This window comes from Miniopterus natalensis, chromosome 5 (genome assembly GCF_054644295.1).
Source record: "Miniopterus natalensis isolate mMinNat1 chromosome 5, mMinNat1.hap1, whole genome shotgun sequence".
Taxonomy (NCBI): Eukaryota; Metazoa; Chordata; class Mammalia; order Chiroptera; family Miniopteridae; genus Miniopterus; species Miniopterus natalensis.
In genome coordinates this window covers 7,435,975-7,560,838 of record NC_142085.1, presented here as the reverse complement: position 1 = coordinate 7,560,838, position 124,864 = coordinate 7,435,975, and the positions used below count along the sequence as shown (strand labels likewise).

The window sequence follows — 124,864 nt, the reverse complement described above, 5'->3', positions numbered from 1 at the left end:
GGCTGAGTTGAGGCATTTTTCATTAGCTAGGCTTGTGGCTGCGCAAGAAAAAAATCTTGCTTCTTGCCCTGGCCAGTTGGCTGAGCGTCGTCCCATGCACCAGGAGGTCTCTGGTTCGATTCCCGTTCAGGTCACATACCCGGTTTTTTGGCTCCACTCCCAGAAGGGAGCATGCAGGAGGCAGCCAATCGATGTTCCTATCTCATCAATGTTTCTAAAAGTAGCTTATTTTTAAAAAACCTTCCTGCCTGGCTGGGCGTGGCTCAATGGTTGAGAATCAACCTAGGATCCAGGAGATCGGGGTTCGATTCCCAGTCAGGGCACATGCCTGGGTTTGATCCCCAGTAGGGGGCGTGCAGGAGGCAGCCGATCAATGACTCTCATCATTGATGTTTCTCTCTCTCTCTCTCTTCCTCTCGCTGAAATCAATAAAGATACATTAAAAGAAAAAATCTTCCTTCCTTCTGCTGGTGGTAGTAAAGTAGAAACATCGTCCTGTTAGAGATGCAAGGTGCTATGCTTTCCTATTTGAGGTAATTGATGATACGGGGTAAGGAGTGAGAGCTCCCTTTATAACGCCTTCCCAACTCCAATTTTAGTTGAGGTTTCTTTTATTAATTTCCACATTATATTAGTTTTGTTTAAATCTAAGGTTACATTTAGAAGGGTAAATATTAGACTTTTTTAAGTTGTAGAGGCATATCAGTAAGATGATTGTAGAATCATGGCAAGAAAAATATGAACATAAAGTATTTTACTTGATCATCTTTGGAAGGAAGATAGAAATGACTGAAAACAAATCGATAATGTTATTTCACTAGTGTAAAGGTTAGGAAAAATATTTTGGAAGGTTGAGATATTCTGTGTGGTGGTGTTTTTTATTGCTTTTGAGGGAGAGAGACAGTTTTGTTGTTCCACTTACTTATGCATCATTGGTTTTTTTCTTATATGTGCCCTGACCGGGGATCAAACCCACAACCTTGGCATATTGGGGTGATGCTCTAACCAACTGATTTACCCGGACAGGGCTGTGTGTTTGTTTTTAACATGTTTTTCTTGATTTTAGAGAGAGGAAGGGAGAGGGAAACTGAAACATCAATGATGAGTCATTGATGGGCTGCCTCCTGCACGCCCCCTACTGGGGACAGAGCCCACAAGCTGGGCATGTGCCCTGACCGGAAATCAAACCCAGACTCCTGGTTCATGGGTTGAAGCTCAACCACTGAGCCATGCTGGCCGGCCTGTGTGTTTGTTTTTTAATGTGTCTATAATATTTAAGAGAATTTGGAATATTGGAGAATCTGACAGATTAATTTTGTGATTTCAAGTCGAATTGTATAATTTATTTTGGGCTTGTGATTTGAAGTTGAAGGTTATAAGGTAACTTGATTACATTTGTAAACAGTATTGAAATCTTTAATATAACTTGATTTGCCACATTTAGAAGCTTGAACTATTAGGTTTATGAGAGTTATTTACATGCTAAAGAAGATTTTTTTCTTGTTTGACTTGTAAGTCTGCCCAAAGAGGAATCTGAAGTGCTTGAAAAGAAATCAAGTACATTAAATTTATACATGTATTTAAATATTTAAGAGAATTTAATTAACTAACTTTGTAATTGGCATGAGTAATGTTCAAGCAAATCCAATATGTCAAGCCCATGGGCTAACTGAATATTAATAAAGGAACAAGTTGTTGCTCTTATTTTTATACAAAAAGTACAAGATTTCTAAATAGAACATCAAAGTTATGTAAGTTAAACTTAAAAAATTTTAAAAATCTGTTTACAACTTAAATTAATTGAAAATTAATTTAAACATGAGCAACTGCAAATAGACCTTTCTGCTCTCAGTGTGTTCCTAGGATATTAACCAACTTGGCAGCTGATTATGGTCATTCCACAGTATTCTTCCCCTGAGCCCCTGCAGCCCCCATTCCTGGGAACTCTTTCACTGGGCCCTGTCTTTTCTGGTTATTTAACTTTTATAAGAATGCACTTTTGTCTGAGCATTTTGAGAGCAGGACCCATGTGAAGGGCTTAGCAAGTACCTGGCACGGAGTAAACCCTCCATAAATGTTAGCTATTCCTGCCTCCCCCCATTTCTAGATCCAACAGCATCCACAAACCTCAATAAATACTCACTGAATATCCTTTCTCTTGATCCAGTATTTTCTAAAAGTTTGACTTACAGAAAAAGCATTTTATGATCAAAATGTCCATCTGTGACAAAATTTCAAAAGAACTAAAAATTAAGACTATTCCAGCAGTAGAGAAATGGTTGAGCCATTTTATTTATTCCTTTATATGCCACCTTGTTTCAAAAATGACTTAAGGTGGTTTACGGAGGGCTAAACCAAACAGCTGGATGAAATATTTAAAACAAACAAGAAACATAAGGCGAAGGGAACACAAAGATGGCAAAATGGGAGGGCAAAAGTGGGCTTAGCGATATAAAAAATACACATCCTAACGCCATGTGTCTGGCCTGGTGAGATTTGCTTTCTAGCGGCCCATCCAACTCAAGTTCAAAACTCGCAGGGTGCGTGGGCCAGGGAGGAACGAGCTGCCCCGGGAAAGGCAAGGCCTCGCGCGCAGGCGCCTCGGGCCGCCCCGCAGCCCCGGAGGCTCGGCGGCGCCGCGCTCGTCCCCGCGCTCGTCCCCGCGCTCGTCCCCGCGCTCGTCCCCGCGCTCGTCCCCGCGCTCGTCCCCGCGCGGCGGGCGGCCCAGCCCCGGCTCAGCGCGGGAGCTCCGCCACGGGGTGAATTCGTAACTGACGGCAGCCCGGGGAATGGACTGTTACGGGGCGCGCCGGAGTGCTGGGGGCTCGGGCGCTTACGGGACAACAGTCAGAGGGAAACTGGAGAAGACAAACACAGACATACCAGACTATGTGTAGGGCATTGTCGGAGGAAAACTCGCGAAAACGTTAACAGTAGTAGTATTTCCGTATACTGGGAGCACCATTGGGTTTTTTCTTTCTATTTTCTTTAGGTGTCAAAGGGAAATACAATGCGGAAAAGTATTTTTAAAGATGATTCACATAAAATCGAAACCGCGATAACGCCACGCCTCGCATCGGCGCCTCCGCGCCTCCTAACCGGGGAAAGCCTGGCCGGGGGACCGGGGGACCGGAGTGAGACCCACCGAGACGCAGGTCCTCCGCGCAGCCTAGAGCGGCCCCGGAGCCGGCCGGGGCGGGGCCGAGCTTCCGCACGCCGGGGGCGGGGTTCCGCTGCCGCCCGCGATTGGCCCGAAGGCGCGCGGTGGGGAGCGGCCGAGTGGCCTCTACTCCTGTGGCCTCCCCCTCCCTGGTCGAGCCCCGCCGGCGCGGGTGCGGCTTCCCGGCGGGTCCTCCCCAGGTGCGCACGTTCCGTGCCCCACCCGCCGCCTCCCCGGTGCCACCCCTGCGATCCTTGGAGCAGAGGCTGTGGGTGGCGGACCGCCTGTTCCTGGGACGGTGACCTCGGAGGACCTGGACGTAGGCTTCAGATACCAAGAGGGGCAGCGCCGGGACCACCCTCGAAGGAGCTACACGAACGTGACGCCACAGAGTTGTGGGAGCGTCATGGCGCCGAGCGAGGCCTTGCCGGCCCCCGAAGGCCTGCCTGCAGGGGCTTCCCCGCCCGGCCTTCCTCCGCGTGTTCCCGAACGTCAGACTGGAGAGCAGAATGTGTTGGGTTTTTTAAAATAGGTTTTTAATGATTTTAGAGAGAGAGGAAGAACGGAGAGGGAGAGAGAGGAAAGACCCATGAGAGAGGAACGTAAACATCGGCCGCCTCCTGCACGCCCCCGACTGGGATCAAGCCTGAAATCCCCGCGTGTGCCCTGCGCGGGAATCGAACCAGCGACCTCCTGGTGCATGGGTTGATGCACGACCGCTGAGCCACCCCTGCCCGGCTGAGCTCCAGTTTCTTGTTTGCTTTTGTTTTAGTATTTCCTTACTTTTTTATATTACTTATTTTGATGTCAGACAAAAAGGCTTGGAATTTGCCCGTGTCCCTTTTTGGGATTGCCAGCCCTCTTGGTGCAAGTGCTGCTGGATCCAGCTGAGCTGCATGGGTCCTGATCCCCTGTATTGACAGGGAGAGCCTTGGGGTACTGCTACTGTGCCCTGAGGCGATATTCTGCTCTTAGACCCATGTCTCCTTAGTCTTACTTGTTAAAAGGGGTCGTTTTCTAAGCGTTCCCAGTTACTGCCTTTCTCGGACTGGAGTTCTCTGATGGGGTTCCCCACAGCAAGATGGAGACCTGGGACTGACTGGTAGGTTTCTAGAGTAGCTGCTCATTGCCAGTCTTTCAGGTCCTCCCAGACACATCAAGAGGACTTGCCCACCAAGACCACATTGGTTTCCAGGCCTCCGAGTATAATCTGGCCCCAGAGAAAGTGTATTTCTCCAGCTTCCCTAAACTTAGTACAGGGTGTCCCGAAAAATGTATACACACTTTAATAGCTGATAGCTCAACTTTGAAAATGAAATGTGTTTTAATAAATTATTTTGAATAATTATTCAAAATGTGTGTATACATTTTTTTTGGACACCCTATGTATGAAACTACTCTTCAGCTACTTTTGCCGTTAAAATCCTGTGTTGGGATGGCTTAATTAGGTTAAATTTGGGGAAACATTAAGGTGGAAGACTTCTGCTGGAGTTTGCTAGTCCCTGTTCCTTGGTAGTTAGAAAAGGAGAGAGTATGTAAGAATGGGATGGAATTGAACTCCACCCTTGAAGTTGAAGAAAAGAGATTCCCAGGGTCTCATATACAAAGGAAAACTGGAAATATAGACCAAGCTTTAACTCCCCATTGTTTGTATTTCTGTAGTGATTAGAAAAACCTTTATTTGTGAAACTTTTAGGTCAGTGGACAGAAAGTGGAGAACTGTGAAGTCTACAGCTTGTCATGGGGAGAAAGGGAAGAAGGAAGCAAATGGGTTATCTAGAGCCCGGGAGAAGGAGCCAAGGGCCAGAACAAAGAGCACAGTTAGCTTGCCTGGGGCAATAAGGTTAGAGGGCTCACCAGCATACAATTGCCCTGGTACCCTGATTCCTTAAGATGCTCACCCTTTATCCACAAGTAGGATTTTCAGTTTCTAAATCTTTGGTGATAAGCCATTTGGAAAGAAGGGAGGTTGTATATCTGGGCTGGATGAAGAACCATAGCCAGGTGCATGAGTGCAGGAAGGCCTTTAGGGCCCCTGTCCTGGTCTGCCTTCAACCTGTACTGGTTATAATAAGTCATTCTAAAGGCTTATTGAGTTCTAGTGATAAGAATATAGGCTCATTCTAATTCGTTTTCTCCTGGTTGATCTTACTATTACCAGTGATTATCTGGCCTTTTTCTCTCAGGTCTTGCTCTGGTTCAGAATCACTGTGAAGGGCCCTCGCTGGTTTGGCTCAGTGGTTAGAGCATTGGCCCGCAGACAGAAGGGTCCCAGGTTTGATTCCAGCCAAGGGTGCGTATTTCAGGTGCAGGCACAATCCCCGGCCCTGGTCGGGGGCGCACCGGGGAGGCAACCAATTGATGTGTCTCTCTCACATCGATATCACTCTCACTCTCTGAAAAGCAATGGGAAAAATACCCTTGGGTGAGGATTGAAAAACAAACAAAAACAGTTAATGTGAAGAAAGGCTTACATTGAGTTTCTTTCCACCTTCCCCAGTTCCCAGTGGATTTAGGATTTCTAAGTGAGCAGATGTAACATTTATAGTTATGTGCTCTATTTAGCAACTGCATCTTTATTTTCATTTGGAAATGGAAGCAGAGTAGAGAATGGGACTTTGGATCTGGAACTCTCAAATTCTCAGAACCCTCATGTTCAAATAAGCTCTACTCTGAATCAAGTGGCTCTTGTTCTGACATTGCACTGAGAAAAGGTGTCTGGATGATGATGATGGGACTTCCAGACTCCTTTCTTGCCTCTGCCCTCTAGTGAAATCATGGAGACTTCTCATCTAGGAAAATGGGAAGAGGACTGGGAACTTATCGACAGGAAAGGCTACTTTGCCCCTTAAAGGTAAAGACTCCCCTGGCTGCTTGGAGGTCCAGGAGCTTGCCTGGGGCCATGAGTCAATGTTCTCCTGGTTGCATGGATTGGGCCCTGGCCCTGGTGCAGGATCCATGTACTCCCCCACGATCTAGATAGCTTGGGGTCAGTCCTCTCCATGAGTTTACTAAAGGCAAGAGAATAACTTTAAGCACCAGACATTTATTTACTTATTTATTTATGTATTGTTTATTTACTTTTAATCCTCACCTGAGGATATTTTTTCCATGCTTTTCAGAGAGAGGGAAACATCCATGTGAGAGAGACACATCGATTGGTTGCCTCCCACATGCGCCCGGGTAACTGAGGTGCGTGGCCTTGACTGGAATCAAACCCCAGACCCTTCAGTCCATGGGCCGACACTCTAACCACTGAGCCAAACTGGCTAGGGCATAAGCACCAGACATTTAAACAGTTGGAGCTTGCCCGGCAGGCGTGGCTCAGCGGTTGAGCATCAGCCTAGGATCAAGGACTTCACCATTCGACTCCCGGTCAGGGCACATGACCAGGTTGTGGGCTCGATCCCCAGTGGGGGGCGTGCAGGGGGCAGCCGATCAATGACTCTCATCATTGATGTTTCTGTCTCTCTCCCCCTCTTCCTGCCTCTCTGAAATCGATAAAGATACATTTAAAAAAAATAGTTGGAGCTTTATTGCCGATAAGTTTAACTTAAACGTTACACTGTCCAATTCTCCTTAAAAACTAAATCCAATAAAGTCATTGGTTTTATTCACTTTTCCTCCATGCTCTTAGGAGTATAGGAGGTCCCTTATGGTCCTCTGCTGGCTTAAGAATGAAAACACAGCTTCCAGAAAACCTAGCAGATCTAATTTAAATAGTGCTGTGAGGACTACAAATTATTAAGTAACCAATTTGGATTATAGACTTTACTACATCCCTGTTTTTGGAGGACGTAGTAACAGTCTTTGCAGTCCGGGAGCCTTGAAAGACTTCTTAAAAAAAGCATTCGCGAGAGCAGTTTTATGACACTGAGTAGTATTTGCTTTTCAGCAGCCATAGGAGAACAGAGTTTTTTCCCCACTCATCTTGCTGAGACCACCAGCAGTTGGGAAAGCCTGTGGTTTCAAAGCCAGACTTGGAATTCTGTTAGTACAGGAGGAAGGAAACGAGGCAAATCTGAGAAGCTCAAAATTCACAGCATAGAAGGGAAAGGGGCCAAGTAGGGCAATTACCAAATAGAAATGGGGATACAGTAGAGTCCTGTTTCCCATCTCTATAGACTGGAGGATACTTGTTAGGTAGAAGAAGAATGGAAAGTGGATACCTCTCTTAATCCTTCAGGAGTTTAGAATAAATTCATCCAGATTTTATGTGTGAATATAGATTTTTTTAAGTCAATCTTTTTTTTTTTAATGTTTTTATTGATTTCAGAGAGAGGAAGGAAGGAGAGAGAAACATCAATGATAAGAGAATCATCTATCAGCAGCCTCCTCCACACCCCCTACTGGGCATGTGCTCTGACCAGAAGTCAAACTGTGACCTCCAGGTTCATGGATTGACACTCAACCACTAAGCCACACAGGCCGTGTTGAATATAGATTTTTTTAAAGGATCAAGCTGAGCCCTAGCTGGTTTTGCTCAGTGGTTAGAGCATTGGCCCGTGGACTGAAGGGTCCTCGGCTTGATTCCAACCAATGGCATGTACCTTGGTTGCGGGCTCCATCCCGGGCCCCTGTTGGGGGGGGGTTGGGGGGGACAACCAACATCAATGTTTCTCTCCCACACTCTGAAAAGCAATGGAAAAAATACCCTCAGGTGAGAATTAAAAAAAATAAATAGCCTGACCGGGCGTGGCTCAGTGGTTGAGCATCGACCTAGGATCCAGGCGATTGGGGTTCTATTCCCGGTCAGGGCACATCCCTGGATTGCAGGCTCGATCCCCAGTCGAGGGCGTGCAGGAGGCAGCCGATCAGTGACTCATCATTGATATTTCTATCTCTCCCTCTCCTTTCCTCTCTCAAATCAATAAAGATATGTATTTTTAAAATAAATAAAAGGATTAAGCTGAGACTTGGTTTTCTAGTACAGGAGCTTACTGCATCGCAATTGCATCTCCAGATCTTCGCTTGTAGATCTACTTGATTCTCTTTGTGGCTCATGGGTTTCATGTGCAGACATGCCAGATTCATCTGACCAGTGGGGATTTAGCATTTGTGATACTCTTAGTTGATTACTTATTTAGCAGCCCAAGTTCAGATAGTTAGGGTTTATGTGGGTAGATTTTAAATTCTTTTTTCTTTACATGAAAGGTGCTGGGTACATTATTATGACCTTTAGCATCTGGTTTCTCAAGTGGATTTGGGTGCAAGTTCAGAACTGCAGGGCTGTGTGCACTCCCCCTCTGGTAAATATTTCTGCCTGTGGGGGGGGGTCGCTCCCTGGTCGTTGGGGGTCCCTCAGGGTGTTACCAAACCCAAGTTCGTGTGCCTTATGCTTCAAAGCGCCAAAACTAAAAACATCAGAGCTTGGGGTAAGGGAAGGTTTATTGATCGTGAAGGCACCAACAGAGAAGATGGGAGACCTAATGTGCCTCATATCAATCTTTCTACTGGACTCACTTAAGGGGTTTGGGGGAACACGTATGCAGGAGTGCTGGCGGGGCAACTTTTAATTGGAGGACCTGGGAACTTGGCCATATATGGTAAAGGGCGTTAGCGCTGCATCTTCCTGCATAACGGACCCTTTGCTTTTGAAAGGGTTCCGGTGTTCAAGTTCCAGCATGCCTGGTCCTTTGGGTCCGTGTATGGGGGTGGCGGCTGGGGCGAGACTTTGGTTCTAGGTGCGGCTGGAGGTTAAACTTCTCTGCTCTGTGCATGCTTCCAGGCTGCATGACCTGCGGTTTTGGTCTCTGAAAAGCAACTCAGTATCTTGTTAAACAGTGTAGGGCCATTTTCAGTTGGTTCTGCGGTTACAAATGTACAAGGCAGGGGGACTGCCTTTTTTTCCTGTCTTAACTCACACTTCCCCAGCCTAGCCAGTCATGGCCCCGTAATACCCACCCTCTGCAGAGGAAGCACGAGGCCAGGCCCCAGCAGCTGCAGCCCCAGCACTTGGGTCTGGGAAGCCTTGCCTCCCTCTGCTGTCCTTCACAAGACCTTGCCTTGCCTCCCAAATAAGGTTTGCATTTTTTTCTGTGGTATAAATATATTTGGGCTTTGTACCCGATTCTTGGCACAGAGCTCCTAAAACTTTTGGAATTTCCCGAGTGATAGGATTTTCTTACTACTCATAATGAACCCCTTTTGAGTGTTCCTGAGTTTATGCTAATGAGGTGACTTAGAGTGGGGACCCTAGGTAGCCTCAGGTTGGGGTTGGTCACCAGAAAGACCTACTGAATAAAGGGCTGAACTTTCTGCGCCAGCTGTTGACCTCTGGGAAGGGGAGGGGGCTCGATATTAAGCTCTATAAAAATATTTCATGGTGAACAAGAATGCTCGCACTTGCACCCACCAGCCCATGGTTTTCCCGAGAGCTACTCTAGCAAATTAATGGAACCCGAGGAGGACTCGTAGGAAACTGATTTATAGCCAGTCTGTCAGAAGCGCAGGTGACCACCTGGACTTAGGATTGGCGTCTGAAGTGAGGGAGTCCTGTGGGACTGGGCCCCTAACCAATGGGATCTGGTGCTATCTCCAGGTAGATAGTTCCAGAATTGAGTTAAATCGTGGGATGACCAGCTGGTCTCTGAGAATTGCTTGGTTTAGAACGCCCCGCCCACACCTATTTGGCGACCAGAAGTGTTGAGGGTAGAGGGGGAACATGGAACCCTCCCCTTGCACCTTCCTTGCTGTGACGTGTGCTGACCATGCAGCCCTTCCCGTCTTCCCTGCAGGAAGAGCCCTCCTGCGCTTGGCCCTGGGCCGACGGCGCATGCTTGTCTTGCTCATCAGACACAAGCACAGACTCCAAGCCCCTCTTTACCCTGCTGAACCTGGTTGCCCCTCAGGGATTAGTCCTCTGTGGCAGTAGAAATCACGTTTCAGGATTGTGTGACCTCAGAGGATGCCTGAGGTGTGGCCATACACGGGGTCTGGCATTTCTGCCCCCTTGGGAGGCAACTCCATGGGGATGCGATGATGGAGAATTTTGGCACGTGATCTGACTCAGTCCACCCATCGCTAACCAAGTCATTGCAGCCACTCATTTGCTCGTAGCCAGGGTCTCAATCCTTGCAAGCTGCAGAGTCCCTCCTGATGAAAAGTGGGCTATCCTTGCTTTCTGTTAATGCTGGATTCTGGTATTTCCCTTGCTGGAGACGGGCAGCCTTCCCGTGCTCTAAGTCTGCCCTCTCCCCCGAGCCCAGCTGATCCGTCTTTGTACTGAAGACCCTGCCCATGGGAGTTATACTTCCGTCCTGAGATGCTCGTCCCCTTAGAGACCAGCCTACCTGTCTGCTTCCCCAGCATCTCTTTGCTTGTTTCCTAGCCATACCCGTTTCGTGTTGACACAAGGCTGAGGCTTGTTTCGGTGCATTATCGCCACTTTCCTGTTTTCAGTTCTATGAACAGAATTTCATTTTTCCAATCTAATCTGATCATCCCCTGGGGCAAGGAGAAGCTCATGGGTACCCGATCTGCAGGCCACTGAGGACAGGAGCTCACTTGCACAGGTGAGGAAGGGGGGGCCCATTAGCCCCTCCTCGTTGCAGCTCCTTACACGGGCCTGGCATTGTCTGCCCCCTCAGGAGGCATCTCCATTGGCGCTGAAAGTGTCGTAGAGCACAGTGCAGAACACTGATTTAGACGATTCCTGGTTTTCTCTGTCTCTAAGCCTCCAGGTGGAAACCTGATGACCACCGCCGTGTAGATACCTCACCACGCGTTCTGCTCCGCCGGTTGCCACCTGCATAGGGAACCTTTGGCCCTCAGCCTCTCCCTTTACCCACTGCCTTGTTTGCTCCTCCCTTCCTTCTGGGGTTGACTTCCTCTGTTCGCCAGGTGTTTTGTCCTGGCCTTTGTTCCCTCCCTCGTGCTCTCCGTGTGTTACCCGTGTGCTCGGCCTTCTTTGTCCGCCGGCTCTTGGAGGTGTCCATTCAGCCCACTCCCTGCCTTTACTGTTACGGCTGCGACAATGGGGGCGGCACTTCTCTCTGTTGGACGCGATTATTCCGTTCCTCTCAAGTTGATTTTTGCTCAGAATGGGGATCAGGCCACGTGTTTTTATTTGTCACATGGTGAGAGCAGAACCAGGACCATGGGGTCACCCCTAAAGCATGGCATTTCTGAGGGCACTAAGGTGGAGGGAAGGTGTTGGGAGAACTCCCAAAGGCTGGGCTCCAGAAACACAATTTTGAAGGGTCTCGCAAATCCCAAGAAACCACAGAGGCCTTAGAAGAAAGGATGTTCTGGGTGTGCTGTGTGCAGTAAGGGATCCACGAGCAAGTCACAACCTATTGCTTGTCAGAAAACCTACTGGAGGGAGGTTTGTGCTCACAGGTCCTGCAGCCCAGAGGACTTCTGGGGGAAGAGTCTTAAAAGGTAGGGAGTATGAGAGAGAGTGGAGAAGCAGACACGTGTTCTCACCTTCACACCACAGAGGAGCCCCACACCTCGGGCATCCTCTGAGGTCACACAATCACAAACGTTGATTCCCACTGCCACCAGAGGAATAATCCCTGAGGGGCAACCAGGTTCAGCAGGGTAAAGAGGAGGCTTTGAGTCTGTGGGAAACTGTCTCGGCTGTGATAGTCCACAGCAGAGAGAAGGCCACTGACTGTGAGCAATGTGGCAAAACCTTCAGCCCTACTTCCCAGCTCAGGACACCGGGAAGCAGTCTCCTGAGTGCTGAGTCACTCCCGCCACTTCATATGGGAAAGGCTCCATGAGTGGAAAGTGTGGGAGAGGCTTCCAGGATGGCCCTTTCTTCCTGTCAGCCAGCACACACAGGATGGGAAGGAGGGTGCCCAGAAATCTGCAAGGAGTGCTGAGAGGCCTCTTCTCAGTTTATTACTGATCAAACAGTTGTTGACATAAGAAACATTCAAACGTAGCAAGTTTTTGTGAGTTTGAGCCAAACTGACAACAATTGCCAGGAGGCAAAATCTCTTTGGACTGAGAAAATGCTCAGGAGAATGGCAGTTTTGCCGCTTATTTTCTACATTAGACTAAATGAGGGGCGGGGTTACCTGAAATCCACTGGTGCTAAATTAAGGGGGTGGGAGAAAGCAAAGTAGGGAGAAAAATCTGAGATTGGATAAAAAGTAAAACGGAGAGACACTTCTTTTACATTGGTGGGTACAGGGGAGTTAACAGTTAACATTTACAGCATGTAGAGATGGTATGCGGGGTACAGGGTAACAGTGAGGGGTTCTGTGGTCTCCTGCTCTGGGCCCGGGGTTGTGCCTTTGAGGGGCCTGGAAAAGTAGATCACTCAGACATTTCGAAGATATGTTATCTTAGATGCAAAAAGACGACAGACAGGGTCACTTAGGGTAAAGACTGACCTTTGCCTGGAAGCTACAGGCCTAGGACATGACTACTCACCATAATTTGCGCTTAGTTAGGAATTTTTATGTTCAGACATCCTATGCGGTTACTTTCGGTCTCTGAGTTTGTAGGGCCTGCCCTGCTGGCTTCCCCTGAGCTTGTCAGGTTTAGTATGTGGCCCCTTTTTCATCCACAAAGTCGACACTAGAGAAAAGCTGAATAGAACATAAAGAATGCAAGAGATTTCAGAGGCAGGTCACCCCTCATCGCACACCACCCAGCTCACAGCCCAGGAGGCCTCGCACATTGCTCGCAGGTGTGGGAGAGCGGGAGCGCCCCGGTGTGTTCCACTGCAGTGCAGGAGGAACGTTTTCTCTACCTTCAAGGTTCTTTCAGCTGGTCTAATAATCAATAGACACCAGACAGATTAGCAAGGGAAAACAACCAAATTTAATTACGTACACATGCATGGGAGCCCCGCATACATGAGAAGTTAGTTCAAAGACGGAAAGGGAACATGGGTACATATGACATTCTGAGCTAGGGGTGAGGTGTCTTGGGGGTTTCAAAGGGTCATTGCAGGGAGAACACATGTTAGTAATTAGTAGTTTGCCCTGCCCTAGACAGGTCAAAAGAAATTATTTCTGATAATCCCTTATGGGTAAGGCCCTTAATTCAAGTTCTTTTAGGTAGTTAAGGAAGGGTCAGAAATTTCTCCTGAGCCAGCAGGGGTGGCCTTTAGCTCGAAACAATCTGCATTCCACTGAGGCACATCTTGGTGGCTCGTTCTCAACCCCTCCCGCTAACTACACTGTGGAGTTCACAGGGGAAGGAAGCCCATGAGTGTCAGAGCTCCCTCACCGTGGAGAAAAGCCCTTCCCCCGTGGAGAGGCAGGGGGGCTTCAGGGGCCAGCCATGTCAGCATCGCCCATCACAGCATTTGTACCGGGAGGAAGCCTGAAGGATCCGGAGGTGCGGGAACCCTTTCAGCCAAAACTGGACCCTCAGGACCCATCAGAGGTCACACAGGAGAGAAACCTGTTGTGTCACAGATGTGGCAAGATCCTTAGTAAGCATAGGAACCTTCTTAGTCAAAGCCTCCTGTCGGGACCGGAGGGTGGGGAAAGGAAGGTTGTTAATGATCGTGGAGACCTTCATGAATGGAGCAGAATTTGTTCAATTTCAAAGCCCTTGAGTGTGGTAAGTGGGAAAGCAGAAAAAGATCACACCTTACTCTGTCCCAGAACTGATGTAGAACACGTTGTGCAAACAAACCGAGGAGGGGAAAGCCTTCACTGTAGCCCATTCGAATGTTCCAGAGCCCAGTCGACAAGCTGTTTGTGTAAAGGGCTGTTTCTGTGGACCCACCCGTCTGTCCCTCGCAGCTACTCCGCTCTGCTGGGAGCACAGATGAGCGAGGCTGTGTGCCAGGGAAACTTTCTTTAGCTCACTTTGCCAACCGTTGTTCTAGAGAGAAAGCCTCTCTAGAAGCCTTTCTAATCAAAGGGCTGAGCCACACTGACCTGCAGAGAAATCCTAGGAGAGCTTGACCAGTGGAGTGGAGCCAGCAGGGGGTCTCCCTCCTTGTCAGGGAGATCAGGAGACATGGAAGATCCAGGGACCAGCTTCTGCCACAAAGGAGCTGAAGGACTAGCACCCAGTCACTCGAAAGCCACGGGGCTCTGTAAGAAGAGCAGGGTAGTGTATCCAAAAGTGTTTTCGAAGGGAATATGGTAAATCTTTAAAATGTGGATTCCGCCCTAGCCGGTGTTGCTCAGTGGTTAGAGAGTCCACCCGCACAAAGAAGGGTCACAGGTTCAATTCCTGGTCAAGGGCACATACCTGGGCTGCAGGTCTGATCCCCAGCACTGGTCAGGGCAAGTGTGGGAGGCAACCAATGGATGTCTCTCTCACATTGATGGTGAGGATTAACAGAATAAATAAAAAATAAATAGAATGGAGGTTCCTGTGTAAAGATTCATTCTGTGCCAGGTTCCTGTGGAGGTAAATTCCAGAGTGTCCCCCATGTGGGTGGTGTTTACAGCCGTGAGACTGGACAAATTTCACCAAGGAAATTCATGAGGGTTGAGCTGGGGGCCTCCAGCATTTGGAAGTCAGGGAGAAGTGAGGGGTCCAGGAGGGGAGACTGAAAGCGTCCTGTGAGGCAGGAACACAGCGTGTGGGGTCAGGAAAGCAGCACGAAGGAGGCGTCTGAAGGATGGGATGGTCACCGCCAGCTGCTGCCATTGGGTGGGGTGGAGCAGAACGGGGGATGGACCACTGGGTTTGTCAAGGGTAGTGTGTTAGTGCCCTTGGGGCCACCATCACAAATCACCACCAAAGGCTTAAAACAATAGCTTTATTCTCTCACAATTCTGGAGGCCAGATGTCCAAAACCAGGCTGCCTGCAGGGCTGTGCCTTAAAGAGCGGCAGGAGATAGTCCTTTGCGTCTTCCAGCTCTTGGTGGCTCCAGATGTTTTTTGGTTTGTGGCTGTGGGACTCCATTCCCTGCCGCGGTCTTCACAAGACCCTCTTCTGTTTTCGTGTCTCCTTGTGTGTCTCTTGTGCTAATTCAGGATGATCTCATCTCAAGATTCTTAATTACATCTGCAAACACCCTTTTTCCAAATCGGTTCACATTCCCAGGTTCCAGGGTTAGGGCGTGGGCGCATCCTTTGCAGGGGCACCATTCAACCCGCTGCGGTTTTGTTGGCTAGGAGAGCGCGGGGGCAGGGGGAGTGCGTGGGGAACCGTCTAAGCTGCAGGGCGGGACTGAGTCACACTTGCCGCTGAGAGCAAGGATCCCGTTACACTCGGCTCTGACTCTCCCTCGGATGCCACATTCCACACACATTCTCAGGGGGGAGGAGGAGGGGGGGAGCAGTTGTGTCAGCGTATCCTGTTACACAGCCCTGCCTTTCTGGAGCCAGCTGTTGCAGTGGGCGCACGGCGTCCAGGGTCTAGATGCCCAGAGGCCGCACAAGCTTGCCTGGGGGTGGACAGATGGCACTGCCAAGGCCGGTGGGCGGGAGGTAGGAGAGAACAAACTCGCAGTGGCTTGAGCCGCCGTGGGTACCTCGGGCCACCCTCAGCCTGCATCGGTGGCTTGCAGAAACCAGGCTCCCTCGGGTACCGAGGCAGCATCCGTAAAGCAAACGCGTGGCCTCCCTGCAGACGCGAGAAGCTTGTCCTCACGTAGTGAATCACTTCCCAAGCCTGCAAGGGAAAGAGGCAGCCTCGTGCACACAGGGCCCCTGGTTGGGCCTGAAGGAGAGGGAACTAAACCAGGCGTCAGGAAGGGCCTTGGCCAAAACAGGCCAGTTTTCAATGTGTGGACAGAGACAGTGATGCCAGCGTGAAATTACTCCCTGGAAAGGGACAGCGCCTGGAGGAAGATGGTTTGGGGGAGGACCCATTTCAAGTCTAGTTGAAACACCTTTTCCAAAGGTTTTCCGAGGCATCCCCTTGAGTAAGTGGGGTCCCCTATTCTTTACACTCACTTGTTCTGGGGGGACTGAGTTGGAGGAGAAGGGAGGGAGAAACAATCAGCTGCCTCCTGCATCTCCGGGAAGGGCTTTGGTCCCTGAGCTCTGCACTGGCACTGCACCTGGTGGGGGCCCCTCCCGGAGTCACACAGGACGGGTGTGCAGCCCTTTCGGGGTTTCCCTCACTGGCCTCCTCTGTGGTCGGTGCAGCAATGGCTTGCTACCTCAGCTCTTCTCCTCCTCTCTGTCCTACTCCCAGACTGAGGAATGTCAGCTTGATGTGTTTCCGTGGAGCAGTCTTCTGTCCCCTGCAGCCAAGCGCAGCGAAGAAATGCAGCCGGGGTGGCGGTGGGTCGCCACCTCAGTCCTGGCCTCTGTCATCTGTCCTCCCACAGGTCAGTGTGCCTCTAACCCTGTGATGGCAGCAAACATTTCTGCTCGATTTGCATGTGCTTTTGGGAGTGCATTTACACGCAGGCACCCACTGCGGGTAAGATGTGCCAGGTGCGCCGCTGTTTCTGAGGTTTATCATTGGGCGTGGGATTACTGGAGAGGCCCATTTTCTATGCCATGCGCTGCTCAGAATGAGAAATTAAAGCTCCCCCGGCCCCCCGCCGCAGTCTCCTCACCTCCCGGGACCCCACCAGCCCCAGGAGCTGCTCTCCCACCTCTGCAAGATCCCAGCGCCCAGGCAGGCCGTGCCCGGGGTGCAGGGAAGGTGGCCATGCCTGGGGTGGAGGGAAGGTGGCCTGGGGTGCAGGGAAGGTGGCCATGCCTGGGGTGGAGGGAAGGTGGCCTGGGGTGCAGGGAAGGTGGCCATGCCTGGGGTGGAGGGAAGGTGGCCTGAGGTGCAGGGAAGGTGGCCTGGGGTGGAGGGAAGGTGGTCGGTAGGACATGGACTTGCTCACTGGTGGAAGTGCCTCCGTCGAAGGCCGAGCGCAAAGGTGTGGGAAACACAGTCGTCCCTGGAGTGGATCCTGTCCTGATCCACCTTCTGCGGAGAGCAGCTTCCCAAAAGGAGCTACAGGAAGTGGCGTCAGCCAGAAGGAACCTGGAGACCAGAGACCAGAACCGAGCCCCGCAGCAGGGCAAATCCAGCCCGCCCTTGCTAATGTCAAACCCCATCAGTTCTTCAATAAAGATAAATTTATATATATATATGTACATGTATATATAATACACACACACACACACACACACACACACGCAAACAACAAACGCCCACAAGTTCTGTGTTGGGAGAACACGAGCCCACAGGGTGTGACTGCCCCGCGGAACCACCCTGAGGATGGTGCGACCCTACTGATTCTCTTCAAGGATGGTTTAGAAATGGGAAAATGTTGCCCGGCCGGGCGTGGCTCAGCGATTGAGTGTCGACCTAGGATCCAGGTAATCGGGGTTCGATTCCCGGTCGGGGCTCGATTCCTGGTCAGGGCATGTGCCCGGGTTGCGGGCTCAATTAATGACTCTCTCATCATTGATGTTTCTCTCTCTTTCTCCTTTCCTCTCTCTGAAATCATTAAAGATACATTTTTATTTTTTATTTATTTATTTTTTAAATATATCTTTATTGATTTCAGAGAGAGGAAGAGGGAGAGATAGAAACATCAATGATGAGAGAGTCATTGATTGGCTGTAGCCCACAACCTGGGCATGTGCCCCGACCAGGAATCGAACCCTGATCGCCTGGATCCTAGGTTGACGCTCAACCGCTGAGCCACGCCCGGCCGGGCAAAGATACATTTTTAAAAAGTTAAAAAAATAAAAATAAAAAAAATAAATAAATGGGAAAATGTTAACAAATTGGGCAATTTGGATGTATCTCCTGTCAGAACCTACTTTTATTTTTTATTTATTTTATTTTATTTTTTTAAATATATTTTTATTGATTTCAAAGAGAGGAAAGGAGAGGGAGAGAGAGAGATAGAAACATCAATGATGAGAGAGTCACTAATCAGCTGCCTCCTGCATGCCCCCGACTGGGGATTGAGCCCACAACCCGGGCATGTGCCCTGACCAGGAATCGAACCCCGATCGCCTGGATCCTAAGTGGATGCTCAACCGCTGAGCCACGCCCGGCCGGGCCAGAACCTACTTTTAAAAGCAAAAACCCTCCCTCACCCCCACCTCAAAACCAGAGGGGCTGGGGTGGGGGCTCAGCTCCTAGCACAGACCGCCCCCAAACGGCAGGTGACACCCCATCAGCAGCAGGAGAAGCAGTTCATGAGCCTGGAAACCCCCTGAGATGTGGGAGACTAGCCACAAACCCCAGGATTGCTAGAAAGCCACAGACTCGCTTCTCCAAACTGCTGAACTAGAGAGGGGAGTGCGAGTCTAGGGCTGGGAGCGAGAACCCACAACCTCGCGAGGGTCCTAGAAGCCTGAAAACAACCACGTCTTCCCAACACACTCCATCCCAGGTGCTGAACTAGACAATTTGCACTTATTTCATTTAATCCTCATAACAACCGAGGAGACAGGTATCACCATCTTGTTTTATGGAGGAACTTCTAGGTTACTCCCCCAAAGTCACAGCTGGGCCTGGTTGTGGCTGGACCAATGTAAAAACTATGCCAGCAGCTTTCAAATTTAAGATTGACTAAGACCCACATTAAGAGATGCACAGGTGTCCCCAAAAATGTATACACACTTTAACATCTGATAGCTCAATTCTGAAAATGAAATGCATTTTCATAAACACTGCCTTTATAATTATTCAGAGTGTGTGTATACACTTTGGGGGGAAACTCTCTCTGTTAGGTCTTAGCCCAGCACGCATGCATATGATATATAATGACAGGAAAATTTCATAAAACAATATGCACGTATCCTTACTACTTACAGTGCCCACTAATACCTCGTATTCTATTTTATTTAAAAGGCTGCTGGTCACGACCTGCTGAATGCGCTCCATTAATCCGTTAGTGGGAAAGCACCCCTCCCTTTGGAGAAACACTGAGGTGCCACCTCTGGCAGTGAACCCCAAGGACGGCCTTCCCAGCTCCCCTGAATTGCTGGGTGAAGGGTCAATACCCTCCTGGATAGACAATGAGAACGCCGCTCACGTTCTTGAGTCTTCTGGCCCTGACGGGTTCCATCCCGGGGGGAGCACCTGCCTCCGGGGCCTCTGAGGAAGAACGCCCGCCGACCAGTCGAGAGGCAGTTATGAGGGGAGCTGCACGCACCCCAAGAGCACCCACGCGGGACGGATCTCCGCGCTGTGGGAAATGCTTCCGAGTACTGTAGACACGGTGTGCGCGAGTTTCAGCCAAGCGTTTGACTTAAGAACCCCAAGGATAACTTGGGAAACGCAAGACGGCTTGTGGAGAACATTTATTCCTGGGCGACTGCCTACCCCAAAGAGCGCTCAAAAGAGACAGCCCAGGAGGGAATTCTTTGTAAATCCAAAAGCACTGAGCAAGCGTAAGTGATCGTTTTTATCACACATTTAACTGCAGGTCGCCTCCACTCGAAGGCGAACCCATTTCTCTCCTCTGAGCGGGAGAACCCATTTCATCTGCACTGAGCCGGGCCGGGCACTGCCACGCTCAGGAACTCTTGGTGGACACTTACCACTGGCCAGTGTCTGCCTGAAGCAGGGCGCCAGCCCCGGGCACGGTCCAGGGCTCTGGCCTCAGTCCTCTGACATCCCGCATCTTACTGGTCACTTGGACAGGGGAATGGATGACATGCTATTTATCAAAGTTTCAGGTGGCAAAAACTGGGACAGCCAAAGCGCTGGATGACAGCATCAGTGTCCAAAAATAACTCAGCAGCCGCCTGGCAGGCTGAGCACATGAAGAGCCGTGATCCGCACCTGCCGCGGCCCGGGCGCTGACTGAGCACAGGAGGGCTGCGCGCCCGCAGCGGCACGTGTGAGGGGCTGCGGTTCTTCCTGGGAGCGGGTGCGTGAGGCGCCTGTGGAAACAGCCTGGTGGACGGTGCGGCCAGAGCCCCCTCTGCTCTGTGCGGGTCGGGCGGTGCTGGAAGAACTGGCTTTGCCTGAACCCTTAAGGACGAGACTGGCACATGTCACACCTCCCGGAGGAGAACACGACGTTGAATCTGCTGGCATCAAAATCAAGGATTTCCGTTCAGCAAGAGCACCATCCAGGTACTGCTTGCACGGATGACAGACCGGGAGCGGTATTATGTAACACGGACACAGAATTAGCAGCTAGAGTACTTAAGGAGCACCTGCGGATCAGGAGGGAGGCAGGAAGCCAGGGAGAGGGCGCGGGCGCGGGCACCTCGCCCAAGGAAGCTGGGCTGCTGCCCGGTGGAGAGACGCTGGGTCCACCGCTAACTAAGAAATGCAAATGAAAACAACAGGACTTCTCTTCCTGATGATCGCAGGAACACTCCAGCAGCCCTCCTGCTGAAAACCTCCAGCTGGGTAAACTGTGGTCACATCCTCTGTAAAGAACTGACGGGAAGGGACAGCATCACTGCAGTCACAGGGACCAAGGAGGGGGGTCAGCGCCCGTCCACGGTCTCTTCAGACGCCTAGGTCTCCATCACAGCCCAGGGCCTGCGCCAGGGGGGCGGGGAAGTCTACCAGGAGACCCCCTCCCCCCAGTGACCCGGGGTGAGGGTAAACCAGGAGTGGACCAACCTGCCAGCATCGCAGCCCGCTTGTTTGCCTGGGTGCCCAGGGGTTTCCAAGCGCTGACAATGCCCCCAGGCTCCTGGGAGAAGCAAACACAAATCCTCTGTGGAGGAAATTACATTCATCCTGGCCCTCAAATTATTCTTATAAACAACTTTTTAAAATCCTTACCTGAGGACATGCTTAGAGAGAGAGAGAGAAAAAGAGAAACATCAATCTGTTGTCTCTTGTACATGCCCCGACTGGGAATCCAACCTGCAAGCCAGGAATGTGCCCTGACCCAGACCTGAACCAGCAACCTGTCGGTGCACGCTCAGCCAACTGCGCCACTCTGGCCAGAATAATTTTTCAAATGTAATGACCAGCATATAGTCAAAGATAACTCAGGACAAGGAAATTAGGCTCCAGCCCTCTGTCTAAGAAGCCCAATTTCAGTGGCTCCCAGGCTCCAAATCTGACACTTGGGAGCAGGGGTGGCACAGAGTGTGGCTGTGAGCTGTGTGCCCCAGCATCCAGGGATCGTGTGAGTGACAGTGTGGGTACATGTGGGTGCCACCAGAGTGCTGGAAGGTTCTCCCTGGCAAAGCTGATCAGGTTTTGTGATAATATTCTACCTTTTCAAAAAATGTGTTTGAGAAGGGCCACTTTTTGTAATTTGCATAAAGGTGTCCCATGGCTTAGGAGCAATCCCACCTAAAGACTTTAGATATTGGAGCTATCTGATATAGATTATAAAATAAATAAGTTTATTATTTTAAAGAAGTAGGTTGAATATATCTGCAGGAAATAGGAAACTAGAAAAAGTGGTATGACATATTTTTAAAAGGACCAAATTGACCTCCTAGAAATGATAAATGTAATAAGTGAAACAAAAAACTCATGTCAGTGAGATAATCACTTTATACCAATTAGAGAGACAAAATGTGGGAAATATTCAGCATTGACCGGGGCTGGGGGAGCTGGGATCCTTGGGCAATGCCTGTGGATATGTACCAGGTGCTACCCTCTGGAGAGGCACCTGTAGTGCTTTGTGCAATTGGCACGTGTGCCCACTGTCACCTAACAGCGCTGACCCTGGATCCCGACGCTTGTACAGGCCATGCAGAGAGTAGTGTGAGGGCCTTTATCCCAGCCTTATGCCGGGTGAGCACCTTGGTGTAGCGGGCAGTGGCTTTATTAAGGCACATATGGGCCCTGTCCTGTGTGGTTCAGTAGTTAAGAGTGTCGGCCCGCACACCTAAGGGTCACAGGTTCAATTCCTGGCCCCGGGTCAAGGTGCGTGCAGGAGGCAACCAATCAATGTGCCTCTTTCCCATTGATGTTTTTTTCTCTCTCTCTCTCCCCCTCCTTTCCTCTCTTCCACTTTCTCTAAAAATCAGTGGAAAAAAATATCCTCAGGTGAGGATTAACAAAAAATAAAAATAAAAAAAGACACATATGGAAAGAATGACTTCATTTGGAATAATTCACTCTGTAGCCTGTGGCAACTGAAAGAGAAAGTTTCTCTTTCAGGAGCTCTAACTAAATAGGAAGCCAATGTGATTTTTTCATGTTGAGATGATTACGAAATTCAACTTTAACAGTATTTTATTTGTACTGCTATCATGGTATTAAAATCACTTAGTTGGTTTTGTTAAATCAATATACATTTGTTATAGAAGAAATAATACAGCTTATATGATGTGGCTGTTTTAGAAAAATAAAATACGTTTATAATGTCAGTATATTTTCATAATGGTGGTTGGTCTCCTTACAGAGTCTGGCAAAAATAAACTCACAGCCAAAATACAAAGCTTACCAATTAGTTGGAGACAGCTAACCTCCCAGGGACTCCAATTATTTGTATCATCTATTTTTGCTAAATACATGAACAAAATCATTTTTTCATATTTCTGGTTAATGATTAAATCTAATTATTTAGTTAATTATTTAATGCAATTAAAATTTTTTAGATCCATATAATAAAATTTAACCAGAGCTAAATCTGAGATGTGAATTTTATGTATTAAATTTAAATCAAATGACAAACACTAACTTTTGGCAGAAAGTTGATTAAATCAAGAGACCCAGGCCAGTACTTTAAATAAACTTATACCATATATTTTGTAGATATATTTTGTCAAAAGTAAATGACAGCTTTATTTAGAATATTCAAGTACAAAACATGAAAAATTGTATACCTATGACTGTTAAGAAAAAGTTAATTGTTCTGAGAATTCTAAGGCACTAAATTCAATGATCCCTTAAGTTATTAAATATCTGCCCCGGCCGGGTAGCTCAGCTGGTTAGAGCATCGACCCAATATACCAAGGTTGCGGTTCTGTCCCCAGTCAGGGCACGTACAAGAATCAACCAATGATGCAGAAATAAGTGGAACAACAAATCAATGTCACTCTCTCAAGTCAATTAAAAAAATTTTTTCAAGATACAAAATATCTAAATTTTTATATCTTTAATATTTAGATGTTCATAGCTATTTTCTTAAGAAATATTTTTAATAATATGATTTAATCTTACTATTCCCCCTCTGGAAGATGGAATTTTAAGAATCAAGAATATTTGGCTACTACCCTCCAAACTAATGCTTCATTTGTCTCCCATTTTTGACTTGACATCAGCGAGAACTAAAATGCTTTTTCCATTCACCAGACCATTTGTCGTAATTCTTGCTGTTCTAACTTTTGCCCCAATAATACTAAAATTTATAACAGCTTGTCTCCACCAGGTTACAAGCCCTGCTGGCACTCAGGGAAAACCCCTGCTAGATGCCATTGCCACCTCCTTCTGTGCCCAGGCCTCATGGGCGCTCTGACAGAGAGCAAGGGTCTCTTGACTCTGATGGAAAACGTCACCCCCTTTCAGCAGGAAGCAGCTACAGAAGAGACCCTGCGCCCCTTTTCTCTGAAAGAATTCAGAGCGAAGATCCTCGAGGGGGGATGTGATAGGCAGTTAGACAGACATGAGCAGAGCAAGGAAGACGGGCTTGATGCAGGTCACCAGGGTGGGAAGCCCCAGGTGCCTAGCAAAGGATGATTGTAGGGTGGGACCTCGCCCCCGGGTGGCCTTGCCTCCCCTAGCATATGCTGGTCATGTGACCCCTTGACCTTCCCTCCCTAGAGATAACATCTAGGCCTCAGCTGTATTTCAGCTCCCGTCCAGAAAAGCAACAAAACCGCCACAGCTGACCTCAGGACCAGCTGCACTGGATAATCACTCCCACCCTGGCGCCCACCAATCAATCAATCAATCAGTGAGGACCACAACCCCGAAAGGGACACGGCTGGAAAACTGAATATTCTATCAAGATCTTCCCCCGGGGCCTCCCCTGAAATCTCCTCCCTTAAAACCCTTAGGACAGAGGACCCAGTGCACTCTCCCTCTTGGGAGCAGCTCCCCCACCCCCAGAGTTAGCATTAGCATTACCTTCCTCACTCCCAAGCTCCAAGGGCCCTTCCTTTGCTTCTATAATTTGCTTCCTAAGCCCATTTCTTCTAGGAGTTACTTTTTCTACCTCTGTGATTAATGAAATAAATGTTCTCTTATTTAAAAAAGTATCAAGTATATAATTCACTCTGATAAAAATACTGTGATAACACCCAGGTTGAAAAGTCCCTATCACTAGACAAGGGTTTATATACTTGGATGTTTTTGCTTTTAGACACACCGTGTTTCATTAACCACAACAGGGCTCACTGAAGCATGCGTGGCCATCATGTTATATAAAATTTGATACAAAAGCTTCGGATCATGTTACCACTGGATAATTATATCAAAATTTAAAGTTTTATAAGGCTATTGAGAGGTTAGAGTTTCAGGTACATAACAAATTTTAAAACATACTCCCAAAATTTTATCTTTAGTGTGTACAAAAAACCGGTGGTTCACCTCGGACTATAAATGCAATCAGCCGTAACATGGATGAGCTGGTACTCTCAGTGCCGCCACACTGCGCTGTTGTACAATGCTCCGAACAGTGACAACACGTGGGCTGCAGGAGAAACCATCTAGGTTCACCTTGCCCTCCTTGCCCGGGCTGGTGTGGCTCAGCGGGTGAGCGGCGACCTGGGACCAGGGGGCCGCGCTCGGTCCCAGCAGGGGGCGCGCAGGAGCAGCGATCAATGACTCTCATCATGGATGTTTCTCTCCCCCCTTCCTCTCTCTGAAATCATAAAGACATATTAAAAACACTAAAACCAACCAAACAAAAAACCGTCTAACAGCAGTGGATACATAGTCCTGTTACCCACTCTGGCTCACGTATTGACCTTACACTTCAAAGGATTCTTCCAGAAATGCCAGCAACTGGCCACCTGCGGGGCAGAGAGCGAGCGACCAGCAAGCAAAAGAGCCAGAGACTCCTCGCACGGGAATAACTGCACCTGCGGTGACCTCCGGCGACCGCGCCCCGGTGCTGCCCGACGGAGCGCCCGTCCGCCCCGTCCTTCCTGGGGTTCCCACCGACGGCCTTCAAGGCCCGCCCTGGTGTGCCTCGGAGGTAGCTTCGTGTCCGTCCCCCCCGTCCCCCCCCCCCCCCCGGGCGGGCGGCTCTGCGGACGCGCGGGCGGCCCGGCCCCTCCCAGCGGCGCTCTCCTTCCCCGCGGCGCCGGCCCCGCTCCCCTCCTTCCTCCTCGGACATTCCCAGACGGCTGGGGTCCGGCTTCTCAGGCCTGGAGGACCCGGCGGCGAGGCCCGGCCCCCCCTCCGCACCCCCATCCCCCGGCCCCCATCCCGCATCCCCCATCCCCCGGCCCCCATCCCCCATCCCCCGGTCCCACCCCGCATCCCCCATCCCCCATCCCCCGGCCCCCATCCCCCGACCCCCATCCCCCGTCCCCCATCCCCCATCCCCCGGTCCCACCCCGCATCCCCCATCCCCCATCCCCCATCCCGCATCCCCCATCCCCCGGCCCCCATCCCCCATCCCCCCGGTCCCACCCCGCATCCCCCATCCCCCATCCCCCATCCCGCATCCCCCATCCCCCACCCCCCGGCCCCCATCCCCCATCCCCCGCGGTGCGCGTCTGTTCTCGCGGGTCCCCGCGTTCGCACGAATGAGCGCCTCCCGGAGCTTTCCGAAGCCCCGGCGGAGTTCGCTTTCCGCCTGTGCGACACCCCAGGGTGCTGGCGAGCGTCGGCCGTCTTACTGCCAACGGTGCCTCCTGCGACGGCGACGGCGACGGCGAGCGCGCACTCGCTGAAGCACCGATTTCAGCCATAGTTTCGTCGCATTGGGAACGGGCACGTTTGCACACCGGCGCTGACCAGTCCCTCACGGGCTTGACCGCCCGTCGTTAGCCTCAGAAGCCGCACCTGCTGCGGCCGCTCGCCTCGCTCCCCGGGCTGCCCCGAGGGCGCGGGTCCGAGGCGGGCGGGGCGGCGCGCGTGCGAGTCCTCCGCCCCCCGCGGAGCCGCCCCCCCACCCCCTCCCCGCCCTCCGCCCCCCGCGGAGCCGGCCCCGACGGAGCGTCTGCGCGGCCAGCTGTCCGTTGGTGGTTTATTTGGTCCCCAAACCTCAGCACTCACAGCGGCCAGTTTCAACCTAACGTTACTTCCGTGGAGTTCACATGTCTGAGCTTTCAGTCTAACGTGGGTAAAAGTGTGAGGATTCATTCAGTTAGCATCGAACAAATCAGCCAGCGCTGGCTTTCCACTTCCAGCCTCCCCGACAGAGATGAGCCGAGAAGCTGCGGGACACATCTGTTGACCCGCGGACCCGGCGCGCTCTCGAAACCAGACTTAGCTACAGGAGGACTGTTTGCTCTTCTTGCCCATCCTCAGACACCTGTTAGCACACACGAGTTTGTTGCCACGTGAGACTGAAGAGCCCAAACCGTGTAAGCTGCAGGCACGCGCCCGACCGGCGTCCCTGCTGCTGTCCCAAGTTGGACGCCAAGCATTCGCTGTGCGGGTGCCGCGCCACCTCCGGGCCGCGGGCGGGAGCCGAGGGAAGTGGCCGGGCCACCCGAGTGGGCAGCGGCCTCGGCCGCCGGACAGGGCCTGCCCGTGGGCGCGCCGGCTGCACGCCTATGTTTGAGCAGTGAACGGGATCTGCCTTTACTAAAATCAGATCGGGCCCAGCCGGTGTGGTCCGCTGGTTGAGCGTGGGCCTGTGTACCGAGCGGGTGCGTTTGATTCTGGTTTGGGGCACGTACCTGGGTTGCAGGATTGGTCCCCCATTGCGGTGTGTAGGGAAGGCCACTGGTGGATCTCTCTCTTTCTCTAGGCATGTCCAGGGCGAGGATTTAAAAAAGGAATCGGATCTCCTAACTCCAAATACGAGATGCAATTTATGCTGAAAATATTTAAAACAGTTGGCAATTTCTGAACACCCCTGGCTGGTCGGAAGGTCATCGTTGGAAGAGCATTCCCGTGGGCACACCCCAGCAGCCTGTCTGCCCCTGGGTAACAGGACTGACTGCCGAAATGTGTTGCCACCAGTGGGCCTTAATGTTTCCGGTTTGTTGAGTAAAATTGCTGGTGTTAAGGCTACATGCCCAGGCTTCTCATTAAGGGATGGCATTTACACTGGCTTGCTGTATTGTATTTGGAATGCTCAGCTCAGATTCATTTTTATTAGATTCTGGAAACTCTGGGGGTTTCTCATAAGTAAGCTTCTTGTAAATTGCCTTTTTTTTACACAAACAAAATCCTAAATTGGAAAAAGAAAAAGAAAATGAAAAACTAAAATGTCTCTACTTAAAATGCAATTCTTTTGTAGTTTTTTGCATTCGTTTTTCTTTATCGTTACTTATTTAACACATTTTTATGATCCATTGGGGTAACTGGCCTAAATTTAAACCTGAAACTAGGAAAAAATAGTCCAAATGATGGTGGTTCCTCTCCCTCCATAACAGTTCAGAGGGACAGTGGGTGGGTCTGAAAGAGCATGAACTTGATGATCATTCAGACCTGGGTTAGCTGGGCTTCCTCAATTAGCTGTGAATTAATGGCCCGTTGCAGTTTTGCTGTGTGAAACGACTGTTACCGCCCTTGCAGTTGTTATGAAGGTTGAAGATAATATGAGCAAAGTGCCTGGTCCATGGGAGAGAGTTTTTAATATTATTCTCTGTGCAATTCTTGCCAGAGTTTGATGGTTTAAGCATGTGACTCCTGCGGGGTTTGGTTTTGTTTGTTTGCCTTTACACATAGGGTGTGTAGACTGCTAGACTGTTCTTGCCCTCTAGATATTCTTTTCATTGTGATTTTCTTTTCACCTGGACTTGAGACGGACCTTCATATGAGTTAATTTATCAGATCTTCACCATAGCCTACGAAGGTGTGTCTCAAGGGCACCGACATAGCTCACAATCCAAAACTAGAAAACCCATAAGGAATTAATCCACCATGAATGAGAGTTTGTCTACAGAACAGCAGGATTAGACCCTCAAGCACTTCAGATAATGGAATCACAAGATCCAAGCTATAAGTATGTTAAATATTATTGAAGTTGTGCCCTGGCCAGTGTGCTCAGTGATTAGAGTGTCGGCCCGTGGACTGAGGGGTCCTGGGTTCGATTCCGGCCAAGGGCACGTACCTCGGTTGCAGGTCGGGGCACGTGCCGGAGGCAACCAGTCGAGGTGTCTCTCACATTGATGCTCCTCTCTGCCTCTCTCTCTCTCTTCCCCCCCTTCCACTCTCTCTGAAAAGCAATGGAAAGAATACCCTTGGGTGAGGAATTAAAAATAAAAATAAATAAGTAAAGCTCCATATTTTTGTAAATTACACTCCTAGATAAATAAAAGGTCTGGTAAAAGATTCTACAGTGGAGACTACATCTTACATCTGGGCAGAAGCTGCAGTCAGAGTCACCAGCAGATGAAGTTTACAATAGTCCACAGTCATTTTTCTAAGTAAATGCAAAGGGTTAGGAATCACTAGCCCTGCTTCTTTCAAGTCTTTGGTGGGGGTACTAATGTCTGCATTTGCCCTGGGGATGCAGTATTGCTTCCTGTTTACTGTCTTGGCAAGGGTGGAAGTTCCGGAGGCTTCCACTTAGCCCTGCCTACCATAATGACCCCATAATGACCCCGCAGGTCAGAGCCAGCATGGGGATTCTGTCGATTGCCAAGTGTTTCTACCCCAATTATACTTTCAGGAGCCAGGGAACTAACCACAGGGGGAGTCCATGGGCCAGCTGGGCCCACAGTGAGTCAGAATTGAGCTGAGATTCTGTCTCTGGCCTGTCCACCATAGACCCCTACTTTGAGTGGTGGACCACAGTGGCATTTTGAATCCTAAGGAACTGGCATCGGTTCAGAGCCAGTGTCCTGTAATCCTGAAAGGTTTGGGTGTTTCCTTTTCCCCAGGGCACATGTAGTCTAGTCAGTGGCTGCAGGGGCCCTTGCGAAGCTCGGAGTCAGATACAGTGCTCACTTGTGAAGGGGGCGCACGGCCCTTCGAGGGAAGCCGACCTTCTCACAGGGCTCTGGGTGACAGGGCATCATTCTCCACTATGGTGACTCAAGGCAGGCTTTTGGCGCCAGACCTAGAGTTTTTCCTGTTGTATAGATCAAGCAATAGTCTAGTAGGCTGATTCTCTAGTTCATTCCTAGGGACACCGCGGTCAGTGAGCTGCCCGAAGGCTCTCTGATACTGAGACACCCCTGATGCCCTCTGCGGCTGGTGTGTCCACCTCGTCTCTGCCTGTGCCACAGTGAGCGGAGCCCATCTTTAAGGTGGCTCCTACAGTCAAAACTGGCCTGTAATGGGGAGCAACTTCCCCAGGACGCAGGAGATCCCCTCACAAATGTGTTTGTCAATGCCCTAGAAAAGGCAGTGTCTTCTCGGGCCCTCACAGAGAATACAGTTAGGGGATAGGTCACTCATGACGCATCCACCCTAGCACCGCACTCTCCCCACGCCTTGGATTCCCTCCTCCACTGCACCCCGGGAAGCTCCGGCATCTGCACCGCATTAAACTCGACCTCGCTGACCTTGAAGACTGGGAGAAACAAGAGTGCGGCGTGAACAGGAGAAAGCAAAAGAAAACAAGGAAGTATGCGCCCATGAAGCGAATGCTTAGTCTCAGAGATCAGAGGCCTAAAGAAAGGATAGATTAAAGCCTAAGAAAGAAAAGAAAGATCCCAGGGCACTCAAAGAAAGAGAAGTCCCACGACACCCCCCCTGCTTATTTTTCCGATATACTCACAGCTGGGCCACCTACCACATCCTGGTTGATACCGACTTTACCAACTTGTCCATTAAGGCCAAACTGGACTTAGGGCAGTCAGTGACGGACAGTCTCTGTGCCAAGTGTATCCCTCGTGTAACTGTGTCATGGCTGAAACTGAGAAATTGGGGCAGAAGTATCGAGTGCTCTAAGGATCGCCGAGGATCCAAGATTTGAACGGTCACCATGCACACACCAAGGGACCTATGCAGATGACTGCTTGGCACAGAGAGTAACTCGGCACAAGTGTTACATGGTGGCCACAGTTGACCTTAAATGAAGAATCAGGAAGATCCCTGGAGTTCCCATCATGTACATTTCTAACCACAGGCACACCACTGAGCGGATGCCAGATGACTATGGAGCCCCTCGGTTCTAACACTTAAAAGGCAAAGTTCCTCTGCTTCCCTTCAACCAGCTTCCTCTGCTGCCAGTTTAGTGAACATGACTTATTGCTCCCCTCGCCCACTCGCTCTGTTACCAGCTGACTATGGTTAAATACACTTACTTTTTGATGTTGTTTTGAAAATGATGTTTTGTATCATTTAAAAATTTGTTGCATCTTTTTATAAATCAGATGACTGCTTACAAAAAACAAACAAAAAAACCCTTGAAGACTGAATTCAAGTTTCAGTCAACCAACCAAATAAGTTAGAGCCACCTCTAGTTACACAAGCTAACACATTACACCTGGAATTCCAGAAAGCATATTAATATAAAAAAAGTGGCCTGCGTTGGTGTTATATTTTCCCCCTCCTTGATCTGCCAACCTCAGAATCCATCCCCACACATGTCCCCAGGTTACTGCCAATTTACATTAGCAAAGTCCTGCAGTTCTTTTGGTGCCTAAGCTACTTTCTCCTGGATCACATTGTGTTCCTGTCTCCAGAGTATGCCAAGGTTTGACACGTGTGGACCTCATGGCGACAGTGGATGGCTGTGGAGGGTCCCGAGGAGAACGGGCATCCTCTTTCAAGGCATCTGCCTCAGGTAAGGATGTCAAGTTTTTCAAGTAGAGGAAAACTAGTACCCTCAGACACCAGAGGGAAAACTCCTTCCACTGGTGAGAGGCCTCAGAATGGCCTGAGGGTTCAAGATGATCAGTTTCACTTGTATGTCGCGATTCATTTGAGATGCCTCAATTTCAGGGTTCAGGATTCTAGTCTTTCCTAATCAATGCCCTAACTTTCATGTGAAAACCTTGACAAGATCGTTAATTCAACAGTCACTGTAATTCAGCAACCGACACAATTAAATTTGGTTTTCAGCACGATCCTAGAGCACCACCCAGAGAAATCCTTTCAGGGTTGTCGCGGAAGCTCTCTGGTTCCCATCCCAAGACTTGAGCTGAGAGCTAACCGGCCTGAGCTTGTCGTTGCTCCTTATAGGAACCTGTCTCATGCCACAGTCCGCATGGCCATTACCACTTCCACAACCGAGAAGGGCAGCGCCGCTCGGCTCCCGAAGCCTGTGGCTCTTCATCATGAGCAGCCACGGGTGGTCGTCTCGTTGCTGTGATGCCACTGCTTGAGGTGGGCTACTGGCCCCCATTTATTTTTTATCTTCACTCGAGAATATGTTCACTGATTTTAGAGAGAAACATTGATCAGTTGCCTCCTGTACGTGCCTGGACCGGGGATCAAACCCACAACCTTTCGATGCTCCAACTAACCAAGCCACCCAGCCAGAGCTGCCCCCATTTTTCATTGACAGAGGTCAGCACTGTGCTCAAGCCCAACAGCACAACCAGACCAATGCCCAAATCCCACCTTTATGGGTCTATTTCCTGGGATAGCCCTAGCATCAATTCTTTTTTTTTTTTTTTTTACTTTGTTTTTTATTGATTTCAGAGTGAGGAAGGGAGAGGGAGAGAGAGATAGAAACATCAATGATGAGAGTCACCAATCAGCCGTTTCCTGTACAGCCCCCCTGGGGATTGAGCCCGAAACCTGGGCATGTGCCCTGACCGGGAATCGAACCTCAATCTCCTGAGTCCTAGGTCAACGACCAACCTCTGAGCCACACCAGGCCATGGTATCAATTCTTTATTAATCTGTGTCCAGTCAAGAGACAGGAACCACACAGTAATTGAAGCAGTGTAATTTAATATAAAGAATTGTTAAACAATGATAAGATAGGAACTATAGAGATGTGAAGAAGATTCTAAAAAGGTATCTTAATGCTGAGGGACAGTCCCCAAGGCTGTGGTTCAGGCCTTCGTGGAGAAGGTATGCCTGGCAGAAAGGTACGCATGGCAGAAAAGTCTGCTGGGTTGCCCAGGCGGGAGCTGGTCAGCAATCACCAGGGTGCAGGCGAGCTGAGGCTGGTGGGTGGGCATGCAGAGGGACTCAGGGCACCACCATGGCATGAGGCCGGCAGGGAGCTGTATCTGCACTGGGAGGGCAGCAGCGAAGGGATCACTGGCCCCACACTGGGGCTTCATGGTGGCTGAGGGGCTGCCTTGCCTGGCATATGGCTGGAGCAGAGCACTCCTGGTTGGATCCCCTGTCTCCACACACACACATATACACATGGCTGATAGGCCATGTAGCAGGAGCAAAAAAGCAAAGTAGTAAAGGGCGAACCGGGAGCTGAGAGTTAATACATTGGCAGCTGGCATATGCTCTCAAGCGCATTGCTGTAGTGCTTATATAGGCAGGTCCAGAAAAAAGAAAACGAGGTATGTTTTTTTACAACTTATTTGTAAGGCTGCCCTACTATTCATCGATGCCCTACTATGTACCAGGCACTGTTTTAGGTCCTAGCATCACAGCAACCAATAAGACAGATCAATTACCGCTCTCCTGAAGCTCACATGTAGTGAGGGAAGACAGACAATAAACAAACAAACAAACACATAAAAATGATGTCGCCCTGGCCGGTGTGGCTCAGTGGTTAGAGCATCGGCCCACCCACCAAAGAGCCCCGGGTTTGATTGCTGGTCAAGGGCCTGTACTGGGTTGCAGGTTCGCTCCCACCTCCTGGTCCGGGCACGTGTGGGAGGCAACCAATTGATATGTCTCTCTCACATCAATCTCTCTCCCTCCCTTCCTTCCACTATCTCTGAAAAGCAATGGGAAAAATATCCTTTGGTATGGATTAACAACAACAAAAAAGATGTCCACTGGCCATAAATAACATGCAAAATAAAGCCAGGGAAGGGGTGCAAAGTGAAGAGACGGCCTCTTTCAGCTGTGCTGGACTGGCTTATAGCAGACTAACTCGCTCACCAAGAATAAGGAGGGCTAGATAAAAATAAAAACAAACAAAATTTTATTTGAAGTCATCAGAGAGCATTAAGGCAGCCAGAATTTGAGGGCCCAAGTTTCCACAGAGAATGAAAAATCATTTCGGTGAGTCCAAATTCTACTCCGCTTTTCACCTAGAAGGATTTGCCAGACTGTACATGGCACAGAGTGAGAGGCTAAGAAGCTTATCAGAAGGTGGCCACTAAGAGCCCTGGCCGGTGGGCTCAGTGGTTAGAGCATCGGCCAGTGCACCAAAGGGTCCTGGGTTTGATTCCTGGCCAAGGACATGTACCTGGGCTACGGGTTCGCTTTCTGCCCCTGGTTGGGGTGCGTTTGGGAGGCAGTCAATCGATATGTCTCTCTCACATCAATATTTCTCCCCCCCCCCCACTCTCTCTGCAATGGAAAAAATATCCTCCTGGGTTGACGAAAACTCATAGACGGAGCTCTTGGCTATCTCATGGCGCTAGGCCCATGAGAGTAAAATGTGGAGTTCAGGCTGATTGAGGAGGAGGGCTGCCTATGAACTCCAAGCTCTTAATTAGGATCTTTTAAGGTCTACATCCCAGGAGTAATGGAAAACCAGAAACCAGAAATTGATAAAGCCTTAGAGCAAACCAGCCACAAATTAGCTCAGTTCCTGACCGGATTAAATCAATCTGTTCTACCTCTAATTCCCTGCCCACAGAAGCTGAAGTAAACCTTTTCTAGAGAAAGATAACATCATCCAGAGTGTCTACAATTTTTCATACAAAACGTCCAGCATTGAATAAAAAGCTGCCAGCAATACCAAGAAATGGGACCAAGAAAAAAAGTGAACAGCAACAGACCATTAGGAGATGCAGATATTGGGATTTCAGATGCAGATTTTTAAATAGCTGATTAATATGTTCAAGAAAAACATGACACAATGGAGAACTTTACAGGAGAATTGGTTATAAAAATAATCAAAATTGAAATTATAGAACGTAAAAATTCAATAAATGAAATTAATAACTTAATAGATTTGACAGCAGAACTGACACAACTGAAGAGAGATCTGTGAACGGGAAAATAGGTTAGTAGAAAATATCCAGATTGAAGCAGAGAGATTAAAAGATGAAAAATACAAAAGAGCAGAAGAAAACATATAAGAAATGGTAAAAAGTGTAATATAGGTGTGGCTGCAGTTCTAGAAAAGATAGAGAACGTGGCAGAAGCAGCATTTGATAGAATAATGGCTGAGAATTTCCCCAATCATTAATAAATGCCAAGCTACAGATTCAAGAAACACACACACACCCCTACATGCAAAATAATGAATTTGGAACCTTACCCAACACAATACACAAAAACTAACTCAAAATTGATTAAAGACCTAAAATTAAGAGCTAAAATTATAAAAACCTTAGAAGCCAACTTCGAGGGAAACCTTCATGATCTTGGATTTGGCAATGGTTTCTGAAATATGACACAAGTGCAAGAAACAAACAAAAATAGACAAGTTGAACCTCATCAAAATTTAAAACTTTTGTGCATCAGAAGACACAATCAAGAGAATGAAAAGACCACCCATTGAATGGGAGAAAACACTTGCAAATAACATATCATAGATAGGGAGAAAATATTTGCAAATATATATACATATGGGTCTAGTATACAGAATATGTAAAAAAGACTCTTACAACTCAACAACCAAAGGACAACCAACCCAATTTTAAAATGGGCAAAACGTTGGTGGGAATGTAAAATGGTGCAGCTGTTGTGGAACACAAAATGGCAGTTCCTCAAAAAAAAATTAAAACGCAGAATTACTATATGACCCAGCAATTCCACTTCTGGGTATTTAGTCAGAAGAGTGGGAAACAAGGACTCAAGCAGGTAAGGGCACGTCAGCGTCCCTAGCAGCATTATTCACAGCAGTCAAAACGTGGAAACAGCCCAAACGTTATACCATGGACAAGCCAAACATGGTATACTATTCAGACATAAAAACGTATTGTTTTTATGTATTTTAGATATTATTCATACATAAAAATGTATGAAGTACTAATATACTCTACATGAACGTTGTAACTGGAGAGGGGACCCTGAGCAGGTCTGCCTAGGGCCGGCCAGCAGTGTGTGGGTCCTTGACTTAGTGCAGGAAAGATTTCACGGCATGCGTCTAGGTGATTTTGAGAGTATGTGTATTAAAGCTGGCGGCAGTGGGACCAGGAAGGACTGAGGGCAGAAGGAGCAACAGGGGAGCCTTGGCGGGGCCGCTTACTCCCTGGGAAGTCGGAGACAAGGGGGCCTTGGAGACAGGCTCAGGGGGTTTGCCTGGGACAAGCTGCCGCTGCCCGTTGCCCCCCTGGTTGCAAGTCTCAGGTTCCTTAAAGTTTCGGAGATGCGTGCCTGTGGGGGAAGAGGAGGGGGAAGGGAAAGGTGTGGGTGTGAATGTATACTGAAAGTGATAAAGTGTTTTAAGAGGTGAAAGCATAAAAAGATATATACATGACTAGGCACACATTTTTATTTACTATGAATGCCTTACTTCCTGCGTGTGAGAAAATAAAAACATTATTTAAATGAAGTTGATCATGGGAAGTTGACCAAGATCCTTCCAAGAAACATTCCACTGGAAGGAATAATGCTGGAAGGAACTAAGTTGGGAGAAGAGGAATGTCATGGACTGAACTGTGTCCCCACACACTTCGTACATTGAAGCCCTAATGCTCAACGTGACTGCATTTGGAGACGGGGCCTTTAGAGAGGTAAGTAAGGCTAAATGACGCCCTTAGGTGGGCCCTAATCCAGCAGGACTGATGTTCTCATAAGAATAGAGACACCACGAGTGTGTGTGCACAGAGAAAGGCCACGTGAGGACCCGGTGCGAAGGCCGTGCTCTGCAGGCCTCAGGTTTGCCAGCATCTTGACCTTGAACTTCCAGTCTCCAGAACTGTGAGAAAATAAATATCTGTTGTTTAGGCCATACAGCCTGTGGTATTTTGTAATGGCAGCCCTAGCAGACTAATACAAGGAGCCACTAATACTTGACAACAAATATTTAAAGGAAATTTTAGGTCATGTAGATAAAACGATTTCTGTGGCTTGCAAGAGGTCATAATCATGACAAGAGCAGAAAAATCACATTAAAAAATGCAATTTCCAGCACAGTCTTGGGTCATCAGAACCTGCATAACAGGAGCAAGGCGAATGTAACACTTGCCCATTTTGAGTTTCTTGTCATGCTTTGTCGATACTTTCATAAGATGATTCACTCCTGACTCCATTGCCCAGGCAAGCGGACCATCCACCAGCTTTCTGGATCTGGCCGTAGACGAACCTGACAGTGACCGTCGCACAACCTCCTGAAGCTCACTCGCCTTTACCCACCACTCAGCAGCATTGACCACAGCCTGCACATCTCCCCTCTTCCCTCCAAACCTCACTCAGGGAATGCTGCATCTTCAGTAACCATGTTTTAAAACTTGCCTTGTTTATTTATTATTGCTAAGTGTTAGTTGCCTTCATTATGTGTCTTTGACATTATTTCACTGTTTGTTTTCATTACAGTACACATTGGTTGCCGTTAAAAGGAAAACATGATTTGTATCCTGTAATGTTCTTGCACAATTAAACTCATTAATGAGTCAAGTGTTGAACAATTAGGTAACTGGTTTTAAAGATGTTATATTAAGCAAAAGAACCTGGTTGATTGCTACATATATTTTTTAGAGTGTTTCAAGTACTGAGGGAAATTGGTTGGGGTTTTTAGATGTGCTGGGAATACAATATTATTTTTTCCATTTAAAATAATGACATACAGGCACCAATTATCTAAAAATTCACTATCTAACGTGTTTAGGAATGGATTAAATCGTCTGAGGGATACATGAACTGGGACGCGGCACCGGAAACAACAAAGGCACAGAATTATGATATTGCTGCGTCCTTAATGTTGCATTCCCTTAGAAGACACGTGCTCAACCATTTGAAATGCCAGGATTGACCCCAGAGACGAGGGTGGTGACAGTGTGATCACTTGATTTACAGCTAACATCTTCCTCTTGGGACTAGAAAGTAACCTGTGTGGTGGTACTTTGGCTCTATATGAATGTTTACAACCGTCAATCATCTACTGGTTTTAACACCACCTGGTAAGCCTTGCCTCAATCAATAATCTTATGGAAGCTCGTGAAATTTAATTTTTCTAATTCTTTCCTTTCCTTTTTTTTTTTTTGATCCTCACCTGAGGATATTTTTTCCATTGATTTTTTTAGAGAGTGGAGGGGAGGGAGGAGGTGGGGCAGAGACAGAGAAAGCAACACCAATCGACTGGTTGCCTCCTGCATGCGCCCGACCAGGCCAGGGATCGAACCTGCAACTGAGGTGCGTGTTCTTGACCAGGAATCGAACCCATGACCCTTCGGTGCAGGCCGACGCTCTCACCATTGAGCCAAAACAGCGCTCTTTTACTTCTCTTACATTGTTTAACTAGAATTCTGCGAAGGTTTTCTTCATTAACTAGGATTTTTGGTTATCCTAAGATACATTTTTATTGGGAGAGCAAAATAAATGCTTAATATTTTTTCTTTAATTGGTAATTTTCAAAATAAGTAACTGTTTTAATCGTTGCCTCAGATGGTAACAAATAAGACGCGACTTACTGTCTTTGGAGTCTCAGTATAAAATAACGAATGTCCATTGATTAAACGTGTTCAGTACAATCATCATTCTTCCCGTTGCTCAGATTGTCACAACTTGTTCAGTGGGGACACTTTCACATGGGCTCCTGGGTCCTTTTGACAGGACATTATCTTCAAAAGCTTTCTGACTTCTTAACACAAAAAGGTGTCCCAGGTGCACCTTGGGGACCTGGAATCCGAGGTTTCTGGAAGAATCCCTCCTTTGTTGTAACGAGGAACGGGACGAGAGATCACAACATGGGCACTAGCACTGCTCACGGCTTCCAGTTCACTGCAGAGAAGTCGATGCGAACAAAACCACCTCCGGCTTTGTGCCCTTTCATGCTGTGGCCTTGAGCGGGCTCACGGTCCTCAGGGGCCCACCAGGGCTTGCTGCTTGACGGTTGCCTGTGCTCCTTAACATGTGCCATGAGCATTATTGTTGGTAACACCCGGAATGGCAGCCACCCAGGTAAGTATCAAACTGGTAAGACTACGGATCATAAACAATCATCTATCACCAGACCGCCAGGAGGTGTGGCTCCTGCAGCTCCTGAATTGTCTGTCCCTCTGTCTTGCCGGTCATTAGTACCCGGGTTTACTATTTTAAAAGTACCAGAGCAAGGGTCTATTAGAGGATAATTCGCACAATGCTGCTGGGCCCAAGCTTCCTGAAAGCCTATTACCCTGAATAAATTCCACTGCAGCCTATGAGCGTCCCGCTTCATCTTTCCGTCTGAAGACACCTTCTCATTCCGGTGGCCTTTACCCCTCTGCCCCACCGTTGGACATCCATTTCAATGGACAGGACCAGAAAATAGATATTGGAAGACTCATGAGTTCCTATTGATTTTTGATTTTTAATACTATTATGTTTTCACTTAATTTCTTTGGTTATATAATTGTGTGCCTTTTATACTAAAATATTGGTTACTTATTAATATAGTTACTGATGTCCATTAGCCTATTTATAAGAAAATACTGTATTTTCAAATTTTCAGTACTGGTAATACTACAAACAATATAACTTTTGAGGGAAGTTTAAAATTTAAGCAATTTTATTTAATATTTAAGGGTTTAAAGTTTGAAATTCCAGTTGGAGACTTATTTTGTCCTTAGAGTACATCCCATTAAGCATGTCAAGTCCTTAGAATTAACTCTTTATGTGATTATGGTGCCAAGGTAATACAGTTCATCTGTTCTCAAATTAAAAGAATTAAAAATTCTTTACTTTTATTTTTGATTAGGTAATGGAATACATCATTCAAGGTACACATAGAGGGGTCTTAGAGTACACTAGTCTTGTTTTGGCCTTTCCAACTTCTTTTGCCATTTTTATTGGTTTCTTGTTTATTCTAGCAGTGCTTCTTCTTGCAACTGTAAGCAAATATTTCCTCCCCACTCTCACTGTCTTTCATATAAAACAGAACACATTTTACATACTGTTCTGTACTTAGCTTCTTTCACTCAACAATATATGCTGGAGATCTTTCTACATCAATACATAGAGCAATTGATTATTTTAAGTCAAGCAGCAAGTTTTATTAACTTGGACCAGAACACAAATCAGAACATATCTGTAATATAAAATATCTGATTAGACATTCTTAAAGTGTATAGCTATTTCTGAATTTATCAATCTCTTAAAAAATGGACTATTTACACAAGTTATCATGTCATTTATACAGTTATTGAGAACTCATATACTTGGCATTTTTAATCCATAACTATGGATAAATTTATCTAATCATAAATGACCAACGCCATCAAAAGACATGGGCCCTGCCTGGCCAGCGTGGCTCAGTGGTTAAGCATCGACCTAGGATCCGGGAGATTGAGGTTCGATTTCCGTTCAGGGCACATGCCCGGGTTGCAGGCTCGATCCCCAGTGGGGGGCGTGCAGGAGGCAGCAGACCAATGACTCTCTCATCATTGATGTTTCTCTCTCTCTCTCTCTCCCTTCCTCTCTGAAATCAATAGACATATTTAAAAAAAAAAAAAAAAAGACAAGGGCCGTTTTTATTTTTTTAATTTTTAAAAAAAATTTAATTTTAATTTTAATTAAAAAAATATCTTTATTGATTTCAGAGAGAGGAAAGGAGGAGAAGGGAGAGAGAGATAGAAACATCAATGATGAGAGAGTCATTGATCGGCTGCCTATCCCGCAACCTGGGCATGTGCCCTGACCACGAATCGAACCCTGATCTGGATCCTAGGTCGATGCTCAACTGCTGAGCCACACTCAGCCGGGCAGGCCATTTTTAAAACTTAACCACAACACCATCACAACCAAAAATTTTAACAGAAACTCCTAATATCATCAAATGTCCATCAGCAGTTGAGTCCCCGTTGTCTCATAAAAGCCATAAATGTTTAATTTTTTTTTAAAAAAAAACTATGATCCAAATAAGGTCCACACATTATAATTGGTTGACATGTCTTTTAAAACCTTTCAAACTATAGGTTTCTCTCTATCCCATTTCTCCCTTGCAATTTTTTTGATGAACAAAATGTGCTGTTTGTCCCTCAGTGTTTCTTAGTCTCAGCTGTGCAGACTGTGTTTCCCTGCCCTCTGTGCTGTCTATGAATTGGTAGTTATGTCTCGAGACTTGATTACAGTCAAGTTCAATATTTTGGGCCAGACTAATTCATGGGTGGTGGTGGTGGTGGTGGTGTTTTTCATAAGAAGCAAGTAATGTCTGGTTGTTCCTTCTTTGTGGTGTTAGCAGCCACTAATGCCTAATACCCAGGGCCATTAGATCATTAGTGGTTCACTTATTTATTTCTATTGTTGCAAAATAAACATAACATAAAATTTACCATTTAAACAATTTTAAATTTTTATTTATTGATTTTAGAGAGAAGTGAGAGAGAGGGAGGGAGAGAGAGAGAGAGAGAAACATCGATTGGTTGTTCCACTTATTTATGCATCATTGGTTGCTTCTTGTATGTGCCCTGACCAAGGATCAAACCCACAACCTTAGTATATTGAGGGCAACACTCTAACCCACTGAGCTACCTGGTCAGGAGATATATATATATTTTTAATTCTCACCGGAGGATACTGTCCTTGGCCAGAAGTGAAGCCGACTCTCTAACCGCTGAGCCAACTCGGCTAGGGCCCGGTCCGGATATTTTAAGGGTACAGCTCAGCGGCACTGAGGTCATTCACGTTATGCAACCATCACCACCATCCACCTGCAGAACCCTTTTCATCTTTCCAAACGGCCACTCTGTTCCCATTAAACAGTGAGCCCTGTTCTCTCCTGCCCCAGCCCCTGGCCCACCACGCTCCTGTCTCCTTGAACATGACTGCTCTACGTCCCTCATATAAGCGGAATCATGAAGTATTTGTCCTTTGTGGCTGGCTTATTTCACTTAGCATAATGTCAAGATTCATTCATGTTGTAGCACATATCAGAAATCTCCTTTTCAAAATTGATTTTAGAGAGAGGGAGAGATGTAGAGACAGTTCGATTGGTTGCCTCCCACATACAGCCCGACCAGGAATCAGCCTGCAACCAGGTATGTGCCCTGACAGGGAATCAAACCTGCCACCTTTCTGTGCACAGGAAGACACTCCAACCAACTGAGCCACCCCAGCCAGGGCTAGAATGTCCTTCCTTTTTAAGGCTCAATGACATTCCATTGCATGTAAATATGACACTTCGTTTATCTATTCATCTGTCAGTGGAAGCTTGCTGCAGATGTGGTAATGTTTCTTAATGAATTTAATCTAAAATTACAAGGCAAAACCATGCTTATATGTGAAAAGTCATTAACGCTGTTTAAATTGCAGGTAGTGTCAAGCTATTATGCACACTTTCCACTCTGTCAAAAGTTAAAACAAAAAGCAAGGTCTCCATTCCCACACAAATTTGCAGCACATAGATTTTTCTGAGCTCAAACTACAGTCCCAGGGGTGTTTTCTGGACCTCACTGCAAGTGCAAAAAAATTCTGTATTTTGTTTAATTTTGCAATTGAGGAGCTTCCACCTAACCGTCAATTGGATGTGATTAATCTACAATGTATTGACATGATAAAAGGCAAGTATCAAGAGAAGAATGTAACAGAATCCTATAAATGCCTTTCGTGATGAATGTGCTCAATTACAATCACATGCTCTCCGACTGATACCAGCATTCGGCAGTGCTATCTGTGTGGAGACATTTTCAGAGATGAAATACGTAAAATCTCATTACAGATCGGCATTAACAGGTCAACATTTGCAATTGGTTTTGATGACAGGGAACACTAACTTTGAACCCCAATTAAGCAGCAGACTTCTATTACACACACAGTTATATTTTGAATTCTGTCAACAAAAAATTCATGATTTGTTTTCTTTAATTTTTATATACTTATATAATAATCTTGATTTTGCTTCTTGGCATGCAAAACCTAATATTTACTATCTGGTCCCTTACAGACTAAGTTTGCCAACTCTGGACTAGAAAAACACTGGACGAGTACATTGGGCTGCCCATCGGATACTTCTAGTCATTCAAACAGAAACCTTGATCCACTCCCAAGTTCTTCTACTCCTGTCTTCCACTCATTAAACGGCCTCTAGTTCAAGTGCTCAAGCCAAAACTCTAGAGGTCTTCCCTGATTTTTTACTTTCCCACAATCTCTACATTAATCTGTTAGACTGTCCCATCAGTCCTATCTACTTCTCTCCCTGTCTGCTGCTTTTACCCACCTCTTTGTGCTACTGAAATAGCTTAATTGGTCTCCCTGCTTCCACTCTTGTCCCTTAATGATCCAATATTCACTCTGTAGCCAGAGGAATCTTTTTAAACATTACTTTAAACTCTTTATTGCCTTCCCATTGCATTTAGAATAAAATCCAAATTCCTCATCACAATCTGAAGGGCTTTAGATAACCCAACCCCAGCCAACCTCTTCAATCACATCTGCATTGGACTTTATGTTTGTACCCCTCTCCCCCAGTCCCCAATTCATATGTTGAATTCCTAACATTCCATGTGATAGTATTAAGAGGTGGTGCCTTTGGGAAGTGATTAGGTCATGCGGGCGGAGCCCTCATGAATGGGATTAGTGCCCTTATAAAAGATACCCCAGAGAGTTCCCTTTCTCTTTCTGCCACGTGAGGATACAGAAAAAAGATGGTCTAAGAACCATGGAGCAGGTCCTCACAACATAGAATCTGCTGGCACTTGATCTTGGCTTTCCTAGCCTCCAGAGCTGAGATATAAATTTGTTATTTATAAGCCACACAGTCTATGTATTCTGTTATGGCAGCCCAAACAGACTGACATCTCGCTCCTCTCCGGGCCCACTGGTCCCCTTGTCAAACATACCAACCCCTCTCTCTTTCTTGGCCTTTGCATCTGCTAGACACTTTACTGGAACACCTTCCTTGCTCTGCGTTGCAACTCTGGGTCTTCCTTTTCCTCTGGGTACTGGATCAATGTGCACAGTATTGCCTTCCTTTTCTGTTACTCTCCACCTTATTACCTTATTGCCTTAATTCCTAGGGCAAGCAATGTCTGCCACGCCTAAAACAGCACCTACATATAATGGGTAATAGTGGATAGCTGGCAAATGCTTACCAAATAATGCCAACTCCAAGCAAGTCTCATGATGTGGGAAAGTAAGAGCTAGTAGAGCACATAGCAAAGGTCCTAACAATCAGGGAGATTTCTAGAGTGAGTGATGGTATCTAACAAGAGTAGGAATTATCCCACCGAGTGCTGTTTCTGTGTAGGTAACTATTCTAGAGAGATGAGCATGAGAAGCAGGGAAAGAGCAGAGGCCTAGAAGAGACAGCAATGAGTGGTGAGACCGTGAAAGAGCGAGAGGAAGCAAATGAAAGATTTAAGCTGGAAAGTTGGTGAAACAGTACTTATTTGCTTTAGAAAGATCGTTCTGGCCCTAGCTGGTATGGCTCAGTGGTTAGAGAGCCAGCCCTCAGACCGAAGGGTCCGGGGTTCGATTCCCTTGGTTACAGGTTCAATTCCCAGCCCCGGCCTGGGCATCCGCAGGAGGCAACCAATTGATGTGTCTCTCTCACATTGATGGTTCTCTCTCTCTCTCTCCCTCCCACTATCTCTGAAAAGCAATGGAAAAAATATCCTCAAGTAAGGATAAAAAAAAAGATCACTCTGGCCATAGTATGTACAGTGAAAGATAGAGGGAAACAAGACAGAAGACAACCAGTTAGGTTCCAGTAGCAGTAGTGAGAATGAAGGAATGAATCAGCTGGAAGAATCTGGGGAACAGCATTGGTAGGACAGGTACAGGAGGCGAGACAGGCGTTCAGCAACGCTCCTAGGTTGCAGTCTTGGGCATCTGGGTAGATGGCGGAACCATAACTAACCCTGGAAAGGGCAGAGAAACAGCTGGCTGAACATGGGGTAGAGTGTTTTAGACATGTTGAGCTTAAGATGTCTATGAAGTATCTACATAGCTGGTTTAAATATTTGTCTCTTAAAGTGATAATGCAAGGCCCAAGCCCTTCTGATCCCTTTTGCTCTTTTTATCAGTGCCTGGTACATAGCAGGAATTTATTGTTGAAGGAAGGAAAGAAGAAATCTAAGTGGGTCTGGGGGGTCAGGAAAACTGGAGGTACAAAATTAAGGGTCATCAGTATTTAAAAGATTTAACTCAGAAGACTGGATAAAAATCACCCAGGAGTATATAAAGTTAGAAGAAGGTGAAAGAGCCTTGAGAACTCTAGCACTTATGAAAACGGTAATAACAATAACATCTAATCCTTACTGAGTGTCGTATGCCTCTTTTCAACTAAAGTTGAAAATATTTCCCCTTTAGGCGATCCCTCCCTGAGAGAACTGGCCCCAGAAAAGTTGTGACTAACTAACGTTCTCTCACAATAGCTAACATTTACTGAATTTACTAAGTGCAAAGCACTGTCCTGAGCACTTTACATATATTCTCACAACCCTAAGAGCATGATAAACTCCAAATGGGAACTGCACAGAGGGAAGATACAGGACAGAGGGGTTGAGTACAAGAGCAAAGGTTCTGGTTGGGGCGTGCTTCGGACAGGAGCAGCATCTCTTCCACTAAAGGAGGCAAGCACAGAGGTAGAAAAGCATGTTTGTTTACAACAAATTCTTTCATCATGGAAACTGTTTTCTGCACAATGCCTAGTAACTTTTTTTTAAAGATTTTTAAAATTGATTTTTAAAGAGAGAGGGAGAGGGAGAAACATCGATGTGAGCGAGCAACATCAATCGGCTGCCTCCTGTACCAGAGATCAAGCCTGCAACCTGGGCACATGCCCTGACCGGAATCGAACCAGCAACCCCCCAGTGCACAGGATGACGCCCAACTGAGCCACACCAGCCAGGGCACAATACCTAAAAACTTTTAAAATAAAACTCTAACATGGCGTTTGTTTGTTTTTGTTAATCTTCACCTGAGGGTATTTTTTCCTTGATTTTTAGAGACTGGGAGGGAGGGAGGGGGTGTGAGAAACACTGATGTGAGACACATTGATTGGCTGCCTCCCACACGTACACGGACTAAGGCTGGAGATCGAACCTGCAACCCAGGGACGTGCCCTTGACCGGGAACTGGTACTCAGGTTGACATTTTAACCACTGATCCACACTGGCCAGGGCTAACAGGGTGTTCTCATTGGCTTTATAAAGTAATAACAAAGTGCTATGGGGATTAAGGAGAGGGAGGAAATAATTCTGCCTTAAGTTCAGAGGGCAGAGGTGGAAATTGGGCAGGTTCACATATCTTGAGTACCTATTAAGTGCCAGGTGTATCTGAGGCTTTAAGGATCCCAAGGTGGGCAACATGTGGATTGTCTGAGGTGCATTTCTGTTCCTGTGGTCTGGCCAGCAACCACTTCCCACTCTTCTATCCTAGGAGTTCAATTGCCCCTGGAGGATTCCATTCCCACCCTGTTACTTTGATGGAACATATGAAGGGGGTGGATCTGAGGCTCAGAGCTCTCATCTGGGGAATTTTATCTTGAGTGACATAAGAAATAAGAATGACTGGGTCATCATTCCAAAACATAGGACCTGAAGAGTCCCAGGAGTTCCTGCTCCCTGGACTCCCAGATCTGACCCAGGTCTTATCCTTCCAAAAGCTAGTCCTTCATCCCTTCCCTCCATTTCAGGAGCCACCCACATCCTTTCATGGATTCCTGTTTTGATAAGAGCCAGCTTCCGTTGCTTGCAACCAAAGGACCCCAGCCAATGGATATAGCCACCTACAGAATGTGTGCCGAAAGAATGGCAGGTGGGTGGGATCACAGTAGATTGAAGACTGGAACCTACTCCGACCCCTTTCCCAACGTGTTCAGTCCTTCACGGTACCCATGGCATGGCTCTTTTAGGGAGGCTGACATATACCAGCTACGGTTCACGTTCTCAGCCGTAAAGTCACATTTTTTAGCCCCTTCTAGGTGCCATACCTAATGACTTTTGAGGAACATGCTTTATGGAAGTGAAGCTGTGGCTCGAACTCATGTTCATTCCCACAGCAGTTCAGCCCCCCACACCCACTGCCATACTCTGGCACATGCAGTTCTTTGTGAAACCTCTGCTGACCTGTACTAGGTCTTGGTGCAGCTTCCTTTGTGCCACTACAGTAGCTTGTACTGCCTACTATTGTGGACTTATCATACTACATTGTCATTATTTGTGTAGCTTCAGTAGTAGCTGTAAACTCCTTGAGGGCAGAGTATAAATCAGGGTCTGGCATAGCGCTTTGCACTAAATGTTTGTAGAGCAAATTCAACATTATACAAAATATATGAAGTTGGAGAATATGATAGGTAAAGATCATGTGAACCAAGCCCTTTAAAAAAAAAGGCAGCGAACCAGTTAGGAGATACATACCACTCCACCAAAAAAAACAAAACAGTTTAGACTCTGAAAGATCAGGTAGCTTACCAGAGGTTATTCAGTGGCAGGTCTGGGCCTAGAATCTAGCCCACAGAAAGTTCAGAACTGTTTTTTCTGCACCAATATGAAACTATCCCATTCTTTCCCCATCAACATAAACCAACTGCAAAACACATCCAAGTCTTGGCAACTGTTTTCACGTCTCTCCCACATAAATTACTCAGTCCAGTCCACTGTCAGCTCTCAACTCCAAGGCAAAGTTTATTTGAAGAAATTAAGTAATCTACGACAATCTTCCCATCCCAAAATCTGCCCTTCTACCTCTCAACCAAGGGGCTGTCATGTGCGAGTGGGATGGTAAGGGAGGGGGTGTGGTCCACTATACAGTTACTCTCTAGCCTTCAGTATGTGCTGTCTCGGCCCTGAATCCCCCTGACCAAAGCCACTTGTTCAGGGTAGTGGTGCTACCTTGAGAGCATTTTAGGTCAGTGGCCATCTCCTGAGTTCACTGGTCACATACGTTCCAGTCACTATGATCAATAAATGAATGATCGGTGGTGGTCAAAAGTAGACAAGAGGCACAGGCTGTTGAGGGAATACCCTCTATTAAAGAGGGTTCTAGGAATGACACATGGATTGCTCAATTTGTTAAAGTGCTCAACTACAACATAAAAAATAAAGGTGATGGGGAGTTATCTATTAGTGAGAAAGCAAGTTATGATCTGAGGGGCTTCTGGAAAGACATAACAAGGAAAGTACATAAAAAAAGAACTCTACTCACATTTCAGCAATGAGGGGAAGAAAAACTTAGAGCTCAGTCCCTGAATTACTAGAACCCTACATCAAACATATCCCTAGATGGAGACCAGCTCCTTTAACTCCTCATGGAGACAGAATGAAACATTTATCATTATATCTTTTTGTTCTAACTCTTCTCTCTTCAAATATATTTCTAATCTGAAATGTGGTTTCCTGTATGAAAAGGTCTATTGTGGGCAAGTGACCAATTTACACATGGCCTGTAAACCACTTTCCCGTAAGGTGATTAGTAAAAACCTGCAGAGATGAGAAACCTTGAGTTTCCAAATATGCCAGGTTGAGGTCCATAACATATTTATCCTCTTGGCATGATTACAAGATCCACGATAGGGGTGCCATGGTAGTGAGGGGTAAGTATCCATCAGCAGTAGTGGCTCTCTTATCCTAGAAGTTAGTGTATGGCCTCAGCAGTCACTTGTAAGTCCAGTGAGCGGTGGCCCAGCCCTGGCCCTTGCACAGGTCCCGGTGGCGAAGGAAACAGGCATGGACTCGGAACCGGCGACCGCAGTGGGGACAGGCATGCAGGGCTCCCGCGTGGGTCTTCATATGCTCTGTCAGATGGTGCTTCAGCTTGAAGCGCTTGTTGCAGATGCCACAGCCAAAGGGCCGAAGGCTGAATGTCAGCATAATGTGCCGGTCACGCTTTGGTTTCACTGCAAACCGCTTCCCACACAAGCAACCAAAACATTTTCCATCTGCGGGAGGTGTCCCCCCTAGCTTCACAGGCCCATGAACAGCCTGCCCCGCTCCCCCAGGGCCCCCTCCCCCAGACAGGATTTCATTACCATGAAGGTCCACTGGCTTCCAGGATGGACCACCTCCTCCAGATGTTGCCCCTGCTCCGGAGGGCGGCAAGAACCCTAGCTCTTCACTCCCTTCAGTGTTCCCTCCAGGAAACACTGTGGTCTCCTCCTTTACTCCTCCAGACTGAGTTCCACCTCCTGATATGTCCTCCTTAGGCTCAAAGGGTTCCTGCTTAATGTAGAAGATTTTGGGGGGCGGTGCAGAAGGAGGGGCAGGAGGTTCAAGTGGTGCACTCTCGTCCTCTGGAAGCCTGCGGGGAGTAGCAGATGTGGGCAGCGGGTGGGGACCTGCCGATGCTCTCGCAGGCTGAGGAGTCTGAGAGAGTGCTGCTGACCCCTGGTCTTCATCATCATCTTCCTCCTCCTCCTCCTCCTCCACTTGAATCTGTAGCACCTCTCCCAGTTCACTCCTCTCCCCTCCCACGGGGTTCTGCGTAGAAGCGGAAGACTGCACGGGAGTCTGGAAAGAGGAAGAGCGAACGCACCAGCCTCCTGTTGACGATGTGGTAGAAAGAAGTGTGTGATAAGGGGTCGCTCCACGGCTTGAAATTCCACCTCCTGAGGTTTCTAATTCCCTAAGAATCTCTGAGCACTGATCTACCACTTGCCACATCTGGAGGCCACTGGCCACAAGGAGGTGGGCAGGGAGCGCATCCAGTGGCAGGCGGAGGCGCCCTGAATAAATGAGCTGGAGCAGCCCCTCGAAGGCATCCGCTTCAATGACGCTGGGCAGGGTGAGGCGCGGCGCATCCCCCAGAAGAAGTTTGTCGTGGAAGTAAGGAGAAGCAGCAGCCAACACCGCTTTGTGCGCCCTCAGTTCCCGGCCCTGCACCAGGAGGGACACATCACAGAACTTTCCCTCTAGCCTGTGCCGGTTCAGGGCTTCCAGAAGCAATGAGCTATGCTGAGGGAACTCGATCTGGATGGTCCGTGGGGCTGGGTTGCAGCTCGGGGACGGGGGGACGGGAGGCAAGGGTGTCGAGGTATCCATGGCCTCCACGGAAGGAGATCCCAGAGGATCGAGGACAGGAGATGAGGGGCAGCGGTAGACTCCACGCCGGAATAAGGCTGTGGAGGAAAGAGACGGGGGTCAAAGAAGCTCTGAATGAGATGAGCGTGTCGCCTCAACCACCACCTGCCTCACCTACTCCCCGACACGTGGAAACTTTACGGTCACATCAGTCCCGCGCACTCCCCCACCAACAAAACAGAAACAACCAACACCCACCGGGGTTTAACTTCCAGAGCCTGTGGAAGATGGAGGTCCTCCAGCCACGAGCCTGACTGGCCGCCGCCCCGCTGCCCCACGTTGCCTGCAGCGCCCAGCTCCCGGGAAGACGCCGGCGCGGGGAAGCCGCGAGCGCAGCCGCGCAGCCCGCAGCGCCTCCGCAGCCACCGCGCGGTCCGGGCCGGAAGCCACCGCCTCCCACCGACGCCGTTGCGGACGCCGGATGCGGCGGGCGGGGCTAGGAGCAGCCAATCGGAGCCAACAAGCCTCGTGTTGATAGGCTGCGCGGGCGAGAAGGCGGTGCTGGCGGCGGCGAGGGGCGGGGCGGCCTCCGGGGAGCACTGCGCAGTCGGGGGCGCGGCTAGAGTGTCGCCTCGTGCCGGGCGCTGCGTCCGCGCCCCGCTGGGTGCGAAGAGGGCGAAATTAAGTGGGCACCTGCTGTGTGAGCTGGGCGTTGTCCACAGCACCCTGTGTCCTCCCTCCGCCCTGCGAGGTACGTGTTGCCCTCCTGTGGGTCTGGGGCTGGAACCCGGTTAAGGAACCCATGCGCTTTCCTCCATTCCGCACGGAGACATTTTAACCAGCAATTAAACCTTATTCCTAGGTATTTTCTTTAAAGGCTGCTTGTAGATAGATACTTGGAATCTTTTGTCAGATAGTGCTGCTGTTCCTTGGCCTCTTTACTTGGGGTTAAGTGGGGCAGTGGTGAGGAGAGAGCTAGACTGGGTTTTTGGACAGTGCAAAACCCTGCGAAGGACAGACAGCAGGTCCAAAATGGAGTTACTTGTGCCAAGCCCATGTCTGCAAACTAAGATTTAATACTTAACCTTATTGCAGTTCCACTCTCCGCGGAATGTTACCTGGAACCAATCAGCCTGGAATTACCTGAAGTACTAGTGAGGTGATCTACCTGATAGACCCCTTCCATGTCCCTTAGGAGGGCGACCTTGCCTAAAACAATGCCTTCTTAGCTAATAATTTCCTTTCCCCACCTTTTTCCACCTTTAAACTCCTTTCCTTTTCAGCAGCTGCGTTGAGCTCCTTTCTATTTGCTTGGATGGGATGCTGTCCAATTCATGAATCAGTGAATAAAGCCAATTAGATCTTTACATTTACTCAGTAGAATGTTGTTGTTTTTTAAACACCTCTGCTCAAAAACAAATCTCTCTGGGTGGGAGAGTGGTCTTCCAGGAGGAGACTATGTCTTCACACAGTTTCTCCTAGGCTGTCGCCTCCTCTCAAAAAGCAGATCTTACCACCCTGCTGGTCCTTCTGGAGGTCCCAGCTTAGGAAAGTCAGCATAGCAATAAAAGAACAATCTCCGTTTATTAAACATGATTTTTCTGTTTCACCACACACTCCAGAAAAAAAGGAAATGGGGCTGGGAGTGGAGAACAAGGGACAGTGGGGGGAGGGTGGTAAAGAAGGAAGGGAGTGGGGTTGGGGAGGGAGGGAGAACGAGAAAACAAAATAAAATGGGTAGGAGGAACATCTCCCTACCCTTAGGGTGGTAGGTGGGGAGGGTAGCATGGGGGAGGGGGCCAGGAAGCTCTGTACACAGGGGTTGCCCCCAGCCCACACACACACACCCCAGATATGTACAGTACAAACCCCAGATAATTACAACAGCCAAATAAGAGAGTTTCAAGGAAAGGGGGTTCTGGGTAGGGTCTGAGGTTAGGAAAGCAAGGAAAGGGCACAGGGATAAAATTTCACATATTTACAACTTTTATATAAGTATAAATTTGGCCCCGGCTGGGTGTATGTGATTAGGGAGAGGGGACTGAAGGGGAACTGTCCATACAAAAGAAAGAAGGGTGGAGTCTGCGAAGTCTCAATACCAAACGCAAGAAGGGGCGAGGGGGCAAGGCTGGGTAGGGGACAGCAGTCAAGGAAGAGGGGTGTCAAGAGGGGATTCTCCCCTCCCATGACTACCCACCCCAAACCCCATCCATCCTACCTCCCCTATCCCGCCAGAGAGCTATGTACAGAGAAACACCGAAAAATTGTGGAGCTGGCGGGAGGGAGGGAGGTGGAGGGAGATTGGAGGGGGGGAGAAGAGAGGGTAGCCCAGCCCTGTCCTACCTCCCCCAGGGGACAGAGTCATGGAAAGGGGCCCCCAATACCCCTCTTCCACACAGGTCCCCCCACCCTGGGGGAGAGAGACATGGCTTTTCCTAGAGTAAGTTCCCCCCTCCCCCTGGGAGTAGAGACCAAGAAGAGAGGAGAGGGGCAGGGGGTACTGTGTGTTGTGGTAGGGCAGATCAGCAAGTCTGTCCTCCCCAACATACACACCCTCCTAAACCCTAACCCCTCACCCTAACCTCAGTTCCACCCCACCCAACACACTGGGGGAGGGGGGGGCATCAGCCCCCTCACCCCGCTCTGGGACCAGCCAAGAGCAGATCAGGTGTGGGAGGAAGGGGAGACAACTCCCATTCCCCCCTTGCTGCCCCCACCCTGCCCCGGTGGCCCCTCCACCCCATCTGGGTTCTGGGTGGGGAGGGAGTAAATTTAAGAGTGGTAGGAGGAGAAGGAGTTTGTGCGTGCTGAGCCCCCCCAGACGCTCCTGAGAAATCAAGGGGTAATAGGGCCCCCTCACCCGGGGTCCCCTCCCCATAACAAGGGGGACAGGGGAGGCCAAAATGGGGCAATGGAGGGGAGTTAGATTGTCAGCTCTGGTTACTGCTAAAAAATCACCCTGAAGTTGAAAGTTTGGAGGTGCCACACCCCCAGGGTGGGGGTGAGGGTCTGTCCCCCAGTGTTCAGGGGAACGATGAGGCAGAGGATGGGGATAGCACCCCGGAGTGAAGGGTTCAGTGTGGGGTAGGTGGTGTCCTGGGGCAAGGGTCCCTGGGGGTCACAGGGGGCAGCACCCCAACAGGAAGGAAAGAGGGGCAGCTAAGGATCCCCCCTCTCCCTCCTAGAAATGGTGCAGTGGGGGTGGGGGACTGGTGCCCCACCAAGGAGGCATTCAGGGAGGCAATCCGCTGTCCTTCGGAGACGTCCAGTCCTGGTGGTTGGTGCTGTTCCGGGGTGGGGTGCACAGACAGGGAGAAGGTCGGTGATGCTGGGTGGGCTAGTGGTCTGCGGTGTTTCGGAACTCGCCGTTCTCGGTGATCTGCAGCCGGGGTGGGGGGGGCGGGGCTGGGGGGGCCAGGCCGTTCCAAGGTGGGGCCAGCGTCACACGCGGGTTTGTTGGACCCAAGGGGGGAAGCTGCCTCTCCTGCAAGACACCAAAGAGGAGAGCGCGGACTTATTGAGACGCTTCGCAGGGGCCTGGGTGCCAGCCCCCTAGCAGTGGCCTCCCCCAGAGCCAGCCCACTCCATAAGCCATGGCCCATCCTCTTCCCCCAGGACAACCCCCACACCCCCTCCTATTTTGTTTCTCACCTTCAGTAGAAGTTACATCTTCTGGGATCAGGGAGAAGAGAATCTTACCCCCGACTCCTAACAGGGGCCTTCAACCCAGGGAGTCACAGCAGGACAGCAGTTCAAAAGCGAGCTCCTACTGCCCCCACCCCAACCTTTGTATCTTCTCCTGCCCAGCCCACCCTCCTCCTCGCCCAGCCTTCCCCCAGCCCGCCCCCAGTCCGAGGCAGGAACTCTGTGTTGAGGGAACAAGGGGAAGCAGTACAGCAAAACCTCATTAATCCAAACCCCCATGGATTTGGAATTTTTTTCATAATTTGAATAAAAACTGGGCTTGAGTTTCCCTTTATCTGTGAAGAAAGAGTGTGCTAAACAAATTAATACTGGAAATGTGTCTGTAGGAGGAATATTTAACCTATACCAGAAGGCAGACTTTTCAGCCCTATCTGTTCATTAACGCATGCTCCCTGAGGGCCTCGAGTAGGAAAGCCTTATTCATTAAAGTTTACTTACTGTATATATTTTGAAGACATGCATTTCATTAAATAGACACTGTCATTCAGTTTTGTCACTTATTCAGAGTAGCCATCTTCTCAAATATAACATTCCAAATTAGAGAGGTTTAACTGTACTGGGGGGAAAGGAAGGGGATTCAGGGAAGTGATGTGGGAGGGCTGCCTCTCTCTCTCCTGCTAACCAGAACCACCTGGAGTTTCTGTAGAGACACAGCATGCCCCAACCTCTGCATCCACGGGAAGCAGAAGCACTTCATTCCTTTCCACCCCCAAGGTCCTTTCAACCCCTCTCCCTAGGCTCCTACGTAAAAGGTGAGGGTACCAGACCCTACTCCCATCCCTCGTCCAATTGTATCACCCCTGCCGCTCCTGGACCAGCTCCTGGCTCTGGCCCTTGGCCCTGGTTTCTGTTCCTCTGCTGGGAGAGGAGAAGGAAGCCATCTGTACTATACTTCTGGTTGCTCACTTGGCATAAAATACAGGCACAAATTAATTTTTAAATTAATGGCTGAGTTGTAGAGGGACCAATACCTAAAAGTGGTTTAGCAAAAGTTTCCAAATTATTTCCTGGGCCACAGGGTATTTAGGTCTGGCAACCTAGTTATGTCTGACCTTAAATCTAAAGGATACAGAATCCTTACATGTTGAAGGTCCCAAATAAGCTCTCCCTCCCGAGTCAAAGGCTCCCCTCTCAGGTCACCAAAACCCCAGCCATAAGCAAAGCTGCCTTTTTAGCTTGCTGAGCATCTCACATGCTTTCCACAGGTCAGCGAGGGGCAATGACGGATGGCAGGGGATCCTGAGCATGTTTGAGGGCAGAGGAAGGGAGAAACCTTAGATTCCCTTCCCTCTGCTTGTCTGCTGGTGACAGCACACAAGTATGTCCCTACACCCTCACGGACCCAAATTTAGAAAGTAGTTAAATTAGGGTGCCATTATGCATTTTACAAAAGAACTCACTGCAGGAGTCCTTTAAATGGTGAGGTCCCCTGTGCCTTTCAGCATCTGTTTACAGATCACTAACTACTTTGACAGAGAGGCTGGGCAGGCAGAATTAAAATTATAGTGTGAGGAGCCACTGCCCACTGCAGATCAATCCCACAGAAAATAAAGTGCTCAGAAATGTCAGTGGCCGACAGGTTCCCATTTCCTAGCTTTTGAGGTAGGATTGTGTCTGACAAGGCCACTGGGTGGCAGGAGAGGGGGAGTGAGTGGCATTAGCAACCCTGGGATATGAGCTCGGACAGGAAGAATAGAGGTTATTTAGCATGCTGTTCCTGCCACCTCTGCCTGGGGATCAACCTGGCTATGGAGCACATGACCTTATCTAGGAAGTCCTCTCAGCCCACTTCCAGCTGCCACAGCATAGGGGCCAGTCCACATCCGACACTGTCAGGGCTCCCTTACTGCTCCTCCTTGCTCGACTCAGCCTGCCTACCATCCTGACATCTTAACAGCATTCATTCCAGGCCCCACAATGCCTCCCTGAGTTAACTAGCTCCTCCTAATTCCCACCTAATAGGGCGGGATGGGAGCCCCAGAAGCCCTCTACCTCACAGATGTAAGGAGAAGGGAGGGGGAGAAGCGGGTGAGAGGTGGAAGGAGGGGTAGAGAACAAAGTAAGGAAGAGGAAACCCCAACCTACCTGCTGTAGTCAGAACAGCCCTTCTAGCCAGGGTCCCCCAACCCATTATCACCGCTACCCCTTAACAACCCCCCCACAACATCCCAACCCCCAAGGACGCTGGTGAAATGCGGGGTGACAGACATACACTGGAGAGGAGCAGGAAGAGGACTGAAAGTCAGGAGGAGGCTGGGGTGGGCTTCGTAGGAAAGGGAGTGTGATCTGGGGGTGCGCTGGGCCTCCAGGGTAGATGCCTGGCATTGGTAAGGTAACATCGAACTGACTGGAGGCAGCAGGAAGTATTCTCTCTGGGTAGTGCTTTGTGAGATGGGTCTATGCAGAAGGTATCAGGAGGGCAGGGTCTGTGGAGGTTCTCAGGTGTGGAGGGCAGCAGTGAGGGGGGAAAGGCTGTGGAGAGTTGGAGGGGAGTGGGCTTCACGACCAACCTGCAGTGGTGCGGAGTCACCTCCCCCTGTGTCCTCCGCCCGTGGTCAAAGCGGAACCAGGAGAATTACCTGATGAGGAGCTGCAGGGGGAGAGAGTGGGGTCATGGGATCAGGAGCCTTGGAGGGGGTGAGGAAGCCTGACCGTCAGAGCAGGAGGAGGAGCATGGGTGGGAACGTGAGCAGAATCTGGGGAGAGCAAGGGGCAAGAGTGCAGGAGGGAGGTCCTAGAAGCTGGCTGGTGAGAAGAGAGGGAGAGCAGCAGAGAGGTGTAGAGCTAGTCAGGTGTGAGGACCAGAGGGGGAGACAGGCCAAAGGAAGCTGGACTTCAACAATGAGGGAAGGGAGAGCTTCCAGGCTGGGAGGGTTCAAGATCTGAAGAGTCGGGAGGACTATGTGGGGGCTGCCCAGGAGTCAGGAAAATTGGGGAGCCTAGAGAACAGAGGATGGGGACCCCAAGTCCCCAGGGCCCCATCCAGAGCCTGGGGAAGCTAGAGCTCAGGCTGCCCTGCGCTCTGTTCCAGTGAAATGCAGCTCCTGGCCTCAGGAGAGCTCAGAGGAAGCTGAATTCCCTGACTGAACAGCAGCAGGCACAGGAGCGGCAAGGGTTCCAGGAACTGGCTATGGTCTGGGGTGGAGAGTAAGGTTCTAGTAGGTCCTGAGATGCAGACAGAACTGGGAAAGATAGGGAGGGAAGGCACAAGGGGTGGGGCTGACACTGCCAGGAGTGACAAAGGCACAGACGATGGGATGAAGATGGGGTCACTGAGGGGCTGCTGGGCGCAGCCAGCGGACAAACGGAGGACAATGGGAGAGACAGACAGCAATGGGGCTGGGGTGCTGGTGCAGTGAGTGCACGAAGGACCGTGGGATGGATGGGGATGGGACACGGAGAAGATAAATGACATTGTAATTTCCACCTGAGCGTCGAGCAGCCTCTTCTTGGGCTCTGGTAGTGGCTCAGCCATGGTGGGGTGGTCCCGGCGCAGCTCCTCCTCCACCAGCATCAGCCTGAAGGGACGGGCTTCAGTGGGGTTAGTGGCGGGCACTAACCTGCCCATGGAACTCCTGACCCCGGGCGCCCATGCAACTCCCAGCATCCTTCTCCCCTGCCCTCAGAATCCCCCCATTGTCATTATTCATCTTCCCCTCAGAGACCCTCACATCTCCCTACTAAGGATGGCTTTCTAAGCCTTCACAGGCATCTACCATCCAGATGTGCCTGGCCTCCCACCCTCCCATTCAGGATATTGCCCTCCCAGACCTTCTGTGGCTGAAGACCTGACTCCCACATCACACCTCCCGTGCAGCCCTGATGACGCCCCTCACCCCAGAGGAGTCTACAATCATTATCCCAGCATCTCTCTGCCTTTGGTAGAGGTTCTCAAGGGGATTTCTCGTAATGGACAGCAATTAGAGCAGTGGTTTTCAAAAAAGTTTCAAATGAAGCCTTGTTCTTCTAATTAATGCTACTCAAATACAATTTAGAATGGGTCGAAATGGAGCGAGCTGTGACTGGAGTGAGGCCCAGGGTCCCGCCCAGTTCTCAAGATAACTAAGCCCTTACTGGGACACCTCCTTTGGAGCCCAGGGCTCCACAAAGCAGTTGAGAATGTGCGCAGCCTTAAAAAGAAGGGGCATTCCTTTCAAACACCCTTCCAAGACTGGAGGGGGGGTGGTGGCCCAGGAAGGGATGGTCAGAGGCTACTCTGGCCAGATTACCCTGACTAGGTTTGATGTGAATATCATGGGCTGGGTGGAAATTAACCAGTGGGGAGTCCCAGCCTAGGTACATAGGGATGCTGGACAGTAACAGGCACATTTTCCAAGAGTTTCAGAAATTACTCTATCAGGAGAGAATGCAGGGTGTAGTGAAGGAATACTTATTACACTAAGCAAGATTTCTTCCCTTCTGGTGATGGGTGAGTGTAGGGAGTGTCTGGAGTCAGGGTCTGGGGGCTCTCTTCAACCTCAGGCTCTCCCTGGCGATCCCTCCCCGGGCCGCCCCTCACCTGCCAATGATGCTCTTGATCTGCGAATCCTTCTCCACCTGCTGCTGCCGTAGCCTCTTCTCACTCTGCTCCAGGCGGGCCTGATACTGCATCAGGATTTTGCTGGTCTGTTCTTCCTGGGACAGCAGTCTGCGCTCATACTCTTCCAGCTTCCGGTTGGACATGTGCAGCCGCTCCTTCAGTGAGTGGATCTCCTCCTCGTACTCCTTCACCTGCCCGCCGGGCACACAACCCCGCACTGTGAGGGGCATCCTGCCCTGACCCCCACTCAGCCTCCATCCCTGCCTGCTAGGTGGAGCTCCTGCAAGGTGAGGGACATCCCAACCGCCTCCTCCAGCCCTGTCCTTGCCTGTTGATCATACAGACACACCCACTTTTTTGAAGGCCCTTCTGTGGAGCTGAAGATCCCTTACAATGAAGCATGATCAGACTCCCACACCCTGAGAGATACATTCATGTCTTCACATGTGCACCTGGACACCGGAGGACCCACCCAGGAACCCAGACAGACTTGGACACAACCTGAATGACTGTACCCAGAAATGAAAGTGACTCCTCAGCCCTAACCCAGGCCACAGAGCACATGGGGACCAGGAAGGAGAGACATCGACTGGGGAGAGGAAAGGCTCCACTTGGGGACAGATGGTCTGGCTTCAGGTGAGTCCAGGCTGAGGAGCTATGAATGCCTCTGTTGATGATAACCCTGGGATTCCGAGGCTGGAAGGGCTCAGAAGAGTCATTTTATCTGTCCTATTGGCTCTAAAGTCTGAAGCTGTGCTATCCAATACAGGAGCTACTAACCACATGCGACTATTTAAAATTAAATAAAAATGAAAAATTAAGTTCCCCAATTGTACCAGCCACATGCGGCCAATGGCCACCATACTGAACAGTGGAGATCGTGGACCATTTCCATCACTGTAGGAAGTTCTACTAAAAGGTACTAGTCTAGAGCCTTCCTCAATGAAGATTCCTCATCTGAACCACGAAACAGAAAACTGCTGAGGGACTATCTTCTCATTCTCTGAAGAGCATACACACATAACCAGCCCCACCCCAGGGGTCAAGGAGAGGTGCTGATTCGCACCAGTAGGGTGTAATTCTCTCGGGAGCTTGTGAACCAAGTCCATCTAAATCAGTCCCAACATTTTCCTGTGCTCAAATATCAATTCTCCCAAGAAACCTCTACTCCCCTAGTTGGAGCCATACAGTCTCTCTATATAACCTAATCCTGCAGCCTGGCTCTTCTTCAGGGTTCTTGGAGCAATGGCTTCACCAAGGAACTTCCCGCTGTTATCTGTGTGCCCCAGAGCTCCTGCTGCCTTTTGCTCTGGGCCACCACCAGCTGAGAGCCTGGATGGTCTTTCCACACCACTTTACAACAACCCTCTGTCCCCTATGCCCACGGGGCGGTGACTGGGTAAAGTGAACATCGCTTATAGTACACACCACTTTATGACACCAACCCTCTGCCCCCGCCCAACTCATCAGCTCACACTGCTAGTAAAGGAACTTTCCTTTTCCCATGCAGTCACAGCAGCCAGGGCTTATGTTTGCCCTAGGGAAGAACACGGAGGGAAGCCTACTATAGAACATGCTTCTGCCCAGACAGCCTATGATGTATATAACCCACAAAATAAAATTGGAAGTGAATTTTCAACAGACTGATTGTATCTGGTCTCCCCTAACAGACTGAAGGCTTCTCAAGACAGGGGCCCAGGTCTTTTTCTTTTCTTCCCACCGTGACTACCTGAGCCTGGATGTTTCCCTTGGCACTGACAAGAGGCCTTCCCTGCAGGTAAAGGGAAGGACAAGGCCTTGGGGCTGGTAGGGCCGGCATACCCTGTCCAGCCGGCTTTCATCCATCGATTTAGAGTATTCCTTGAGCTTGTACTCTTCCCGCTCGATATGGGCACTCTCGATGTCAGCCGACAGGTGAGGCATATTGGAGACCCAGGCCACCGTCCGCTCAGAGGCTGGCATTGTGGGGTTCAGAGTGGATGGCGTCTGAGAATGCTGGGACAGGGCAAGGTGGGGGCAAATAGAGAGAGAAAAGGTGGGAGAAGGCAGGGTGCATTTAGAGTGAGCACCGCCAAAAAATGTTCCCAATCCCGTTCCCCTGCTCTAGCTCTGGCCGCCTGGTGAATGCCTAGCAAGTTATTTAACGTCTCTCCCCTCTAAATGTGAGCTCCACAAGGGCAGGGACTTCTGTCTGCTGTTCACTGCCAAATCTACAGTGCCTAGAAGCAGCACATGGCACATAGCAGGCACTCTACACACATTTGTTTAATGAGTAGAAGGTGAGAAATTATAACTTCAGACCACAAACTCTAATCTACCTCTACCTCCCCAACCCCTTCTTTCCTCCCTGCCTTCCTCCCAGCCTCACCTACCTGCTTGGTGATGGAGGGCTTGAGCCCCCCACCCCCTCCGCCACCGCTGCCCCCGCTGCCCCCAATGCTGCCCTCCTTGCTGAGGCTCTGTTGCCGTGGACGGGCAGGGCCGTAACTCGGCTCTGGAGACTGCAATAGATTCCCGCTGGATGGCCGGGGTTTCTGGGCAGCACTGACTGTCAACTGCTGAGACTTGCCCCTCTGCAATGGAGGTGGCTGGCCCCCGCCACCCCCGCCACTGCCCCCTCCGCCGCTCCCACCTCCAGGCCCTGAGGGGGCAGGCCTCTGGGGACCAATGGTGATCTGGGGAGGGGACAGCATGTGCTGCAGGTTGTCCTGTAGTGAGAGCTGCCGACGAGTGAAGTCAGTACCAGAGGGTCCAAACTCATCACTGTAGCTGTGACTGTGAAGGATGGAAGCGGCAGGGGGTTTGGGGACCCCTGAGGAGAGGTCCTCACTCTTGCTATAGCCATGGAATGGGGCAAAGGTGTCCCCTGGGGGCTCTCCACCTCGGTGGTGGTGATGGTGGTGATGGTGGTGATGGGAAGAGGGCGGACCGTGGCCACCACCACCTCCATGGCCCCCTGGGGGACCTGGTCCATCAGCAGCCATGTGGAAGAGAGGGTTCTGGAAGGAGAGGGGGATGCGCAGTTGTTGGGCAGGGACACCGTCCGTAGTGACACCCATCTGGCTGAGGCGCATGCCAGCCGCTGTGATGGATGAGCCACTCCCCTGGGAGAGGCGTCCAGCAGGTGCAGGCCGCAGTCCCAAGGCGGCAGTCAGGGAGGCCTGGCTTGAGTGCAGCAGGTCCCCGACAGCTGCCAGGTTGGATACACTGCTGCTGTTGAGGCGGCCACCTGGCCCGTCGCCCTGCAGATCCAGCATGGAGACACTCTTGTTGACACTCAGCATCTTCTGCTCCGGCTCTGTGATGTCCGAGCTGCTTGTGCAGTATGCTGGCGAGGAGCGGGCCAGGGGTGGCCGGCTTACATAGAACAGGTCTTTCCCCCCGCCAGGGGGTGGTGGGGGTGGCTTTTCCTTGGTTGGGGAGGGGAGGCGAGCCATGTCCATAGAGCTGTTGGAAGGGAAGGGGCACACAAGCAGGAGGTAAGGCCAAGCTATTGGCAACTGAGCCTCTGTGGTCTGGCACAGGCCTTGAGGTGAAAAGTGGGACCCTCGGGGAAGGGCTGAGAGCTGGCAGTGACAGCTCTGGACAGGGCAGGCTGGGAGGATGGGAAAAGGAAGGACAAGGTCCCTTCAGGAAGGAAGGGAGGCCTAGAGGAAGGCAGATGCGGGCAGCAAGTGGAGGGATGAGGGGCACGTCTGGGCAGATACGGAGGAGATGAGGGTGCATGGAGGAGGAGAGGAAGGTGGAGGCCACTGGAGTGGGAGAGGGGAGGAGACAGGAGGAGGGAGGGGGAGGGGAGAGCCCCTCACCTGTTGAGGCCTCGCGCCATGAAGGACTGAAGGTCGATGGAGCTGGAGAGAGATGGAAAGAGGGGCAGGCACCGACAGAGGAGAGAGGCAGGCAGAGGCAGGGACAAATGGAAGGAGAGGCAGGAATAATGGAATGGATGTGGTGTCATGGAGGGAGAGACAGGCACAGGAATAAGCAGGGCGGTCATCAAAACGAAGAGCAGCAGCCGAGGCGAGCGCCACCCTAGGACGGCTGCGGTGGCTCGGGGGGCCTGACAGGGTGCGTGTGTCACTTCTCTAGCTGGGTCATGGCGAGGTCTGAGGGGTTTTGGTGGGGCCTGGGGCCGTGCTTATTTCCAATGAGTACAGAGATATTTTGAATGTTTGGATACCATGTGGCTGATCCAACATGTTCTGGCTGAACCTCAGCTCAGGCACGGGCATGGGTGGGCAGGGGGACAAAGCAAGTCAGACTGGCAGTGGGACTCCCTGGGCTTAAAGCTCGAGCTGGAGCCCGAGGAGTCCCTGCACTTTCTGGGGCTCCACGTTTCTTGCTCCATCTCACTTTAAGGGGCTCTCACAGCCTAGCCACTGACTGTGCCTGTCTCCTCACCACTTTCTCTGACACCTGCTTTTTTCCTTTCAAGCCCTACAGGGTGGAGTCCAATGAACTGTACTGGAAGCAGAATGGTAGGGGACCCAGGGCGCAGGTATGGGGTCGCATAGGACTCACCTGTTGAGGTCCCGCATCATATAGCCCTGCATCTCGGCCGATGGGCCCCGCAGCACCACGGGCTGAGGCCGGGGCCGCTCACTCTGGCGGCTTGGCTGCCTTTGGATATTGGGGTTCCTCAGAGCTGTGCTGATGTCATTGAGGAGCCGAGGCAGTGGGCCCAGCTTCAGGAGGGCTTCCTGGAAGGGTAAGGCTGTTACCTGGGGGCTAAGTGCCCAGCTCTACAAGGGCCTCAGAGGGGTGGAGGGTAGCTGAGCTGGGGGAGTGGTGGTGATGCATCTGGGAACAGGCAGGGGAGAAAATTCTGTGCAGGGGGTGGTCTCTCAGGTTACAGGAGCCTCTGGAGACAACTGGGGATGGGGCAGAGGGGCATTTGCTGACCTTGCTGAGCTGGGGCAGCACCTCCCAGAGCAGGGCATGCAGTGTGGAAAGCTCTCGGCCCAAGTCGATGTAACCCTCAAAGCTACTGCTGTTGGTCAGTGTGTCTAGGTTGGAGATCTCATACAGGAACTGCTGCATGGAGCCCCACTCCAGCTCCAGAAACTCATTCATGAATCCCAGAAAGTCCTCCTTTGAGGTAAACCTGGCCAAGGCATCCAGAAGGCAGAGGTCACACACAATAGGCCTTATACAACCCATCTCAGGGTCTCTGGGGACTCAGGAGACCCTTGCTGCCCACCCCAGCCTGAACCTTCCCTCACTTGGAAAAGTTGGCCAGGTTCTGGATGACCTTGGCAATGAGGGTGAGAGTTCGTGAGGTCTGCTCATCTGGGTACTCCTGCATGAGCCCAAAGAGACTGGGAGACATGATGGCTGGGCAGAGGAAGCGCAGGAAGAGCGAGGCGCTGATCAACCTGTCTGCGATGTCCTCCCGACCCCGCTCTGCGCAGCGCAGGCGCCAGGATGCAAACACCTCCTTCAGCTCCCTCGGGAATACGCTGTGGGGAAGGGGTGGGGAGACAGAGAGAAAGAGAAAGAAAGAGAGAGACCAGGACTGAGCCCCAGAGACCCTCAGCTTCCAGGGAACATGCTGAGGGGGGTGGCAGGAGGTGAGGGTGTGGAAACAGGTGAGAGAGACAGGCAGGGAGGGATGGCAGGGGGAAGACGGGAGGCTGCTGGAAGAAGAGGGCTATGGCAGAGGGAACGGACAGATCAGGGGAGAGAAATGGAGGGGTAGAGAAGGCGAGGGGAGAGAGACACGCGGGAGAGATGGGTCGTGTGAGAGAGACAAGCAGAGAAGAAAAACAGACACCAGGGAGAGACAGAGATGGGAGAGAGATGGGGGGTCACTTGAGGTACAGGGAGCTCGGACCCCCCAACTCTTCTGAATTCCAGGGAAATGAGGCATGACCCCCAGTCCCTGGAATGGCTGAGAGCTCACTGCCCCCATCTCCCGTTCCACATTCCACTTTAATGTCCCACCAATACCTTGAACTTGGACTCTGGTAAACAGAGCCCACCATCACTCCCACACCTCCAACTGGCTACTCCTGACTTCCCTGGTTCTGTAAATGAGGCCACAGGTCTCCCAAACACCAGCCTGGGGTTTCTTGAGTCATCCTCACAGACATGCCCCCTCCTTCCCAATCATCTAACAATTGCTGCTGCCCCTTTCCTCAGAGGGGCCTTCCCATAGCCCTTCTCAACTGTGCCTGCCACCACCCTGATCAGGATCTGATTTCCATGCCTGACCGGTCAACTACTAGCGCCCAACTACTCTGGACTCCATTCTCCCTGCTCCAGTCACCCCCACCCACACTTGACCCAAGGATTAATCTTCTCAATCATACTTCTTGGCACCAGCACCATTAATGACATCCCATGACCTACAGATGAATTCAAACTCCTTAACCTGGCAACCGAGGCCTTCCTGATTCTAATTCTAACCCGTGTCCAGACATCTGTCCCACCACCCTCCATTATGAGCCATGTGCTCCAATAAGCCTGTCCTAACTGCTGCCTCCTGCAAGCTCCTGTGCCTTCTCCTGAAATGTCCTCCTCCCCACCATATCCAAATATCAGCTTGACCCAATTTTCAAAGGCCAGCCCAGTGGGCACCTCCTCCACGAAGCTTTCCCTGCTTTATCTCAAAGCTATGCCTTCTCTGACCTTATGTTACATGGGGGGGGACCCTGACTTGGCACTTAACACATCCTACAACTGTTTTGCGGCTTCTATGTATCTAATTTGTTCCTACTCATCCCGGGGGAGGTCCTCTGAAGGCAGGGCCAAGCCTCATTCCTCTCTGCCTGCTTTTATAGCACCCAGCACAAAGCTCTGCCTGTAACTGGTCCTCAGTCCTCTTTGAGGATGGACAGATGGATGAACAGATGAACACATGGCTCCCCAACCCCGGCCCCCCAACCCAGCGTTCCCAGTCTCACCAGTGGGAGTTGACCACCTTGCACAGGGCCAACTCACAGCACATTCGAAGGTTGGCCTGGTGCTCTGCCAGGCTGGACGCCGTGCACTTGATGGGGTCCACCTCACAGTTCTCCTCAGACTCATACAGAGCACGGATAAATTCCCCTGGGGGAGCACAACGGGGGTGGTCACACTCCAAGGGCAGCAACAGAGGCTGCTGGGTAGGGGGAATCTCAGAACCAGGTGGTTGGATGCTAGCATTCAGAAACTCAGGACTTAGAGGCATTGAGCCTGAGGAAGGGTGAACTTGGGGTTTGGAGTAGCCAGGTTTAGGGCTGGGATGGACATCTGGTAGGTTTAGGAAGAGGAGACCTGAGGGTGGGCCATACCAATGGCATCCTTGAGGTATTTCTGACCAATCAGTCTCATGTACTCTTCTATGGCTTTAGTGGCGAGCGTGTTCTCGCGGAATATGAGGTGCTCCCGTTCCATGAACCGGTCTACCTCAGACATGGCCATGTCTGAAAGGAAGTCCTGGGGCCCGGGAAAATCCAAGGGTCAGCCTCTGTACGACCCAACCTCATGAAGACAGAAGTGCCCTATCCTCACTGCCCACGCCCCCAAGCAAGTGCCCATTCCCAGGTCACCTTTCCCAAGGGTACAGCACTCACCTTGGCCTTGCCTGTACTCTGCAGGATGTGCACCAGTGCACTGGCTACCTCCTCCTTGCCCTTGACATTCAGGGCAGGCTCCAGTACTGCACACAGCATCCGATAATGGTTGGTGACATACTCTGCAAACTCCTTATACAGCTCCATGGGCAGGATGCTCATTGTCTGGTAACGTGCTTTCAGCCGCACAGCCGGGCAACCTCCTTTGCCCTTGCCCCCTGAACCGCCCCCCGAGCCCCCTCCCCCTCCCGAGCCCCCCATGCCCCCGGAGCCCCCACTGCCTGTCGGCAGGGTTACAGGGTACCACTGCTCTGTGAAGTGGCGCCCAGCCAGGGTGGCCACGGGCACAGTCACCAGGCCTACATAGCCTGCCTTGTCCTTCTTGCGCTTTTTGTCTGAGTCACGGTACAGATGCAGCCGAAGGGCACGGACAGCTGGCAGGTTGTTAAACTCGAAGTGCTCGCCCCAGAAGACAGTGTCCCCTGAGGCTGAGCGGGGCTTGGAGGTGGTGCGCGCATACAGCATGTCATCCAGGCAGAGCTCACAGTAGTACCGCTTCTTGGGCGGCAGCTCCCGGGCCTCTATGATCCACAGCTTCAACACATTGTCCACCCGGCGGCTGTTGTCCTGGCATGGTGGGGTGGGAATGGCCGATAAAGGGGAAGGGACAGAGAGACAGAGACATCAAAAGAGGAGATCCAGTGAGAAAGTGAGACAGAGTCTACGAGAGCAATCACAAAGCTGAAATTCATGTTTACGTGGAACCTGGCAATGGGACATTATTTGGAAAGAAGGTACTTGCAGATATAATCCTATTGAGAAGTGGTCATATAGGATTAGAGTGGGGCCTAGACCCCATGACTGGTGTCTATATGGAGAGGGAAGATGGCATGGGAATCAGATGGCAGCAGAGACTGGACAGATGCAGTTCCAATCAAGGAATGCAGAGACCATCGGTGACTACCGGAAGCTCTGAAGAGACAAGGAAGGGTTCTTTCTAGAGCTTCAGAGGGAGCAAGGCCCTGCCAACACCTTGATTTGGGATTTTTAGTCTCCTGAACTGTAAGAGAAAACAGTTCCATTGTTTCAACTGGCCCATTTGTGGTACTTTGTTACAGCAGACCTAAGAAATGGAATCAGTACTGGGGGAAAATTTAAAAGCTAAAATGATAAACCAAAAATATTAAGATAGAATTTGAAGGGAAGAACTGGGAAGTCCTTCAAAGACAATCAGAAGTTAACTTTTTAAAAATAAAAAAATTGCGCCCTGGCCGATTTGGCTCAGTGGTTAGAGTGTCAGCCCTTGGAATGAAGGGTTCTGGGTTCGATTCTGGCCAAGGGCACATACACCAGTTGCAGGGTTGATCCCCGGCCCCAGTCAGGGCGTGTATGCGAGGCAACCAATCAATGTCTCTCTCTCACATCCCCAATCCCCCCCACTCCCTCCCTCCATCCACTCTCTCTGAAAAGCAATGGAAAAAATATTCTCATGTGAGAGTTAAAGAAATAAGTAAATAAATAATTACATAAATATAGGATGGGTGAAGCAACAGTTAGCGTGAAAAGGGCCTGGGGGACACAGTTAACCTTCATATCATGGGGAGACTGAGGTGACGCTATACTATGAAAGGAGCATGGTGTTTGGACTGCATGAATTAGGGCATATCCAGCATCTTGGGTCTAGCTCTTTGAGGACACGGAGAAACAAGTGTTCCCCTAGAAGAAGACACCAGGCCTGTGAGCTCACTGAAAAATGGGAAACAGAAAACAGCTGATGGAACTGGGAAATATAAGTTTTGGGGAAAACAGACCTTAGAGATCAGGTAGTCCAACTCCACTCCCACCAGTTTACAGAGGGGAAACTAAGGTCTAGACTTAACTGACAGTGGTATGTGTCCCGCAGAAACCCTGCAAGCAGGGGCTGGGTGACCACCTGTCAGGGCACTGGTGAGGCATTTCTGCTTGCAAGAGAGATAGACTAGAGGACTTCTGGAGCCCCATCAACTCTGTAAGTCTATGATTTCTATAGTAGGGGAACAGATCATGAGATAGAAAGAAAGGGAAAAGAAATGAAGAACTCAGAGAAAAACAGTGGGGCACCTCATTTTCATCTGGGTCCCTCCACCTCAGTTCCCTCTTCCCCCAAGCCTCCCCTCCTTTAGCTCGCCTTTCCCCCTAGGCCCTTAGATTCCCCGTGGCCTGACCTTTGCCTTGCCCATGCTGACCTCTGCCTTGTCCCCTATACTCCTAATACCTTGTTGGGTTTCACTGCTCTCTGTAGATTCTCGATCCATTTGTCCCTTTCGGCCGCAGAACGACAGGCAAAACATTTTGTTCCTGATGATGTTGTTACCTAGAGAGGAGTGTGGAGTTGAAATGGGGCTGAGGAGGGGAGGTGACTCCTAAGGACTGCAGACTCCACCACCATCTCTTCCTCCCTGGCCTTTCTCCCAGCCCCTGAGGTTTCAGTTTCCCGACATCCCCACCTGTGCCACTTTCTTGAGGCCTCTCTATCCTCACCCTCCATCACCCCAGCACACTGGACGCAATACCTCAAAACAGAACTCCTGGCCCAGGATGGAGCTGTGCACCGGCTTGATAATGGAATCTTCATCCAGGTTGAGCTCCAAGGCCTCGGCCGCACTGCTAGGGCTCAACAAGGACTCATGAGAGTGTGACTCCTTGAAGCTCTGCATCAGCCGGGCCCTAGCAGGTGGGATCAGGAGAGAGGATCAGGGCCCCACTCTTCTTGCACACCATGGCCTGCACAATCAGTCTGGCTCCAGGATGGAGACTTGGGGAAAGGGCCTCCTGAACCCCCTTTCCCCACAGACACAGACAGACAGAAAGAACCAGCCTATCTCTGGGGAAGGACATGAGGGATGTGAGAGAAACCAGAATCCTTCAAGAAACCCCCTCACCCTCAATTCACAACTAAGGGGTTGTGAGCACTGGGACACCTAGTAATATCTCTACCCAGAAATGGACCATGGCAGAGAAAAAGACAACGAATGGGCCTGGGACATTCTCAGTGACTCCAAAGTCCAGAGCCTCAATGTAACGGAGAAAAATGGAGGTAAAGAGCTAGTGCCAAGATGTTCGTCTGGGCCTGGCACACAGCTAGTGCTTACAAACATTTAATAATTCAAAGAGTGAATGAATGAGGTAAGAGGGCAGCTTTAGCAGAATCAGGGTTTGTGGTAATCAGGCCAAGGAAACTAAGAGGGGGAAATCATAAGAAATAGGAGAAAGCTGGGCTGAAAAGTGAGGCTGAAAAGACTGTAACTGGGGCCTGGGGAAGAAAAGGAGCTAGAGAAGGAAGAAGAAAGGGGGAGGCGAAGGTATGTGCAGAAATACAGAGGACGGGAGACTGTGAGGAGGGATAACCAGAGAGATGGCCATGGGAATAGAAAGGGGCCGAGAGGGAAGGAAGTACAGGGGAGAGCAGAAGACAAAGGGGGCTGAGGAGACTTGGGGGTGGGGGCAAGCACACTGAGGAACAGGAGGGCGAGCAGTATGGAGACGGCTAGGGGGTGAAGAGTAGAGAGCAGTAGGAAAGCAGGAGGGGGAGCTCGGGTGTGGGAGCCTCCATGAAACTATTTATAGCAGCCCCGTCATTGGGCTCCATTGTCGTCAGCACCACGCTCCCCGGCCCCCCGCCCCCGCGGCCAGGAATACCATGCCCTCACCCCCTCCCCACGGCCCCAAATCCAGCTCTGGTGGCATGGGAGGGGGGCAGGGGACGGTGTGACTCACCTATCCCAACCTCCCTACCTGCCCAATCCTGGGGGTGGCCAGACACGGGGGAAAGGAAGGACAGGGTTCTTCCCGGGGAGTGACTGGGTAAGGGGGAAGCCCAAAGAGGGACCCCAAGAAGCAGACAATAGAAGAAGACTTCATCCTCACGCTTCAGTCCCTGGATTAACCCTATAGCCTCCCCTCCCTAGCCTGTACACCTGTGCCAGCCTCCCCCTGCTCTCATCCATTAGTATCTGCCAGCCCCAGCCCCACTCTAACCTTCAGCCCTTCCCTCACACCCTTCTACCTAGATCACACTGCTCTTCCCCTGCCAACCCCCACCCTTTCCCTGGATTCCCTAATGGCTCCACCACTCCCTCAGTCCCTCTGTAGAGCTCCTTCAATCCTGGGCTGGAGCCCAGCCTTCTGTGGGCTAGAAGAGTCCCTCCCCTGTTTCACCTTCATTTTCTTTCCTGTCTCTCTGCTCAACCTCTCCCTGTCCCTTACCCCATAACATGCCTCAGCCAATCTGAGGCCTTCAACCTGGGTACTCAGATAAAACCCATTCCTCGGATGTCACTGTAGAGCCCCCAGTAGCAATCAACTCATCCCTCCCGCTCCAGCCCTGTACCGGTCATGGTCAGCACTTCGAAAGCGAGGCAGGATCTGGCGAAAGCTGCTGGTCCGGTCAAGTTTGGGCTGTGACTTCGTGCGTTTGATGGAGCTTTTTAGCCTCCGGCTCAGGAAGCCTTGCTGAGGGAGCGAAATGGGGATGGGGTAGGTTGGGGCAGGGTCAGTTCTACCTGCTCGGCCCTCAGCTTAAGGTGGGATGGGGGTAAAGGGAAGTCTTTAGGGGTGAGGAAAGGGGGATAAGAATCCTGCTACCCGTTTGTCTTCCTTTGCTCCCACGGGTGCGAGCACATACACAAACACACACATATATACACACACCAGCTTGGAGAAGGTGGGAGGGCTGGTCTAAGAAGTAGGGGGGCAGAGCCAAAGAGGTGGGGAGTATCTCTCTCTCTCCCCCATCCCTCCCATTCCTGTCCCTTTTCTCAAAATCCTGGGGCTCCAGCTGGGACTGGAGGGGGGGCCCCAGCTGAGCCACACTTGGCAGGCACCTTCACTCACCGAGGGCCGGAAGGGTGCAGCGGGGGCGGCCTCCATGCTGTACTGCTTTCCCCCTGGGACGCTCTTCCTCCTCGAGCGACCCAAGTGGTATTCTGGAGGAAAGGGCCAGAGGGAAGTTGGGGAGGGGGTTGCTGTCAGCCCCAGCACATTCACCCACCTCCCTCTGTCCCTCACTCCAGCCTCACCTACCCCCCGGAAAGCAGCAGGAAGAGCAGCGGCGGCTGAGAGGCTGGCGGCGGGAAGAAGGGGGCAAGGAACCCGAACCGGAGCCCCCCGAGGGGGAGGGGGTGGGAGGCCTTAGGCCCATGACTGGGGCTGGCAGTCAGCAGAGGGGCATGGCTGAGAGGGTCAGTAAAGCCCGAATAATAAAGGACACAGAGCCACAGAAGATAGGTCCTTGGTGCCCACCCCCCCAGGAAGAGGCTAGCTGGGGGGGGAAGTTGGGTTTAAGGTCATTGCCCATAGGCAAGCTTTCCTCTTCCCTCAGCTGGGCACATCTTCCACCTAACCCCCTCCTCCTGGAAACCCCATCTGTCTGGAGGGCCAGGGCTGCCTCCCATGACCCCCTCCCTGGACTGGAGGGGGAAGTCTTGGAAGAGACCTGTGAGGAGTGGCAAGGGAAGAAGCCTACGGACAGAAAATTCAAGGAAGGGCCAGGTAGGGGGGAGGGGAGAAGGGGCCGGTTCCACGTGCACTGCAGTGGCAGAGACTAGAAGGGAAGGAGGGGAAGGGAGAAGAGAAGAATGCAAGAGAGTGGGGAAAAAGGGCAGTGGGGGTTGGGGGACTCCCAAGTGAGAGTGGGATAAGAGGAGGGGAGGGGAATGCGGATGAAGCTTGGGACTGCCAAGAATCTAGAGGGGTGGCAGCTCGGAGGAGGAAAGCTGAGGCTCTGGTGGCAGGGAATTTAGGGGGTCGAGGGGCTAGAGGATAATGGAAGTGGGGGATGCCAAGCTCCGGTTCCAGCTCCAGAATGGCTGCCCAGGCCTGGGCTCCCCCCTCAGCCCCACAGTCACCACTGCAGCCAATGGGGGGGCAGGTGCTGCATCAGGGGCGGGGCTACCATCTCCACGGCAACGAGAAGCTACAGGCTGGAGGGGGTTGGACCGGAAGAACTGCCAGTTAACCCTCTAGATTCCAAAGCAAGGGAGGGCCACAGCTACATTTTACAGTTCGCTTCCAGAGCTGCAAATTGTCCTAGAATCAGTCCCCAGGTTCCCTTTGCCTCTAAAACCCAAGTGTTAGGATGTCTGCACACAAAAATGTAGATCCCGTTACACAGGAGCCCTTGTCAATCCCTCAGGAATACATGTGTAAAGCACAGAAACATACACTGAGTGATGGGGGTACATGTATATGAGAACCACAATGCAAAACTACATATGGATCTAGGTGTTTAGAAGATGTAGAAACAACTGTGAGCAGGGGGGTGCTGCCGATCCACAATCAGATGCTGATCCACAATCAGATCCACCCCCCCACACTGGTACATGCTCAGACATGTATGAGTACCATAACAGGGGAGGACATACTTGGACCCAAACACACGAGAGCTGCTGGTGTGGACGTGTGGCCCAAGTCCCACAGGCAATCATGTCGGCAGCACATTACATTTAGCCCTGAGACTCACACATGACCATGATACATTCTTGAGTACACCATGATCCCGACCACATCAAGGTATCACCGAGTCCCACAAGCACAAACATCCTTCATGCACATGAAAAGAACAACTACATCCACTCCGTCTCAGGACAACCCCTTCCCCTCCCCCAGCCCTTCCCTGACTCCAACACAGGCATCCCTGATTGCTACCAGGATAAAGAAAAAACAAGGAACAAATGTGGTAATTATCCTTCTGTTACACACTCAACAACACATCCAAGGGCTCAGAATATCTTTGTCCTAGTCTCTGCATTTCTCAGGTACGGCTGCCTCACTCTCATTCCAGGGAGCCTAGCTCAGCGATTATTTTCAGATGCAGGCTCCTATAATAAAGGCATAAAGTCTAACTTTAAATCCACTAAAATTTTGCTTTGGAGCTAAAGAATTAACAGAAGGAGAACTAATTTGCTAATTGGTTCACTTGATTCTTGGAAGTAATATAACCTTACACATATCACCAGGAACTAAGATCCATGAACTCACACATAAGTCACAGGTACAAAGGTGGCGACATACACACAGGCTTACAAAGAATCACTGCCACAAAGATAACAGCAGAAAAACATAGGAAAAGGGGGTAGAGTGACAAAAACCCAGGACATCCTGTTATTAGTGCTGCATGCAGTGACATGTATAGAAAGCATAGCACACACCCGTGTACACACACAGCAAACCTGATCCTCATACACTGTGATCCTGGGTCTCTGTCCCATCCCTGCACAACATATACACGCATGCACACACATAACAGCCACCTACACAGACCCGTAACACAGGCATTGTGCACACACCCACACATGTATACACCCTGTATACACACACAATTGCTCTCACACACACACACAGCAAGAGCTTGAACTCCCGCCTCTTCATCCTCTCTAATCTTGCCATCACCCACAGGATCTACCCCTGCCTTGCAATCCCCTAAATCCGGAACCTTCCCTTTGGCCTTTCTTCCTCGTCACATCCAGCTGGCAGCTCACATGGGGAGCCAGAGGAGGGAGGTTGGCAGAACAAAATGAGGAACAGAGTTGGACAGAGAGCAGAGAAATGGGGCACAAAACTCTTTGCCAGGGACAGGAACCTCTAATGACAGTCCCTGCAGTGACAGGACTCACTGTGAGCCAGCCTCTAAGTCCCAGTAGCCTCCCCTGATCCTCCTCTATCTTCTACTTTCTTCTCTCAGAAATCACTTTACAGAAAGGTCTGACTCTTCCTCCCCCATCTCCCAGCCCCCTTCTCCCAAGTCTCCACCCAGTTCCTCACCCTAAACTCTCTTATCCTCTCCTCCAAATCTACTTGTATCCCACATTCTAATCTCCAGCTACTCTTTCTCCCTGGCTCTCTGCTCCTCTCCAAGCCTCTCTCATTCCTCTTCTCCCTCTTTCTCCCCACTTTTCCTCTTTACCCCACTCCCTTTTTAGCTTCTCTGTCCTTACTCCCTGACCATGTAGGGACTCACACCTGCCTAGCCCAAAATATTTCATTTACAGTAGGATTCCAAAGAACACACACACTTACCCCTCCCCCCCACTTGCACACCACCCACATCCAGACACACCCTGGACACCCATGCTGTGACTGACACAGATACCCAGATCAATGATGAAACACACATGCAGAGACACACACCTGCCACCAGGGACACAGAAAATCCTGCTCATGCAGCCACACATCCCCACAGACAGGAAACTGACCAGAGGTGAGCCCCAGTCAGGGACGTGCATGCTCAGGGTCAGAGGTGACATGTACCAGTATGGCCACAGACTGCCCCACAAGCCAGTGGCCAGCCTAGCAGCTCCCTAGACAGGTCTGGGGCAGAGGAAGGATAAGGCAGGACAGGTTTCCACTTGGCTGGATGCACATGTGTGCAAGAGTAAGTGGGCCCCCGTGTGCACATGGCACCGACACACAGGGGACACGGGTATGGGCACGAACACAAACGTGGACACACGGGCTGCCGCCTCCACAGAGGAGCTCCAAGACCACCCCACACCGGCTGCCCACGCGCGCATAAGAACCTGGCCCCCACGAGGCTGAGGCCGGTCCCCGACACCCCCACCCCCACCCCGCGGACCTCCGCTGCCCCCTCTTCAGTTACCATAACTCCCCCCACTCGGAAGATGCAGCGAGAACATGCAGAGGGAGCAGCTGCCGCCGCCGCCGCCGCCGCGGCTTCCCCACCCCCTCCCGAGCCCACGCACACGCGCGCGCCCCCTCCCTCACGCGCCCCCCACGCGCGCTCCTGATCCGCGTGGTCCCGCCCTTACCTTGCACCGCCCCCCAGGGGATGGGGGGGTCCCCGGCGGGGGAGGGGCTCCGCCCCTGCGCGGGGGAGGGGCGGGGTGCGGCGGGAGAGGGGGCGGTGCGGCCCGGCTCGCACCGCCCGGCGCGGTGGGGGCGGCGGCGGGGCCCGGGACAGCCCGGACGGCCGCGCGGTGACGGCCGCGGGAACGGCTCCTTCCGCCGCCGCTCCCGCCGCTGCCGCCGTTGCCCGGGCCCCGCCGCCGTTGCTAGGCGACCGCTGCTGCCGTGGCCGCCTCTGTCACGAGCCCCGTCGCCCGGAGACAGAGCGAGAGAGACGGGGGAGGGGGACAAGGGGACCCCCGAAACCAACTGGGCCTCCCACTATCGCCTCCGGAGCACAACCCCTACCCCAAACTGCGGAGGGAACGAGGGGCGGCAGCTCCACCCAGCAGAGGAGGAGCCCTGGAATCCAATGCCCCTCAAAGGTCCGGCGACCTCTCCTGGGCTCCAGCATCCACAGCCCCAGCGCACACTGTCTCACACCCAGGACCCCCAGGTCCCTATGTCCCCTGAGCATCCTCCATGCCCTCTACATACTCCAAATCCCCCTGTAAACCTCAAACGTTCACCAGCTATCAACTCTTTCACTAAACGCTCCCCCAAATATATATACCCCTGGACCCCCTCCTAACCCCTACTGAACCTCCAACTCAACAACCTCCACATACCATCCCCAACTCCAAACACACATGGGTGCCTCCACACAGGGGACCCATACCAGAGACCGCAGACCCTGAAGACTCTGGGTAAAAAGAAATATAGGGAACATGTGGGCAGAGACACCAACCACCAGACATATGAAAAACATGCTCCATGAGCACGTGACCACTCTGGCCTGGACACACAGGTATTCACATGTGCACACAACACACAAACCTTCCCCAGACATGGGCATGACACACACAGATGTAACAGACATCACACACATTCTCTGTACACACACCACCACCACCACCACCTGGCTTTGCCTCATAGAGATGGGCTACCCACACACACCCATGGTCAGAGGTTTCCATGACAATGGCACACATCCCAGGCCATCCAACCACCCGGGTCCCAGAGTCGACCCTCAAGGGCAGTGAGGCCTGGGCCTATCAGAAGAGGGCTGAAGGGAGCCAAGAGCTAGAGATAGGCCACCGGCTTTCACTAAGAGAAACTGGAAGCCCGGATCCCGGAGGGGAGGGGAGGGGAGCTGGTGGAAGAAAGGAGTCACCAGGGGTCGGGGGGCAGGGGGAGACGGAGGCCCTGGATCCCTGGTCCTGGAGGGGAAATACAGTGGTAGGGGGCAGTGACGAGGGGGTTTCCGGGGGCTGAGGGTGTCTCTCTACACCTTGGCTGCAAATCTCTGTTCTCTGCCTTCATCTCCCCTCACTGTTCCCATGGAAACCTTTTAAGCGAACTTCTCAGGAAGACAAAAATCTTTTTTTAAATGACTAAAGAGGGGGGTGGGGGGGCAGAAAGAGGGAGGGAGGGGAAGAGACAGATGGAGAGAGAGAGAGTTGGAGAGACAGACTGAACAGATAGCTCTACAGACAGAAAGAAGATGAGATGGGGGTCTGATGGAGTTCCACCCGGAGCCAAGCGGAGAGACAGAGGAATCAAAAGGGGTAGAGAAAATAAGAGAAATGGGGAGAAAGAGAAAGGGGGTGATAGAGTTGCAGAAAATAGACGCAGTTGAAGAGAAGAGGGCAAAGGGGGCAAGAAAAGAGGGGAGGGCCCACAGGCCAGGTCTGGAAGAATCAGGAGCGTGGGGGTGGGGCAGAGGTGGGGTGGGGGTGGGGAGGGCAGGAACTAGGTTATTCTCTCCAAGATCCCAGACCAAGGTTTGGGAGGGGCAGGAACTCTCGAACAGGATGCTAAAGATCTAAAGAGACTATTTTTACAAGCACCAGGAAAAGTCATGCTTCGCTGTTGGAGAGGAAAAAGGGAGCGAAACAGAGTAAGGACTGTCACCCACAGCCCCGGTCCCGCTCCAGATCCCAGAGGAGGGCGCCTTCTCCTCCTCCGCCCCTACTCGCAGGACGCGAGGCTGTCTCCGCCTTCCCAGCCCCCGACTACTCCTTCAGCCCCCCGACTTCCTCCGCCCCGCAGCCCGGTCCACCTGCAGCCCTCTCCCCGCGACTGTCCGGGGCACCAGAGCTGCTCGGCCGCCGTACCATGCTCGCCGTGGGGCCGCCCCTCCACCGGCACGGAGACTGTGCGTCTCAGCAGTTTGTTGCGGCTGGAGTCGCTCCTCCGGTCCCGGATCAGAAGGGGGTGTATCTAAGGGATGCGGGGTGTGTCAGAGCTCACGGCCCCGGCCGTTCCCCCTCTTTCCCTCCCCCCGCAAGCAGGCTGAACCTCCCCTTCCTTCGGGCCTGCCCACCTTCGGCCTTGCCCCTCGATACTTTTAAGTGTCTCTGGGTGATCCGATTTCTCTTTCCCGTTTCTCCAAGTCTCTCTCCTTCATTCCCTCCTGTCCCACTCTCTTCTCCCTCCATTTCTGTTGAAACATCCTCCAGGGAATTCTCCCAAACCCCACTCTGCTCTTCCCGAAACCCCTCAGGAGTTTGCTACTCCCTGAATCCACTTTCCCCTTGACCTTCAGGTCCTCCATGCTCCCTGCTTTCCTCCCAACCTCCCACCTCCCTCAGCCCCTTCGCTCCCTCCGTGCCTGTCACGGGGGTAGCAGAAGCTGCATTTATAATCAGGATCCACAGCTTGTATCCTTCCCACGCCCGGCTTGTGGCCAGACTGGGACCCAACCTCCCCACGCCCCAGAAGGCCTGGTCACCTCCCCCAACCTTTCATCCCCTACCATTACCCCCAACTCAGCCTCTCACTTCCTTTCTTTCCTTTAGCCATTACTTCTCTGAGCCTCACCCCCATCTCCCCCTTGCCACCTCCTTCCCAACCTCCCCCTCTCCAACCCTCCAGTCTCCTCCACCCCTGCAGGCACCACCTCCATCCCACCAGTCCTCAGCCCGTTCCACAACCCAGCCAGTTCCAGCCCCCTGTGGCCTTACATGGTTCATTTTCCAAATTCTATCTGCCCTTGCATCCTTCCTACTGGATTCTGGCCACTCCTGTTGCCCTTCCGCTTTCTGGCACCAGTCCCCACAGTGCCCTCAACCTGTACCCACCTGTCATTCCTTTATTACCCCATCCATTGTCCTCCCTCTTCATCCTCACGCTTCACAACAGTTCCCACTCTTATTGGTTCTGGTTTCCCCAATTTATCCTATAGACCCTAAACCCTTGGTCAAGACTGGTGACCACTAGCGAGTCACTCACATGTCCCCCAATGCTTAAAACTTTTACTCCCAAACCACCTCTCCCTTTAAAGACACCATCCTCTCCTAGATACCTCAGCTTTACTCAATGGCCTGAAAGCTCTCCACCCAGTCATCTCTCCACCCAGTCATCTCTCCACACTCTCACTTGCCTCTCAAAACTCTGGTTAAATCCAGCTCCAATTCTAACCACAACCTCCCCAACAGCTTTGGTGCACATCTCTCACCACCTCTCTGGTCTTGTAGGCTACCCTATTACTCCCCAAATCACCTCACTCCCTGAACCACACTTCTGGACATCCACCCTTCATATTCCCATCCCCTATTTCTCCTGATGGGCCGTCCACCACTGACCTAGCTCCCAAATCTGAACCCACACTCTCCTGGCTCTCATCACCCTGTATGACTACCACTGCCCACAAGAGCCCTCTGTTCATTTCATGTCTTTCACGCTGGCCAGTCCCCGTCCCATCTCACTCTTCTTACTGTTTTAGACAACTCCCCATACTCCCAGTTCCCCTCATCTCCAGGCATCTCCTCCCTTATATTCCCTCCTAATATCCCTGGCAAAAGCCCTCTGTGTCTCTCTAAACCCTGATCTCAGGTACCTTCCCAATCTTCACCGCTGTCCCCACCAACATCCACTGACCTCTGTAATTTCTCTCCCAGGACCCTTTAGCCCTCTCCTAGTTTCCCAAAGACTCTACTCTCCTCTGCCTTTTCCCCCATGAGTGGCTCAATTCCCCCTCCCTGCACTCTGCCCCATGCCTGAGTGGTGAGTGATGGGTCTTGCTCAGTGGGGGAAGAGGAGGAGGGGTTCCTGAGGATCAGGTGATCCCTCTAAAAGCAATCCCAGTTTCTTCACACTTGAATTTCTCTTTCCCATCCTAACCTATCCCACAATATGGGCAGGTGAAAACAGGAGGTACCCTCCAAATTTTCAGAATCACATCTCCAGCACTGCACATGGCCCTCAAAGACCCACCAGCCAAGGTGAGAGAACACTTGCCCCTTTTCAACCCCAGCCCAGATCTCAATGGCCGCCCTCCTCCCACCGCTTGCAAATGGCCTTGGCCTGCCTTTGTGCCTCCTGCCCTCTCCCCTCTCCCTCACCACATTGCCCCTGCTACCCAGTGCTCTCTGCCCAGCCTTCCCACCCTGCTCACCTCGTCCTCATCCAGCATGAGAAGCTGGTTCCCCGAGATGATGCAAAACCGAGGGTTCCAACCAGGACGGTCATATGGGGAATGAACGTATTGGGTTCGGTGCATAGGGGGTCCCCGTACATCTGGGGGACAGAGACACACAGAAACAGTAAGGGAGCTCTATGCATTTGGGAGACAGAGGCCAAAAATGGTAAGAAGAGTCCACAAAGTGGGAGAAAGGGACCCCACCTGCCTTGAGATCACAGATGGGGGTGAGGCACCTGGTAACTTGAAATAGAAGAACAGAAGATGAGCCTCTGTGTGTGTGGGGGGGTGCGGTTGGGCAGGGGGGAAGAGGGGCGGGAATCACACCACAGGGCTCTGTTGACTTTCGGAAAGAAACTGGAAGGGTGGCTCAGGGAGGAGAATTATATCATGACAGAAAGGGTATAAATTTGGAGGCAGAAAAGATGAAGGAACTCTCCATCACTTCAAAAAAATGAAAAGGTAGAGGGCAGCTAACTGGCAGAAGAGAAACACACAGAGGTTGGTGGCAGGTGTCTGGAAAATGGGAGGACATCCAAATAACTGAAGAAGACAAGAACTTGAATGGTGGCATGACCCATCTGCAGGAGAGTAAGAGGAAAGCTACACAGCTGTAGAAAAGAAGGGTGTGCGTGGGGGTGTAGGAACATGTGGGTCATAAGATTCTGGGAGCTAAACATCTGGAAGAGAAAGGGAGAGAGCCCAGCCAGCAGGGCTAAATGGTTGAGTGTCGACCTATGATCCAGGAGATTGATGTTTGATTCTAGGTCAGAGCACATGTCTGGGTTCCAGGCTCAGTCCCCGGGGGGGGGGGGGGGGGTGTGCAGGAGGCAGCCAATCAATGATTCTCTCATCATTGATGTTTCTGTCTCTCCCCCTCTCTCTGAAGTTAATAAAGATATATTTTTTAAAAAGAAAGTGAGGGAGCTTACCTATTCAGAGTCAGAGACATGAGCAGGCCTCCCCTCCTGCCTTTCCTCTATCCTCTGCTCCCTCCTCTCCTAGCCCAACCCTGTTCATCCTTTGGGGAAAGTTCTAGTTCTTTAGGTGGTAGGGGGAGAATGGGTCTTGACAGCACCTTGCTGTGAAAGGGCCAGGGAGTGAGAATAGAGACTGAATTTATCTCTTCCCCCACTTCATGCTCAAAGATATATATATTTTTTAACTTGATCATGACACTTTCCTTTTTAAAAAAAAATCTTTATTGATTTCAGAGAGAGGAAGGGAGAGGTTGAGAGAGAGAAACATCAGTGATGAAAGAGTCATCATTGATCGGCTGCCTCCTGCAAGCCCTGACTGGGGATCGAGCCCACAACCCGGGCATGTGCCCTGACCGGGAATCGAACTACAATCTCCTGGATCCTAGGTCGACGCTCAACCACTCAGCCGGAAAGATCAAAGATTTAATACCCCTCTCCCCACCTAGTCTCCATGGACAGGATAGAAGCCAAGTCCAAGGGTTTGGAACCTTCCCAAGGCACAGTGAGGAGCTTGAAGAAGAAAGAGGAAAGAATGGAGGATTCAGGCCTGTGACACAGAGCGGGCCTCCAAAGACTGGAGCTGGGCATGAGGACAACACTTCTAGAAAAGAATAGTAGACCAAGGGTGGCCCATGTTCCGAGGTGCCCCCAGGGTCACCCTTGCCCAGCTCTGCTGTTCTTCTCCCCATGCTACCATCCCTGCAGACTGCCTCTTCTTTAAACCCCGATGCTCACACCACCACAGGGACACAGGGCAAGGAGTAAGAGGGAAATCAAATTGGTGACATCAAAGTGATAGAAAATAGGCTTAAGGTATCAAAGTGTGAGAGAGTTGAGGAAGAAACATTAAATTCTGTCACCTTTACAGGGTAATCATGGGTATATTGCAGGAAAAGAACTAACTGGCCTTTGAGCTTCATTCCAACGGAATGCCCTGTGTAGGAGAGCTTTGAAAAATCTAGCCCCTTTCTGTCTATAAATATGTTCTTCAAATTTACCCAACCTGCAGATCAGTCAGAGATGAATCCCCAGAATATAGATATCTAGAAATCCCAATACTTTGAAAGACTCACTACCTCAGTGCCATCTCGGAGACTCTCTAAGCCATACCCTCCAGATCCGGAGATCACCAAGGCTATGAGACTGCAGACACTGCAAGCAGCATGCCCACTGCACTCAGACTCTGAGGACCCCCAGAGGAGAAATCTGTTGATACACATAGTCATTATGGGAGGGACTGGTTCAGGCTGCAGCCACAGGGAGGCGGGTTAGACTTCAGGGGGAACCTTCTTCCTGCGAGCAGGGAAGGACACAGGGAACTTAGCTTAGGAGCAACTCTGGAAACACACACACACACGCTCTCTCTCTGTCTGGACTTAAGGACGATTCTGGGAGGCAGATACAAGAGACAGAGGAACACAGCTGAGAAAGGGGAAAGGCTTACTAGGATGAGAAATCCCACAGGGCTCAGATGGGGGTCTCTTGTGGGCCCTGTTCCAACCATCAAAACCTGTGTCTTTGCACCCCAAGTCTCCAACACCCCAGAAAGTAGAGATAAGAAAAGAGGAATGGGTGATAAGTTGAGTATTAGGGGAAATTGGAGACAATTAGGCTTGTGGTGACAAGATGAGGAACAGGTAGGGAATAGATAATGGGCTGGGGGACAAATAACCTGGATGGATCTAGAAGGGAAGGTAGAAATGACGGCAAATCCCTAGTGCAAGAAAATATACCAGAAGGGCCCAAATGGACAAGGGGCAGAGGAAATGATGTGGACCTAATAGGAGTACTAGAACAAGGGGGGTCCAGATGGAGGGGGTGAAGAGGTGGTAGAGATATAGGGAGCTACCAGAAAGAAGAGAGGGAGAGAGAGAATGGACACCAGAGAAGGGACTGATATAGGGAAAGGACAGAAGGGGGACTCATATAAGGAACGGACACCATATGGGGGGAAAGATATAGGTGATGGACACCAGAGGAGGGAGGGGGAAATGGAAATAAGGATTGGAGGTGGGGGAGGGGAGTAAAAGTGGTAAAGTGAATGAAGCAGATAAGACCCCAGGGGTTACATTGCGTGGGTAAAGGGCCTTAATGAGGATCCAAGTCTGGGCACTCTAACGTGCCCCCCTACTCCCATCACTCAGTCTTACCTGTATTGCCCCCCTCCCTCTCAACAAACACACACATATTTGGCCCTCCCCCTGCCCTGGTCTCTCCTCCCCCAACCCATTCCCTCTCTTCTCTTCCCTCCATCTGGACCCTCCATTCCTCCCCCCACACACTGCCTCCCTCTCTCTCCATCTGGCCCCTTCTCTTCCTCCATCCGCCTCTCTTTTTCTACCCCATACCATTCTCTGAGCCCCCCACCATATTCTGGCCCCCATCTTCTTGGCTTCTCTTTGCAACCCTGTTTTCATTTCCCCCTCCTAGCCCCTGTCCTGACTCTGCTCTTCTATTTCCTTGGTATTTTCCTCATCTCTCAGCTCCCACCTTCAAATTATTTCTGCAGCTCTTCCTCCAACCCTATCCTATCTTCCCACCCTTGCTGGCGATCTTCTTTCCCCTTCATCATTTTCACCTCAGCCCTCTTTAAGGCCTGTTTCCTGGTCCCTCCGGTCCTTATCTACCCCTGTCCTCTGCCTCCAATCCCCCCTTCCTCATTGCTCCTATCCTATCTTCCCAGTCCTCCTGTCTCCCTCCATTTCAGCCGCTCCCCTCCCTGGCCTCGGCTCTGCCCCCTCCTCGCCCTGCCCCTCCCCCCTTTGCCCCCCCCAACTGTCCCTCCCCCTCCCCTCACCACCGTACCTCTGAAGGGGGCATAGGACATCGCGGGGATGCTCCCCCGATGGATGGAGGCGCGAGACCTGCTCATCAGGCCTGGGAGGGAGGGGGCGGGGGACGGGGGAGAAAGAGAAGAGAGAAAGAGGGGGAGAGAGAGGGGGAGAAGGAGGAGGAGGTGGAAGAGGAGGAGGAGGAGAGAGGAGGAGAGTGGAGCAGAGAAGAGCAGAGAGGAGGAGAGAGGAGGAGGAGGAGGAGAATAGGAGCCAACGGCAGCAGCGGCAGCCGGGAGAGAGAGAGGGGGGCGGGGGAGTGAGCGAGAGAGGAGAGAGCAGGAGGAGGAGGAGAGAGAGACTCTGCAGCCCCCACCCCTCCCGGTGGAAACCGGAGACACAGAGACCCCTGACTCAAAAACAACCGGGAGAGAACAGTTCTAACGATGCAGATCACAGACCCTCAGAGCAGGAGACCCCTGACCGGGAGAAAGATACCTTGACTCCAGGGAGGTGGGGGTTGGGGGGGTTAAGCTGAGGCACAAATCCAAAATCTAGAGGAAAACAGATCTCAACCTCAGTAAAACCAAAAACAACCCCCCAAAAAACAGACCCCCTTGAGAGAGGGGTCAAAGATCAAAATCTGAGCAACCAGTTTCAAAAAGATTCTCCATAGCTACAGAAATGTTGGACTCTAGACTCATGGTAATTTCAGGGACCAAGACCAGAGGCCTAGACCCAGATTCAGAAAGAACCCAGACCTAGAATTATAGAACTCAGACTCAGAGAGAGATATCAATCAGAGACCCCAGATACAGAAAACTCCAAACCTTGGGCTTGGGGGCAGGAGGGAGGAAAAGGGGGAAGAGGGAGAGGGGGGTGGAGAGAGGAAGGAAGGAAGGAAGGAAGGAAGGAAGGAAGGAAGGAAGGAAGGAAGGAAGGAAGGAAGGAAGGAAGGAAGGAAGGAAGGAAGGAAAGGAGGGAGGGAGAAAGGGAGGGAGAAAGGGAGGGAGGGAGAAAGGAAGGAAGGAAGGAAGGAAGGAAGGAAGGAAGGAAGGAAGGAAGGAAGGAAGGAAGGAAGGGAGGGAGGGAGGGAGGGAGGGAGGGAGGGAGAAAGGGAGGGAGGGAGAAAGGGAGGGAGGGAGAAAGGGAGGGAGGGAGAAAGGGAGGAAAGAAGGAAGGAAGGAAGGAAGGAAGGAAGGAAGGAAGGAAGGAAGGAAGGAAGGAAGGGAGGAAGGAAGGAAGGAAGGAAGGGAGGAAGGGAGGGAGGGAGGGAGGGAGGGAGGGAGGGAGGGAGAAAGGGAGGGAGGGAGAAAGGGAGGAAAGAAGGAAGGAAGGAAGGAAGGAAGGAAGGAAGGAAGGAAGGAAGGGAGGAAGGGAGGAAGGGAGGAAGGAAGGCACTCAACTAGTGCAGAGATTCAGAACTCAACGACCCCAAATTCATAAAGAAGAGTTTGAAAGACCTTGGAGAGAGAGTGATCACAGACCCAGGAAAACAAATCAGTAAAACAGAAAAAAAAACAACCCACCAAAAAAAACCCAGGCCTGAGAAAGATCCCAATGCAAACACGGAAAAGACCCCACAGAGATGTATCTCAGAAACAAAGTCCAAAACAGAGACAGAGATCTCGAGGAGACCCCAACCCCAGAGAGGTAGGTATGAAAGAATTCTGCCGTCAGCCTGGGAAATGACCGGCCACGCCCACCCAGCTGACCCCGGACCCTAGGCCTTGGAGCGGGAGGAACACTGAGTAGGGGAAGTGGCAAGAGCCTTTTACTCTGCTTCATCCTCCCACCGCTCTCCTCTCATTGGCCCCTCTCTCCATTTTTGGGTCACAGGATGTGCTTGCGCCCCAGGGAGGTTATTTAGGGCAGGTCCTGGCTCCTAGGGGGATGGGTTAAGGGAAGGAGACCCAAAGCTGACAGGTAGACCAGCCCTGGAGACTGAAATAGGGAGGGGATATGGGACAAAAGGACCGTCACTACTTCCTGGTATCCTCTCTCTGTCCCAACCTGCAGCCCTCATCTGTACTTTCCTCGGATTTACCAGTCTGTCTCCAGTTTTGGGGTTTCAAGTTAAGAAGGCCGATGCGCCTGTAGCCCCATTTCTATCATCCCATTTACAGGGACTCGCACCATCCTTTAAAAATACGTCTTTTCCTCACCTACACATGCCCGTGCCTGCCTATTCACTCCCCCTTACCCTGGCACTGCTGGCTTCTCGGATTATCGGTCATTCCTAACCCAGGCAGTGTCAGTCCTAACCAAACGGGCAGGGGGCGCTCCCCCCTCCCCCCCCCGCCCCTCCAGGTCTCGGAACAGTGTTGGGCTGTTGTGAGGCACACTCTGGGGCTGAAGGACGGTTCCCCACTCTACAACCTGACGCATCGAGTCTGCGGGGTCTCCAGCCCCGCTTTCCTAGCGCCAGCTCTTTCGTCACGTGGCCTGCAGGGCTGGCCTGCGATTGGCTACTTCGCGTCACTCATTGAGATTACCGCCACCCGTGGGGCCCGGCCCCCTCACGTGACAGTGGAACGCCGCAGCGGCTCTCCTCAGCTTGCCATTGGCCATTTCCGGAAACGGGCGTACCGTTTCCGTGCACGGCTGCAGAGCCTTCTACCCATTGGCCAGCTCCCCTTCGCACCTCCCTCACCAGGAGGCGGGGCAACTTGGGCCATCCTAGGGCCCCGATTGGCTGGCTCCGGAGGCTCAGCTTCTCCTGTCACGTGGTGTGCGTTGTTTTCTTATCACGTGGCTGCTGCCCAGGTAAGAAGAGTCCACTCTTCCTGGATGTGGGGTCCTTTCTCGGCGTAACTTGTCGCCTTTGATATTCAACTGTCTTCCACCAGCATAGGCTGCATGAAAGGGGTGCGGGCTCCCGCAATCCTGCTCGGCGGAGGGGTGAGTGACCGGCCCCGCCCCTTCCGGTCCTCGAAACCTCGACCACCATTCCCAGTCAAAACCGCAGAGGTTGGCTCCTGAGGAGGGAGTAAAACCGAGCCTATGCCTTAATCTTTCACGCTTCTCTTCCAGCTTCAGGGACCTTTTCCTTCAGGGTGCAGACGAGGGAGGGCAGGACCCGATTGTCTATCCAAACGAAGGGTTTCTGGGGTGCAGTTGCCTGGGGTATTTGTGAGGAGACACCAAATTCACCGCCTGCTCCCAGGCCGCTCTGCTCCTGTCGCTTCTTTGGATGCCGGCCCTGCTGCCTGTGGCCTCCCGCCTTCTGTTGCTACCCCGAGCCCTGCTGTCCATGGCTTCAGGAAGCCCCCCAGCCCAGCCCTCGCCGGCCTCAGATTCCCGTTATGTTCCTGGCTCAGTTTCTGCAGCCTTTGTCACCTGCCCCAATGAGAAGGTCGCCAAGGAGATCGCCAGGTGGGAACCCGAGTGTGGAGAGAGGATGATCATGAGGGAGAGTTGGGGGTGTTGGAGTGCCCTCCCGCTGTTTCCTGCCTGATCCAGCTTTGGAAACCTGTCTGTTGGCTGGCAGTGCAAAAATCCGGGTCATGGGGCACTCTGAATGAGTCTGTCACTTCACCTTTAGGGCTGTGGTGGAGAAGCGCCTGGCAGCCTGCGTCAACCTCATCCCTCAGATTACATCCATGTGAGTCATAGGAGTTGGGGGTTAACCTAAGGCTAGCAGCTGACTGGCAGTCTTTTTCCTTGGGGAAAAAATCTTTGCTCCCACAACACTCTCTCCCTGACCTTTTCAGCTATGAGTGGAAAGGAAAGATTGAGGAGGACAGTGAGGTGCTGATGGTGAGAATCATTTCCCCACCCCACAAAACCTCAGTTCTCTGACCCCTTTGACCCCTCTCCTTCATGAGATCCTGAAATCAACTCACCATGTTTGTCTTCACCCCTTAGATGATTAAAACCCAAAGTTCCTTGGTTCCAGCTTTGACAGATTATGTTCGGTGAGAACTTGGAAATGGCGGGGGTGAGGGTGGGTACTGTGGGGTGGGACTTGCTGGGCAGTGTGAAGAGTTGGGCTCTTTTGGGTAGCCTTTGAGTGACACCCCTCCTTTTTTCACAGCTCTGTGCACCCTTACGAAGTGGCTGAGGTGATTTCATTGCCCGTGGAGCAGGGAAACTCCCCGTACCTGCACTGGGTACGCCAGGTTACGGAGTCAGTTTCTGACTCCAGCACAGTCCCACCATGATGAGCCCTGTTCCTGCCATGTTCCTCTCACAAACTTCAATGCCCCCTGACTTCCAGAGGATGACTGAGCCCCTAATAAATCCTACCTTTGGTTCTTTCTGCCTTTTGCCTTTTCTTGTCACATAGGTGAATTTGGTTGGGAAGATTAGAACTGTTTCTGGTGCCTGTGTTCTTATCTTTCAGAATGACTCAGCTCTTAGATTTGTATATTTTTATTTCAACCATACAGAGCCCGGTATCCTTGACCATCCTTCCCCTCCTCAGTCTCCATCCCCAGGGGTTAAATAATTTTTAAAAATATTTTAAAAGCTGTAACAAAATAACATCAAAGGAAATGGGAAGAGGGATGGGGGAATGCTCAGGAATCATGAAGGGAGTAGAGAAGAGAGAGCCTCTTCTCCACCCCCTGCCCCCCAACCTGGATTCCACCTAGGCAGTAGGGAAAAGTACCCCCTACCTCCCCAGGTACATCTCAGCTGTGAGGTCAGGGTATGAAAGTGCCCGGGTGTGTATGTGTGTGTGTGTGTGAATGGGGAGGTGGGCAAAGGCAGGCTGTTCAGAAGATGCCCCCACCCCCCCACTCAACCAAGTACTGCACAGAACCATCAGGCCGTACTCTCCGAGCCAAGACCCGTACAGGGTCCCCTCGGGACAGATAGCCAACCCCACCTCGGACTGCCCCCCCAGTCCCAGGAGACAAACTACGGCACAGGGGAGAAGAGATTGCTGAGCGCCTAGGAAGACCTGGGGAGGGGGCTGGGACTGAGGAAGATGAGGCAGTCATCGAGTGGGGGGCACTTTTAGGGATGTCTGTGGGGAAACCAATGTGAAGTTCCAGGGGTGACCTAGGGAGAGAAGGCAGTTGTGAGTCCAGCCAGACACAGGAAAGGACTGACAAGAAATGAGGCCACATGTGGATCAGAGGAATGAAGAAATGGTTGGAGACAGGATCTTAACACAGAGGTGAAGAGGGGTGTCACAAGTAAAGTAGAATCTCACCTGTCTGGGGGTTCACCATCCCCAGAGGTCCCTGCGGTGCTGGCAGAGGGGTGGAAGGAAGCAAACATCCGGATGGGACTGCTGCGGTTGGGGAGGGAGAAAAGTCAGGACCTGAAGCAGGGGAATACAACATTCCCCCCCTAAGAAGGGCAGAGCTTAAACACTACCCTGGGGAGCCCCCATCCCCCGGATCCTGGGGACCAGACACTGGTTATAGAAGTCTCTAGCACAAGAAGTAGGTAGCCAAGGGTAAAGAATTCTAGGTGAGAAAGTCCAGAGGATGTAGACAATTGGAGGAGAGGTTCTAGGGGAGCCTATCTGGTTGGAGCGGGGAGGAGCACTGACCTGGGCAGGCAGCGGGCATCTGTGGGCCGGAAGTTGTAGCCGCTGCTGCCCTGGTAACTCTGGTTAGGGCTGGGGGGTGGTGGAGACACTGAAGCCTAGAAGTAGGAGCAAAGCACTGAGAGATAACCCTTGATTCTTTCCCATATCAGCATTTGCCCCACGGGGTTCCCCCATCTCTGTACCTGCAGTGCCCTCTGCAGAGGGGCCCGCTCCTGGGGCTCTGGCTGATTGCACACTGCTGAGGGTGGCCCCAGCTCCTCCATCTTCCCCTTCTGCCTCCTCAGGGGCTCTGGCTCCGGCCTCCGGCGCTTCCCCAGGGGACGTGGAACCCCTCCCCCAGGGCCCTGCCCTGAAGGGAAGCTGTAAGAGGCCTCCTTATCCCCCCAGCCCCCTCCCGGACACCCCAAAGACCTCCCCATCTCCATATATATTTACCCCCAGATTAATAGCCTGAGAATTTCCCCATCCCCCCTGGACCAGTGACCTGGTGGGGGCTCCATCTCCAGTAGGTGGCTCCACAGGAGGAGGAATCCGAGCATGGAGACCAAACAAACATTTCCTCTTCTTAATCTCCCTCCCTGAAATGAAACTGGGGTGAGGAGAAAAATAATACAGGTCAGTGCTATAGAAAAGGGCCCCTCTTCTGTTATTATTCAGTCTTTCCAGAGATGATCTTCCAGGTGGGTTGCAGCACCTCCCCTCCCAGGCTTCCATATCCACATCCCCATCTCTGAGCCTCTCTTCAACTTACCGGTCCTTGTGGCTGTTGAGTGCAGAGAGGAGCTTGGAGGAACGTTCTCCCTTGGGGGTGTCTGAGAGCTGGGGAAGAGATGGGAAAATGGGATCAAGGAAGCAGTGATCCCTTCCTCCCCCTTTCTTCACATCTCCCTATTCCACCATAACATCCAAAGCTTCACTGCCCCGTACCTCCCCAAGGAGCAAGCTGTCCCAATTCTCAGAGGTGAAGGGGAGGATCTCACGGTCAAAGTCAAAGTATTTTTTCTTACAGCAAACGCTGAGGTGATAGAGGACAAGATGGGCCACATCCACCCTGGAGAAACATTGAGTTGTCAAAGTTGTAGAAGCATTACTAAAGCCAGGGGAGTTGTGAGTGGGAGGTTGGGGCAGGTAGGGTGAAAAATGGGTGTTGAGAGAGGAGTTACACTGAGGTCAAGCTCACCAGCGAAGCTGTAGCCTCCTGACCTTCTCAGGGCCTCCCCGACACACACAGCATTCAAACTCATAGAACCTGGACGTGGGCAAGAGAGAGAATACACCTTATACAGGAAAACTATACCATGCTATGGAGGGCTCACAAAACAAGGATGGGGTGAACTAGTGAGCAACAGCTTCAGAGGTTGTGAGGAGAATGGATCTAAGACAGGCAGGTGTGGGGGAACTGAGAGGGTGGGGCAGATCAAGAGGGCTCCCTGGGCTCCTGGAGAGTCGGCCCAGGTCTCACCTGTCACCGTAGAGGAGGGGCTTGCTCAGACACTGAGTGCAGGCTTCATGGAACCACTGCAAGCAGCTCCGGCACTGCAGCATTTTCAGGTTCCACCTGAGGGGGCACGTAGGACAAGTGACCTCCAGGCACTTTCCCCCTTAACTGCCCAAACCTTGCTCACCACCTACTCCCACCCCCTTCACCACTCAGCTTACCCTGTTTCCTCCTCCATTGCCCAGGATTCCCCACACCACCACACTTCATCACTCTTTGCTGAACCCCACCCCGCCCCTCATTACTCACTCTCCAGGTCCACCACAGTAACAGTAGCTCTGCTGCCGGTTGCTCAGATGTCCAGCGTCCCAGTCCAGCCCCTTTAGTCCGTATGGCAGAGATAGCTTCATACCCAGCATAGCCCGGGCATAGGGGCCCTTCTTCAGTGCACCCCCCCTCTGCAGAGATAGAACAGGCAGGCAACCTCAGAGGGGTGGGGAGGGGAAAGGTTTAGGAGAGGCTGTGGGTAGGAGGCTCCCACAGGAAGGTGCCTTTACCTTGGTGGCGATGGCAAAGACGCACTGGCGGCAGACCCAGGATGTGCCCTCTCCCTCTCCAGGGGCTGGGGCCCTTGGAACATGGCAGTCCTGGTGATAAGCTGAATAAGGATATTGATGGTAGAGCACTTACTGAATTATAAACTTGTGTGTACTAGGTATTGGGAAAGGAAGAGTCTTATCTGTCTCATTTAATCCTTGACCATGGTCCTGTTTGGGGGCAGGGGTATTACCCTTATTTTACAGGTGAGGGAACTGAGGCTCTTAGAGGTTTAGAGGTTTGCCCAAGGTCATATGGTTAAGAAAGAGAGTACTTGAGCCACCCTCTGCCTGCAAAGCTCACACATCCCCATTCCATGGCGGCCTCTCTCTGTGTTGGGAAGGGAGTGAGATTACAGAGTTGAAGAGATTGGCCAGAGCAGTGTCTTAGGGACTCAGACCAGGACAGGTGGTGTAAGGACCAGTGCTGATAAGAAGGGACAGAGGCAGCCTGAAATGTCCAGGGCAAGCTAGATCATTCAGGTATCCTGCCCTCTCACCGTGGCGACACTTCTCACAGCTGACCAGCCGGTTCCCAGGGACCACAGTCTCAGAGCGACAGACGCAGCAGAGGAGTTCCTCCCCAGGGAGGGCAGCTATGAGGGAACACAGTGTTAGGCAGGGGCCTGTCCTTAAGCCCCTTTCTGTACCCCAAGCTAGGTTTCTGTCTTCCATGGGATGCATACTCCTAGGCCCCTAGGGTCTCACCAGGGCTAATGTCTTTCCATAGAACCAGAAACTGGGAATCATCCTCAAACTGGACCAGACACACCTCCCGGGCACTATCCACCTGGAGTGGGTGAGCACAGAGGATAAAATAGGAATCAGAACTAGATAAGGGGAAGGGGGAAAGTGACAGGTCAGAGGTCAAAGGTTTTACCTTCTTGATGGTCCCCAAGTATAGCAGCCCATCTGTCCATCTGGCCAGCACATCTTGACCCTCCCAAAGTCGAGGCCTGGGGCCTGAGGTGGGAGCAGGAGAAGCTGGGTCCCAAAGGGGGGGGGCACCAGAGCGGCTCAGCCGGGGGGGCTGTGCCATTGCATCCTGGGGGGGCCTAGCCAGAAGTGGAATATGATGAGGTTATGAAAGCTGAGAAACACTCCTTATTTTCTTTGCCTATTTTTCTGTCAAGGACTCAAGCAGCTGCACCCCCCCCCCCCACTCCAAATCCCTGAGACACCTGAATAGAAAATCACTCAGCAGCCCTCCTGAGCTTCTTGCTCCAGCTCTCCCAACTATGGTGACTGGGTCTCCTCTCCCTAACCAGCTCCCCCCCCCCCCAGTTCTCTAGTTTCCCAGCTTCCAGAGCTCCCCTGGGATATTATATCCTGGCCTTGAGATTTTAACAGAAATGATGGTTGCAGAAGCAAAGGTTACTACTCAGTTTCTACTATCACCTTCTTGTGCTGTTTAGAGGTATCATAATCGGGGTTACCCAGAGATGTATTTTGGGAGCTTTTTTGAAGATGTTTTCCAGAGTAGAAACAGCTGCCTTCCCGGGCCCGCGTGTCTCATTCAGAATAATCATCCGGGTGCCAGGTTATGTCAGGTCACCCTCAAATTCGGGGCTCCCTGCCCTCGGGTTAGATAACTTCCCTGAGTGCCCCGGGAGGGGGGCGTGTCCCAGCCTGGGTCTCCACTACCCATGACCGCGAGTCCAACAGGGGACTTGAATCGGCCCAGCCCAACCCGACGCCAGGGTGGCGAGGTTCTCCCGCCCGCGCTCTGCGCGCCGACCCCCGGCTCCCAGCCGCCTCCCCCCAAGCGCCTCCCGCCGCCTCCTTACCAATGACAGCTGGGGCCGCCGGGAGCCGGGCAGAGGCAGACGTGGAAGACCGAGGCAAAATCCCCGCGCTGGGAGGGCACGTCTGGGCGTCGGGGGGCGTGCAGGCAGAGGCCGGGGGGTCCCCAGGCCCAGCCCCTTCGTCCCGGCGGCTCTGGGGCGTATGACGCAGCAGCCAAAGCAGCGGCAGCGGCAGGAGGAGGCGGCCGGGGAAGGAGGGGAGGAGAGGGGAGGGACAAACCGGCTCAGGGGGAGGGTGGTGGGAGGGGAGGACTGGGGGGAAGGAGGAGCCGGGGGGCGGGGGGACGGGCACCACCTCACCCCACCTCCTTCACCTCCAACAGGCCTGGAGGGCGCCAAGCCAGCGGCGGACTGTCTGCGATTGGGGCGGGCGGACAGTCGGACCCAGCGGGAAAGGGAATCCCCGAAGCCCCTTCCTCCGAAGGGAGACCCGCCCAGGGGGCAGGAGGGAATCCCCCCCACCTGGCAGCCCGCCTCCGGACTGGTCCCCGTTCCATGCCACATCCGTTAACAGCCCCCCCAACCTCCGTGGTCACCCCAGGTCCCGCCCCGCGCCCCCCCCCGCGCCCCCCCCCCCGCGCCTCCACGACCCAGCCCTCCATTCACCCTTCCCTTTGCCCCCGCCACGCCCCCCCTCTCCCGCCTTTGCCCCCGGCCCCACCCTCCTGGTGGCAAGTGGCCTCCCCCCTCCCTCGAGCTTCTGCGCACGCGTGACCCCTCCTGCGCGCGGCACCTGGGAGGACCGAGCCCCTCCCTTCTGGGGCGGTGGCCGAAGTCGGTTGGCGCGAGGGGCTCAGCGGGCCTGCGTCCTGCCCGCGCTCCCAGGGCAGGGGTGCGGACCAGGAGGGCTAGTACCGAGGCGGTGACGCCACCGAGAGCCATCCAATGGGCAGCGGGCAGGGCCAGCCCAGGCCGTTCGAATGGGAAGGCAGGGAAAGGGCGGGAGGAAGAGCCAACAGTTAGTGGGAGGGTGCGCCAGCCCCGTCTTTGGGCTCCAGTTCCCACCTTTCAAGGTGGCAAGGGGGAAACAACTAGTGACTGTGGATAGGCAGTGGGCACCATGTCCTAGATGTGGACAACGGGGGTAAGGGTATGGCAGCTGAAGGCCATCCAGACTCCAGGGTACCGCTTGTACAGGGAGAATATAGGTGGCTCTCGCCCTGCAAAACACACAAATGCTGGATAGAGTAGACAGATCTTGAAAAATATGTCCTTTCTTGGGCAACTGCTAACAAAACCTTTATTAAAAAACAAAAACAAAAAAACCCCAGAAAACTTTTCTTTATTTGATAGGCCCAGGTAACACAGTACACCCCCTACCCCAATAAAGCATCCCTCAGCCCCACCCCCACCCCCAGAGGATCTGGATGTCTTCATTTCCTGTTGGCCTGGGCAGTACCAATAACACACTGGTTCACCTGCAGGCAGAGGGTACAGACAGAATAAAAAAGTTTTCAGAGCAAGCAAGAGGCTGGGTTTCCAAAGATGGCCTCCCAACCCCCAACATTAGGGCTGCCCTCAGAGAATACTGAAATAAGGGCTCTGAAGACAGGTTCACATTGGTCTCAGTTATGGTCAGTTCTCCTATGCCCTCTAGGTCTCCAAGAGGTGAAAGGCGTAAGAAGGGATGGAAGGCCCACACAGGAGCAGAGACAGAAGGCGCTTTCATTTCCAGCAATACCATGGACTAGAGACCCCAAAGCCTTCCCATCACTAATGTTTAATAAGCTAAATAGAACAATAACAACACTCATTTAGGAACCAAGGCTCCTTGGAAAATCAATGATTCCTAGTCTAGGGCAGGAAATTTTCAAGATGAACTTGGAATAAAGGCTACTGGGAGCCACTCTAAAGGACACAGCCAAATTGAAGGAGCACCCACTGGACAAAGATGGAGCAATCTGTACATCAGAAAGTATGACAACTGCAAAGGACACATATCAAATACATAAGCATCTGTAAAATGATAAATTCTGATGAAAACTCACTGGTCACCTCTGGAAGTTGCCAGGATATTAATTTATAACACTGAAAATTGATAAAGAATCATTTATCCTGCCTTACCTATATAGACTAAATTTCAGAGTAACCAAATAGATGGGAATGGGAAGTACTTTATAGAAGAATCTGGACTAAAAAATGTAGAAATGAGAAAATCACCATTTTAACACTCCCTAATCAAATAATAGACCTGGGTATGATCACTGCTTGATAAAATCACTAGGTTAAAAAGGTGATAGGGAGTTTTTAATGGATAGATCAGGCTGACAGCACCCAAACCCAATGATCAATATTTGTATCATTAAAAGTGAAACAACTAGATATTAGGTGCTTCTTGATATGATGCAACAGAAAGTGTACCACCGCATGTAAGTCTTCTTGCTAAGAAATTTAAATTTGGCCCGGCCAGCCGTGGCTCAGCAGCTGAGCATCGACCTAGGATCCAGGAGATGGTTCAATTCCCTGTCAGGGCACATGCCCAGGTTGTGGGCTCAATCCCCAGTCAGGGCTGTGCAGGAGGCAGCCCCTCAATGATGACTCTCTCATCATTGATATTTCTATCTTTCTCTCTCCCTTCCTTTCTCTGAGATCAATAAAGATTTAAAAATTTTTTTTTAAATCTGATTCATATCTAATCAACAAACCAGACAACAAAAACTATGGAGGAAAGAGGAAGCAACCACCCCAAATCCAGAATATAGTTATTCTATAGGACAGATGATCCTATTTCTTCAACAAATAAATGCCATCAAAGTGGGTGGGGTTGTTATAGATGAAGAGATATTTAAGAGATAATTTCAACTAAATTATATTGGTGGCCCTTGCTTTGATCCTGATCAGAACAAGCCTAATGTATAAGACAGTTCTGAGACAATTAGGTGAAATGTAATATAAACTGAGTATTAGAGGCTATTAAAGAGATGTTGTTTGGTGTTAATGATGTTGATATAACTTTAATTGAATTGCCAGGTAGCAAGGGAAATCCTGATCAAAGCAGAAGACCAGGTAAGGGTGCTAAGGTGGCTGACTACTTCTATAGCACCAAAAAGGCTGAAGCCCCGAGGAGCAGAAGAGCACCTGATCAGAGACCTTGAATAATGCCAGGACCCATCGCAGGTCAGTGAAAGAGAGAGAGAGAATGTCTTTCATATAAGGCAGAGGAGAATAAGCACATGTATATTGCTCGTATTTACAAACGGAAACATCAGAATAAGTAAAATTATAAATGTGAAATGACGGGGGGGGATAATGTGGGCGCCATGGTGTACAGCTTCCTATGCAGTTTTGACCTTTTAACTACCTATTTTTAAAAATTAAAATTCCCCAAAAGCCAATAGTTAAAAATCGATCTAGGAGAGTTTGTGCTGCAGTTGGCTGGCCAATGTAAATCCTTTCTATAGAGTGTGTCCCTGGACAGAAGGGGTTGGGACACAGAAGCCTACAGTCACCCAGGGGTCTTGACAGGGCCTGGACTTGGTGGTAACCGCACCTTAGAGGCAAAGCGTAGGGAGTTGAGGGACTCGGAGACGTTCTCTTCTAGGGGGGAAATGTTCACAAACATGAGCCTGTGGAGAGAGGAGAGGGGTCCAAACCCCAGCATTAGTGGCCCGGTAGAGCCTGGACCAGGTTTCCACTGTTCCCCTTTTCCCACCCTGACCCCAACATATAGTTCCACCTGTCCCTTTCACTCACATCTTAGCACTGCCACCCAGAGAGTTCTGCAGCAGATAGGTGAGTTTGCTGTTACGGTATGGCACATGGGACTCCTAGAAGGTGAGGGGGACAAGTGATTAAGATTGGACAGGGTTCAGCAGTCAGCCCCAGGTCCCACCTGCCCCAATCCCATTCCCACCTTGTTGCTCAAGGCCATGATGACAAGCCCCAGTGTGGACAGGCTGCTGTTAATGGCCTGTGTTTCCCGGAGACGGTCCCGCTCCCCAGGACCGAGGGCTAAGCCAGGGTCCAGCCGCTCACTCCCGGCCAGGTCCACAAGATTAAGGGGGGCTGCGCACTGTAGGCCTCGTCCAGCATGCTCCCCAGATATCTGCAGCTGGAACACACTATGGCTGCGTGATGACCGCTCATTCTGGGCTGTGCGGGCTACAGCCCGGTTCTGGCGGGCCAGATGGAGCAGAGCCTCCACCTGTGGAGGGGGAAGAACAAGGGGCAAAGGCAGGCAGGAAGTCAGTACAGAGCCATGTCAGGCATGGCAACGAACAAGTGTCAGTGCCTGCCCTCTGGGAGCCTTCTTTCTAGCCAGTGAAGAGACAAATAAGTAAAATACACAACATGTCTGAGAGCACTAAGGAGTAAAATAAAACTGAAAAGAAAAAAAAAAAAGAGTGTGGAAGGGTGAAGTGAGGGTTACAATTTTAGACAGGATGACCAGACCTTAATGCAGTGAGGGAGCTAGCCATTCCAGAAGAGGAATGTTCTGGGCAAAGGAAGCAGCAAGCACAAACCCTGACAGGATCACAGTGTGTGACCAGTGAGCTCAGGAATAAGCCCGGAGGCCCACAAGGCTCGAGTGTAGTGAGCAAGGAGAGCAATAGGAAATGAGAGGTGAGAGGCGGTGGGCAAGGGGCCAGCGACAGCGCTGCTTGAGCAGGTGCCTCTCCTCCCCACTCCTGGATTATTAAGGCAGATATACCTCACAGCCCCCCAGCCCAAACTGAATGTGGCAACTGATCCTCACACCTTCCCATCCCTCATCCTTCAGTGTCCTCCCACTCCGTTCTCCATCCATCTCTTCATGTCCCCCTGTCCACTCCTCCCCATTTCCAGTCACAGTGCCATCAGTGCTTACCTCTTTTTCACAGGAGACAGGAACATAGCGGGCATTGGTGACAGTAAGCTCCTCGCTCCCTGGCCCTGCCCGGCGGATCTCGCACTCACCCCCCTGGCCCTTCCGGGTGCCAGTGGCCAGGAGGTCCCGGACGGTCTCATTGTAGATCTCTACGTAGCTTGCCACAAAGCTATAGGCCCAGCCCTGGCCACTCAGCTCCTGGGCCACAGCGAACAGGTGCCGCAAGGCCCTAGGGATCAGCCCCTCCACCTGGGGGTCTCCTCCAGGCCCTCCCTCCATTGTGAAGGTCTTGCCGCTTCCTGTCTGGCCATAGGCAAAGATGCATACTGGGTAGCCATCCAGGGCTGACTGGACAAGCATGGCAATCTCCTCAAACACTTCATCCTGTCCGCTCCCTGGTGGGAACACCCGGTCAAAGGAGAAGTCGTGGCGGGTCGGGGCGGCTGGCAGCCCACTCAGGGTCCCACGCCGCTCATCAGACCGAAAGAGGCTCAGGTGGGTTGGAGGATCAGAGGGCCCACCAGGGCCTGAGGGAAACAGAAGGAAGCCAGGGGATGGGGTGGGCTCCCCTGGAAGGACAGGGCGGACCCGACAGAACACACGGATGTTGCCTTTGAGCTCCTGTAGCTGGTTGTGTAGCCGCCGGCGCTCCATCTCTAGCCCATGGAGACGTTCTCCCCGCTCAGCCAGTAAGGCGGCCTGGGCCGCAGCCTCCTGGCGCAGAGATGCCACCTCCGCTTGGCTGCCTGAGAGAGCTGCTTCTGATGCTTGAAGCCTCCTCTGCCCAGAACAAAACAGACACAGAGGGCGAGATACAACCAAGAATCAAAACAAGTCATGATAGGGTGGGGGATGGGGGGGGGTCCCTGCCTCCAAAGACTTCATGGTCTGCTAAAGAAAGAATAGATTTAGAATAGGGAGTGCAATGGGCATATCCAGAAGGGGCACAGGAAGATGATGTCTAGGCTGACACCCAAAAGTACAGGAGTGAACCAAGGGAAGGATGGAGTAAGAAAGAACATTCCACAGAGAGGGAGTGCATATGCAAAATCCCCTGAGCAAGAATTGAGTCATTTGAAAGACTGCAAGTAATTCAATCTGCTTGGTGCTCACCAAGGAGCTGAATGGACATGAGAAGACGGACTTTTGATCAGTAAAGACAGAAAGAGAGGGAGGTGGAAGAGTAGGGGAGACACAGATCAGGGGAGCTATGAAAACAGAGGGGTGAAGAAGGGTAGAGGACAGCCATGGCTGGTGTGGCTCGGTGGATTGGGTGTCGTTATCCCGTGTACCAAAGGTTGCTGGTTCAATTCCTGATCAGGGCACAGGCTGGGGTAGTGGGCTCGATACCCAGTAGGGGGCATGTGGGAGGCAGCCAATGGATGTTTTGCTCTTACATCAATGTTTCTCCCTCTCCCTTCCTCTCTCTCTAAAAAAAAAAAATTTTAAGTCTTTGGGGGAAAAAAGTTATTTAAAAACAAAAAGAAGAAGAGGAAGGATAGAGGACAGAGGTATGCTGCTGGACAGAGGTGGTCAGGGATTCTAAGCCCAAACCTGGAAAGTAGGATCAGTGTTTGGTGAGATGCTGGCCCTTACCTCCTGCTCCTCCAGCCGGGTGGCCAGTTCCCTCCGCTCCTCCTGCAATCCCAACTGTTCTTTCTGCAGCTCTTGCACCAAGCTCTCCTGAGTGCCCAGCCGCTCTTCCAGCTCTAGGACACGAGCACTTAGGTTCCCCAGCTCCTGTTGTCCCTGCTCGGCCTGGGCCTGTACCCTGGCCAACTCCCCTTCTAGTGTCCTGCGTTCTGCACCCAGGGCTGTGGCCTGCTGCTGGGCCTCCCTGAGCTGGTCCCGCAGCTGTTGGTTCTCCTGGTCCAAAGTCTGAGTCCTCTCACGGCAGCATTTCAGCTCTGCATTTAGGTCACATAACTGACCCTTTAAGTCCCAGGCTGGACGTTTGCTGGGTTTCTTCCCTCCCAGCTTGGGAGGAGCAGCTGCTGCTAAAATGGGCACAGAAAGGACAAAGGTCAAGGAAGTCTTAGTTCCCTATCTCTCCTCCCTCCTAGCCTTTCGGGCCTCCACACCTGATGCTACCATCTCCTTCTCCTCCAGACAGGGAAGAGACCAGATGGGTTCTTCTGGGTACTCACCACCTCCTCTTCCCTATCCCAGCCTCTCACCCAACAGTTGTGTTTGTCACTTACTGCCAGGCTTCTGGGCAGGAACAGCAGGACCCGGCTTCTGATTCTTCAACACTAGAGAATCGGGCAGTTGACATCAGTAATTATAGCACAGTGACCTTCCACCTCCACCATTCTCCCTTTACACGTCTCCCAAACCCCTTCTCAGCCCAGCTCTTAAGGGCTAATTACCTGTGGCAACAGCTGTGGAACATCGGGGTCCCATCTTCTTGGGAACTTTTGGAGCTGTCGGGAAATGGGAGGAAAAAGAGCCACCACTCTCAGGGTGGCATGTACTCTGGCAGGTCCAGGGGCAGAGCAGTTGCTTTTAATGAGGATTAGAAATAAGAAAACTCTCCTCTTCCCCTACATCTGGCCAGCTCCCAAAGATATCCTTTCTGGGGAAGAAAATACTGAACATGCCAAGAAACTAGTTGGACCAAGAGAAGCAAAAAGAGCAGAGGGGCAAAACCATATGAGAAGTACACTACATCTACGTAAAAAGATGTTGGGGACATGTCATATTTACTTGAATACCCCTAGAATATCCCTGGAAGGACACACAGTGGTCCCCAGGGAGGGGAACTGGGTGGCTGGGGGGACAGAGGTAGGAGGGAGACTTCTCAGAAGTATAACAACTTTTGTGCCTTTGAAATTTTTTTTTTTAACCCTTACCTGAGGATATTTTTTCCATTGCTTTTCAGATAGAGTGGAAGGGAGGGGGGAGAGGAAGAGGGAGAAAGGGGGGGGGGCACGGGACAGAGAGAGAGAGACATCAATGCGAGAGAGACACATTGATTGGTTGCATGAGCCTGGACCATCATCAGGGCCAGGGATTGAGCCTGCAACCGAGGTACGTGCCCTTGGTTGGAATCGAACCTGGGACCCTTTGGTCCTCGGGCCAATGCTCTAACCACTGAGCCAAACTAGCTAGGGCTGCCTTTGAAATTTTTAAACAAGTGAAACATATTACCTGTTCAAAATAAGCTAAAATTGAAAGGAAAGAAAAAGTGAGTTGGAGAGCACTGATCTCTGTCCATCCCCAGGGCCCACCTGCAGTCTGGCCTTGTGTCTGTGGCACTGTGGTGATGACCGGTGCTCTGGGTTGAGACGTGGCAAATTTAGTCACTGTGCTCAGGCCTCGTGTCCTTTTCTAGGGATAGACAAAGACAGGGTCCACAGTTACTCTCCCTGATTGGTTTACATACATTTTCTCTCTCTTTCTCTCTCCTCCCTTTCCCTCCCTCCCTCCCTCCCTCCCTCTCTTCCTCCCTCTCTCTCTCTCTCTCTCTCTCTCTCTCTCACACACACACACAGACACACAGCTTTCCAAACCCAGCTCACCTTCTCAGGCTCCAAGACATCCTCCATCTGGTCAAGCCCCCTCTTAAACCTGCTTCCTGGGAGAGGCAGCCGGGAAGGGGCCTTGACCGGGGGTCTCTTCAACTCTAAGTTACCCTTCACTTCCAACAAAGGGGACCTCTGCTGGGAAAAGAGAGACACTTAAGACAATACCCTAGAACCCAAACATTCAAAGACCTCTGCTTTCTGGGCCCCCAGCCTAATTTTCAACATCACCACCAGCAACATTAACTTTGTACCTCTTGTACCACAGATTATGTGCCAGCCAAAAAGCATGGAGTGGGACACAGTACAGAAGTGGGAGCAAACTCTAAGAGTAGTGCTTAAACAAGCAGAAAGAAATGGACACTCCTTTTAGAAGGCAAAAACACACATGGTATGGCTGTGAAACCAACAGACCTTTTTAGCTAGAGCTGAGAATAATAAATAAGGGAGAGAGTGGATGAGAGATAAGGCTGAAGACTGGGTTGGAGGAGCCGGTAAGACTTATTAGGAACTGTTTTAAATGCTTTATCTATATCAACTTAATCCTCACAGCAGCCCCAAGGCGGTACTGAGAGGTAAAATAGCTTATCTAAGGTCATCAGCCAGTAAAAGGCAGAGTCAGGGTTAGAATCTAGCCAGTCTGTTCTGGAGGCCATGTTTTAACCACTAGGTCACACTGCCTTGTAGGACTTTGATGCCAAGCTAAGGAGTGTAGGCTTTAGCTCTGCATACACAGAGAGCCAGACACAGTTACTGATTAGGCATGTGAAAACTGCGCACAAGAGCTTATTACAAAGAAGGAGTTGTAAGTAGGCTGACTTGCACGGGGAAGGCTAGGAAGCAGCATGGCCAGCGTGGAGACCCCTGAAGTAGAGGACAGTGGGAAAGAAAGAGAGCCTCTCCTTTGAGCTGCGCAATTCAGTGCCTGGGGATTATGTCCACCCCCTGGCTACCAACCACTCTGGTTTGACCAGAACTAAGGGGTTTCTTAGGACACAGGAATTTCAGTGCTATAACCAGATTATTCTCATGCAAACCAGGACAATTAGTCAACCTACTCCTATCCCACCACCAGGCGAGCACCGTGAATAGGTCAACTTTTTATTTTCACTAAAAATAACTTAATTCCAAGGCCAGTCTCTCTCTTCCCTTCAGTTTACCTCATTCATTTAAGATTTACTAAGTGCCTTTTAAGTGCTAGGAAATGATCTAGGTTCTGGAGTAGCAGCTGTGGTCTGTGCCCTCAAGATGCTCATGGGACAGTGGGAAGGGAAACATTTAAAGAGGTGATTAAAACTTTACTTAGTGCTCTCATAAAAGGATCCCAGAGGAGGGGGATTTATAAGTTTAAATGGGGAAGAGTGTCAGAGAACACTTCTAAAAAGTATTTTTAGGCGGAGCCTTGAGTATGAGAAAGAGTTGGCTTATGGGTTTCGGCCAAGAGCATTCCGGGCAAAAAGCGAGGAAGAATGCATTCAACAAATGACAAATTGTCTGTTCAGCTGAACACAGGCAACTGCATAGAAAGTGGGGAGATGAGAACAGAGGCAGAAGAGAAAAAGACTGCAGCAGTCGGTATCCCATGACAGAGTCTGGAGTTTACTGAAGGCAAGAGGGACCCTCGTGACGTTTAGGAGAATATGACTAGATTTGTATGAAAAAGTGAACTATGAGCAAAGTGAAGAATGAATAGAAGATGAGGGGCATCAGAGGAAGAGACTGCATATTCCTTCATTCACCCATTCAACAAGGATTTTTGCACTAAGCTTTGTTGAAAGACTGCTCTGTAACAGTAACTGTTCTAGGTACTGGAGGGTAACGAACATGAAGACTCTGCCTTCCCAGAGCCTATTTTCTAAGGCAGCCTTTCCAAACTGGGGTACCACAAGAGAACTAAGCTCTATAGAAAACAATCTACTTTCTCAGTTCTCCCAAGGATGTATATAGCTCTTAACATTCTAGGTGCCTGAGAGAGAAGTCAATTCATTAGATACAAAGGATGCCTTTGGACATTAGAGCTTAATTCTCAAGGAACTCTGTTGAGAAGGGCGTTTCTAAGAGTCTAAGGGCTAAGTAGAAATCTTCCTGAAAGAAGGCCAAAGAGGGTCTGGGTTACATGAAGCCAAGCACAGAAGTCCCCCCCTTATCTACAGGAGATACCTTCCAAGATCCCCAGTTGATGCCTGAAACCTGACAGAACCAAACCCTATATAAACTACATTTTCTCCTATACACACACACCTATGGTAAAGTTTAATTTAGAGATTAATAACCATAATTAATAAAACAGAACAATTTTAACAATATACTGTAATAAAAATTATGTGAATGGCCTTGGAGTCATTACTAAGTAAAATAAGGGTAACTTGAACACAAGCACTGTGATACCCTGACAGGTGATCTGATAACCGAGATGGCTAAGTGACTAACAGACAGGTGGCGTATACAGCGAGGATACACTGGACAAAGGGATGGTAATGTTCCAGGCTGGACAGAACGGGTAGGCATAGACAGAAAGGCACACAATTTAAAACTTATGAATTGTTTATTTCTGGAATTTCCCATTTAATATTTTTGGACCATGGTTGACAGTGCCTAACTGAAACCATGGAAAGCAAAACCTCGGTTAAGAGGGACCACTGTATGGACCTAACTGGGAGCTGCCTTGGGGGAGGGAGGTAGAGGGCAGGCAGTGAGGGAGATGGAGAAGTGCAGGCTGACTCCAAGATACCTGCCAGAAGCATAGGAGGAAAAGCTGATTTTGTTTTTATTTTAGTTTAAAATATTACAGATGTCCCTTTTTCTCCCCAATGACCCATTAGCCTGTCCCCTCCCCCTCCGCAGTCCCTCTCCCTACCATTGTGGTTTTGTTTTTTCATTTGAACTTTTCATGATAAAATCATTGTAGATTAACACGCAGTTGTAAGAAATACCACGGAGAGATCTGAGGGTACTCGAAGGGGTAGTTTGGGAAGGTCAGCTTTGGGACAGTGGCTTTGAGCTACCTGTGATGCACACAGATATACTCACAGATGTTCACAAAGCATCGCTAGAGAGAAAACTCTGAAACCACTTGATACCCTGGTTTCTTACATTTTAGTTTACTGGTTTGTTGTCTTTCCTTACAGTAGATTGTGAGCATCACATGAACACATCTGTTTTGTTCACAACTATATAACCAGAGTGCCTAGTACAATGTCTGCCACATGGCAGGGCTCAATACATTTTTAAAGGAATAAAATCAGATGTCTATCAGTGGGAGAATACTTACGTTGTAATACATCCAAACCATTGGCTTCTATACAAATAAAAAGGGATTTTTTCCGTCACAAAGAATACTTATTTAATTTAATCAAATGTAGCATGAAAGCCAAATTTTTCTTTAAATTTTCCAAGGTCAAACACTGAATTTTTCTGTTTATAACCCGTGTCCTTCAGTCCCTCTACACTGCCACAGTAGATCTACATAGTGGGTCTACTAAAGATCTACCACCCTGGAATTTGTGTGGGTTCAGAAAATGTGTTCAAAGGTTTGTTTATTCAGGACAACTCCAAGAGCATTTCTTTTTCTCCCATCTATAAAGCTAGACACGATGACTCTCAACTTTGCACAATTAGCATAAGCACTTAAACTATAAAAAAAAATATTCATCCAACCCCTCCTATACCCACTCCTCTGCTCCTAAGGCAACCTCTCCAAGTGTGCGTGAGATGCCACCCGTCACCTGGTCACGAACTTGGGCGATCCTTCCTTCTCTCCTCTACGTCATCCACTCGTCACTCACTCCGATCATTCCAATCAGTATGCAACACAGGCTATGATTTCTTCCAGCCTAAGAGTTTCTTGACTCTGCTTTCCCTGCCAGCCACTACCTTTCTTCTCTGTTGCCTTCGCCAGCAAAACGCCTCAAAAGTCTAGTCGATCAGTACTCACTGTGTCCAATTTCTCTCCTAAACCATGAGAACCAGCTTTCAGCCGGGGGCGCACAGACCTTCGCCCTCCGAGCAGGCTGGAAGTGGGCGGGCCGGGAGCCCCGTGGGCATCGGGGGCGGCCGGCCGCGGTCCCGCTCCCCGGGGCAGGAGACAGCGCCCGCCCTACTCACCCGCGGCTCCATGTCCAGCTCCGTGCCACGCGTGCCAAGGGGGCGCAAAGGAAGAGGACGCGGCGCCGCGGCTCCGGGACCCGCGTCCTCCCGCCCGCTCGCGACGCAGAGCACGAGCGCTCCGGGCTCCGACTGCCACAACCCCGCGCCACACCCGCCACTTTTGAATTCCAACGGCTGCCACCACACTCACCTCCGCTCCGCACGCAGGGGCCAATCGTCGCCGTCGCCACAGCAGAGGGCCAATCGCAGCGCCCTGCGCCTCCCTAGGCCACACCCGTGGGGCCGGCGCCGCGGAGCCGCCGGCTGGCCACACTTCCGGCTCCTTTCCGCCTTCGCTCCTCTCCTCACTCCTCCGGCGGCCGTCACGCTGCGCTTCCGCCGCCGCCCGCTACGTCGGAAGATGCCTGGCTAAGCCACAGCGACGTAACCGCTGCGGGGGGCAGGACGCCGGAGGAAAGGAATCGCGCGTGCGCACACTAGGACTCCTGCGGGGGCGGGCGGGACGAGCGCCCCCTAGCGACTCAGTAGGGAGCGCGCTCGTTCCCCCGCTGGCTGCGGGCGGCGGGCGGCGTCTCCCGCGGGGCTGGGCCGGCCCCAGAAGTGGGAGCTGGCGCCCTCGCGCGGGTGCGGAGTGGCCGCGTCCCCCCATCCCCCGGCCACTCGGGCTTCTCTTAGCAAATTTAAGAACATTGGATGCAGCTTGAAGCTCCCTGGAAGCTCGGCAGTGGGGATTCGAGGCTCAGGGGAGGAGGGTTTTTTCCTGCAGACTCCTCACCAGACCTTCTCCTTACCTGGAGCCGGCAACTGGTGCTGGAGGACGGGTTTAGGACCTTCACAGCCTCGAACCCACGGAGGATTTACTGCTTTCATTTATGAGATATTTTATGTTTTTTCAGACTAACATGCACGTGCGTTATCTCCGTTTAATAATCGCCAAGTTTACTGAGCTGTTGCGTCAGGTGCTTTGCGCATCTTATCTGCAAGCTAGATAAAGGTTTAGAAAGGCTAAGTATGTCAGCCTAAAAAAATCATTTGAAGAGTCAAGAGTTTATTCTGGAATCTGTGCCTGAAGCACAGATTCAGGCAGAAACCCAAACTATCCTAATTACAGGGTGAAAGCAAGGGGTTTTCATGAGAGAAAAGGAGTAATTATGTGAAAAGAAGAAAAAAATCCTATTGGTACTGACAAGCTGAGCTACTCTTGGTGATATAGGATGGGTTACTGATTCTCTCTTCAGACAGAAGGTCTGTAATCACCAGTCCCTTGTGATCAGGATGTCAGCTTTCCTGCTGACTTTGTGTTTGTAAACCATTGTGATCTAGCCCAGTTCAGAGTTTCAAGGAACAAGATGAGCAATGCAGTTCCTCTAGAATGGTTGCTCTGGCTCCATTTAAAAATGGCTCCATCGGCCAGCATGGTTCAGTGGTTGAGCAGTGACCTATGGACCAGGAGGTCACTGTTGGATTCCTGGTCAGGGCACATTCCCAAGTTTCTGGCTCCATCCTGGGTGGGGTGTGTGGGGGACGCAGCCCATGGATGGTTCTCTCATCATTGATGTTTCTATCACTCTCTCCTTTTCCCTTCCTCTCTCTGAAATCAATAAAAACATTTAAAAAAAACAACACACATTAGTATAGGCTTCTGACCAAGACGGTGGAGTACGTTACTAAGGTACTTGCATCCTCCAACAACCACATCAAGATTACCACTAAACTACAGAATGACTGTCGTTCAGAATGGCCTGAAATCTAGCTGAACAGAAGTCCTATAACTAAGGTTATAAAGAAGAAGCTATGTTCAGACTGGTAAGAAGGGTGGAGACTCGGAATGGGCTGGTCCCACACCCACATGTGGCAGTTAACGATGGTGGAACCTCAGCTGCAGAGGTTCCCCCTTGAGGAGCAAGGGGTACCAGCCCCACACCAGGCCTCCCAGGCCAGGGTTCCAGGGCCAGGAAGGGAAGTCCCCATAACTTCTGGCTATAAAAACCAGCAAAGCTGCAACTCAGTGAGCCAGAGGGTTCCTGGAGTTCCAGGTGTTCCTCTCTTTTTAAATTTTTATTATTTATTATTTTTTTTTAAAGTTTTTTTATTGTTTAAAATATTACAGATGTCCCTTTTTCTCCCCAATGACCCGTTCCACCCCGTTCCTTCCCCCTCCCCAGTCCCTCTCCCCACCATTGTCCATGTCCTTGGGTTGTGTATATATGTACATAAATTCTTTGGTTACTCTCTCCCCCTCCACCCACCGGCCCTCCTCCATCTTTTTTTATTTTTAGTTAAATTTTTTTTTTTCAATTCCAGTTTACTTTCAGTATTATTTTGTTTTGGCTTCAGGTGTACCATTTGGGACTGCATGGCTGCATGGTTGGTATTATGCAAGAGGGTATTATGCTAAGTGAAATAAGTCAGTAAGAGAAAAGACAAATGCCATATGATTTCATTTATATGTGGAATCTAAAGAACAAAATAAATGAACAAACAAAGTGGAAACAAGACTCAGACACAGAGATCAGACTGGTGATTGCCAGAAGGAAGGAGATTTGGAGGACTGTGTGAAAGAGGTGAAGGGATTAAGAAATACAAATTGGTAGTTACAGAATAGTCATGGGTATGTAAAGTACAGCATAGGGAATATAGTTAATAATATTGTGATAACCAAGCATTCCTCTTAAAGGGCCCACACAAAGGCTTACTTGAATTCACTTGTTCTCAGCTCCAGTGCTGAGGTGGCAACTCCAAAGGCGCCAGGGACCTAAAGGAAGGAACTGAATTGTCTGGCCTCAGGACGAGAGCTAAAGGGCCAGCTTTCCCTCAGAACTGCTGGCAGAGGCCATTGTTCCATTGCTGAGCCATGCCCCCACAGAACCAGTAGGCAGGTGCCATATCTGAATCTCCATCAACCTGGCTCACACTGTTTGCTTTGCCCTGGTGAGTCCCTGAGACCTGGCCCCACCCAACTTGCAGGCCCACCCAAGCTGTTTCCAGTGGCTATTTCCATATAAGCAGCCTGTCTTGGCTCATGCTGTGGACTAAAATATCAAATCTCAAACAAGCAACATCTGGTATTGGTTTGATCCATACCTCTTGCTCAGTGGCCCCAGGCCCAGCACTGTAGGTTGCTGGACTCCAATTCCAGCTTGGCCTCTCCCAGGTGGTCCCAGGCAAGATACAACAGCTGACATTGGCTTGCACCTCCTGGAAGGCCCCAGAGCCAATGAACCCAGTGGCCAACTTCAGACCACATCGGAGTACCACCTAATCACCTCCACAAGAGACACACTCAAGGGAAGACTCATAGGGCACCAGAGCCCCACTGAAGCAAGTCTGCTACCTGGGTCAGCCCCTGCATAGGAGCTCCTCTGCTGTGGTCACAGCCAGTCCTCACAGCTGATGGGCCTGGGGGTAAATCTCTCCCATTGATCTACCAACAGCAATCAAGGCTCAACTACAACAGGAAGGTGCACACAGTCCATGTGGGGTGCAACTGGAGTGCCCAGTTGAGTACAGGGAGAAGCTCCACTGGGTCCTACAGGACTCCTACTACATAAAACCACTCTACAAAGACTGGGAGATGGAGCAACCAGTCAGAATGAGGAGACAAAGAAACATGTCTCAAATGAAAGAACAGAACAAAACTCTAGAAAAAGAACTAAACAAAATGGAGACAAACAATCTACCACATGCAGAATTCAAAATACTGGTTATAGGGATGCTCAATGAGCTTAGGGGAAGAGTAGATGAACTTAGTGAGAACTTCAACAAAGAGAAAAAACAAAAATGGAGATAGGAAACAAAAAAGAACCAGTCAGAAATGAAGACTACAATACCTGAAATGAAGCCCTGGCTGGTGTGGCTGTTAGTTGGGCATCATCCTGTGCACCAAAAGATTGCCAGTTCGATTCCTGGTGAGGGCACATGCCCGGGTTGAGAACTAGGTCCCTGGTGGGGGATGTGCGGGAAGCAGCCAGTCGATGTTTCTCTTTCACATCGATATTTCTCTCTCTCCCTTCCTCTCTCTAAAAATCAATAAAAATGATTTTTTAAAGGTGAATAAATAAATAACTGAAATGAAGAATACATTAAAGGGAATCAACAGTAGAGTAGATGAAGCAGAGGATCAAAGAAGTGGTTTGGAGGATAAGGGAGCAGAAAACAATCAGAACAGCAAAAAGAGTTCCAAAACACCCAGTTAGATGAATATAGAGAAATAAAATTCAATAAGGGGAAATGTGGAGACATAAATACATAAGAAAAATATTTCATAGATTCTAGGAGTACCAATAAACAATCCTCATTTACAGCACCTGAATTAGTTTTAGGAAAGAAGAATGATAATAATATGCCCCTAAAAACAAAGCGTATCAACCTAGAATCAGCCCATTGCTAATCGATGTTTAAGGGGCCTAGAACCTGCAAATAAAGCTGTAAGATTCTGAAGAAGAAAAAAACAGCAAAAAGTAAAAAGAATCCAAAACATGAGGATACTTTAAGGTGCCTCTGGGACAACTTCAGGCATACCAACATTTCCATCATGGGGGTGCTGGAAAAAGAGAAAGAGCAAGGAATTGAAAAAATGACAGAAAACTTCCCTAACATGGTGAAGAAAATAGACATACAAATCCAGGAAACACAGAGAGTCCCAAACAAGATGAACCCAAAGAGGCCCACAGCAAGACACATCATAATTAAAATGCCAAAGGTTAAAAACAGAGGCAGTTTTTTTTTTTTACCCCTCAGCCAATGCTTTGTTTGGTTTTGTTTTTTCCTTTTTATTGATTTTAGAGTGAGAGGGAGAGAGAGAAAGAGAGAGAGAGATAGAAACATCAATGTGAGAGAGAAACATCGATTGGTATGTGCTCCAGCCAGGGATTGAGCCTTTAACCTAGGTATGTACCCTGACTGGGAATCGAACCTGCAACCTTTTGGTGTATGGGACAATGCACCAACCAACTGAACCACCCTGCCAAGGGAAAGAGATTCTTAAAAGCAGCAAGATAAAAGCAGTTAATTACCTACAAGGGAGCTCCCATAAGACTGTCAGCTGATTTCTCAACAGAAATTTTGCAGGCCAGAAGGGATTGGCAGGAAATATTCAAAGTGATGAAAAGCAAGGACCTACAACCAAGATTACTCTACCCAGCAAAGCTGTCATTTAAAATCAAACACCAGATAAAGAGCTTTCCCGACAAAAAAAGCTAAGGGAGCTCATCACCACCAAACAAGTACTACAAATGTTAAAGGGTCTTCTTTAAGAAGAAGAAAAAAGATAAAGGATATGAATTATAAAGTGGCAATAAATACATATCTATCAACAATTACTTCAAATGCAAGTGGATTAAATAGTTCAATCAAAAGACATAGCCCTAGTCAGTTTGGCTCAGTGGTTAGAGAGTCAGCGGACCAAAGGGTCTGGCTTCCATTCCGGCCAAGGCCAAGTACCTCAGTTGTAGGCTCTATCCCTAGCCCTGGTTGGGGTGTGTTTGGGAGGCAACCAATCAATGTGTCTCTCTCACATCAATGTTTCTCTCTCCCTTCCACTGTCTCTGAAAAGCAATAGAAAAAATATCCTTGGGTGAGGATTAAAAAAAATTTTTTTTAAAAAGACATAGAGTGACTGAATGGATAACAAAGCAAGGCTCTAACGCTGTATACAGAGGCACACTTCAGATCAAAAGACACAAGCTGAAAGTAAAGGAAAAATATATTTCATGAAAATGAAAATTAAAAAAAAAAAAGTTGGGGTAGCAATACTTATGCCAGACAAAATAGACTTTAAAACAAAGGCAATAATAAGAGACAAAAGAGGACCCAGCAATCCCACTTCTAGGTAGTTATTCAAAGAAACCCAAAACACTAAATCAAAAAGACATATTCATCCTTATGTCTAAAAAGACATATTAAACATCATTGCATATTGTATTATGTACAACAGCCAAGATATGGAAGCAACTTAAGTGTCCATCAATAGATGAATGAATAAAGAAGTGGTGCATATATGCAATGGAATATGACTCAGCCATAAAAAAAATGAAATCTTGCCATTTGCAACAACATGGATAGACCTAGAAGGTATTGTGCTGAGGGAAATAAGTCAGACAGAGAAAGACAAATACCACATGATTTCAATTATATATGGAATCTAAAAAACAAACAAGCAGACCAGATATCCACTCATAGTTACAGAGAACATTTTGAGTTGCCAGATCGGAGGAGGTTTGGGGTGGGTGAGTGGGTAAAAAAGGTGAAGGAATTTAGAAGCACAAGTTGGTAGTTACAGAATAGTCATGGGGATGTAAAGTACAGCACAGGGAATATAGTCGATAATATTGTAATAACTATGTATGATGTCAGACAGGTACAAGATTTATCTGGAAATCACTCCACAAGTTATATAAATGTCTAATCACTGGTGTTGCACACCTGAAACTAATATAATATTGTATGTCAACTGTAACTGAAAAATAAAATTGAAAAAAAAACTATCATTTTATCTGGATTCTCCACAAAGGAGAGTTCATGATGTGAGGTAAGTGAAGAAGACCACTACCTTGTATACATGCTACATTCAAAATTATGTTTGGCGGGGAAAGGGTGTATAAGAAAGAGAGTATGGAAAATAATAAAAATGCAAAACTTTTCACTATGTTTTCAAATGTCCATGACATGGTTATCATACCTAGGTATGAAAATATTACTTTAAAAAGGTTTTCTTGAGACCAAGGAATAAATCCCCCTCCCAAGTGAGAACAACTGAGATTTTTATTTTATTTCTTTTTTAAATTTATCTTTATTGTTGAAAGTATTACAGATGTCCCCCTTGTTCCCCCATTGATCCCCTCTACCCCTCACCTGCCCCACCCCCAGACTTTCCCCATACCAATGTCTGTGTCCGTGGGTTATGCATATATGCATGTAAGTTCTTTGATTAATCTCCCCCCATCCACTCCCCCACCCCCACCTTCCCTCTGAGATTCTTCAGTCTGTTCCATGCTTCTATGTCTCTGGATCTATTTTGTTCATCAGTTTATTTTGTTCATTATATTCCACATATGAGTGAGATCATGTGATACTTGTCTTTCTCCGACTGGCTTATTTCACTTAGCATAATACTCTCCAGGTCCCTCCATGCTGTCTCAAAGGGAAAGGGATCCTTCTTTACAGCTGCATAGTATTCCATGGTGTAAATGTCTCACAGCTTTTTTATCCACTCATCTACTGATGGGCACTTGGGCCCTTTCTAGATCTTAGCTATTGTAAATTGTGCTGCTATGAACACAGGGGTGTATAAGTTCTTTCAGATTCGTGTTTTGGGATTCTTAGGCTATATTCCTACAAGTGAGATCACTGGGTAAAATGACAGTTTGATTTTTAAGTTTTTGAGGAACCTCCACACTGTTTTCCATAGTGGCTGCACAAGTCTGCATTCCCACCAGCAGTGTACCAGGGCTCCCCTTTCTCCACACCCTCGCCAGCACTTGTTGACTTGTTGATGGAGCCATTCTGACAGCTGTGAGGTGATACCTCATTGTGGTTTTAATTTGCATTTCTCTGATAATTAGTGACTTTGCGCATTTTTTCATATGTCTCTTGGCCATCTGTATGTCCACTTGGTGGAGTGTTATTTAGTTCCTTTGCCCATTTTTAATTGGATTGCTTGTCTTCCTTTTGTTAAGTTGTATGAGTTCCTTATATATTTTGGATGTTAACCCTTTATCAGATGTGTCATTGGCAAATATGTTCTCCCATACAGTGGGTTCCCTTTTCATTTTGTTGATGGTTTCCTTTGCTGTGCTGAAGCTTTTTATTTTGATGCAGTCCCATTTGTTTATTTTTCCCTTTGTTTCTCTTGCCCTAGGAGATGTATCAGCAAACATATTGCTTCGAGAGATGTCTGAGATTTTGCTGCCTACGTTTTCTTCTAGTATTTTTATGGTTTCACATCTTACATTTAAGTCTATCCATTTTGAGAACTGAGATATTTTTTAAAACATTAAGGTCAGATGGGGGCCCTAGACGGTTTGGCTCAGTGGTTAGAGTCAGCCCACGGACTGAAGGGGTTCAGTTCCAGCCAAGGGCACATACCTCGGTTGCAGGCTCAATCCCTGCCCCTGTCAGGGCTCGTGTGGGAGGCAACCTATTGATGTGTCTCTCTCACATCGATGTTTCTCTCTCTCTCCCTCCCTTCCACTCTCTCTGAAAAGCAGTGGAAAAAATATCCTCAGGTGAGGATTAAAAAAAAAAAAAAAGGCCATATGGGGGACACTGGAAAATTCCTGTTTGCATTTTTCTGCCCAAAGACTAATAGAGATTTTTGGTCCATTTGGTAATTATTTCCCCAGTGAGTTTTCAGTTCTCAGAAAGATAAGAGAACTCCTGCCTTTAACTCCAAATAGATGGCTGTAGTCTCTTTTGCCATCTATGCTTCTTCCGCCTGGCCTCCCAGATTATCCAAATACAGCTAAAGGCACAGGTCCGAAATAGGAAGGGAAGCATGATTGGGACTGAGAATGCCCATTGGGCCTCAGGGCACTTTTGGGGTCCAGGCATCGCCTACGATTCAGCTCAAACTGCTGCAGCAATGCTATTTCCAACCATGTGCCTGCATCACAAAGTTCTGCTCCTACCGTGAAGGTCAGAATAAAGGTGTGGAGAGTTTCTCATAAAGGAAAACTCCACATTCCAGACTTGGAAATAACTGGACAGTTAAGTGGGCTAGAGATTGCTTCAGAAGAAAGAAATGTCTTTTTCTGTATTTTACTGTATTCTTTATATTTCTTTGATGGGACATGGAAGGTGTTAAGTGATAAGGGGTTTGTGCATACACTGCCCTTCTCCCAGATCCCTGCCTTGAGACACAGAGACTTTCCTCTCCAGTCTCCAGCCCCAGTTAGTTGCCAGAGAGGCATCACTCACCACCACCACACCCACCAGCTGCGTGGATAGGCCTCCCAGGAGAGAGCCACTCCTCACATAAGGCCCATTGCTTCTCCTAAAAGCAGTGTCACAGATCCAGGGGAGACACACCCTTTAAAGTAGGTCTAGGAAAACATCTTCCTTTCTTTGATCACTGCTCCTCAGAAAAACTTAGATAGAAAAAAAATGTTACTACACCTAATCTCTAGCTTTCTTTTTATGGAAGATGCAAATTAAATGTAAAAAAAACAAACATATTGTGGGCCAATGTGCATGGATCCAGGTGCGACTGAATGTGCCCCATGGTGCTTGGTTCTGGGAAGACAGCCATGGACAGGACAGATGTGGAACCTGCTGTTCTTGGAGTTCTCACCTAGTGAGGAGTACAGTTAGATGAGCAGACAGAGCAGCAAAAGAGATCATGGATGTGACACTTAGCACAGCACGTATAATAGTATAGATTACTGAGTCACAGCAGGCCATGGAAGGCCAGAGCCAGGCTCTTCACAAGAAGGGCATAAAAAGGGCTGGAGCACAGAACAGTTTGGGAAGATGAGGCTGGAGAGTGTGGCAGGCGGTTAAAGGCATCCTTCACCCTGTATGTCCCTGGCTGCTGGTGCTGCTTCCCAGGCTCCTCTGGTACCCAGGAAAGTCATCCACCTACTCCAAATCTCTGTACCTCATGCCAGGTTGTCTTGTGTAGGTGGCTCTGCCCACCTCCTCCTCGGACTTTCAAGACCTCAGTTCCACAACCCAACAGACACTTCCCATCTTCGCCTCCATTGATGAGGCCACCTTGTGCTCTCCCAAGCTAATCTTCAGTCATGCTGGTCAAGGGATAGACTTTCCTTGTGTAAATGGACTGCTCTTCTCCCTCCAGCCTGCTGGGGGCAGTGTGTGAAAGGCAGGGTTGCCACATGATGGAAACATCACATTCTAAGAAGGCAATGGTTGTGTCCTAAAGAGCTCAACAGAAGACAGTGAGTCCTCAGTTAACGTTGTCGAAAGGTTCTTGGAACTGCTGGAAAATGACATATAATGAAGCCAGTTTTACTTCCAGCTACTTGACATAAACAAGAGTTAAGTTCCTACAGCATCTCATCAATGTAATGAAATGTCATTGAAAGAAATAACATTATTCGAGGACCTGCTGTATATAGTTGAAATACGTGTTTCTTATGTGTACATTATCAAATTCCAAATAATAAATTTAACATGACTAGGAAACAAATTATCCTTGACAATTTCCTGCATACTCTGAGTAAGACTTGCATTTGTGGTCATCATCAATGAAACTCTGTAACACCATGGAGAGAGTTATTGGAAGCAGTTTCACAGATGACACAATCCTGGGTAATGATGTACCAGTATTAAGTAAATGGCATTAGGTAGCTGTGAGTCGGGGGACTATGCTGTTTCAATCCAAACAGCTTCCAAAGAGCCATGACACTGCAAATGATGACAGCATTTCTATATCTATTTCTTTGCAGTGGGTGGTATGAAATTATCCAGGTGCTTATCTTTTCACCTATTACCTAAATTTTCGTCTATACATCACTATACTTCACTTGGGCCTATGTATTTTGTAATATACTGTTTTTTGTTTGTTGTTTTATTGTTCTCTCTGAGGATATTTTTTCCATTGACTTTTAGAGAGTAGAACGGCGGGAGGGAGAGAGAGACACAGAGAGAAACTTCAGTGTGAGAGAGAGACAGTGATTAGTTTTCTCCCGCATGCACCCTGACCAGGGCCAGGGATCAAATCTGCAATCCTTCAGTGCATGGGCGGACTTTCTAACCACTGAGCTACACTGGCCAAGGAGGCTCCACTGTATTTTTAAATCATTTTGTTCATAGATTTGCTTAAGCCCTGCACACCCTAGGTGCCACCCTGCCTCTAAGGGTCCAAACAGAGCTCTTGCCCTTCTCCCCAGCATGCGGCTCCTTGCTATGTATGTGCCTGTCTCCCACTAATTTTCTCCCTCCAACTACCCTCTCTCTACCACTGCCACCAGATGTATATCTAATCCGCTTCCAAGTCCTGCAGATTCTACCAGCTAAGCATCCTTCCACATCTCTGACCCCTCTGCCTCCCCACTACTATCACCTGAGGCCAGGCTTCTCTGGCCCCTCAGCTGGACTACTGCAGCAGCATCCTAACTGCCCCCTCATCCTCTCCTAGGTGCTGCTGACTTTTCCCCATTTTGCAGCCAGCCTGATCTTTCAAAAGTGCCAACACCGTCACTCCCTGGATTAAGAAGTGTTGCCCCTCATTGCTGAAGCCCAAAGTCTGATCTTCTTACCATGATGGCAAAGAGAAAGCTAGAGCATTGTTCTGTGTTGTGGTTTCAGGGGAAAACTTTTAGAATGTATTTTATTTAAAAAATATATTATGGAGCCCTGTCTGGCATGGCTGAATGGTTAGAGCACCAGCCTGCGGACCAAAGGGTCACGGGTTCCATTCCAGTCAGGGGCACATACCTGGGTTATGGGTTTGTTCCCCAGTCCAGATTGGGGCATGTGCAGGAGGCAGCCAATCAATGTGTCTCTCTCACTTGGATGTTTCTCTCTCTCCCTCCTCTTTCCCTCCCTCCCTCCCTCCCTTCCACTTTCTCTAAAAAAAATATCAATGGAAAAAATATCCTCCAGTGAGGATTAACAAAAATATTATTAATAAAATAAAAATAAATAACAAATAAAAAACATAAAATGGGCCCTGGCCAGTGTGGTTCAGTGGTAAGAGTGTCAGCCTGCTCACTGAAGGGTCTAGGGTTTGATTCCTGGTCAAAGGCCAGTACCTGGGTTGCAGGTCAATCCCTGGCTGGTGTGGCTCAGTTGGCTGATCGTTGTCTCATGCACCAGGAGGTTGTCAGATTGATTCTTGGTTGGGGCACATGCCTGGGTTTCGGGCATGATCCCCAGTAGGGGATGTGCAGGGGGTAGCTGATCAATGATTCTCTCTCATTGATGTTTCTATCTCTCTCTCTCCCTTTCCTTTCCTCTCTCTGAAATCAATAAAAAAAAATTAAAAATAATAAAATAAATAAAATAAAATAAAATAAAATAAAATAAAATAAAATAAAATAAAATAAAATAAAATAAAATAAAATAAAACAGTGAGCCTCTCCGCCTCCATTCTTTTACTGGGCTGATTTAACTCATTATGAACTTCACATCCTTAGAAAGCTCTTTGCTGTTTCACACTAGATTAGATGTCCCTGTTCCATACCTCTCATAGCATGTTTTATTTCCTCTCTCCTAACTCACTTCACATTTCACTGTAATGTCTCACCAGATCTTAGTATTCTCAGCTGGACCACAAGCTGCAGAGGCAAGGACTTAATTTTAGTTCACCACTACTCTAGTGCTTAGCACATTGATGGCACAAAGTTGGCCATCAATAAATATTTTTTTAAAATTTATCTTTATTGTTGAGAGTATTACAGATGTCACTCCCCCAATTGACACCCTCCACTTTGCTCCCACCCCCTCCCCAGGCCTTCACCCCGTTATTAACTGTGTCCATGGGTTATGCATATAACTTCTTTGGTTAATGTCTTCCCACCCTCCACCCCTCTTCCCTCTTTCCTCTGAAATATGATCGTCTGTTGTGTGTGTCAATGTCTCTGGATCTATTTAGTTTTTCAGCTTCTTTTGTCCATTAGCTTCTTCTTAAAGAAGACCCTTCAACTTTTCCTGTAGTGCTGGTCTGGTGGTGATGAACTCATGGGAAAGACCCTGGAGATTCTCTCACAGACAGAGACTAGGGCTTGGACAGCGCTAGATTTCTCTTCATACTTCAGGCAGAGTCCCCAAAATATGTTTTTGTTTTTCACTGTGTGACCAAACTGTATCCAAATCTGAGAAATTAGATAACACTTTCAAAATTCTCAAATCTCTCAAGGTAGAGATGGCTCAGTGGCTTCTGGGGGGGTCCCTAGAGAAACGCCCTCACCAGTTCTCACCCCTCTGACTCATGCTCAGTTACCATGTTTATTCTGCATCTGCATCTCAGTACCAGGAAGTGCCTTGGACAGAGGTACTGTAAAGTCACCCATTGCGGAGGCATGATATCCCGGGTATCCTAGCATATCTGTATCTTATGACTTTGACTAGCATCAATTCATCCCTGGAACTTCAATAACTGAATACAGTGGCAAAGAGACCTTCAGCCCTGCAGTGAGGATCCTTAGGCCCTAATCCCAGACAGTGGTTGATCCATCCATTCACTGTAACCTGCCTGAACACCTCCTGTGTGGGAGACCATGGTTGGGTCTGTCCCAGGCACCTATCAAAAGCACATTTCCACGTGATCCAGAAATTTGTTACCTTTGTAGGTAACAAATTGCTTTCCTCTCGCTTACTTTAAGATTCTGTGCCTTTAATTTTTGACATTTTAATTATGATGTGTCTGGGTATGGGCGCCTCTTTGGGTTCTTCTTGCTTGGGACTCTCTGTGACTCCTGAAGTTGTGTGACTTTTTCCTCCACCAAGTTAGGGAAGTTTTCTGCCATTATTTCTCCAAACAGGTCCTCTACCCCTTGGTCACTTTCTTCACCTTCTGGTATGGTGCAAATATTGTTATGTTTCATGGTGTCCCACGGCTTCCTTAAGCTGCCCTCCTGTTTTTTAATTGTTATTTCTTTTTGGTTCTCTGATAGTGATTTTTCCTACCCTGTCTTCTATGCGCTGATCCAATCCTCAGATTCCCCTAATCTGCTGTTTATTCCTTCCAACATGTTCTTTATTACTGCTACGTCATTCTTAATTTCCTTTATAGTTTCCATATCATTTCTTATGCTGCTGAGCATCCTTACAATCATTATTCTGAACTCTATATCTGATAAATTCCTTATCTCCATTTCATTTAGCTCTTCTTCTGGATAATCCTCTTGTTCTTTGATTTGGGGCTTGTGTTTTTGTCTCTTCATTTTGGATGCCTGTTTGGAATGATGCCTGTTTGGGTTTGTTTCTATGTATTAGGTAGATCTGCTAGGGCTGCCAGTATTTTTGGATGGTCTCTGGTGCAGGCTGATGTCAGATGCTGCTTGTGACCAGCCCTGAGTACCCTGTTTGGAGCTTTCAGCAATCCACAGTTTGTGTCTCTCTCTTCTGAGGCTGGGTGCTTTTGGAAAGGACCAAGATGAGCACCAAGGTCTGCTTTTCCAAGCCATGTGTCCAGAAGCAGATCAGGCAAAGACTCAAAGCATCCAGAGATCCATCTTTGCCTGCAGGCTTATTGTTATTCTCAGTCTTTTAATGAGCCTCAGGCTGTAGGCCACTGCAAGAGGTAAACTCCACAGGGTGGGGTGAGAGGTTTTCCAACAGGGTGGGGCAATTCCTTCCTCCCCATTTAAAATCTTCCTGGATGGTAATGTCTGCCTAAGAAAGATGTCCTCTGCAGTATGGGGAATGACTCAGCACAGGAATCTGAGCTCCATCCCCAGTGCCCCCAACCCTGGATTTTCCTTACACAGCTTTAGTCCATTCTGCACTCTTCTGGAGCCCAAGGTGAGTGGCTGCAAACAAAACTTTGTGCATTGGCCCTTTAAGAGGGTACCTGCATTTCCAGCCCTCTCTCCCTGACAGACAGAAACTTTCCTGCTTTTCACAGTCAGATGTTGTGTGAGCACCTTTCTCAGTTCTGGTGCTCTGGGCTGGGAAGCTCAGATTGGGGTTTAGACTACAGAGTTCTCAGTGGGAAATTCCCACAGCTGAGATATCTCTCTGGACCTTCAGGGGCTGCCTGTGGGAGCCTAGCCAGCCCTCTCTGCACTTCCTACCAGTCTCCATGTGGTCTCCCCTTTACATCCATGGTTATGAGGGTGCTCTCCAGCTCATCTTCAGTTGATTTTTCAGGGTGGTGTTTCTGTATTTTAGTTGTAATTCCAGTTTGGTCCTGGGAGAATGCCAGTGTAGCTTCCACTTAATCCACTGCCATCTTGGAATCTCCAGGCTTTCTCTTTTCTTTCTTCTTTTTTCTTTTTAAAATATATCTTTATTGACTTCAGAGAGAGTAAGGGAGAAGAAGAGAGAGAGTTGAAACATCAATGATGAGAGAGTTGTCATTGATCAGCTGCCTCCTGCACACTCCCGACTGGGGATCAAGCCTGCAACCTGGGCATATGCCCTGACTGGGAAATGAACTGCTATCTCCTGGATCCTGGGTCGATGCTTAACCGCTGAGCGATATCCGACTAGGCAGGCTTTTTCTTTTTAATGGAATTCCCTGACTTAAGCTTTGCTGGGAGGGGCGTTCACTTCAAAGATGGCTATCTTCAATAAATGCAGGACTAGATAAAGAGCCAGGTCTCTTACCCCTCCCAAGCTCTTTCGTTTTAGAGATTGCTAAAATCAAAACAGAAACTAAACTTCAAATACCCTGAGCAGACAAAACCAGTTTAGTCATACAAATAAAGCTTTATATAGTTTATTTTGTAAGACTAATTTGATCTGGGTCATTTCTTGATTATGCCTCTGGAAATCATAAGTAAAACTTACCTTGTTTCCCAAGGTTTATAGAAGTAACCACTGACCAATTTCCTGTCACTGAAGAAAATTCTAACATTATAGGCAGTCACTGTGCAGGAGAAACAGTCACTGCCTTCTCACTGTTAAGCTGCTTTGTAAGAATATTCCCTTGAGCCTCATTCCATGTTTTGGTTGGAGTGCTCCCTGTTTGCAAACTGTCTTTTTGATATGTGCAAAAGAATCTACTCCTTAAGTGATTCATTAGTCTTACTTCTGTTATTTCTGAACTTCTGATAAGATTTCGGTTGAATGTGATAACCAACCATTTGATCCACTTGTTTTTTCTCTTCCTGCACTTTAAGTTCCCACTCCTAGGTTTTAAATTCACCAGTGAGGAGTGAGCCCCAGAAACCCTAGGCCCCCACCCTTGACCCCAATAAAAGCAGAACCCCAGGCCAGACCCAAGCACGTACTCTCTCTCTCCCCATGATCTCCCTGTGTGGCCCTATGAGTACTGTAAATTTCAGGTCCTGTAAGTAATAAACATTTATTTCCTGACGGTTACTGTTGAAGGGCATCTTGCAATCATAATAAGAACCACAAGGGCTGGTTCAACCACAACATTGGTTATTGATAGACTGAGAACAGCACATAACATGATATCTCTCCCTGCAGAAAACCCAGGGAAGCTCCAGAATTAGCCCTGCATCTGAGGTTCTGACTTTTCTCTGAGTTGGATGGCTACAGGGCCAGACCAAGCCATATTGGGACAGGCATACCTTGGAGATATTGCAGATTCAGTTCCAGACCACCACAGTAAAGCAAATATCTCAATAATGCATCATATGTACTTTGGTTTCCCAGGGCATATACAAGTTAGTTTAAACTATACTGTAGTCTATTAAGTATGCAATATTATGTCTAAAAAATGCACATACTTAATTTAAAAATACTTAATTGCTGAGAAAAAATGCTCACCATCATCTGAGCCTTAAATAAGTCATAATCTTTTTGCTGGTAGAGGGTCTTGCCTTGATGGTGATGGCTGTTGACTGATCAGGATGGTGCCATGACTGGAAATTTCTTAAAGTAAGTGAAATTTGCCACATTGGTTGACTCTTCCTTTCGTGAATGACTTTTCAGTAGCACTGAGACGGCCAGTAAGCCAGGACAAGCAGAATAGGGAATCTGAGACAGTTAAACAAGCAGTTTGCAGCCATCTAGTAAATCCTATTTTCCCTAGCAGAGGACACTTAAGAGTAAATGGTTTTGCGCTCCTCCCCTACCAGAGGGTAAATAGCTTAAGTCACCCTACTCGGGGAGACAGATAACAGAAATTCAATTAGGGCTATTGGTGCCAACCACACCCAAGGACAGATGAAATTAAGGGAATAAATCTCATTTTTGCACATCAGCATAAAGCTGATGAATATTCTATTGAGTGCCTCCCCTAAGACTGCCCCTAAATGCACAGGCTTTAAAACCCTCAAACCTAAGGTCCCAGTGCTGACTTTCCCTCCTGTGAATACACCTGCACCTTTCCCCCCTCCTTCTTCTTCTCCCATAGGCTCACATCTCCTAAACTCTAAGGGACCCCACGAGGCTTGCAACCAGGGAAGCAATGGATAGCAGCACCTCATCCAGGGCAAACCCCTTGAACCTGCCTCCAAGTCCCCCTTTTCTCTGTCTTCTTAGTGAGCCAAAGCAGCCCCACTTTGGTTCATTTCCCCACCTAGTCCTCCTGTTATCCTAGGCCCTTCTTTTTTCACTGTCCCCAGCTTTAATAAACAACCTCTAAAATTCCCTGGACTCATGCTGTAAAATTTTTTTCTGCACAAAATCAAGAACCCACACACTACCAGCCGGCCCAAGGCAGACCTGCTCAGGGCCAGGTCCCCCTTTCCAGTAACAGCATGAGATGCTGTTTGATAGCATTTTACCAGGCTGAAATGTATTTGTTAAGTAACACTTGAAAGTTGAAATTATTTCTTGACCCGTGGGCTGCAGAATGGATGTGCCACTCAGTGTTTGTCTGCATGCAACAATGCCCAATAAAACAGGAACAGTAGTTTGCAGCAGAGTAAAGGTTTATTTAAGAAAATAGCACCAAGCCTGGAGATACAGGTGAGCAAGTGCTCTAAGATCTGCCTTCCTGATGGCTCCTAGCAGGATAGATTATATTTGGGAAAAATTATTAATCATTGTGACTAATGGAGTTGGGATCATGGGTTCTACTGATTAGATGGAGCCAGTATACAAAGTAGTTGGTCATTGTATCAGGTCCCGATGTCAGCCATGGCATCCTTCTGTCTGGTTTCATGAGTATGTAGTCAGTAGGATCATTCCACTTTTATGAGCCTGGGGCTGAAACACAACTGATGTCAAGATGTTATCTTCAGTTTGACTGAAACTCTGTTCCCTTGATCAACAGACCTGAGGCTTTTTCTTAATATGGTTTGATGCTGGCCAGAACCTGATGTCCTAAGGGCTTAATGATTGTGGGTATGGATGTGCAGTATGTCACGATGCTATCATGACTGGACCAAGCTAGTTTGAATTAAAGAAAAAAAGTCATATTATAGAAATAAATTTCCTATGCAATGACAGTTGTTGTGTTAGCAGGCATAAAAATACATTAATCTCATTGTACATCTCTATCAGAACTCTTGGGTGACCAGGTGCATTGTCAATGAGCAATAATATTTTGAAAGGAATATTTTTTTCTGAGCAGGTCTCGACAGTGTGCTTAAAATATTCAGTAAACATGTTGTCAACAGATGTACTGTCATCCAGGCTTTGTTGTGCCATTTGTAGAGAAGATTTCTTAAGGGCCCTAGGATTTTCAGAATGGTAAATGAGAATTGGCTTCAACTTAAACTCACCAGCTGCATTAGCTTCTAACAAGCGAGTCAGCCTGTCCTTTGAAGCACTGAGACCAGGAATTGACTTCTCTCTGGCTATGAAAGTCCTGAATGGCATCTTCTTCCAATATGAGGCTGTTCATCTACATTAAAAATCTGTTTAGTGTAGTTGCCTTCATTAATTATCTGAGCTAGATCTGGATAATGAGCTGCAGCTTCTACATCAGCACTTGCTGCTTCACCTTGTACTTTTATGTTATTGAGATGATTTCTTTCCTTAAACCTCATGAATCAACATCTGCTAGCTTCAGACTTTTCTTCTGCAGCTTCCTCACCTCTTTCAGCCTTCATAGAATTGAAGGGAGTTAGAGCCTTGCTCTGGATTAGGCTTTGGCTTAAGGGAATGTTGTGGCTGGTTTGATCTTTTATCCAGACCACTAAAACTTTCTCCATATTGGTATTAAGGCTGTTTCATTTTCTTATCATTCGTGTGTTTACTGGAGTAGCACTTTTAATTTCCTTCAAGAATTCTTCCTTTGCATTCACAAATTGGCTAACTGTTTAGTACAAGAGGCCTGGCTTTTGGTCTGTTTTGGCTTTCAACATGCCTTCCTCACTCAGCTTAATCATTTCTAGCTGTTGATTTAAAGTGAGAGATGTGCAGCTCTTTCTTTCATTTGAACACTTGGAGGGCATTGTAGGGTTATTAATACCAATATTGTTCTATCTCAGGAAATAAGAAGCCCAAGCAGAAGGAGAGAGATGGGATAATGGCTGAAAGGTGGAGCACTCAGAACACACATATTTATTGGTTAGGTTTCACCACTTTTTATGGACGTGGCTCATAGTGCCCCAAAACAATTACAGTAGTAACATCAAAGATCACTGATCACAGATCACCATAACAAGTATAATAATAATGAAAAGGTTTGAACTATTTTGAGAATTACGAAAATGTAACACAGAGACATGAAGTGCACAAATGCTGTTGGAAAAATGACTTCAATAGACTTGCTTGATGCAAGATTGCCACAAAACTTCAATTTGAAGGGGGGGAAAAACAAGTATCTGTGAAGTTCAATAAATCAAAGCACAATAAAATGAGGTGTGCCTGTATTGTTTTACTGCCATACCCAGGTCTTTTACTTTTTCACCATGGGGGCCTTTAAATGCATTATCCTTTGAACCAGCTAATATATACATAGGAGACTTCAGCCTCACATGAGATTTGGAAGGCAGGATATTATAGTAGGTAAAAGCATGTGTTCTGGAGACAACGCTTGGGTTAAAATCCAACTTCCAGCACTTATTTCTCTGGACATCATGGAAAAATAGGGCTAATAAAAATCCTGTAGCAGTTAGAATGCATTCAGCTGCTAACAACAGAAAACCCAGCTAAAAATAAAGACATTTAGTTGTTTCATATTAAAAAAAGGTCTGGAGGTAGGCAGCTGGTAAAACCTCTCAACTATCTTATCCAAGAGTCAGGTTCACCTCATCCTGCTCTTAATGTTCTGGCTTTTGGGGCCCTCTGTGACACTCCACTGATACTACTGGCTCATGAAAAACCTTGCTCCTGGACTCCCCAGACCAATCTGGGAGTATTACTGTTTCCGTGTTGGGCAGGGGCAGTGGTCCTGTGGTGGTTTGAGCTGTTTATTCCCAATTCTTTGCTCCCTCATTATTTAAGTATACATCCATGCCCATTGCTGTGTGAGTTGCTTGGGCCAGTAGAATGTCACAGGACATGGATGGTGCAAGAAGATGCTTTAAATGTACTTTTGACCTGGCTTATGATGAGAAAAAAGCAAATTCCAGATAGCCACTGCCCCTTCAGCTGGAATCCCAGAATAAAGACCCTGGACCAGAACTGAACACAACCAGAAACCTGGAGCCCTACAAATTCCTGTCGAGCCCAACTTGGATCAGCCAAACCACAGCCACTTCCCAGCACCATGAGCATGAAAATAAATGGTGGTTGTTGTAAGCCATTAAGATCTATTTGTGACACAGCAAAAACTGACTATGGCAGTTTTTCTTTGTTTGGTTTTGGCCTCACCAATGTCTAAACTTTTTAGCACGATCAATTACCATACCACTAAGAGGTATGAGGAAATGTAGTTAACTGTAAGCAATGTGGCCTTTCTTATAACCCTCAACCTCTGGGTAGCAGGCAAAGCTCAGCTCTTTTAGTACAATGCCATAGAATAAACAGGCTGTTCACATACATTTTAGTCTCTCTAGGTAAAAATGCTCAGTCTCAGATTTCACAGAGGTCTTCCCCCCTCTCAGGCTTCTTGCCAAATAGCTGTTGGGGGTGTATGGAGAGAAGAGGCTTAGGCCATGTCTTGGGGGACAGGTGTAGGAGGAAAATTGGGGTCCTCATGCTCTCAGTATGTCCTTTGCTCCTTTTGTTTATGGGTCCATATGTACTTGGTCACAATCACCCTAGTGGCCTTTGGCTAAAGTCAGCACTTGGAGTATCTCATAGGTCTCTCTTGGCTGGTTCTGGTCTTATTGGTACTCCTGGCTGACTCAACCTCCCTGTGGCTCCAGAAAGCCCAGTGGACCCCCTAAATCTCCACTGTGTTCCCAATCCAGCCTCTGACCTAAGATGTCCAAGCCACACGCCTCTGCTGTATGTTCACTGTCTCCTGGCAGCACAATGACCCATGGCAGGCCCATGGCTCTCAGTCAATCATTGGAGAAGATCTGTAAGTGCAGACTAGACCCTGTCTCTCTGCTGGCTCACCCAGATCTGCCCACTTATCTATTTTGGGCACAAGTTTGTATCGTCTTCAATAATTTCTTCTATTTTCTGGATGTTTCTAAAGCCTTTCCCTCAATTCCAAATTAAGCCTGTTTGATTCTTATTTCACACT

General features: G+C 49.7%; 5 protein-coding genes and 1 pseudogene across 13 annotated transcripts; 2 read left to right on the top strand and 4 right to left on the bottom strand.

Moving 5' to 3' along the window:
* The first annotated feature begins 29,554 nt into the window (after positions 1–29,554).
* LOC107541587 (rRNA-processing protein FCF1 homolog pseudogene) lies at positions 29,555–30,133 on the top strand (annotated as a pseudogene).
* Positions 30,134–46,740: 16,607 nt separating this feature from the next.
* Positions 46,741–49,487, bottom strand: ZBTB9 (zinc finger and BTB domain containing 9). Its single transcript, XM_016218706.2, has 2 exons — positions 49,355–49,487; positions 46,741–49,194 (listed from the first exon to the last, which is right to left on the bottom strand). The coding sequence occupies exon 2, from the start codon at positions 49,115–49,117 to the stop codon at positions 47,735–47,737; it is 1,383 nt and encodes a 460-aa protein (XP_016074192.2). The 5' UTR covers positions 49,118–49,194; positions 49,355–49,487; the 3' UTR covers positions 46,741–47,734.
* A 1,174-nt stretch (positions 49,488–50,661) lies between these two features.
* SYNGAP1 (synaptic Ras GTPase activating protein 1) lies at positions 50,662–82,084 on the bottom strand. 6 transcript variants are annotated; one of them, XR_015714547.1, is made up of 20 exons: positions 81,986–82,084; positions 78,177–78,298; positions 75,895–76,000; positions 69,770–69,861; positions 69,267–69,388; positions 67,450–67,603; positions 67,152–67,250; positions 64,898–65,524; positions 64,616–64,760; positions 64,247–64,391; positions 62,564–62,800; positions 62,244–62,445; positions 61,863–62,041; positions 61,151–61,192; positions 59,714–60,788; positions 59,163–59,336; positions 57,321–57,532; positions 56,229–56,319; positions 55,312–55,391; positions 52,498–52,580 (listed from the first exon to the last, which is right to left on the bottom strand). XR_015714547.1 is itself a non-coding variant. In XM_087817337.1 (19 exons), exons 1-19 carry the CDS (start codon positions 82,050–82,052, stop codon positions 52,434–52,436), a joined length of 4,038 nt encoding a protein of 1,345 aa, XP_087673463.1. In that variant the 5' UTR covers positions 82,053–82,084; the 3' UTR covers positions 50,662–52,433. The 6 variants fall into 6 exon arrangements, 2 of the variants coding, with proteins under 2 accessions (XP_087673463.1, XP_087673464.1); XR_015714546.1 differs by lacking the exon at positions 52,498–52,580 and adding an exon at positions 52,709–53,357; XM_087817337.1 differs by lacking the exon at positions 55,312–55,391 and having other exon boundaries at positions 50,662–52,580.
* A 2,600-nt stretch (positions 82,085–84,684) lies between these two features.
* Positions 84,685–86,490, top strand: CUTA (cutA divalent cation tolerance homolog). 2 transcript variants are annotated; one of them, XM_016218742.2, is made up of 6 exons: positions 84,685–84,717; positions 85,118–85,326; positions 85,496–85,555; positions 85,665–85,710; positions 85,819–85,868; positions 85,988–86,490. In XM_016218742.2, exons 2-6 carry the CDS (start codon positions 85,145–85,147, stop codon positions 86,112–86,114), a joined length of 465 nt encoding a protein of 154 aa, XP_016074228.1. In that variant the 5' UTR covers positions 84,685–84,717; positions 85,118–85,144; the 3' UTR covers positions 86,115–86,490. The 2 variants fall into 2 exon arrangements, with proteins under 2 accessions (XP_016074228.1, XP_087673462.1); XM_087817336.1 differs by lacking the exon at positions 84,685–84,717 and adding an exon at positions 84,725–84,852.
* Positions 86,491–86,500: 10 nt separating this feature from the next.
* On the bottom strand, positions 86,501–91,335 carry PHF1 (PHD finger protein 1). 2 transcript variants are annotated; one of them, XM_016218736.2, is made up of 15 exons: positions 91,279–91,335; positions 90,372–90,546; positions 90,200–90,281; positions 89,992–90,087; positions 89,453–89,553; positions 89,205–89,353; positions 88,920–89,015; positions 88,638–88,706; positions 88,385–88,508; positions 88,209–88,276; positions 87,942–88,046; positions 87,640–87,817; positions 87,458–87,552; positions 87,113–87,193; positions 86,501–86,958 (listed from the first exon to the last, which is right to left on the bottom strand). In XM_016218736.2, exons 2-15 carry the CDS (start codon positions 90,528–90,530, stop codon positions 86,670–86,672), a joined length of 1,692 nt encoding a protein of 563 aa, XP_016074222.2. In that variant the 5' UTR covers positions 90,531–90,546; positions 91,279–91,335; the 3' UTR covers positions 86,501–86,669. The 2 variants fall into 2 exon arrangements, with proteins under 2 accessions (XP_016074222.2, XP_016074223.2); XM_016218737.2 differs by lacking the exon at positions 91,279–91,335 and having other exon boundaries at positions 89,453–89,542; positions 90,372–90,516.
* Positions 91,336–92,562: 1,227 nt separating this feature from the next.
* On the bottom strand, positions 92,563–103,830 carry KIFC1 (kinesin family member C1). Of its 2 annotated transcripts, none has more exons than XM_016218726.2 (11): positions 103,732–103,830; positions 99,625–99,765; positions 99,334–99,433; positions 98,473–98,526; positions 98,305–98,355; positions 97,700–98,100; positions 96,104–96,883; positions 95,150–95,440; positions 94,990–95,063; positions 94,787–94,862; positions 92,563–92,714 (listed from the first exon to the last, which is right to left on the bottom strand). In XM_016218726.2, the coding sequence occupies exons 1-11, from the start codon at positions 103,741–103,743 to the stop codon at positions 92,670–92,672; spliced, it is 2,025 nt and encodes a 674-aa protein (XP_016074212.2). In that variant the 5' UTR covers positions 103,744–103,830; the 3' UTR covers positions 92,563–92,669. The 2 variants fall into 2 exon arrangements, with proteins under 2 accessions (XP_016074212.2, XP_016074213.2); XM_016218727.2 differs by having other exon boundaries at positions 99,625–99,762.
* Between the last annotated feature and the right edge of the window lie 21,034 nt (positions 103,831–124,864).

Bases quoted from the DNA above. Each gene is read 5' to 3' on its own strand.
- ZBTB9 (XM_016218706.2), bottom strand. From the start codon at position 49,117: ATGGATACCTCGACACCCTTGCCTCCCGTCCCCCCGTCCCCGAGCTGC.
- SYNGAP1 (XM_087817337.1), bottom strand. From the start codon at position 82,052: ATGAGCAGGTCTCGCGCCTCCATCCATCGGGGGAGCATCCCCGCGATG. The intron at 76,001-78,176 runs GTGAGCAGGGTG...CGCATCCCTTAG, and splicing joins TCATGCTGGATGAGGACGAG to ATACACCCCCTTCTGATCCG. The intron at 64,392-64,615 runs GTATGGCCCACC...GTGCTCCCCCAG, and splicing joins ATACCTCAAGGATGCCATTG to GGGAATTTATCCGTGCTCTG.
- CUTA (XM_087817336.1), top strand. From the start codon at position 84,811: ATGAAAGGGGTGCGGGCTCCCGCAATCCTGCTCGGCGGAGGG. The intron at 84,853-85,117 runs GTGAGTGACCGG...GCCTGCTCCCAG, and splicing joins CAATCCTGCTCGGCGGAGGG to GCCGCTCTGCTCCTGTCGCT. The intron at 85,556-85,664 runs GTGAGTCATAGG...TGACCTTTTCAG, and splicing joins ATCCCTCAGATTACATCCAT to CTATGAGTGGAAAGGAAAGA.
- PHF1 (XM_016218736.2), bottom strand. From the start codon at position 90,530: ATGGCACAGCCCCCCCGGCTGAGCCGCTCTGGTGCCCCCCCCCTTTGG. The intron at 89,354-89,452 runs GTAAAGGCACCT...CTATCTCTGCAG, and splicing joins TCTTTGCCATCGCCACCAAG to AGGGGGGGTGCACTGAAGAA. The intron at 88,277-88,384 runs GTACGGGGCAGT...TCTCTTCCCCAG, and splicing joins ACAGCTTGCTCCTTGGGGAG to CTCTCAGACACCCCCAAGGG.
- KIFC1 (XM_016218726.2), bottom strand. The intron at 98,527-99,333 runs GTGGGCCCTGGG...ATTTCCCGACAG, and splicing joins GACACAAGGCCAGACTGCAG to CTCCAAAAGTTCCCAAGAAG. The intron at 98,356-98,472 runs GTAATTAGCCCT...CCGATTCTCTAG, and splicing joins TTCCACAGCTGTTGCCACAG to TGTTGAAGAATCAGAAGCCG.